The sequence below is a fragment of the Lipophrys pholis genome, assembly GCF_963383615.2.
Source record: "Lipophrys pholis genome assembly, chromosome: 13".
NCBI classification, from domain to species: Eukaryota; Metazoa; Chordata; class Actinopteri; order Blenniiformes; family Blenniidae; genus Lipophrys; species Lipophrys pholis.
Genome location: NC_137632.1, coordinates 24,319,386 through 24,420,913, shown reverse-complemented (window position 1 = coordinate 24,420,913; position 101,528 = coordinate 24,319,386). Strand labels below are relative to the sequence as shown.

Here is a 101,528-nt window from a genome sequence, read left to right as displayed (position 1 = left end):
TACCTTACAAGATAAAATTAGCTTAACGTCTTCAAAAATCTTATATTTTTGCACTAACAGCGTTTTTTATTAACTATAAAAGTACAATTTAACTGAACCTATGGTTCAGTGTATGATATTATCGAAACGCGGAACGATTGCCAGCACGTCAACACGGAGGGCTTTAGGAGCGGACCGTTTGTCCTGTTGTTATTTTCCTCCGGCTGCGCCAACATGAAATGACCGGTGTTATGAAATGAGGGGAAAAAAGGACAAAAAGAGGTCAAACGGTCAAACGCGGAGCTTGTAACTTATCGTAGTGTTTCTGAATGGAAACACTCTGAAACATGCACTCCCAGATACTGTGCAGCGGCACGGCTGCGGCCGTGGCTGCCCGGAGGATGAGGGCTCTTCTGGGTTCAGTTGTGGGGAGAAATGGCTGGAAGAGGAAAACACACGAGGTCAAACTCCTCAACACCTCCTCAGGTAATCTGTAATCCGCGTCAGTCCCACTGTAGCACCGGGATAGGAAGCTGGAGTTTAGATTTAAGCTGTAGTTTAAGAGTTTGTACCTGACTTCTAATGACTGCAGACTGACTGCTGTCACTTTACTGAGGCAGATGCTAAAATGTGGTTTCTTCATTACGAAATAAAGCAGAATAAGTAGTTTTAAACATGTGAATTCAAATAAAATAGCTTTACTAGTCTAAGTGAACCGTAACTAATTACACATAGTCTTGCACGTTTAACTAGGTTAAAGGTGAAAACTAAAAACATGTCATTTTTTCAGCTGATCTAGTGATTAAAGTCTAGTTTAGATATGGATATCAAATAAAATTGTGAAAAATCTAAAATTTCAAAGTGATTGAAAATGTAAACAATTTTTTGAGTGATTAGAGCCAAAAGGGTGTTGAACACAGGTATATACTGTAGCTTACTAAAGGTTTATATATCTTGTCAGATTTCATTACCATCATTCATGCATTACTGACAAATTATGAAAGACCGCTCTCGGTATCTTCACATCTGAGAAGCTCTGCCTCTCTAAATGCTCTTTGTATTCTCAGTCATGGTTCCTGAATTAAAATTGGAATTTACAAAATGCTCCTTTCTGTTCATATATTGGTAGAACTTCTTTTTTACAGCCTTTTGTGTTCCCTGTGTCAGCGTTTTGTTGCCGTCAATTTCAAAACGAGGTCATATTTTTAGTGAAAGGATGAAATCTTTTAATTTGTTATAGTGTCTAAACTTAGCACAAAAAACATTCACGTCTGCTGCTCTTCCCACAAATGCACGATCCTTCAAAATGTGGGAATAAACAGGCTTTGATAGAAACATTGTTATAACTAAGAAAATACCAAATACACATATTGACTTTTGTTTGTTTCTGCATTTTACATGTTGTTCCAGCTTTTTTTTGGAGTTTGATTTTGAAAGGAACTCGCTTCTCCTGTTTGTTCTCCTCGGTGTCTTGCAGGTGGCACAGTGACGATCGGAGATATCTCATACAGACTGAAAACACCTACGAATCCAGAACTCGTCCCTGTGAAACACAGTAAGCTGTTTTTTTGTTGGTTTTTTTTTTCTGTTTGTTGTCCAGCATATAAAACAAACAGGTACGTCTGCATGGAGTGATTGCTCTGTCCGGATTGCTCTAGTTTCAGACTACCTGCCACAGACTGTGGCTCAGCACCTACGATGGATCATGCAGAAGGACCTTCTGGGCCAGGACGTGTTTCTCATTGGGCCCCCCGGACCACTGAGACGCTCCATAGCCATGCAGTACCTGGTCAGTGCTCACAGTACGCACATCGAGAGTTTTAATTTTAGTCTTGCTGGATCTTAATGCTGCTTTACACAGTTGGCTACAGAAATGATAAATAGGGAATGTAAATATTGTGTTTCTCTATCTAATTGTGAGTGCGGGCGAATGAAAATCACTTGTGGGGTTCCTCAAGGTTCCATCCTTGGGGCTTTTTTTGTTCTCTATCTACATCAGATGTGTCGAACACATTTTAGTTCAGGGGCGACAAGCAGCCCAATTTCATCTTCGGTGGGCTGTACCAGTAAAATATTATGATAATAACCTTTAAAATGACTTTCTTTCTCTGTGATAGCTCTGATAATACATGATGTAAATGTTGATATTTCTTGCAAAACCTTAACAATTATTATTGAAAATTACTACAATTTCAACTTAAAAACAATTTTAATGAAACTTTCTGGTGCAAAATACATTAAAATGTCCCCCAAAAAAAAGAAAAAACCTTCTGTAGCTGTTGCATCATGGATGTTGTTACAATCGTATGCTGCGAGGCTCAAGAGGACAAGGTGGTGAACTTTAAAGTGGCGTGTTCTGCTTGTTCTTTATCCAGGAGTTGACAAAGAGAGAGGTGGAGTACGTTGCTCTGTCCAGGGACACAACAGAGACCGACCTGAAGCAGAGGAGGGAGATCCGATCGGGGACGGCCTTCTACATCGACCAGGTGAACAAGAATTCTGACACTTTGAGCCTGATCGCGGCAAAAGACAGGTGAGAGGAAATCTCTTGAAATTTCTTTCACACAAGACTGGGAACTGGAACTCGTGAATCAATGCCAAGAACCCACACTGTGAGGGTGGATAGGATACATTTTTAAAAAAAGTTTTACAAATTAAAAACAAAAACGTGCAGTAAATATCCACATTTCCATCATGCATTTGTTTTTTTGGCAAATACTTTAAAGTTACTTTATTTCCAGCCCATCCAAACCGTGCAGCATTTGGCCGCTGAACTAAAGGGAAAGTTCAAGTCAAATCCATGGACTGATGAGAGATTTTGAGCAGGAAAAGTGAAAGACACCATATTTCTTCTCCCCCACTTTAAACCAGTGGTGGCCAATGCTGGCCTGTGAGTGGCTGCAATCCGTCCCGCCAAAACCTATTAAGCAAATTGTAAAAATTTCAAAGAAAACGTTGATTTTTATTTATTTTTTAACACATTTCTTAAGAGTCGCGACGCTTCACAACACTGAGACGTCGCTGATGCTGCCATGATTTTAAACATGGCTTCATGTTGAGATTATTCATATGTTCATCATGTCTACTCCGCGCCACAACATAGAAAAACCTTTAAACTTTAAATTCAAAGCATATAATTAATGTGCTATTTTACCAGTTTGGCTCAGTGAAGATGAAACTGGACTGTATGTGACCCCCTCAACTAAGACCCCTGATTTTAATAAACTGCTCTGTCTTCAGAAAACAACATTTTTATTATCAGTCACAAAGACAGTTAGAGTTTCACATGGTGGTTTGTACGCTGCGCAGGACATTTCCGCATCCTTTCCGAAGCTCCGTTACAATGCTGTATTTACAGTAAAATTAGAACAATGAGGTTCTGTGAAGTGTGTGTGGGATGTGAGGAACTGATTGAAAACAAGATGAATGTCCCTTCTTCTCCTCCTCCTCCTCCTCACTCCCTCGCTCGACACGGCCACACAGAGTAACAGTAACACAGAAAGCCACATCAACACAGCGGCTCTGTTCTCCGCTGTGCCCTCTCTGATCACTCAAACCTTATGTAAACACACGCCCCCGGCCGCTTCAGTTATAATACATCAGACCGCAGCTCCTCGTTGTCCAAAGTTGAACCTTCTGTTGTGGATTCTTCTCCCAGCATGTGTGTCCTTCAGACTTCACTCATAAACTTCAGGAAGAGGAATATCCACGCCTAATTAGGTTGAGTTTCCTATAATTAGACGGCAGCTGGAGAGGCGTTCAGTTACTGTCACGTCAGTGCACGGATGGAAGGCAGGGTTATTTCATGAATGGGTTATTTCTCAGTGGATGCAACGGCAGCGTCCAGAAAGGCTGCAAGGTCATTGATTTAAGTGTTCACTGCTTTTCTACAGATATTAGCAGCATGTTCCCCATTTTAGAGACAATTTCTTAATATATTTTCTTAAAACATTTCAGTTTATTTGTCAAAACGTCGCTTTTAAGAGAATATAAATTTTGTTTCTAATCCTCCACTTTTGTCTTGTTTTTTAATCGGGATTCCTCCTCCGAACTTACAAGCAAGAGAGCATGCTGGGAAATGTACCGTCCCCACCCCGGTCCAGTTGAAACACTGCATTCTGGGTAACGCTGACTGTTTCCAGGTGTCGCACGCGTCAGTGAACCCACCGGGGGAAAGTCTTCATAAGTGTGTTTCCAAGCAAGCAATGGCCCCGATATTGACTTTTGCCACAACGGCTTGCTCGTCGTGAATCGAGACTTTATTGGATGGAGAGTGCGGCGACATGGCAGGAAATTAGAAGACTTGAGCCGGAGCGATCACAGACGTCGACTCAGCTTGTATGGTTTTCACACTTGTGGTGCGGTTCTCGTCCCACCTACGCTGGCTAACATTAGACTGGATCGTTTAAACAAACAAACAAAAATAAAACCTTGCAGTTTGTGTGGCACGTGTTTAGATTAGAGCAGGTTGTCTGTCAATCAGAAGGTTGCAGGTTCTGAATGGTTTTGCATGATGGTCGCTGCCTTCGTTGGTGTGTGTGAGTGGGTGAATGTGACAATAAAGTGCTTTGGTGTATAAATAAAATGCTTCTTTGCCACAAGCGGCGATGTGGATTTTAGGGATGCTTGTGGGGACAAACCTGCTGCAGAACGACCTCTATTGCACAAAACCACGAACGTCTGCTGCGAGCAGAAGATGTTTCTGACGCTTCGCTTGTCCTTACTTGGGTGAAACGAATCAAATTCAAAGTTCAACTTCGCTGCACCACAATTAAGCTTTTCTTGCACTTGTTTTCTGAACTTCTGAAATGAATGCATCAATTACGACGAGTTGTGAGGCTATAGAGCTGAATTTAAAACCTCCATCGCTGCAATCGAACTGCACCAGCGGGTGTTGACAAACGTACAGGGACCGACTTTTAGATCAGACTGGCCACGCTTGTCTCGATGCAGAACGCAACATTGGCACTTCCACTGATGCAGCTTTCCTACCAGGCTCCGTCTTAACCAGACCACACATCACCAGCGTCAACACGTCATCAGTCTTCAATCAGACTTCCGCTTCAACGCATCTTCTTCTTTGGGAGCCACCAAATGAGCAACACTGAGTTTGTTTGATTCCAAGCGGCTGTACCGAGTGTGCACACAGCCTCAGAGACCGACCCTAAATGATGGAAGAGTGTCTTACTGGTCCACCAGTCCTTCCCCCTCTGGTGAGAGAGAAATGCATCGAGCAAGACATGTTTGCTTTTCCCGCAGCAAGAGACACAATCCAACCCCTCCAACTCCCCGAGGCTCACCGGCCTCCCACCTCCTCAAAACGAAAACAGCTTTCTCTTGTTTCCATGGAAATGGCTCGTGCACAGTTACAGTACCATCAATGGCCTTACTAGGTGGCAAAGGATTAATTGTTTCTGGGTCCTCTGCCACGCCGCCCATCTGATGGGCGGGCGTTGTGTGTGTGTTTGTGTGTGTGTTTTGGCCCAAGTTGGAGCCTGTGGGTGCAATTATTAGGAACCTGTACACATCATAGCCTCCAACACTTGTTTCAGTATCGAAGATGTGTGGGCGCAAAATCGTAAGCGTTTCTGTTTGTGAACAGTTTGGTACCATAGGAGGTGCGTGTGTGTGTGTGTGTGTGTGTGTGTGTGTGTGTGTGTGTGTGTGTGTGTGTGTGTGTGTGTGTGTGTGTGTGTGTGTGTGTGTGTGTGGGTGTGGGTGTGGGTGTGGGTGTGTGTGTCTTTGTGTGTTTGCGTGTTTAACTAGAACATCCAAGTATTCCTCAGGGCTCTGTGCTGATTTGGAGTCCTACATTCAGGCGTAATATGTCAGTCCCGGCGCTCGTGCCCCCCCCCCCCCCCCCCCCCCCCCCCCCACCACCACTACCAACCCTTCCACTTCACTTTTAGTTCCTGCCCACCCGTCACCCTAAATCTAAGCGTCACTCCTCCACCAGCACCCCCACCCCTCGAGTTTCTATGAAATATGTGGTCACATGGATGCCATCTCATGCATGTTATATTTTTGACATTTCCACTGACCTCTCTCCCTCCAGCAGGCTCTTATGTAAGGCAGCTTACTTCAGCCCCACACTGTGAATAAGTCTCTGTTACACTACGAAAAAAACCTCCCACCTCCACTCGTGCTGAATTTCAAGTCAGCGGGATCCATTTAGAGGCACTATATAGGTTTACATGTTGCAACTGCGTGCTCAGATAATCAGATTCAAAAAGTAGTGGCCGTCGTTGCTTTAAATGGTTAATAGGCACTCGTCATGCAGTCTATTTTCTGCTGCCTCAACATGCTGTACATGACCAGTCACATTCACCCGGTCACACGCATACTCACACACTAATGATGGCGGCTGACATGCAAGTTGTTTGAATGCGAGAAACTCCATTGTCTTCATTGTCTTCCACAATGAAACGTTCACACGTAGACAAACGTCAACCTTGTTGGAAAACGGCCCGCTAAAAGCGACCGCAGATCAGTTGAGGCAGGTCATAGAAGCTTCGTGATACTAAACATCCAATCAAGGCAAAGACAATAGAGAATAATACAACACAAGAGGACCGAACTGAGAAGATCAATGTAACCTAAAACATTAAGAATAGTTGAAAATTCAGGCTCTGATTTGAATTATTAGACAATTATTTTTCCTGAGGGGCCTAATCAAGAAAACTAGAACTGCTGCATTGGACCGAGGTGTGAATTTAGCTTCCGTCCATCCAACCAACCAACCAACCAACGCGAGAACCCGCCAACCACTCAATTAACGAAACATCCATCCATCCATCCATCCATCCATCCAGCCATCCTAGTAATCATTTAACCTTACACCCTGTCAGACACAGACGTACAAAAGTTAGCAGTTTTACTGATGTAAATGAGTCATAACAATAATTTGCTAAAAGACCCCATCTGAGTTAATGTGATATGGATGATAGTATGGAAGTAAACCTAAAGGAAACTTTTGGTTTCTGCTCCCCGATTTAAACCTTAAAACATCAAATTTGCTGTACAGGATAGAACCTTTTATTAAAGGTAGTACCAAAGAACCAAATTCTTTAGTTGTATGGGAACAATTAGGATCGTCTCTATGGATCTGGTGTTTGCTGGTGGAACCGTTTTTCGAGTTGTTGAGTGACTTTTCCACATGTCTCCGCTTCGTCTTGAGTTGCACACTCCTGTTTTGACCATTAATCCTGCAAAAATGCACAGATAGTGAAAAGCTTTGGCTGAAGGAGTCTCTATCTGGTGGTATTTGTATTTTGACTTGCCTCCCAGTTTAGTGTCAGACAGAACACAAGGCCTGTCTGTGCTTCACTCCATCCCGCTCGCCATCCTGCGTCACTTACATTTCTAACAATTATCTGATTACAGCGTTGGTGCCGAAAATGGACCAGGAGTTAAATATAGAGCATCTGGTCCTCACTATAGTTTTATGGCTCTGCTTCCCACACAACCTGCCACATATTTACATGTTAACCTAATTACACGGCCGCTCGCTCTGCGGTCCACCCAGACAGCTAAAGTTTCCTGCCTCTTGACGTCACGTGCGCTTTTTGATTCCTGCAGAAATGTGCGCGCACACGCACACACACACACACACACACACACACACACACACACACACACACACACACACACACACACTAAACTGTATAAACCAACTTAGGAGGCTGTAGCCCACACTTGGCGGTAGAAAATAGACCTTTCGAAAAACAACCGTGAAACTTTGGGATGATTCTTCCAAACACAATAAGTCGAGGACATCCTCTCTGGAAAAGCTCTTCTTTTGTCGTTAAAGCAGAGCCAGAAAAAAAGCTGATAGACCGTTGAAAAGGCTTTTTATAAAAGCATTCATCTCTGTGAAAACTTCTTCCTGGGTCAGAAGTCATTCTGGACGATGAAGCCTCATATTGTGACACCAAGTTAAACTGTTCAGGATCAATAGTTTGGGCTATTCCCATCCAATAAAGCCCTTCTTTTTTTTTTTTCTTCTGAAATATTTATTAAGCTCACTGGTCAGTCAATGATTTATTTAGTTTGTAAAACAACACACACACACGCCAACACACACCGCTTCTATTACTGATGATGCCTATTTGGCCCAAATGTTTCCCTTAGTACCATTTTATTGAATATTTTCTGGACTTAGGTCACAGTTTTTCCCTCAAGAGAATTCTAGTCCTGCTACATACCTGAAACTGACTTTGTTGGATGGAGCATTGGTGATGCATGTTACCAGAGCTGAAAACGATGTTTTGTTCTCCCATCAAAGTTGCAACTTCTTTCAAATTCCATCCATCTTCATAACCTGCTTTAACAGTCTGTCGTGATTTTTAGAGGCTCGTCTGTCGCAGTCTGTTCATGAAGCTCTTCTAATGTGTAACTATCACTCCTCAGTCGGTGCGTTTTATTGCCCCCGTTTTAGTTTTTTTACTGAATATGTGATATCAATTCCAGAATGTAAAGGCGGAACCACTGCATTTCTTTGTGTTGTATCTGGTGCTATATAAACAAAATTGAATTGAATTGAACATTAAAAAAAAGAAAACTCTAATTTCAAGGCACTGTTACAGAGGAAAAAAAAACAATTTCCACATGAGCGAGCATAGAAACATCAAGAAACCCGCAGGAGCAGACACAGAGGTGGAGAAGCAAAAAGCAACAGATTGTCATAACAAAGTCATAAATTCACTCTCTGCAGACGCGGTGGGGGCAGGAGCGTCAGACCATGAACTTTCAGCTCCACTGTCAAAGATCCTGCAGGAAGTTACATTTTCGTTTGAGCACATCGTCATTGAGTCTGACTAAACCGACACATTTTGCCCCCAGTGCGCCGTGAGGGCGGCCACTCAGGGTCGAGTCCTGGTCCTGGAGGGGCTGGAGAAGGCCGAGAGAAACGTCCTTCCCGTGCTCAACAACCTGCTGGAGAACCGAGAGATGCAGCTTGAGGACGGACGCTTCCTCATGTCGGCGGAGCGATACGACAAACTGCTGCAGGTTCGTTGTGTAAACACCCAGAACACCCAAAACGCAGCGGAAGTTTTCTGTTTCCACTTAAAAATGTCGTAGTGTAAACAGGCCTTAGACTTGCATAGTTGCATAACATTTACATAAATGTTTATTTGGCCATCAGAAACAAAATTCAGATATCACATTATATGTGTAACAGTCACACAGAAAAATTATTCAATGTATTTCTGTATTATAGATATTTTGCTGAGTGTGTGGTGATGGCTTTAAGGGGGAACAAATGTGGTTTTCATATAGAATGACCTGAATTTATCTAGTAATGCTTGAAATACCACCAAGGCCTCAATTAACCACAAACAGAAATACAATTGTTTTTGAGAGTTGAATGGACAGCGGAAACTTTTTGGGATTAAAATCACGTCAGTAGCCTTGAACCATTTTAGTTAAGTGTCGGTTAAATGTTCATCCATTCATTTCATTCATATTAGGAGATAAATGATCTATCAGCCCATATGCACATTACTAGAAATGTACTTTTCATTTAATGGCTTCTTCAAGCCCACAAAGCGGATTTCATTCCTCTGCATTTGTTGTTAAACTCGACTTTTTTCCCTCAATAAGTACTTATTTTTTAATCAGGATTGTGGCTGTTTGCCTGTGAAGGTGTATCTAACTAAAACTTCACACTGAGTCTTCACACTCCTCCTACGGTGCTCCCATTTTATTCAGAGGAGAAAAAAAACCAACCATAAATACTGTGTGGCATGCGAAGTGTGTACGTGTTACATGTTCCTGCAACCTCCTGCATAACATTTACATTGAATATGTCAGAATGAAGGGATAAAACATGAACATGTGCAGCGTTGATTTTTTTTGCAGGAGCACACCAAAGAGGAGCTGGACAGCTGGAAGATCGTCCGCGTCAGCGAGGACTTTCGGGTCATCGCTCTCGGTCTTCCCGTTCCCAAGTACAAGGGCAACCCGCTGGACCCCCCGCTCCGCTCCCGCTTCCAGGCCAGAGACATCTACTACCTACCATTCAAGGTCAGGAATACCAAAAATGTAGCAATTATGTCTCTTCAGAAATTTCCCACCAGCAAAATGTCTCAATAAGGAGTGAACATGGGGAGAAACACAGGAGGATTTTTCTCCTCGGTGACCTTAAATCACTCACATAACAGACGGGATGTGACGGGATGGGCGTGTACTGCATTCACTGCAGAAGAAATACTTGTTTGTGTTCTGTTTTTTCTTTTTTCGGAATAACATGAGCTAACGCACATCTTTAAAAATGTACCATCTTTAAACCGTGTCAAGACAAAAGTTATTGGTTTACTCAATGAAACTGAACTAAAAAATGTTTTTTTTTTTATCAAAAATCATTTTATTAAATTGAGAAAAAAAGATGTTTGGCTTTCAAATTGTATCATTATTTCAAAGAAGCAGGAGGAATGACGTAAACAGCCAAAGAAAGATTTTTTCTTTTTTCATGAAAACTCCTGGTACTTCAGAAACACTGTTGTTGCAATAATAACTTAGTTAAACAGGATTTAAACACATTTTTCTTATTCCTTCCTCCTTTTCAGACACGTTGAAGTCGATATATGTGTTATATGTGTGAATGTATGTCTAGATTGGTGTGTAAAGTCATATTAGTATAACAGATTGTTTTTCTTTTTGTATGTAACTGTATTTTGTGCATGTTTTTACTGTGTCTGGAACAAATTAATAATTAATTAATAAGACAATTTTGAGGAAAAAGTGCCTCAACAATTTATAAAAACACACCCAGAACAAATGTAGTACATATTATGTACACATCTGCTGATTGGAGCATCTTGCGGGCCGGTTTTGGAGCACGGGCCTCATGTTTGACACCACGTTGTCTTTATATATAATATGTATTTGTGTCACTACACATGGTTGATGTGATTCTAAGAAAGATGTTTTTAATTTCAGGACCAATTGGAGTTGTTGTACACGGCTGGACCAAACATCCCCGCAGAACGGTGAGACGGGATGACCGAGTCCTCGATAGCACAAATCCTTCTTCAGATGGAGTGTTAGATGTCTTTTGTGTGTGTGTGTGTGTGTGTGTGTGTGTGTGTGTGTGTGTGTGTGTGTGTGTGTGTGTGTGTGTGTGTGTGTGTGTGTGTGTGTGTGTGTGTGTGTGTGTGTGTGTGTGTGTGTGTGTGTGTGTTTGTGGCAGAGTGTCCCAGCTGCTGTCCCTGGCCACCACGCTGTGCTCTCAGGAGTCGTCCTACCTGGGCCTTCCCGACTTCCCCGTGGACAACCTGCTGCCGGCGCTCCACGTCCTGGTGAGAACGTGAAGCCGGAGGAGGATTCATGACCAAGAGGAAAAGTTTTTTTTTTTTTTTTAACAGATCTCTGGTTTTGTTGCAGAACTCTTTCCCCATGTTGTCCTCGCAGCAGCTCGTGCAGAGACTTTACCCCTACAGCAGCATCCTGGGGAGGGAGGGCTGCAGCGCCGTGGAGGGCGTCCTGAGCGTGAGTCTGAACTATACGGAAACTCGTGCAAACCTCAGTTTTCCGTGCCGCCTCATCAAACCGTCATCGCGACCGCAGGATGAACGGCTCTCCGTCTCAGGTCTGTGATGGACTGGCTCTTGTTTCCCGCAGAGGTTTGAGCTGCTGGACGGTCGTAGTCAGTCGCCGCCGAGCGCCATTCAGAGGGTTTCCACCAGTAAAGACGGCGAGGGACACGCTGATGTCACGCTGCGCGTGGCGGACCGCGACGTCATCTTTCAGGTACCAGCAGACCGCTAGAAAATGAAAGAATGGATGGAGGGTTTATCCGTGGTCATAATTCATCCCCTAGAATATACAAACAAATGCTGTTTGTCATGACAACACAGAGGCAAACATTGTTCTAATTGTCCATCTACTGAGCATGTGCAGAACTGTTTACCATGGTACGAATGCACAGTTGAAGCATTTTCGAAAAGATGCGATTTTTCCTGTGTCTACGGAGACAAAGTTTTTCAAAAAGTTGGTTTTTCAGTGACTCCAAGGACCATTAAGTGTAAACTGACCCCCAAAACACAACATTTTCACTTGTAAACGGGTTCTGAAGGTGTTCGACAGTTTAAATCTCAAAATGGAAATAAATGTATATTGTATATTAGTTCTCACTTTACTCAAAGGAAAAGCCCTCTTAGATTATATTCTCCTTGTCTCAAGTTGAAAAACTCTTGAATACAAACAGGACGACTTTTAATTCTGAATCTGATGTATTATTTCACGTTTTTAAATATGAATGGATTTGTAGAATTAAAGTTTGTTTATTGAATCTATATTAGTGAATGTAATAAAGAATATCCTATAAAATGACACACACACACACACACACACACACACATTGTGAGCGGAATCTGGAGTATCAGGAAGAAACCCAGGGTCAGTGCTGACCACTACACCGCCGTCCAGCAGCCAGCCGGTCACTCCAGTTTTATTCTTAGCGCGCCTAGAAAAGTGAGCCGTTCCAAAACGATTGTTTGACTCTGCCATGACATTTTGTCTTATTTTCTTAGCGTCGCCCACAAAAATGCATCTGGTTTTAGCAGTTCGAGGTTTCATTTACGATCCACTACATCAGGGGTGTTGAACTCATTTTAATTCAGCTAAATTCCATCCTGAGTGGGCCACACCAGTAAGATAGTGACATAATAACCTTTAAATTTAAACTTTTGTCTTTGTTGTGGTGCAGGATATACGGGATGAAAATGTCTATATATTTATAAAAAAACAAATGATTACTACTGAAAATGACAATAAGCTCAACATAAAGCCAATTTTAATGACTTTCTGGTTCAAAATACAGTGAAATGTCGAATTAAACGTCTGTTTTTGGCCTTATGTAGGACACCCCCAATCTTCATCCACATTAAAATAAACTCCAAACAGTGTAAACATCACTGTCTTTTTACTTCCATACCCCCAAATCAATGTTCGGTTAATTTATTCAGTAAGGTCACTATACCTATCATTGCCACGATAGAAGTTTGGACTAATGTTATCTATTGAATTGGAGGCAGAAGAAGTCTTTTAGGCCATTAAATGCCACAGAAGTTTCACCACTTCAATTATTTGGTTTTTAATCACAACACTGCCCTCTATGGCTACTTGTAGTACTGCGACACTTTGTCCAAATCAGTCAACTAAAGTAATTAAACTTTTAGGAGACAGAAATCTTCATGTAAGGAACGCAGATGAAAGCTCTGTGCAAACACACGAAGCATGACTGAGTATTTGTGTTTTTTAGCTGTATAGATTAGATCTGTCGCTTCATTTAGTTGCTTGTGTAACATCCCAAAAAAAGGAAAATATGTTGCATTTGGTCATTTGTAAGTGGTGTTTTGTTTAAAATTTTTTACCAAAAAGCCCCCTGGAACAGGTCAGTATTTACCAGGATATTGTTATCTTTCTGCTCTATTATCTCCTGGAGCAGATAATCTGAGTGTTCCCACGAGGCCCCGCGAAACAACTCCGTGAAATCCTCAACCGGAAAACAGGATTCTGAGCAAAGGGAGCAATTGAATCCCAGTTTTTACAGAGATAGTCCGCCGTCACATGACGGACCGCACGCACGCACGCACGCACGCACGCACGCACGCACGCACGCACACACGCGCACACACACACACACACACACACACACACACACACACACACACACACACACACACACACACACACACACACACACACACACACACACACACACACACACACACACACACACAGTATCAGCAGCGCCAACATCTTATCTGTCACTGATACTCTGTGAAGGAAACGTCATTATTGCTCAACTCTTCTCGGAAGTTAGAGCGTCCGTGATGCAGATCCGCCCCAGACTGTTAGAAATCAGGAACAAATCTTATCATCGTGGTAAACCGAGGCTCAGCTGGTGGAGTGGTTTTCCCTACAATCCTGAGGTTGTTGGTTTGATCCCCCACCTGGTAATTCTTGTGGCACAAGAAAAAGGTTAATAGTGCTAAACTTTGTGCTTTAAAAACAAAAGAATTTTAAATCACATTACGGCATCTCTCCTTTTTTTTTTTTTTTTTCTTGATCTTGTATTTAAATGCATTAAAGGAGATCTGAGTTATGCTTCAATAGTATTCTTGTTAATTATATACAACGAAACATTGAAAGCTCTTTGGAGAAATACAATCAATTTGATAAAAAAAATACTTAAATAAATAGATTACAGGATACATTAAATCATGGGTGTTAAAACCTAAGTACCGTGGGCCAAAACTGGCTCACAGGAGGCTCCAATCAGACCAATCCGACCAAGTAAATTTTTTAAATTTCAAAGAAAAATAGCTTCTTTATTTTTTTTTAAGAAATATCTTCAGAGTAGTGACATAAAACAACCCTGAGACCCGAGCTGAGATACCAGTGATGCTGCCATGGTGTCACCTCGTCCTCCTTAAAATGTATTACAGTTGAATATGAAAGTAACGTTTGTGAGGATTTAAGTAAAAACTGTGCATTTCGACCTTTATAGAAAGTTCAACTCGTTTCCGTGTGTGTTAATGTGTTAAAACGTGCGGTTTCAGGTTCCAGCGGGCACCAAGCAGCCGCGGCCGCCCAACAGCAGCCCCGCCTTCGTCAACACGCCGAGCCACGCCCAGCTGATGGCCGACATGATGCAGTCGCACATGGTGAAGGACATCTGTCTGATCGGAGCCAAGGTAGCCGGCCTGTCACAACAGTCGTCCTCACAGTGGGATTATACTTTTCCTCAGAGTCCTAATCTGTGTCTGGAAATCTTGATTACATTGTTCTAAATTTTGACTTCAGCAAATAAGCCCATAAAAACAGTTTTTTGTTCTTTTTCTCTGTCTCTCTGACGCTAGACACAACTAATAATGTAATAGTATTATAATAATGCCCACTAACGTGGAAAAATGTGACCATGTTAGATGTAATAAAGTCAATTTCTTTTGATTCGGGATTTCAGAAACGGAGCTAAAGGGCCACAATATGGCCTGATGATGCCCACGTCTGGGCTGAAGAGTAGTGAGAAATACAAGACCGACAAACAAAAACCCTTAAAGAGCGAAATGATGATTATGTGTGTTATGCTCAGACTTTTTCTCCCATATTTGACGGAAATCTGATTTTTATTTCTCCAGATTGAATCTTAAATCCAAAATGCTCATTTAAAATAACTCGGCCTTTTGCACACTAGAGAGGGGATTAAGGAAAGGGTTGGAAAAAACTCTTTACAAAGAAAGATAACTACAACTCACTTAATTATTCAGTAAAAAAAAAAAGACAAATTTAGAGCTTCAAATAAACCCCAATTAAAACCGGTATTTTGTATTTTCAGGGCTGCGGCAAGTCCGTGATCGCCAAAGAGTTTGCAGAGATGTTGGGCTACAGCATGGAGCCTGTTATGCTCTACCAGGTGAGTTAAAGCGGCGCCTTGCATGACTCAGAAATGTCGTTTTGTGCAGTTATCATGTGTGAAAGCAGAACACAGCACGTGGTATAACACACACCCTCCGCAGCCCCCTCCCCCGTCTCACAGACCCCAAATAAATAATCACACGAGCGTGACTCAGACCATCTGTCCATCTTCTGACCTACATGGAAAACCATGAACAGGACGTCTTGTCACACGTTGCCTTTTTTTTCTTCTTTCCCCCCCCCCCCCCCGACGTTTCATTGTTCCCACTTTACATAAATGTGTTGCATGTTGTTGTTGTAAGATGCAACTAAACAAGTCTATTCGTCTTCAGTCAGTCTCGGGGATTATTCTCTACATAAACGTGTGAATTCTGGTAGAAATGGGTGAAACAGAATAAAATCCCCTCTTTTACTCAGAGTATAACAGCCTTTTAATGACTGGTTGCCCTTAAACTACAACAGTTTCTTTTTATTTGTACTTTCCTAAATAGATTTATTATTCTATTTCTTTTTTTTCTTTTTTTTAACTCACTCTCTTTAATTATCTTTAAATTATTGTATTATTTCTACTATTTTCATTTTCATTTTCATTATTATTGTTATTATTATTATTATTATTATTATTATTATTATTATTATTATTATTATTATTATTATTTTATTATTATTATTATTATTATTATTATGAGTTATTTTATAAATTTTACTGTTCTGGTTATTTGGACTATATTTTCCATTTCTTGTTTAAGTGGATAACTTGGTGTCTAATGTTTTGGGGTGGGGGGATTTGTTTCTGTGTGTTGTATTTTTTTTGTGCATAAAAAGAAGAAAATGTGTTAAAAAAAAAATAAATAAATAAGTGAAAGACGTCAGAAAAGCAGTCTCAAAATAAATGATTGTCACAATCAGCAGTTTACAGATGGTGAAATAAAAGAAATGGAAGTTTTAGCTTGAAAAAGATTCAAATAAATTAAGTAGGAAGCTCAAATTTATTTATTTTTGTTTAACTTTAATTTATCAGAATCAGATTCGGAATCTTTGTTGTCATTTAAATAAATAAAAAAATACAGCAAAATTGTGTGCAATGCCATTCAGTGTCAAGAAAAAAGACAGAAAATAATGGAAGAAATTGAGGAAAAAAACACAAAGATGAGAATAAGAAGCATGTAAAAACTAAGTGCTGAATAAAACAAGGATTCTGCTGTTTAAAAAATAAAAAAGGTAAAACAGGTCGTCCCATTGAGACACGCCGTCTCATTTACCAGAGACATAACGACACTAGCACACGTTTTTGTCTTTGGTAAAAGAATAACACCTACAGTGGGGCTCTGACTTTAACAACGTTTAGTGTCGATAAAAAAACCCCAAAAAACAGCAGTGTGCAAAACACGACACCCAAGAATTCACGAAAGAAATTCACGTTTTTGGGATCAACTTGATAATAAACATGTAGATTCTAACGTGTACGTATGAGCTAATGTTTAGATTTTTCCACGCAACTGTCGAGGAAAAAAAAGAAAAAAAAAGAAAGATTTAATTAACATGTCGTGTAAACAAATGTACGTCTACTTATTGATTCATCGTATCGTTACATCTTCAAACACTAAGATGTGATTCATCGCAATCAACTGATAAAGGAAAGTTTCACTGGGGATTGATTCAGTTCTCCACACAGTCCAAATCCATGTGAGTAGTTCCTCCTGCTCGGGTGTAAATGTATGAGCGTTGAACTTTGTGCAGGAAGCGGCCGCGCTCCAAGCCTTTATGTATTAATGCGTCGCGCCGCGCCTATTTATAGCCGGCGGAGGTCATGGGTGACTTCTGCTGTGGGAGTTTGCAGAATCTATCATCAGGCGATTCATCTGGTCAGCGCCGAAAAATCCCATTTTTGGAAAACAAAGCGACACGCGAGGTCAGAGCGGAACATAAATACCCCCGATTGTCGGCGTGCGAGTCCGTTCTTCGGTTTGCATGAAGAAGATGAGCAGAAGCTCACCTCTGACGGTGCAGTCACGTAAAGTGGGAATGTATTTATCCGAGCGTTATGCAAATACACTCCAATAAACACGGGAGAAGGAGAGGTTTCCACTTAATTCTACAGACACGTGGATTTTTCAGCCTTTTGATTGCAGTGCTGCTTGTATAGACGCACGACCGCTGTCATTTACTTCGATTTTGTCCAGCTAAAACTTCCACATCTGTAAATTTGGTTATTGAAGCAAAACGTCGAGAAGCAAATGTAATGCACCCGGAAGTTAAGCCGATTTAAATATACTCTTTAATACGGTCATCATAAAATTGTGAGAAACACCTAAATAAGTGACTTGAAGTCCCGCCAGCTGCAGATGGATTTTGTTGCATTAATCCCTTTAAACCAGGGGTTAATGCAAACACTGCAATTTCACCTTCGAGTGGGCCAGACGGGTAAAATAGTGCCACGATAGCCTTTAAACTTTAAATATATGTGATGAAAATGTCTATTTTTTTCACAAGAACAAAACAATTACTACTGAAAGTGACTTCCACCTCAACATAAAGCCAATTTTAGTGAAACCTTCTTGTGTAAAATACAGTGAAATGTCCCCCCCCCAAAAATGGTCCTATAACTGTTGCATTATGGGTGTTTTCACAAACTTCCCCTGACAGCGTGACTTTGAGGCGAATGCCAGTTTGCTGTCTTTCATGGCGGCATCACCGATCTCTCAGCTCGGGTCTCAGTGTCGCGTTGTGTCGCTTCTCCTAAGAAATTTGTTTAAAAGACACATTTAAAAGCTTTTACGTCACGTTAGACGAGTTCATAGTTTGGACATTTATGCATCTGACTAGTTTTTCCTTATTGTTGTGATTTATTTACACATCTATTAATTTTGCCTTGATTTCAATTTTTTTGGGGAAAACTTAAGAAAATAAATATTATATTAAATTTATTTGTTGAGTCGTTTGGCTGGATTAAAACCTCTTGCGGGCCGGTTGTGACCCACAGGCTTTATGCTCGAGACCCGTATTTTAGGGGAGCCACTTTCTGTTCGATGGGCGAGCCTTTCCTTTAGTGTCTAAACTGGCTGGTGGAGCCACTCGGCGATCACAGTCCGGAACAAATCGCGCCGCTCCACTCGCCTCCTCCCTCTTCTGCCCTCCATCTCTCTCCTCCGTGACGCGCTGGCGTGATAGTCGACGTGACAAGCCTTCCTCAACAGACCTCCCTGCCTCCTCAGACAGAGATGTGCCATTTACGGCCGTTTGTAACGCAGAGGTATCGGATTTAGCAGCTGGGTCAGATCATGAGGGGGACGTCGTTCGAGGGCAAACAAATTGAAAGCATGTGTATCACAGCGGGAGGCTTTGGAGGGTTGTTGCTGGAGAAGACACCTTGTTTCCAGTTACCAATCCTCCTAGAGTTTACACTCCTATCCTCTCGCTACTGATAGGATTATTTCATAATTGAAACTTCTTGACTGTTTATGGGATTTTGAAAATTCAAAAATTACAAGAAAGCTGAGAAATAGAGCTTTATCCCTCCATAAGAGTCATTATAGTGTCCAGTCAGACTCGAATCACAGAATAGTGTCATACTTTTGTAACGTTCAGATTGCAGAGCATCTTCCTTCAAGACATAACCGGTGCTGAGAGATATTCCACGCTATATGCTGCACCAGAGGCTGGTAACCCCCTATAAGAAAAGCCCGGAGCCTCTGTTGGACCCTCGCATTCTCTCTCAGCAACATTTCAAAGCAGAAACCTTAAAATCCATGTATTGCAATGTTTTCCAGCTCTGCTTCAGATTCGAGGAAGTGAGCTACTCCCCCTATAAAAGGAAGTGAAGAAGGTTCTCAAGCCCGACCACACCTTTTATGGTGCACACGAGTTGATTTTTACATTTAACGTTAAAGTTGAATGGATGTGCCATAAATAATTCCTTGTATTGTTTGTTTCCACTTTAATTCTTCTGTTTTGCTCGACTCTAACCTCAATCTGTCAACTCTTCCGATTAAACATAGGTATTTTTAGCCTCATACACATCATTTCGATGCTGAATATTATGATTATTCCCCCACCCCCCCCCCCCCCCCCCCCCCCCCCCCCCCCCCCCTCCTCCCCTCAGGACATGACGGCCCGGGACCTCCTCCAGCAGAGGTACACGCTCCCGAACGGCGACACGGCGTGGAGGCCGTCTCCGCTGGTCACCGCCGCCATCGAGGGCAAACTGCTGCTTCTCGACGGCGTGCACAGAGTCAACCTGGGAACGCTGGCTGTGCTGTCGAGGTACTTCAGCCGACCCACAAACCCGGCTCTCATTTCCCCGATGCAGTGGCCGTGGCAAATTTAGAAAGAGCAGTTGGTATTACACGTTAAAACGTGAATTTTCATCGCTGTAAGTGACAAATGTCAGACATACACACACTGCTGACTAGTGTTGGATTCACCCAATGGTGTCGTTCTTGGTTTTGAGTTGGTCTTGGTCCTGAATCAGTCTCATGTTATGTGCTCTTGACTACGACGGCACATCCAACCTGCGCTCTATGTGTTTTGTGTTCCAGGCTGCTGCATGACCGGGAGTTGGATCTGTACGACGGGACCAGGCTGCTGAGGTGGGACCGATACCAGACGTTAAAGGAGCAGCTGCAGTTTACTGACGAACAAATGCAGGAGAGGTACATAATTGCACTTTTTTTTTTTCTACAGACTGTTGTGCACACCTCGATCATCCCTGTCTAGACAGATAGTGAACATTTCTGCATGAGTTACAATGAGCTTTAGTCATCCATTTGAGGAAAATCACATCTCTGCATTTAACCCGTCCTTATTCAAAGATAATCTTAACTGTATATACTAGGAACAGCGTGCAATGCTCAGGGGAGCTAGTCGGGGTCAAGGGTCATGCTCATGCTCAAGGAGCCAGAGTAGTGACCTGCCTGCTGTGGGATTCAAACCTTTGAACCCCAGCTCTGCTTCAGGAATCCCTAGGTTACCACTGCCAGATTAAAAAGCATTCCAAATAAAGACATACAAAACAGAGAAAAACAACACCACATTATCCCATGTGGATGTAGAGAAGAGAGACATGTAGAGATTAACACCAGATCAGCTAATTCAACGTTAACATATAATGAATGTCCCCATTGATGCGCTAATGAAAGTGAGCATCGACACTGCAACAACTTACAAACATCCTCATGTTGTCTATCTATTCAATTTAGGATTATCTGTTTACATCCATATACATAGATTTTATTGGCTCTTTTGTTATCGGAAATGTTGGGAAATGAACTGCCATAGCTGACTTCTTCTGCTTTTCATACACATAACACAGATAGTCCAACGAACCTGCAATCCACCTAGTGGTGAGCAGACGACACTGCATAAATTACTTTGATAGTTCAATGGAGAAACATTTCGCACATACAGCAGATACTGAGTGGGTCTATATGATGAAGATGCATAGTTGTATTATGAAAATAGAGCAACAACTAGTGGCCTGACATGCAAAGTGGTGATTCCATATGCACAGCGATCATTTTCCAAATTTACTGATTGTAAATGTTTTTTTTGTCTGAGTTTTCTAGAAACGCTCCTAACCGAAAAGGCTGTTTACATGAGAGGATGCAGATCCTCCACTCTAAACTCTGATTGGTTAAAACGGTCGATTGAAGCCCAATCCTTTGCAGACGCACCCACTTTAATACAAAGACAATGGCTTTAGGATCTAAAACATTTACTTTTTTCATTTTACTTGAACATACACAGGATATAAACTATACTTTTAAAAATATATACTTTCAGAACTCAATATATGTGATGTTGTGTCACACATCTGATGGACAATGTTGTATGTATGAAAAGGAAAGTTGTAAACCATGCGGGTTGTTTAGGTGTGATCTTTGTCCCCCTTGACTTGTTCTTCGGCTCCTGTCAGAGAAGGAGTGAAACCAGGTGTTCACACTGAAAATAACGCAGAGCTCGGTCTGCAGCGGTCGAGTTCGCAGAAAGTATGATTTATTGAAGAAGTAATTATAGATTCAAGACTCGGGAAGATTATTTAACACCGAAACACTGAACTGTGCTTTATAAAACTCGGCGACAGCATTTCTTTTCTTCTTTTCCACTTTCAGCTGCTCGGCTTTGATACTGTGTGTGTGAATGACTTTTGTTGGTCGGTCTGGACTTTGATTGTTCCCTGTGTGTGTGTGTGTGTGTGTGTGTGTGTGTGTGTGTGTGTGTGTGTGTGTGTGTGTGTGTGTGTGTGTGTGTGTGTGTGTGTGTGTGTGTGTGTGTGTGTGTGTGTGTGTGTGTGTGTGTGTGTGTGTGTGTGTGTGTGTGTGTGTGTGTGTGTGTGTGTGTGTGTGTTACCTAAAAAAACAGCCTAGGTTGGCAGGAAGGATGTTTGTGGTGGGCTGTCTGGGCTGAAATAAACCCACTTCCTCTTTTTCTCCCCTCCTGTGGTTCAGACTGTGTGTGTGTGTGTGTGTGTGTGTGTGCGTGTTTGTGTGTGTTTGTGTGCATTCATGTGTGTTTCTCTTGATATCTCATTAGGTGTTTAGGATTGCTGGTGAACATAAATGCTCTGAGTTGGAAAAGATGGATCCAGTTAGTCGCTAGGCAACAGAGCATGTTTTTTTCTCAATAGACGCTTGGGGGTATACTATATGTGTCATCTGTATGGGTCAGCCATAACATTATAACCTTTTTTTTTTCTCTGAACTAACAAGGTGTTGTGATCTTTGCAACCACATGTTAACATCAGATATTTTAAGTCTTCGAAGTTATAATGTGGAGGTTGAATTAAGCTTCTGAAAAAGGCCAAAAGAGAATATTGTGAAATGGTGTACATCTGGGGTGTCAAACATAAGGCCCATGGGCCAAAACTGGCCCATCAAGAGGCTCCGGTCTGGCCAAACCACTCAACACATTGTAAACATTTCAGAGAAAACATTGATTAAATTAATTTCTTAAGGGTAGTGGACACAACACTGAGACCCGAGCTGAGATATCGGTGATGGTGATGCTGCCATGAAAGATGGCAAACTAGCATTAGTCTCAAAGCCACGCTGTCAGGGTGAGTTTGTAAAAACACCCATAATGCAACAGCTATAGAAGGCTTTTGGACATTTCACTGTATTTTGCACCAGAAGGTTTCATTGAAATTGGTTTTACGTTGAGATTGCAGTTATTTTCTGTGGTAATTGTTTGATTTTGATCACATATACTATGTGCAACAAGAAATAAAATCTTTAAAGTGAATTTTTAAAGGTTATATTGGGACTGTTTTACCAGTCCAGAGCCCTCGAGATGAAATTGGGCTGTATGTGAACTAAAATGTGCTCGGTTAATTCAATAAAATCCACCTGTACCCTGCAGGACTTCAACCTTTTACCATTCAAGCATTTCTCACAATTATATGCTCCATTTATGAAAGAGTAAAAATATTTTTGTCACTGTGAAACTTGCCTCAAAGCCATGCTGTCAGCGTGAGTTTTTGAAAACATTGACAATTCAACAGCTATAGAAGTCCTACTGTATTTTTCACCAGAACGTTTCATTAAAAGTCGCTTTATGTTGATATTGTTGTCATTTTAAGTAGCGCATTTCAAACCTGTGACACACAGTGAATGTCTCAAGCTGTCACTGTGATATTTTAAAGTGTAGTTGTATAATAGAGTGTGTGTACGAGGAGGAAACCATCCACTCTGAAACCGTCAGCACCAGCGATGGCGAGCCCACGTGCTCTCGCCCACTCCAGGGTAAATATAACTCGCGTGGGCGTCTCAGTTCTCTGATGGAAACGGACTTCGCTGTCCCCTCGAATCAGAGGATTCCGCCGCCATCTGTCAGGAGTCATGCTCCCGACCCTGACGCTGATGGGGTGGGACACTCACACACGCGTGACAAAACACCATGTGCACCTGCAGCCGCCGTCCGGTCACACGCGGCTCCGTTCATGTGTTTTTCAGGTCGATTCTCGGCATCCACCCGTCGTTCAGAGTGCTGGCCCTGGCTGAGCCCCCCGTGGTGGGCGCCGGTCCGAGCAGCAGAGGTCAGCAGTGGTTGGGACCGGAGCTTCTCACCATGTTCCTGTACCACACCGTCAGACCGCTGGCCCAGGCCGAGGAGATGGGCCTCATACTGGGACTGGTGAGTGTCTCGTCTAACATCTTCATGTACTTCACATCAGTTCATTCTTTGATGCTTTTTCTTTTTAATGTCACAATTTAGACTCCTGATGTTCCCAAGGAAGCCGCGGAGCAGCTACTGCAGCTCACACACACTCTGAGCAAGACAAACGACCCCACAGTAAGTGCCTGTGTGTGCGGTTTGTTTACGTGTGTGTGATTGGGGTCATTCATTTGTCTGTGTGTGTGTGTGTGTGTGCAGGCGCAGTCTCTGGCCTCATCGCTCTCCACCAGACAGCTGCTGAGGATCTGCCGTCGGCTCTCCAAGTACCCCGAGGAGAGCATCGCTCACGCGGTCAACAAGGCCTGTCTCTCCAGGTACGCACCGGGGACGCCTGTGATTAGTTGGCAAAACAATGAAAACGTCGGCCAACATAAGTGGGCACGTGATGCACAGTGTCTTCATCAGGTAAACGCTAAACCGTCCACGAGTTGGAGCTGCAGCACTTTCAGACAGCAGTACCGTACAGTTTATGGAGTTGTCTGACTGTCCATGCGACTTGTATATCAAAAATAGACAGTTAAATACCGTTTTATACCACTAGATGTCACTGTATGACAACAGGATGCCGCTACAGTACCACAGAAAAACCTTCATTACTACTGTATTTGACTGACGGAGCAGGAAGAATATTTCCCAAAAAAATCTGAATGGCAAAATTTAACATTTGAACAATTGAACAACATAGAAATTAAAAAATTGTATTTAAAAAATGACTTCAGGAAATGAAGTGAATGAATTAAAGCCTGAATACACAGTGCAGAGACGACATGCTACAATAAGCCTCTTGTTTAGCATAATTTCAAATACATAGCTGATGAAGGATGTGATTAAAAGCTTCAAAGGGCTCTTAATATACACAATATTTTCAGTGACAGTGTTAAAAATATAATGCACTGTAAAGTATAAATTTTAGTTTTTTCTTGCAGCTGACATACAAAATGCTAATTCTATGAATGTGCTTTTTTGTAGGTTCCTGCCCAGTCTGGCTCGGGCCTCTCTGGAGAAGACCCTCGCCAACTGCTCCATCCAGACCACCTCGGATCCTGAAGAACACACCCGGGATCGTCCCTGTGAGTTACAGTCTCACACGTCACCGCGCCATCGCCGTGAAAATAGCGAAAAATGCTGCTCCTGCGCATGCACACCGTAGTAATAGTTCTGCACATGCTCAATAGAGACATGTAGAAAACATGTTTCCTCCAGAGTGTCATGACTCCCCGTCTGTATTCTCCTGGGACTTGGTAGTGTTATAGTTCTCGTCTTTTCTTTCACCTCAGATTGCGTCTACACGTCATATTTAAGTGACGCATAGTGGTCGTCGAGCTCATCAGGCTTAAAAAAAAAACTTAATGATTTCTGCTTTTGGCAGAATCCGAGCTCGCGCTCTCTCCACTGAGTCATTCCGAGCAATTATTGTGATTTCAGGTAAAATGGGAGGTTTTTTTTCTGGAGCTGGGCCGCAGTAATAGATTGAGAAGGTGGTCGTTCTGCATGTGTCATTAGCCGTCCCATTGTGTGAGTCCGATGATCAAAGCTGGTCGCGCCAATCAAATTTGCGGGTAGCTTATGTAAAGCTTGGGGATGATATCGTCATGGTAACCGGTAATGCTGTTGATGGGGAGGATTCACACGCACACACACACACACGTACGCACGTGCACACACGCAGTTCTAGAAACAATTGCACACTTTAACTTTGTTTTCCCACTTGGTAACAACACTGAACCTTTTTCTTTGTCGCTTTCTCTTTCTCTTTCCATTTCTCTTTCTACTCTCACTTTCTTTATCCCTTTTTGTTTCCTGCCTTTCATGCTTTCATACTTTTCTTTCTTTCTTCCTTCCTTCCTTCCTTCCTTCCAGCAGCGTAGCTCAGTGACACAATGATTTTACTATTCAAACATGAAACCTTCTGGATTTCACAATAACAGCGGTTTTCTTCTACACTTGCCATCGCTTTTTAGAGTAAAAACAAGCCGAACCAAGAATGGAGACGTTGACTGAGAGACTGAATACAGGTTTCCTTCTCCATCAGGCTGTAAATGTCTAGAGTAACTCCCGTATTTCTCCAGGTGTGGTCAAAGACGGTGTGTTGACCATCGGAGAAGTGTCTGCGCCCGTTTACAAGCCCAGCGAGAAAATGAAGATTCCCGACGTGCTCTTCTACGATAATCCACAGGTAAAGAAACACGGGACCACCAGCCAGAAATTTCTCAAAAATCTGAGTATAGGCAATTTTGTGTGTGCTTTTAAAGAGAGAGGAAGTGTCTTTTATTTTCGGGTCTTGACCCAAACTTAACATCAATCCTGACCTGATTCAATCCAAGATTTTCTTCTTCCACTTTGCTTTATTTCATTATGGAGGATTGTTGTTTCTCCAATGCTTTTTATTTTTTTCACTTTTAAGTGAAAACGGAAAAAGTTTGTAGCATTTTGGGCGTACGTTTCCATGACATCGGTGCTCAGAGTCACTGAAAACTTTTTGAAAATGGCTCCTTGTGAATGAGAAAACACAAGTTTTCTGAAACGCTGCTCCTGGTCCTGCTCACCACGTCGGTAGTAACTAGTAGTTGCGCACATGCTCAGTAGATGGACAATCAAATAATGTTTCCTCCAGAGTGTCATGACTCCCAGTCCATATTCTCCTGGGACTCGGTAGTTTTATTTTGACAGTCACTGTAGTAACAATCCAACTTGATCATCGGTCCACTAGAATGTCTGTGTTCTCCCGTTGTTAATGTTTAGAGCCCATTGTTCTCTGAACGCACCATGTGTGGTTTCATTACAAAAAACAAGCAACAGCACCAACTACTGGCTAAACATACTTATGACCTCATTTTCCAAAGCTTTTCAGCGTCAACATGAAACTTTTCAACACAAAAACGAGGTGTTTTTTTGCTTGAAACGTTGTCGTGTCAACGAGGCTTTACTCCCTGAAAAGGTGCAACATACATGCAGACTGCTTGATTTCCTGGTGGCTGTGGTTGAAATAATGTCGACTGAGACCTGGAAATGGTCACACCTGCTGTGGTGTGGGTGTGAAAATGGGCCGAACTCCAAGTGCTCAGTGAATCTTTCCTGCACATTCCTCGCAGTCCTACTTCTGTCTTCCATGCTGAGCAGCTGAAAGTGAAACAAACGCAGGAAAGGCAACAAAAGGCGACTTTGCTCTCTCACGTCTGTGCCAGCCACCGAGGCCTCGTATCACTGACACCTCGTGGAAACACTGATGACGAGACACGACCCACATTCGCGTCTCTCATCCTCATTCTGCCCGTTTTTTTTTCTTTTTCTTTTTCTGGCTGTCTATGTTGAGCTCTGAAATAAAGAGGCTGAGATGGAAGGTGTCCTACTTTCTCAATGACCCGTTTTCTGATTTCTAAGGGAGAGGAAGAACGCGAGTAACAAACTTTACATTTCAAACCACAAATTCACTGCATCGTCCACCTGGATTCATGTCAACTCTGCAGGTTCGTGACCAATTTATCAAGTGAAAGTGTGCTTTTTAATCTCTCTGCAGCACATGATGGTGATGGAGGACATGCTGAAAGACTTCCTGTTAGGAGAGCACCTCCTTCTGGTGGGAAACCAGGTGAGCGACACCTCAGAGCTCCTATTAGGGAATTCTTTAACTTGAGCCAATCAGAATCACTGCAAAATTCATAAGAGGTAACAAAGTTTGAATAATGTCCACATGTGGAGTCTTTTTTTTTTTATGATGATGATTATTATTTGTAGTTTGCTTGATAATCTTTTCTTTAATTCATACATTTGAGAACAATTTCAGTACTTGGGCATGTGTGGGCGGAGCCAGTCCAGCTCACACAGACACAGCAGATTCTGAATGCAGCTCATATGATCCAATATTCAAATGGAGGAAAATCAAAGGCAATAAACTGTGAATACAACATTTTTGAACCAACAAGACCAATGTGAAATTGTAGAAAAGCTGTATAATATGACCCCTTTAAATTAGGCATTTACTTGACAGAGATGCGTCAGACCCTTATTTCACATTCAGTACAAATCAGAGGCTAAACAAAGAGCTTCGTGTGAGCTCTGAGTCCAGTCAAAAGACGTCTCATCACTCGTTCCCAAACGGTCTGGTCCCCGTGTGCAGGGTTAAAGGGAGGGGAACCAGAGGGCTGAGTTAAAGTGGACACGATGTACCAACACCCCAGAGCGTGTGCATGTGTGCACGTGAGGGATTTGTAAATGTGACCAGCTGAGACGTTGGGAGAGAAGCCACCGGGGAGTCTCCGAGTGCTTCCCCCGTCAAAACCAGTCGGCATCAAACTCAATCACTCTGCACAGCACTGTTCTCACATCAGCTTCAGTGTCATTTTATTTTGCTTCTCTTCTGCAGGGCGTGGGTAAGAATAAGATAGTGGACAGATTCCTGCACCTCCTCAACAGGCCCAGAGAGTATCTGCAGCTCCACAGGTGAGACGAGACTGCCACCGAGCCATTCCAAGTCATCTTTAAATGCATGACTAACCTGCAATTTATCCATTTAACTTTGACCTAAATGGCATTTGAGTTAACCCTAAAGTGTGACAAGGAACTAAAACGAGTCTCCAGTCTTAGTCAAAGAAGCTCAAGGGCTTCTGATACCTGAAGAAGACCAGTTTCCTTCTACATTTAGATCTGGAAAGGTCCATTTTCAGTTGTTTTGGGGGACAAATTTAATTAATAGCTGCAAATAACATTGTCAAATTTGAAGCTGAAATTTGCATGTAGGCAAATTATGATCCTTTGAGCAAATAAATAAATCACAGAATGAGGTTAAAAAGAAGAGAGCACTGTTACTTAAAGAACATGTAAGCGGCCAGCCTCGGCCTTCCCCTCTCACGGAGTCAGAAATGATTCTGGTCCTCGGTAAATGAGGCCATTTAGCAGCAGAACAAGGACTTCACATATCCACGTTACAGAGAGAAATTCTTTTTCCATGAAGCTCTTGTTAACGCTCGGCTTCTAAAAATACTTTCACGATCACACCTCGGGAAAATCAGGTCAGGCCCGCTCGTCCGCAGATCGATACGCTTCGTGCCGTGAAATCGGCCTTCCTGGTGATCGTTTCCCAGATCAATCGGAGGCCAAGAGAAGACGTGTCGGCGAATCCGATCGGAGACAAACAAACAGAAAACGACCTTTGATTCTTTGTTAGTGATTGGAAATCATACGTCATCTCTTCTTGTGCAGTCGCTCAAAGTCTTGTGAAAGTCGAAGCGTGTCCTGGTTTCAGCCGCGGCATCGGCGGCTAATATTAGAGCGTGACAGAGGCGGGAAGATCTGTGCATGTGGCTTCTGGGAGCCGGCCACCGAAAGCCTACAGAGATGTGGCTCAGAAAAGCAGGAGAGCAGCAGCCGGCCAGGAAGGAAAGTGGGACAGCTCCCGGTCGAACTGTGAGAAGAGACAAGTGTTCGAAGCTGCTCTGCGTTTGCTGGTCTTTCAGGGTTCTGAAGAGTCAGAATATAAACGTTTTTAGGGGCTACGGGGTATTTTAGGCGTGTTTACGTAACATTGTGAAAACGTATAGTTTTTGCATTTTTGTTAGAGAAAATTTCTGTGTAACGTTTTTAAATTGACATTCGTTTCCTCGGAAACAGCCGAAACAATGAAAACTATGTAGTTGGCAAACCAGGCCACTAGTGGGAGCTGTTTGTTGGCTTTGTAATGAAACCACACACGCATGCAGCAGAGAACAATGGGCTCTAAACATTAGCAATGGGAGAACACGGACATTCTTGTGGACAGACGACCAAGTGGGATTGTTATTACGGTGGCTGTCAAAATAAAACTACCAAGTCCCAGGAGAATATGGGCTGCGAGTCATGACACGCTGGAGGAAACATTGTTCTCATTGTCTCTACTGAGCATGAGCATAACTATTGTGAAGTAGCGTCGTTTCAGAAAAGTTGCATTTACCCTGTTTCCATGGAGACGGGGTTGGAGTGTTTTGGAGAAGCTCCACCTTGGCAGTTGTCGTGTAAACGAACACCCAAAACGCAATGACATTTTTTGGTTTTCACTAGAAAACGTTCTCGCTAAAACGGGGCCTCAGTGGTTAACACTCTTGATTCCAAGTCATCACCACACACACACACACACACACACAGCGCTCTAAGCACTCTGTGTTCTTGGCGCAGCCTTGAAATTCTACCCATTAGGATGACTGGTCACTTTAAGTTGACCTCTGAAATCCCTTTCAGAAACCTATAGAGCTTCAGGCAAGAAGTTGTGATTTTCTAGAGGGATGAGAGGAGATGAGTTCCATATTTACCTTCAAGAAAAAAGTTTTAAATATGCATAGAATTTCTTTTAAATGTCTGTGTCTTTCTTGGTTTCTCCTTCAATTTCATTCACTCGCACTGACCATTTGTCTTAAGTCTCTTTGTGCTTTGTCTAAACACAAACGTCACTGTATTTATCTCCATTTAACTCTGCTTTTCCTTTTGGCTTTTCTTCCTCTTTCAGGGACACCACAGTCCAGACTCTGACCCTGCAGCCTTCAGTGCGAGACGGCATCATCACGTACGAAGACTCTCCTCTGGTCAGTTTTTATCACAAACAACGCCTCTGTTTCTACTGTTGCGCCCATTCAGCGGAGAAAGCACAGAGGAGAGAAACAAAGTCACCAACATACAATGGGTACATACAGAGAGGAGGAACATTGTTTGATTATATACCACAGTGATTCTCAACAGGACCCACTGTCATGATCGCAATCCCGATTAAAATACGGATCTCACAGTATGTAAACATAAAGAAAACCCCACATTTCTCCATTAACTTCCCTTTTTAATAGACTCATATGTATTTTAATGCACAGATATTAATCCCATTGATCTGCACTCTTGACCATGACCTACCAGCTGAGCGTCACTGATTTACATTAACTGGCCTTTTTCTTGCATGTACATCAACCTTAAAAAGAAGGTTTTTCGCGCAACAGATTTTATTTTTTATTTTTTTCATGATGACTAATTTCCATCGGCATGAATTGGACACTGTCTCTGAACACAGCGTCCTCTCTTTGGAAAGTATTCACGGAGTCCACCTACACAGCTCTGAAATGAGGCCTAATTAGTAAAAAAAAAAAAATTTGAACAGGGTGGACAGTGAAAGTGAAGAAAGAAAGAGACTGAAAGACGGTCGTGTAATAAATCCGTATTATCAGAATGTGCTTCCTCAGTCCATTTTGTCTCACTTGAAGTTGTTTGTTATTGTAAAGTTTTAGATTACTTTTTTCTTTTTCTTTTTTTTTTACATGAAAAGATATTTGTATCCATACGCAAATAAGATTAGAAATCTTGTGGGTTTTCTTTTATAATTTATATTTATTCTTATTTAATTGTTTGCACTTGTCAATGTTACACTTCCATCAAATTCACTGATTTGATTTGATTTGATTGTATTTCAACTTTTACGTTGACATTGTTTATTGTCCAACTCATTTCAGTTGGTATGTCTCCAAAACAAAAAGTCAATAAAAAAAAAACACAGAGAAATAGAAGTAACACCAGTGTGTAAACCAGGGGTATCGATGATAAGGCCCGTGGGCAAAACCGGGCCTGCAAGAGGCTCCAATCTGGATAAGCCACCAAGAAAATTGTTAAACATAAAAAAATAAATTAAAAGAAGAAAATGTAATTTCTTTTTTTTTTTTGTTACAATTTTCCTCAAAGTACCAGATGTAACAACACTGAGACGGAGTGAGCATATATTTTATTTTATTTTATTTTATTTTATTTTATTTTATTTTATTTTATTTTATTTTATTTTATTTTATTTTATTTTATTTTATTTTATTTTATTTTATTTTATTAACTTTGTGAACAACTGTTCAAAGTGATGCGTCACAAGTGTTAAACTTTCTCTTTTTGTTGAGCGATGCCCAGCAGGCCTCTCGTTTTTTTTTTTTGGTTGATGATGTTGGCGTTTATTCAGGTGAAGGCGGTGAAGTTCGGCCACATACTGGTGATCGACGAGGCAGACAAAGCTCCCACAAACGTCACCTGCATCCTCAAAACGCTGGTGGAGAGCGGAGAGATGATTTTAGCCGACGGACGGAGGATCGTCTCGGGTAAACCAGCGGGCGTTACGTTTTCAAACCCTCCGGGACTTCGCGTTGACCTACACTCATTTCCTGCAGATGTTTGGATTATTGCGCAATCATCAATTTCTGAGGAGTGTATAGTCTTAACAGACACACTGAGACATTTAAACATGTTGCAGATGTAGCATGCAGACAGAAGTCCCCACGTTTAATGCGTGATGGTAAAACATCAGACCGCTAAAAAAAGGCTTAAGATAAAAGCCTTTATGGACGTTTACCAGCCCGTGTTGGACTGTAAACATGTACTTTCTCCCATGTCGCCCTGTTAAAGTGCCATTCCTGGAAGGCTCGTCCCTGCAGACGAATGTAAACAGCACTTTTAAGACCTCAGATACACAAACCGAGCGACTCCGTTCTGGGGATGAAAACGAAACCGCCTTGTGTAAAAGCAGTGCAGTTTATGTGCGTAGATCAGTGCCATTAATCACTAAGAGGGTGTTAACCGTATCCTCTGTCTTCTCCCGTAGATCCACGTGAAGCCAAAGGAAGAGCCAACACCATCGTCATGCACCCAGACTTCAGGATGCTGGTCCTGGCTAACCGGCCCGGATTTCCCTTCCTGGGCAATGACTTTTTCGGAGCTCTAGGTACAAAAAAGAAGCATGCACGACAAACCAAAAACATTAGGAACTATTTCCTTTCACACTATATTGCCAAAAGTATGTGCTCAGCTCTCCAAAGCTGATTATGATGTGGGCCCATTTTTTGGAATTTCCAGTGAAGGGAACACTGAAAGCTTTCAGTGTTCCCTCCACTGGAAACACTGAAAGCTTCAGCATACCAAGATGTTTTAGACTCTTTCATGCTTCCAGCTTTTTGAACAGTTTCGGGACGGTTCCTTCCTGCTCCAGCATGACTGCACACTAGTGAAAAAAGCAGGTCCTTAAAGTCCTGGATGATCCAGTTTAAATATCCTGCACAAAGTCCTGACTTCAACCCGAAAGAGCGGAGACTGTGAGCCCGGCCTTCTCCTCTCACGAAAGTGTCTGACCTCACAAAGAAACACACTCCTAAACCTCGTGGAAAGCCTCCCTAGAAGAGTTTAAGCTGGTATAGCTGCAAAGTTTTAACCGACATCAGATTAAATCCTCTGGTTTAAGATCGAGATGTCACTGAAGTTCATATGCGTATGAAGGCAGGCGAGCAAATACTTTTGGCAATATAGTGTATTTGGAGTCACAACTTTGAAAAACCTGATATTTTTTACATGGATTTCTGGGCCACCAGCTCAACACAACAGCTAAAGTAACAACAAAACAGCAAAAAGTCACAACACAACAGGTAAAGTCAGTCAGTCCAAGTCAAATTGAACAAAATATGTTTGTACTTCTTCCTTTTCTTCCTTATACTAACCTCAAGTTACCTTTTGGGAGTATACATGCATACATCCGTACATTTCATACCTGCTTGTAGAGAGGAGTTTATTACAGCCTCATATAAAATCAACAATAATGAAATATTAAAGCAAACAGAGCTCTGGTATCGGAATAATATCGGTATCGGCAGATATCCAAATCCAGGTATCGGGATTGGATCGGAAGTGAGAAAATGGAGATCGGTGTATCCCTGGTTCTGTTGTGGAATCTGCCGTTGCGTTGTGCTGTTGGCCCTTCCGGGCCACCGTAGATGTTGGTTTCCAGCGAGTCCTACAGCAGATCATGTCTCGAAACAGGGGACATCTTCAGCTGCCACGCTGTGGACAATCCGAAGCCTCAGGCGGAGCTGGCGATGCTCAAACAGTACGGCCCCGACGTTCCCGACTCCACGCTGCAGAAGCTGGTGGCCGCCTTCGGAGAGCTGCGGGCCATGGCCGACCAGGGCACCATCACTTACCCCTACTCCACCCGAGAGGTGGTCAACATCGTCAAACACCTGCAGGTGAGACGGCTCCTCGGCAGTACGACCGCCCGCTCGGTCTCAGACGCGTTTCTATCAATAAATCATAACATGTTGGTCCTTATTCCTGCACTGCTGGAGGCTTCAATAATGCAGGAGAGCGTCGTCTTCCTTTCTTTTTAGCTGTTTTGACTCACGGACCACTTGGCTGTTTTTCCCCTTTTAGCCATTTCTATCAGTTTATCTATTGTATCTTTTTTTTATTCTTTCTTGTTGTTTTCCAGCCATGTTATCGATTTTATATCGATTTTAAATATTTTAGTTGTTTGAACTGTTTTAGATATTTTTGCCGTTTTGATTGTTTTTGGAATTTTTGCCATTATTCGTAGTAATTCAGCCTTTTTAACAGTTTAACTTTTCACCTCTTTTTATCCAGGCAATCTGAATATTTTGGGAAAAATAATTTAATTTCAAAATAACATAAAACAATTTATTTACATGTACTTCTCTGTAATCTTCTGGAAGCCTTCACAGAGGGGCTAATGAGACTTTTACTATGACAAAATGATCCTGCAAAGAAAATTTGAGGGCATAAAACTCTGAATTACAAACAAATTCCAGCCTGTCATGATGAGTGGGTTTTTTTTAGTCCTTTGTTTTGACTTGCAGGGTTAATCTTGCCACGCATGCCACTCACAGGCAAAAATAAGCCCACCAGAGAACCCAATCTGGCCATTTATAGTCGTTAATATGAAAAAGAAGAAGGTAACTGCAATTTTTCAATGAATACATACCATGAGATTAAGTTTCTAGAACATAAGAAGTACGTTAAAAGCCGGAGTAAGTGTGCATATTCAGGAAAAAAAATTACTTTTAAGAAAAAAGGAGGTGAAGATGGAGACGGTTAGGGACCCTCGTAGGCATATACTCATTTCAGTACACACACACAGCAAACATATCACACACACTTACAAATCTCATTACAGACAGAAATATTGTTATACAAATGGAAATACACTCCCACACAGTGTTCCCTCTGAGACGAGCCTCTTTAGAGAAACCTCTGTATCGTCTGCACAGATGCAGAAGACGAACAGGCCTGGGAGCAGGATGAGAGAGAGCGATCTGCATTCGAGCGAGTGTGAATCGATATTCCGCTGCACTTAAGTTTGATTTCCCCCCCCCCCCCCCCCCGCTTGCCGCTCAGACCCGTCATCCGTCATCTCCGGACGGCGAATCTTCTGGTTCGGCTCCAAGCGGCTCTGCTCGGGCAAAAAGACGGCTCCGGTTGTGTGTGTTATCGCTCCAGATATTAAAAAAAAAAGATGACCAAACGACCAGTGCAAGTCCACTGCAAGGGGCCAATTCGCTTTTTGATTATTGTCGCTTCTGAGTGCAAGCAGGGAGAAACGGATCAATGCCGTATGTGTTGAGGTGCCGTCGTGTTATTGATCAGTTTGCAGGATTGTGCAAATGCGTCGCGGTGTGGAGGCGTGAAGGTGCAAGCTTAGTCCTAATAACACTCCGGGATCAGGACAACAAATCTTGACTTTGATGAACAGCAAAGAAAATGTCTCTGAAAACGCATCATTTCTTTCCCTTTTCCATTCAGAAAAGTTTCGCACTCACACGGCAACAGTTTGAAAATTATGTGAAGGTTTATTGGTCATTTCACTGCATTTTGCACCAGAAGGTTTCATTAAAATTGGCTTTACGTTGAGATTGTTGTCATTTTCCAAAGAAATTGTTAAATTTTTGTGAAACTGTAACAGTTTTCCTCACGTATTCTCTGCGCCACAACAAAGAAGAACTTTAAAAGTTCAAATGTAAAGGTGATTATGGTCCTATTCTACCCTTCCAACCAACTGAAGATGAATTTGGGCTGTTTGTGTACCAAGTTGTGTTTTGAAAGCCAAGTTTTTTTTCTTAAATCCGACTCATAGTAGTGATATTATCTATAAGCTTTAACTGCCCTAAAAAAACACAAGTGACTAATAGTCAATTCTATGTAATAAAAATGAAACTGACCAAAATTATATATTTGTCAAAAAAAATAAAAAACTGTTTCTGTAAATTTCAAAGTAAATGCCTTAAAAGAAATCTTGTACTGTCCTGTTATCTTATCCTAAACTGTCAAATATTTAGATTTTTGTCAGGAATAAGATGTTTAATAAACATGTTTGAAGGTACAAGAAGAAGCTGGACTTTCCTGTATATGGTGACTTGGTGCACAATAAAATAGGAAAACTATGTAAAGTTCAACATTAGATAGAAATAAACTGAAGTACATGAAAAACTTTCAATACAGAATTGTAAATATTTTTAATGAAAAAATTGTAAGAAAGTAAATACATGTTGTATTTCTTTTATTTTTCTGCTTGCTGTTTGAACCACATTCCACATCGTAGTAAATATTGTAATATCAATGTTAATCAGATTAACTCACTCTTTTCCCTCCTCCTGTCTTTACCTCCGTCCGTCTGCCGTCTTTTTCCAGAAATTCCCAAACGAGGGTCTGGCCAACGTGGTGCGGAACGTCTTCGACTTCGACTCGTACAACAAGGACATGCGGGAGGTCCTGATCGAAGCGCTGCACAAGCACGGGATCCCCATCGGGGCCAAGCCCACCTCGGTCAAACTGGCGAAGGAGTAAGGCTTCAGGAGACACACACTAAAGCCCCCCCGGGGTGCGGGTGGTGGTGGTGGGGGGGGGGAGGGCCATTTTCCTGACACTCAGAGGCAACATCAGACTGTCACACAGTCAAACTCTTAACTGGCGTCAGAGGAGGAAACAACATGAGGGCATCATTTCATAACACCACCTGCACAGATGAATGAGGTGGAAATACCAAGAGTTGAGGTTCCGTATTTTCTAGACTATAGGTCACTCCTGAGTAAATAAGTTCCATCTTACGGAAAAAAAAACAAAAAACCGTTTTGTGTCTAAGTTGCTTTTATTTTACCAACATTTATCTCACAAGAATACAGGAAAAGTGCTTTTATTTTTATTCAGTTGAACATTAATTTAGAGAATTACACATTTTTTGCGTCATGTCACATTTTAGAAGTTATTTTAGAAGAGTTTTCAGTGACCAATACACGCATTTCAAAAGTGTCGTAACTATATAGTTTAAATTCTAGTGTCAATACGGTAATAATGGGACCTCCATACAGTGACATCTAGTGGTCACTGATGGTATTTAAAGATATATTTCAATATATAGGTGTGTGACCAGAGAAAGAACTTAAAACGGTGTGACACATAGTCCAGGAAATACGGTAACTTTATGAGTGAAGGAGCTTTTAAACCTGTTGGTTCTGCTCATTTCGACTGATTAAAGAGCCAATTCCCCCGATGAGGGACTCCTCAGATTGTCCCTAATGCCGTCGTTCAGGGGTGCGTGCACCCAAAAGTAATCTGATTAAAAAAACAATCAGATTAGATAATCCTTAAAAATAAAAAATAAAAAAAATCCACCTGTACATTTTCAATTTTCGTCTTTATGATAATCAGACATATCCAAATCTTAAAAAAAACAAAACTTAATAGACTATCCTGATAAGATCAGATTTTTTTTTTTCACCTCGAATTGAACTTAAAAAGTTTCAAATCTAAGAACTTCTTCTAACCAACACAACATCTCACATCGACACAGCTTGTAGCAGTTAAAAATACTGAATGCTAAAATCTCAAATCAGGTTTTTAATCTGGCTAAATGATCCGTCTCCAGCAGCTCAGCAGCCGACAGCCATTTTTATTCCTATTTTTTTTAAAAGCAGAAAGATTTGCCTCATTGCGTCATCTCCTGCCCGCCGGGAGAGAACCCGTCAGACGTCACTCACTCATAGTTAAAGCGATTGTGACTCTTTTCTGTGAAATCTTTTTGAAAAGAAAAGCTTGAAACTGGTTTTAAACCTCGAGGCTTCCATGAAGTTCATCCACACTATTTATAGAGAACGTTTTTGAATCTAATAACTCAGTATGTACAGCTTTGTCATTTAATAAAGGAAAATATTTGTTTCTTCTGTCTCCTGTGCTTTTATTTTATCGTACGTTCAGAAATAATCTTTTTTGTGGATTTTTTAGACTTTGTGAACCAAACAGGGCAGAAACAAGTATTTTTCTTTAAGAGTGACATTAATAACGATAGTATTGATGATTGAAAACATTTATTTTCCTATTACTGACATCAAACAGGGATTTTAGAATTTCTCAATGTGTCTTGCGTACAAGTGACTGTAACCCCTAAGTAATCGATTACATTTTTAAGTACAGTATTGCAGAATCAGTTACTGCTGGAGCATCTTCCTCACTAACTGACAAAACACACTTCAAATTCCTCATATAATCAATATACTGTGTATCAATAAGCAAACATGTATTCCATCGTGTGCAAAATCTGACACAATTTGTAAAATTGCCCTCCAAAATAAATCACAGCAGCCAAGAAAAACATGCGACAGTTAAACTACATCTGGCCGTTCAGCAACTTTTATTGTAAGTAACAGAACAGCAGTCCTGAATGAGAATAGATAAAAGACTTAAAGATACGTCTCCGACATAGTGAGAAAGAGGAATTATTCACTATCGACTTTCATTTATAAGCGTTTAATCATGAAATGTGTTCTTTTTTTGTTTAGATTTCCCTTCAGTAAAATAATAACCTTTGATTTTGAACTTTAATGGTTTTCCTTTGTTGTGGTGAGTATACATGATAAACATGTCTATATTGTCTATTACTCCAGAAAATGACTCTAATCTCAACATAAAGCCAATTTCAATCCAAACTTCTGGTGCAAAATACATTGAGGTGTCCAAAAAACGTCTCCTGAAGCTGTTGCATGATGGGTATTTTTACAAAAAATCACCCTGACAGCATGACTTTAAGGCTAATGTTACTTCAATATCTTTCATGGCAGTATCACCGATATCTCGGGTCTCGGTGTCGTGTTTCGTCGCTACTCTTAAGAAATTTGTCTAAAATAAAAATGGGATTTCTTTGAGTATTTTTAGTTTTCTTGGTGGTGTGTGTTTTCCACATTCCAAAAGAGTTCAGGACATCTAAGACACGTTTCTATGCAGTTTATACCAACTTTAACAAATCAAATATTTAAATGCAATAGCTGAGAGCAAGAGTGAGTTTTCCAGGGAACTAGTTACTTTATTCATTCACCAGTTATATAACTGCGATACTCCTTAAAACACTGTTGTTGGTCTTTTCGTGTCCACGTCTCGGTGACGTTAAACACCGTCTCGAAACAGTTTACAGCCGACCGCTCGCTTCACCCACGTCTTGTGTACTTGAACGCAAATGTTTTTGTCTCTGGACGTCCCATTTTAGACATGGAGAGCCAAAAAAGGCTCCTCTTCTTTTCCATTCACAGAAATATTTACGGTTTGGAGGACCGGGAGTCCTCCTGGCCACATCTGGTCAGACACAACACGCTGGCTTCACGCTCTCCAGAGATCACGTTGTGTGTGTGTGTGTGAGTGTGTGTGTGTGTGTGTGTGTGTGTGTGTGTGTTAGACTTAGAAAAGAACAAAAGCTCCATCTGAAATCATTTTGCGGTGTTGAGTTTATTTTGATAGGTGGAGGCTTGCAAAGCCAGTAGGACCCATGATTTTCCTCTTTATTTATCTCTGCCAGCGCTCACTGCGTCACAACGAATCCACTAGAATTTACTTTACGGGACGTTTTTACCTTTGCAATCGAAAGCTGGGCTGAGAAGGTTGTGTTTTCCTCTGCGTGTATTTATTTAGTTACTTACTGGAAGTTCTGGACTATCGAGCACGCCTCGGTATAAGCCACACCCACCAAATCTAAAAAGAAAACAAAGTAAGGTCGGAGTTACGTGATGCACCTGAACGCATCACCCATGTTTTGGCGGCATGAAGTTCATTAACCCGTGAAAATCCATAAATTAGCCGCTTCATTGTTTAAGCCGCAGAGAGTCAAAGCGTGTGAAAAAAGTAGCGGCTTAAAGTCCGGAAATTACTTAATTTATTTATTTATGTATGCATTTTACCAACTTTTCCCAAAAACTACTCACTTGAATTGCATGTGCTCTACCGAGTGTAGCTCTAGTTTATTCATTTGATTCTCTATTGGTGCAAAATGTTCATCAAATAAAGGTATAATCTGACTTTGTTTCCCGTAAAATCTGTGTTACATGTCCGGCGACGCATTTCCATCCAATAGAAATCAGAGAGATCATCTGCGATCTGAAGAAGATTCGTCTTCATCTTCACTTAATCACTGTTTCAACTTCGATATTTTCCACCCCCAAATAGCTGAAACAACAAACGACTTATTTATTTACATTAACCCTCAAAGCAATTACCGTATTTCCAGGCCAAATCGTTGCACTTTTTAAAAGTCTCTTGCCAGCCTGGTGAGATTGAATGTAGACAGCGTGGAACAGTCTGGAGACTGAGCGAACTGCAGTACATTCTTTATATACTCTGTATTCCTGCATATATGATAAGACATTTAGTTGTGAAAGTACGAGTCTGATCGATCCCTAATTTTTTTCACAGATTGTGTGACTAATTAATCATTTAAGTGACAAACCTCCATTCAGAAATACTTTAACATCACCTGCGTACATGTTTCTATTTATAGAAATCATGTTGCCGGTTTCCACTCTGCAGGTTGCCGCTGCCCGAGCCGAAGATGACGGGGTATTGGACCGTGAACCAAGGTGGCAACGCTCGCCGGAAACTCCTCTGTCCCACCGAAACACGCCCCATCGACATCAAGGTACACAAACACACACACACACACACACACACACACACACACACACACACACACACACTAATTGAACATACTTCAATCTACGGTCTAAGGATATTTAAGGATATTTTCTTTCTTTGTCAGCATGTTGTTGTTGTTTTTTTTTTTATAATTTTTAAAAACTTGCCACCGTTCTTAGAGTTTAAGAGTTTTCCGGATGTTTCCAGGGTCCCGTGTTCCTCCGTGTGCAGAGTTCACCCTGCGACAGGCAGGAGAGCCGAGCTCTGAGCTTCAGCGAGGAAAAAGCCTCCTGGCAGATTCCCATGGACGAAGTCAACATCATCTGTGATGTCATTGCCAGAGATGGTAATACACACACACACACACACACACACACACACACACACACACACACACACACACACACACACACACACACACACACACACACACACACACACGCGCGCAATCATCTTTAAAAAGCAATTTACAGAAAGTTCAATCTTCTTCATCAGTTTTTGAAAAACTATTAGCTTTTCCTCTTTTAAACAAAAAGAAAAATAAACTGTCTTCAAGATGCATTTTCACATTTCAAGCAAAGCCATTTGTGTAACTTAATCCCAGAATACCTGCAAACACCAAATTATAGAGAAATAATCCCTGTATACAAACTAAAAAAAAAAAAAAGAAATAGAACAGAAAATAACATGTAACTAAATCTAACCCTGTCAGAGGGTCAATAAGCAGAAATGATCATCTGCGCCTTAACTAAACAATATGACCGTCTTAATCTGGCATAAATGACATTCATAGCAATTAGAAACCTGTTTGAAAGGATTCATCTTCCCCGTGTTGTTGCGTCGACAGACGCGCTGTACGTGGCCACGTGTAACCCGGTGGCGCTGTACGCCATGAAGGAGCGCGGCGACGCCATTCAGAGTCTGGAGCTCCACGACGTTTTCCCCCGAACCATCAGCGGCGTCTGGCAGCCGTTTGTCACCGTCGCTCCGCTCGGGAGTCCTCTGGACGGTCAGGTGGTGCTGCACGAGGAGCAGGTCGGTACACACACACACACACACACACACACACACACACACACACACACACACACGCTTGCTCGCTCACACATATACATTCACTCATGCACACACACTCGCAAACTTACGCACACACAGATATCTGCGTCGGTAACACGAGGTTGTAAACCCGTCGCTACTTTAAAACCTGCATGGATTCCATGACCTTCAGATTATCTTTCATCACAGCATCACAGGTGACAGTGGAGGAATGTTCTGCTGTTGATCCCTCGTGGTGTAGTGGTTTCCTCTCTCGCCTCATAGCGAGAAAGTCTTGGGTTTTAGATTAGTTAGGTACATTTTTTGTGTTGCGTTTGCATGTTCCTCCTGTGCGTGGCTCGTCTTTGGATATGCTGGCCTCTTCCCATAGTAAAAAATATACATAATACATTCATGACTCTGAATCGCCGGCTGGTGTGAAAGTGTTTGCTCAGTGATGGACTGCTGACATGTTCAAGGTGATGACAGCCAATCGCCACAAACTCCCAGTTTCCACCAGACACTCCTTTTTTCTTTTTCTCCTCTATAACACGACAATTACGCAACACTTCTATTTCCATTCCAGCAGAGGACTGACCACAGATTCCACACAGATTTTAAGAGTAGCCCCCCCCCCCCCCTTCCCCCCACCGCCGCTTCTGTCCGTGGCCGGCGGTCAGCGGTTGTTTCTTTCCTAACCCGACGAGACCCCCGCACCGCGACAGCGAGAACACAAGACGAGAACAATGCCGGTTCTCCTCCGAGCGGAACGGTCGTCCAGCTGGTGCATATTAGGAAAAAGAGGAGGAATTCTAAAAATACCTCGGTGATGGATCATGTTACGTCTGTCTGAAAATGAAGAGGTCCAGACAACTCACAGTTCAACCACGGGTCATTGGCTTTCCAGTGAAATCAGGGAAACACACACACGCTTACCGTACTATCTTTATGGGGTCTTTTTATTGACGTAAAACATTCTCCGAAGCCATTTTTTTTCCAAGCTGGGAAACCCTCGTTGGGTTGCTTCTATTTTGAACGCTCCTGTTTTCGTATGTCGTTATCAAGGCCTTAAATCGAGCACATTGGTCGGACTGGTAAAATAGTGCCCGAATAATCTGCAAGTTGAACGTTTGTTACTGATGTGTTTGGCCTCTTTGTTCCTGAAAAACCACCCGTCGTTTCCTGCTTGTGCACAAACTCAATGCAAAATTGGCAAAATTGCAACGATCGAAGAAAACACTGTCTGTTTAGCAGCTTTTCATGTAAATAACCGAAGTGGAGCCCCAAATGACAAACCACATACTTCTCCTTGTTAGAAATATTCAGCGTTGGCACACTTCTATAAGCTTTAAATCATGAAATTAAGGGCATTTGTTTGTCAGTTTTTTTTTGGTTTTACATTTTCTTTAAAGATTCTATGATTATTAAACATCACATAATGATCTTAAAGACCCACTACCACAGGGGTCGCTGTTCTCTTATTCAATTTTCAGGTTTGTCATGTGTTTTAAAATGACATTTGATTGAATGTGAACGTAATACTTTTGTTACACTAAAACAAAGGCAGAGATTTAGAATTTCAGTTATTCATATATTATGATTTTGTTTGCGCTTTATGTGGCCCCAGAAGGAAAAGGAGTTTGACACTCCTGCAATATAGAAAGAAATACAAGACACCCGCTCACATTTGTGGGATCTTCCCATTTAGATAAAAACAATCCCATCACACTAACCTTAACTGTGGTTGTAAAAAGGCACATCCTGAATCGAGGTACGGTGCGTCTTTGGCCATGTGAGGTAAGTCGAGACGCGTCACAAACACACGTACATGTAAAAAAAATAAAAATAAAGAAAGTACAACTTGAAATGCATGCATGTTTGTAAATGCGTTGGTAACCTCAACAGCCCGGCTGCGTGTGTGCGTCTGTTAGGAAGCAGGAAATAGGGGTTTGCCCTTTCCGAACAACCCAGGCAGCGCGCTCGGTACAGCATGCCAGGAATGGGAGGCCATAAGGAAAGCATTAGTGTGAAGCGAGGGTAGCCGGGGCCGGGGCCAGCTCCCCCGTGGCTCCTTCTCATAAAACTCAATTGAAAATGAAGCCTCGTGCGTCACAAACCAAAGAGTTTACCCAACACACACACACACACACACACACACACACACACACACACACACACACACACACACACACACACACACACACACACACACACACACACACACACACACACACACACACACACACACAGACAATACGCCTATCTTTGGATCAGATTAACTTGGAGAGCAATCGTGTCCTGCGGGACATCAGATCCTGGTTTGTCTGGGAGCAGAGCGCCCTCTGCTGACCCGTTCTGACTCGTGTCCCACTCAGATTAAAGCAGTATATAATGGGCATATATTTCCCAGCAGTAGTGGTATACACCAACGCACACGTGGGACTGTTTATCTCCGTTATGGCGGCGATCCGCTGCCGTGACGCCGGGTAGCTTTCGCTCTGCGGTGGCCAGATTGAAGTCTTATCTGTTACCATGGTCTCAGTAGCCCGATAGACCAACCGTTTGTTTGAATTATGTGATTTGCAGCAGAGAAAAGGCTGGAGAACAGTTTTATGGAGCCTCTCACTCATCCAGATTTATGCAGCGATGAATGTGCAATCGATGAAGGTGTGCATAACGTAATGGAGGGGGGAAAAGCAAGATACAGGAAATACTGTGCTTGCCATGAGTTTTTAATTTATTTTACATCAAAAGGTTTAATTAAAATAATTAGAATTGGCTTCATGTTGAGATTGTAGTCATTTTCTGTAAAATTACTATAATAGTTGTTTTTGTTGTTGTTGTTATGTGAAAACAGACATTTTCATCACGTATACTCTGCACAACAACAAAGACAAACGTTCAAAATAAAGGTTATTATGGCACGATTTTACCGGTCCAGGTCACTCAGGATGAAATCGGGCTGAATGTGGAAACTTAACTAAAATGTCTTTGACACATTTGTTGTATTCAATTCCAGTTGATTATATCCCAATTGTTTTGTAACATGTTTTTAATTTTCCACGAGAGCCACTCTTTGGTGGCTCTTTGTCACCAACTAGTGGCAGACAGCTGCATAACAATTGCACGGAAACGACTAATATTTATGGTGCAGGCCCTGTTTGGTTTGTTCAGCCAACCACTCATGTATAATCCTAATTCAAACACCTCATCGAATGCAGAATCATCCTCCGGAGAAGCTTCTGGATGAACATCCTGTTGTTGTTATTATGACACGGACGCATTCATCCGTGTTGTGTGTCTTTCCGCAGAGTAACACCGTCCTTCACCTGGACCTGGTGACCGGCGCCGTCAGGAGGCTGCTGGTCTCACCGGGCGACGATCAGCCCAACACCCGAGCATCCAACTGGTGGAGCAGTAAGGAGCAGCAGGTCTGATCTTCAAGTCTCGATGGAGCTTTTATTCTCACGTTTCTAAACTGATGGCTTGTTACGTCATTGTCCCGTGTGTTTCTTTTTTCTTTTTTGTCCACAGGGAGTTCATAAAATGTGCCGCGAGTTCGCCCATAAAAACTGGCTTCTGTTCTATAAGGAGGATGGGTAAGCAGGGACGCGATAAACAAGATGACTGTCTGACTCGCAGCCCGTTTATCAGTCTGATGCCTGCGTCTGTCTGCAGCAACCAGCTGGAGGTGCTGGACGTGTTGGAGGGCCGGGTTCACACCATCTCCCTCCCCATTAACCTCAAGTCGGTGTTTCTGGTGGCAGAGGATCGCTGGCTGCTGCTGGAGAGCAACACCAACAAGTGAGTGTTACGCCCCCTTCAGGCGAGGGCCGGAGACGCGACACGTTTGGGGCAAGTTACCCTGAAATATAACAATTTAATTTAAATCGGTGCCTGTTTTGTTTTGGGTTTTCTTCTTCGTCTTTTTTTGTTTCTTTTCTTGTTTTCATTATTTTCTTTTCTTGTCCTATTTTCTGTCTTTTTTTCTTTCTTTTGCTGTTTTTCCATTTTTCTTCTTTTCATTTTTTTTATAAATTTCTTTCTTTCTTTTCTTTTTAAATTTTTTTCTTTTCTTGTCAAATGTCCTTTTTTATTCTTCTTTGTCTCTTCCTTTTTTCTTTTTTCTTTTCTTTTCCCTTTTATCTCTTTTCTTTTTCTCTGTTTTTAAATTTTTTTCTTTCTTTTTTTTTTCCTTCTCTTGAAAACAATACCATTGTGTGTGTGTGTGTGTGTGTGTGTGTGTGTGTGTGTGTGTGTGTGTGTGTGTGTGTGTGTGTGTGTGTGTGTGTGTGTGTGTGTGTGTGTGTGTGTGTGTGTGTGTGTGTGTGTGTGTGTGTGTGTGTGTGTGTGTGTGTGTGTGTGTGTGTGTGTGTGTGTGTATAGGAAGTTCCTGCTGACGAAGCCCATGCACATGGCTGCTGAGGACTCTGGAGTGTGTCAGCTTCACAGCATCAGCGAGGACTCGGTCAGCTCAGGTAGAAAAACACACATCCAACAGGTTGAAGCTCCTCTGGTCTTAACATCAGTCACGCCGCTTTGCTTCTCTTCTATTTAATTACCTGATCATGACACAAGTGGTTCCAACAAGTTAAAATAAGTAGGACTATATGTATGGCGTTAAGTGTGTTTTATTATTATTATTATTATTATTATTATTATTATTATTATTATTATTATTATTATTATTATTATTATTATTATAATTTCAACTTTAGTGGGCAGGACCGGTATATTAGAGCCATAAAAAGATTTGAATTCAGAGTATGTTTGTTGTTAAGCGGCAGAGTATATCTGATGAAAATGTCTATATTTTCACAAAAAACAAACAAATATTACATAAAATGTCTACAATCTCAACACAAAGTCATTTTTGATTAAACCTTTAGTGCAAAATACAGTGAAATGTCCACAAAACCGTTGCATGATGGGTCTTTTTCTGATCTCACCCTGACAGTAGATAAGACGCAATATTTTTCTGCTATTCATTTTTAAATATTTCTTTAAAAAACCATCCTCAAGAGCGTGGGCCAAAATGAGTTTTTGCACTTACCCATAATCTGGAAATATTAAATAGTAGCCTAAAGAGCAGATGACACAGTTCTACTCTTGTAAAATAAATGTAAATTCTACCCTGTAGCTTTTTTTAGTGATATTTCTTTGCTCTGCCAGTTAAATAAAGTGGCACTTGAGGTCTTTCTGTGGTACTCTAGCAGCATTCTGTTGTCCTACAGTGACATCTAGTGGTCAGAGATTGTATGTCTGCAAAAACAATCAGAAAAATACAATCATTTTTCCCCAAAACCTTCATAAATTACAGAATAAATTTTTTGCATTCGTCCTAACATTGTGTCGTTCTCTTCATTCGCTCCATCTCAGCTGACGCCTCCGTACCCAGCATGCTCTCCTGCGAGCAGCTGCCCAACGAGAACCTGAGCGCCGCCTTGGACCAGAAGATTGTGTCCCCGAACCGCGTCCTGGCCGACACGTCCAGCTTCGCTCGGATCGTGGTGGGCTTCCCAGACCTCATGGTGAGATCAGACCGGGACGTCTTACATCCTTTCATAGCGTCTCTGATTGTTTCTACATCAAATTTTGCAACGTGTGACACATTTACATCACCGTTTGGTCTCGGAATTGATTTAATTTAATAAATCCTCCCAGCACGGTTACATTATTTTGTTTTTATTTTTCGGCATTTTGTTAAACAATAATAAATAATCTGCTCAGGATCCAAGCCACTTTACTATCGTGAGCATCTGCCTTTTATTCTCCGCCCACTTTACCTCCCATCAACCAATCACGTTACATCCCTCTGAGGCCCTGTTATGCAAAACAACGTTTCAAGTGAAAACGTTTTGTTGCTTCACAGTTACACGGCCACGTTCTGAAAATGATGTACTTAGCATGTTGGGCCACTAGTAGGTGCTGTTGTTTTTCTTTAGGTAACTACTCCCGCACCGTTGGGATCACGAACACAAGAAGCACATCAAAATGTGCGGGACGTTCAGGAATATATTGCCATGACTTTCTTTAAGGATTCGGCTCGCTGTTTCCGAATAAATCCCCCAAATTTTGAAAAAATGGGCCATACAAAGTGGATGGGAGAGGTACCTCATGGAGGAGCTGAAAGGAGAGGCAGACCAAAATTTCCTCTGGAATTTTCTAATTTCATTCATGTCCTTACTCAGCGGGAATCAGGGATTGTGATCAGCCTTTAAGGCATATTTGATGTCTTAAAATAGTTGATATTTTTTATATTACATTCAGTTATAATGTGTATTACCTTACATTTCAAAGTTTTTTTTCTTTTCTGTCAGTATTTATTGCAAAAAATGACAAATTATCATGATAAAAAAGGCATGACATGCGTGTTTGTGACTAATAAACAGGCATCGAGGAGGTGAGTCTGCAAACTGCTCATAATAGTTTAATCTGGATTACTCTCCCCAATCAGTCCCCAAACGAGGTGTACAGCTTCTCGAGGCCGCTGGACCTCGCGGAGATGAAGAGCAGCGAGGGCGGGGCTCACATGTTCTTCAGGGGGGATCTTCGGTCCAGCGCGGCCAAGCGGGAGAACTGCGTCAGTCTGCTCTCGGCCAATCAGGTGGTCCGAGCTCTCCCACCCAGCAAGGTGCCCCTGAAAGAGGTCTACCCCAAAGGTCAGAGGTCGCCCCGCTCACAGGTCACATGTGTCGTTTGGGTTCCAATCTGCACGTTTTTCCTCTCTCCACTCAGACGCGACGCCTCCGATGACGGCGGCGTACCTGGAGGTGACGGATCTGAACTCCAAAAAACTGAAATACATTCCTGTACCAAGGTAAACAGCGTGTGCATGATTTGTTTTTTTGTTTTTTTACATTTTCTCGCATCACTTTGAGGTCACAAGAGGAATCCGATTGAAAAATGATGATGATTCACTGTAAAAACTAAAAAAAACTAAGCTGAGACCAAACCATGAAGAAAATTGTAAAAAAAACATTTTGATAGAAAACATTGATTCTTTTCTAACACTGAGACCTGAGCGGAGATTTTGTTGATGCTGCTATCAAACTCGCCTCAAAGCCTTGCTGTCAGGGGAACTTTGTAAAAACATAAATAATTGAACAGCTAAAGGAGAAGATATTTTGGAGATTTCACAGTGTTTTGTACCAGAAAATCATTCAAATGGGCTTTATGTTGAAATTAGGAGTCATTTTCCGTACTCATTGTTTGGTGTTTGCAAAAATATAGACATTTTCATCACATATATTCTGACACAACAAACTTGAAAATTCAAAGGTTATTATGGTGCTAGTTTACTGGTCCCACCCACTCAAGATGAAATTAGGTTTATTTAGACACTCTTGGCCTAACATGATCTATTAGAAGAGTCAAGGTTTTAATGTTGGATTTTTGTCTTTTTTTTATAAAAATTTTTAAATGTATATTTCTAATTATTTTTCTAAAAAATGAAAATGAGAGAAAAAAATGTTCTTCCTTTAAAAATTTTCTTAAAGAAATACTAAAAGAAAAAAAAAATTCCTAATGATTTTTCCCCCCTCATTTTCATAATTATAATTTTTTCTTTAGCCTTTTTTTTTTTTTTTTTTTAGACCAAAAACATTATAGGAATGTTTTCTTGGAAATTCGGATAATGCATGTAAATGTGCCTTGGATTTGCACTATCGTATTCCATTGTAATTCATTTTCATGTTATTTTTGTCATCAGTTCCTGTTTTGTGTAAAAATGAAACAAATCTCAGCCTCTTTTGTCTCTATTTATTTATAAAATGCTGAAATTCAGATGAAACTTTAATGTTGAGGTGGTTAAAAGCTCCCGTTAATGTTTCTTATCTTTGGGTCGCCCTCTGCAGGTCCATGTCGGTGTCGCCATACACCAGCTGGCTGTCCCGGGTATCTGAGTCCGACGTGGTGATGGCCGCCCTGGGCTCCGGAGGCGTGGTGACAGTGGACATGGGCGGCTACGTCCGGCTGTGGGAGACGGGGCTGGACAGCCTGCAGCGGTCTCTGATGGAGTGGAGGAACATGATCGGGACGGAGGACGGACGGCCAGTGCAGGTAAAGATGTCTGGGGGGGATGAGTCAATATTATTATTAGATTTTACCAACAAGTTATTAAACTCTCACATTGTTAAGTAGTTGGAATATTATTTAAGTAACATTAAAAAAAATTTGAAATTGTAAAAATGGCATCATTCATCCATCCATCCATCCATCCATCCATCTATCTTTCTTTCTTCTAACACAACAAAAGAAGATGTCAGAAAAGGATAGAAACTGTTTTAAATGTGTAACAGAAGGTCAGAATTCAGCAGTTCTAATGTTTTTCGTCATTAGACTCACTGACTTCATTTATATGAAATATTCAGTTATTGACGTTTTCTTACTGCAGTTCCTCTCTGTATCACTGGAGGGCGATGCAGCTTTAGAAATAACCCCCTGAACCTGCTTTCGGCTGCATGTCCCCAGCTTCCCCTCTCTGTTTATCTCACTGTGACTGCTGGTCGGGTGTTTCCAGGCCGGGTTGACTCCAGTTGTAGGTGTGTGTGTGAATGAGCGGGCTTTGTGCTGATGATGTAACAGCGCTGACCTGTGGCGGGGGAGGGGTCAGAACATTTCGGACCCGAGCACTGAGGAGTCTTTGTCGAGGCGCCGACATGTACAGAATTCTTGGCATTCAGCAGTGTATCTGCTCATCTCTCAGAGAGAGAGAGAGAGAGAGAGAGAGAGACGATGGTATCGAGACGAGTGCTTGTAACATCAGCAATCAACCAGAACATTATGACTCCCTCTGAAGTTGCACTGGGTGGCCTGAAGGTTTGTGAGGTGGAGCCTTTAGATCTGCTTGTTGTGTTCCTAAAAACATTGCTAGACCTTGTCTGCTATGTGTCAGGCTTCTTTATCTCTGGGAATACACTTTACATTGAACACAGCATGGACATCAAGGGTGTCAAACACATTTCGGTTCAGCCCAATTCTTGAGTGGGCCGGACCAGTGAAATAGTGTCAGAATATCCTTTAAAGGAGACATATTATGCAGCTTTTTAACACTTTCACATGATCTCATTGATCCAAAAACATTGTATTCAAAGTTTCTTGCCCCAAACCAGCTCTTCCTTGATTTTCCTCCATTTGAATATTGGACCATAGGAGCTGCATTCAGAATCTGCTGTGTCAGTGTGAGCTGGACTGGCTCCGCCCACACAAGCCCATCTTGGGAAGAGGAGGAAGTACTTCCTCTCGTGGTGCCATGTGCCAGAGCAGAGCTGCCTAATTGTGAGAAAGTCAAAGAGAGGGCCGACCTTGATTGTGATTGGCTAAACCCCCCGATGACACTATATAGGGTTTGATCTCTGATTGGCTGGTTGGAACAACACATTTTTTAAAAACTGAAACAAGCCAGGGAGAGAGAGGACAGACTTTCTTCACTTCTGGGACATCATTCCAGGAATGGGGACGATTATTACTGTTGGAAAACCATTAGAAAGTGAATTTAACGTAATACGACCCCTTCAAATTTAATCTTTTAAAGTACTTCATTGAGTATATGTGATGAAAACATATAAATTAATAAAAAAGAAAACAATTAGCGATTTTAATGAAACCTTCTGGTGCAAAATACAGTAAAATGTCCCCCAAAAAAGCTGTTGCATGATGCGTGTTTCTAAAGCATTCCTCCATACACATTACAAACACATGATTTAGGCAATCGATTCGACTGTGACGTCCTTTTAGTTTCCTCACACGCTGCTGCACACCTGCGACCCTCCCGGCCCAGATTCCTCAGTGGTCGTGTCTTCTTTGATGCGGCACCTCGAGTCCACTGCAGGTCACGCTCCGACAGACTCTCCCTGTGCTCTCTGTTGGCTCGGTGCAAACAACAGTAGCTCGACTGTATTTAAACAACGCCGTCCTGAAGCGGCTCTCTGTGCACCCGCCGCTTCGACGAGTTGTTTACCCTCGTTGCCGCCGTACGAGCTCGCACATGCAGAAACGTGCCAAATACCTTGTTTTTATGACACGGTTTAAGATTGGAAGGTCAGATTCAGAGCAGAATGACATTAATGGTAGAGTATGGTTTATATTTTATTTAAAACCTTTTTAAAAAAACTGCAAAAAGTTGAAAGACCCGGGTTGAAGACAAGCTGGGTGACTCACTACTGCCGCCTAATGTACAGATGTATCATTACTTACATTTTACATACTACACTTTTAAACAAAACTGGCTGCACAAAGACTTTAAGGACCTGTGAGAGGACTAAAGTACCATTTACACGTTTTGAAATGTTTCGTTGGAGCCACTGGCAACGCTAATTTTTTAAAACGGCTAAACTCGGTCTCCATGGAAACGGTGGAAAACGCAACGTTTCTGAAACGCATCTACTGCACACGCGCATCACGGCTGTACTGAATAGTTCTCGTGGCCTGGCATGCTTATTAAGCCATTTTCAGCATTTCTGTGTAAATATAAATCTTTCTCAGAACGTTGTCATGTAAACACGAACATTTTCAGAACCAGAAATGCAAAAAAAAAACCCAATGTGTTTTCAAACAAACAAACCGTCGTCTAATTCTTGCTTGATGCTGCATTTGTATATTAATGTGTTCAGATAATAAACTACACTATCGGATGAGTTTAAGGTACAAATACGTCACATTTTATATTCAAAACTAATAATGTAGTCGTGTTTATTGTCACTGTTTGAACAGTTAAATTGAACTTTCTGTCCGGCTGTGCGTCAATTATTACGGTAATTTCAGCAGAGTTTCCAGTTGTTTAAATTCAGTATTAATTCCTTATTCCTTGTTCCTAAAACCAAATTACAGGAAAACAACGTGCAAACCTCCGGCCTGATCTGCCACATAGGACTCCAGTTGTGTGCACTCTCGTATTCCTGGAAAGCCGCACAATAGAGTGAAGTGTCCATCAGTGGGTTTGCATGCGGATGTGCGTGACCGGCCGCGGTAAATAGTTCCTAAGAGCGTTTCAGCCTCAGGCTGGGATTGTTCCACCACCAGCTCTGTTGAGTTCATCTGTATGGGAGACATCAGTCATCGTCCTCTATAGGCTTCACATCCAACCGCAGTCGGAGCAGTTCACTCACTCATCCTGACACTTAATTGTAGATTGTGGTTGTTTTTATTTCTGTGTCAGTGTCTCTTTTACCGCTGCGATTCGCCCCCTGCCACTCATTTGCCTCCCTGCCCCACCGAAGCTTATCAGCCCCTGACATGTGCACGTCCAAACATGTTTTCTGCTTCTGGGTTCAGATTTTGTGCAGCCCGTGCCAGCAGACTCGTACCGTGCACAAAGAGAAACAGCAGTGTACAGTCACTGTCCCGTTTACCAAGAGGTCGGATGTGTCCTTTCGGCTCTTATTCTTATTTTTCTTGCAAAGGAATTTTAAGGAGTAAAAAAAAAAATCAAAGTGCAGAAAGTTCCATGAGAAAAATGCATGGCACTATATCACGGGGTGCAATTTGTGATGAATGCAGAAGGAGGGATAATCCCTATAGAGGAAGGGATGCAGGTAAATTAGACAAAAAGAGAAATATAAAACTCCTAAAAATTATTCATTAACTTTTGTGGATTACAGTGACTTACTACAGCTTTTACTTTCAAGGAAAAAAACTCCCATCAATTTAACACCTATAAATCTCTTGACAATGATAACTTTTCTTGGTAAAAATGCTGAAGCTCTGGAATGCAACCAAAAAGTCCTACCGTATGTTCTATATCTCAGAGAAAATGTGTCACAAGGTAGAAAAGAACATGTGGAATATAAAACATATAAAATCGATTCATGTATAATCTGCATAAAAGTGGAAGTTCATGACTGATTCCTCATGGTATTCCATACAGGAAGCATATGTAATTTAAGAAGTATGGGGCCTAACTCAGAACCCTGTGGAACCCCATGATTTGCTTTGCGATGAGCTGCAGAGTAAATAACATCTAAAAAGTGGAATCTGTCTGGTAATTATCATTAAACTAGTTAATGCTGTCTCTGTGCTATGAGGAGCTCCAAAACCCGTCTGAGTGACTATAGATAAAACCAAACATTGATTGATTTTCCAACTTAAGATTGGAGAGTTACTTCAGATTTCCGGTGACAGCGCCTACATACAGACTATGTTATGTCTGTTTTAAACCCGATGACACTGAATCATTCAAGTATGTTTTAGACTCAGAAATGCTCAAACGCATTCATGCACAGGCTTGAATTTATGCTGACATACACTTGTATGCACCCGAGTTCACACAGGAACGTAATATGTACTCACACACACACATGGCATCACTCCTAAATCTTTTTCTGTCTTTCGGCGTCTGAATAGTGAATGAGAAATTTATGAGGCTATTAATGCACCAAGAAGAGGCGATGACTGCAGAAGGGAGACGGAGGAAGACACGTTGGGCGAGGAGGAGGAGGAGGAGGAGGGAGAGTTGAAGGCTTTCATTCCCACACTCAGAAAAATGAAATTTTCTCCACTGCGCCGCTTGTTCACGCTCCTTTTTTCTTCCTGTTTCATCTTTCTCTCTTTCCGTTTCTCGACCTCAGAAGTCACAGTGTCGTCGTTTGCTTACTGGCAACTGCTTCATAGCAACGGTGGCATCCTGGGTTGGTGTGGTATTTTCAGATTGTGTGTGATGCCACACTTCATCTCTGCTGTGTTACTTAAACCCAACAGAATGTGTTCACAGGAAGCCACAACGCCCAAATTATTTATATTTATAATTCCGCTGCGTATGAAGCTCGAGTGGAGCTGATCACAGCATGGAACGCTTCCCTTTTAAAATGTGGGTTTCTCTGCGGATTCTTGCAGATTCTGGAAAAACAATGGATTGTAGGATTCCCAGAGGTTCTTGAACTTCTGACAGACACTATGATTCTGACTAATTCTGGAATTCCCACAGGTTTTAGAATTTTCACAAGTACCTAGAATTACCAGAATTTACAGGATTCTCACACATCATCACAGATTCTGGAACTCAAACAAATGCTAGAATTCTTGCACTACAATTCTCCCAATTTTAGAATTCCAACTTTTCTGGCATTCTGAGAGATGCCTGAATTCTCATAGACTCTTTTGACAGATTTGAGATTTCTCACCGATTCAATAATTACCATAAATTGTGGGATGATTCCAGAAATCCCACTATTCTGGGATTTCAATAGATCCTTGAATTCCCACCGATTCTTGAGTTCCAATGCATAAGTTATCAAACAGGGTTAATATTGTATAGGCCGTGACAACAGGAGGCAAATCCTTGTATGGAAGTGATCGAGGAGGTGTATCCTGCTCACTTGTCTGATTTCGGCCTTTCTTTTTAACTTGACAGCAGAGTTCAAACCTTCCCGAGGTCATTCAATGGTGAAAGTTGTTTTGTTGTAAACATGTGTGAAAGAACTTTCACTATTGAATTGGCTTCTTTTGATAAATAAAGATAAACAAGGATGCTCAAACTGCGTTTGAATCTGCTTTGGAGAGTCTGTGAAGTTTTCTCATACATAGCAGAGTCAACATGCTCTCGATGGGATGCAGAAATGCGACATATGCAAACCGTCGCCATCCTTTGGCTCTACTGCTGAAATGACTCATGCTGCTTTCACCACCCGAGTGGGGAAACTGAACCGAGTGCGGCGGCTCCGAAAGCCTCCTCAGAGCCCAAACTGGGCCTGGGTCGTAAAGTCGTCAAAGTCACTCAACAATTTTCTTTCCCCAAACGTGGAGCATTAGTCACCCTTCTTACTGGTTTTGACGGCGTCTATTACCGGTACGGAGACACATTCACGAGTTTTGCCGTCACCAGAGAGACGGTTGTATCTATTACCAGCATGATGACAGGGGCAAATTACTGAAATGGGCAGAAGTGGAGGAAATGGTGTTCACTGAGCCGCCTGTTTGATGGACAGATTCAACAGAGACATATGGAAACAAAACAAATGAGAGAGAGGGGAAAGAAACACAGTCTACACATGTGGTTGCTGCTCATCGGCTCCTTCTGCAGCTGACATGCGGTGAGTTGATTACCATCAAGCGATCATAATCACACCCATAAACACCCAGAGTGATATGTCTACCCGGCACAGCTAAGCTCTTTGAAGTGGCAATCCCGTGCATCAGGTGCTCACCCTCATTTCCCGACATGGGACGCCGGCATGCGCGCGGCAAAGCTCGAATTCTGTCTGCTGTATGTGGAGTGTGACTCATGCAGGGACACGTATGCGTCGGCGTGTAATCGGAGAACAACAGTCACATGGCGGGAGGTGAGCTCCCGAAGGTGAAGACCCTTTGCCTTACCGCAGAGCTATGGCATCGGGGTCTCTCTGGTTACCAAGGTTAGTAACCGGTTCACTTTCTAAAACGTAAACAACCAAGCTTAAAGGGGTCATATCATCCAGTTTTTCAACACTTTCACGTGTGTCTTGTTGGTCCAGAAACATTGTATTCAAAGTTTCTTGCCCCAAATCCAGCTTCTCCTTGATTTTTCTCCATTTGAATATTGGATCATAGGAGCTACATTCAGAATCTGCTGTGTCTGTGTGAGCTGGACTGGCTCCACCCACACATGCCTATCTTGGGAAGAGGAAGAAGTACTTCCACTGGTGGTGCCATGTGCCAGAGCGAAGCTGCTTAATTGTGAGAGAGTCAAAGGGAGGGCCTTCCCTTGATTGTGATTGGCTGAACCACCTGTGACACTATATAGGGTTTGATTTCTGATTGGCTCATTGGAGCAACACACTTTTCGAGAACTGAAACAAGCCAGGGAGAGAGAGGACAAACTTTCTTCACTTCTGGGGCATCATTCCAGGTATGGGGACAAATATTACTGTTGGAAAACTATTAGAAAGTGAATTTTAGTGTTATTGCTACAGCGCCAGTTACAACAAATATCGCCTCAAAAAAAGTCAAATTAAACCAACAGACTATTCCTCTGCAGAGGAAAACCAAACCTCCTGTCTCCATCCATCTGGATCGGCCGGGATTAAGGGTTAGCGTGGAGCAGGATCGAGGGCTTACCATGGATCGCCTCTAACACTCGGGGAAAGTTCTGTGGGTTTGCAGCTGCATTGGCCGTCAGGATGTTATTTGCTCACGCTCGAAACCCTTCTGATTACTAAAACAGCCCCAACGGGCGACCTTCGAAGACAGATACCAGTAAAGGATTTGTTTTGTCACGTGGATCCATTTGGTCAAAAGCCAACACAGCTGGGAATTCGATAACATCGTGGTGTGATTGTATTTGTGTTTCTTTAGGGAAATTATGAACATTTCTATAATAGAAGAGGGTTTTTTTTTATCCCCAAACAACACTGAACCCAAAAAACACCCTGTGTATTTGACCCATACGTTACACATCCATACATTAGTACATCTTGTTAAATAATCAGTCCATCATCCAAGGAAGGAATGTGAGGATCCTCTGTACTAGAATAGCTTTTTGCTCTTCCAACCCTATTTCGAAATACGGAACTAGTCCACAGCTGTCAAATCCCAACATCTCCAGCAGTGCTACTGTTTGAGCTCGTTCCCACACCGAGGTATTATCTTGTTATCATAATCTGACATGGCGTATATCAGACTGACCCTTCTAATCTGAGCTAAATATAGGGAGCTGTGCTGACGCAGCAGCTGGGTGTAGGAGGGAGAGCAGATCCCGGGTGTGAGTGTCCGTTTGAGGTGTGGACCGTGGGTCAGTGGAGGGCAGGGCGGGGGCCTTCTCGGCTCAACTGCCGACTCTGCCAAAGATAAGCCTCTGTTTACCCGCTCAGACCCTAAAAGTGACAAATCCAGGAGATAATAAGCTGCGCACACTCGTACGCCAGAGTTTACAAGCAAACCTCGTCCCCCACAGATACCATTCAGATTCCTGCAGTATGTAAGAATGCAGCTGAGCCACAGGGGATGCACTTAGTCTCCCACTGAACTACCCCTTTCTCCGTCCTTCCTTCATGCGGGCCAGACTCTGGCCGGCTGCCCTGCCTCACTGCCAGAGCCAGAATGCTGATTTTGGCTCTCATGGTGCAGTTGAGATTGGCCCACAAGTGCAAAGCTTTAACATCCACTGCTTCGCTCCGCGTCGCCCTCCTGCAGAGAAAGACAGAGCAGTTTCTGTCCGTCCTGATCTCACGGACCCGCAACATATAAACTGCTTTAACTGGTGGGGAATTGTAATGGAGTGATCTTCAGCCATTTTAAAAGTTTAATCACTTTCTTTCTTTCTTTCTTTTTATTTTTTTCAATCATGTTATTTTCTTTTTCTCACATTTCATGAAGCTATTTCCATTGTGTGCTCACATAATTGAAAAGGAGCACAAAGAAGATAAAACTTATAAAGGCACCTACTATAAGTTCTATCCTCTTTGTGCTCCTTTTTAATTCTTAATTAGTTAATAAGTTTGATCCCCCATTGAGCCCTGACCATGTGACAGTGCCATTGGGCAAAGCAACGACCTCTGACACGGCAGCCATGATTTCTAAACAAACAAACACTATTATTGCAGGGACAGTGCTGCAAGACTGGTTCATATAATCGAGAAGCTTGTGGCATTAATAGATATTTTGTGTTGTACTATAACAATGAAAATAAATCATTGAACCAAACTCATGCCTTCTGTCCCCTTTTCCAAAATATGGCAATTGACCACCATATTGCCGAATTATGTCCAGGTTGTAATCTCCTCCCAAAAGTGTTGGTGGCTTCGTCCTGCAGCCTCATTTGAGTGAATTCAGACAGCTCAAGCGTCAATTTCCAAACGCTGTCTGTTGGACGTTAACCGACCTTAAACCCTCATTTAATTTGTTCAAAATCCAAAGAGTGAAAGTCTGCACTTCTTTCCATCAATGTTCAACATCTTCTCCTCCTAGATCACCATCCAGAGAGACAGCGGCCTGGACGTCTCCGCGCCAAAACACGGCAAGATCGACGCCAACAACGCTCCTCACGTCGGGGGAAACCAGTGGGCCGGAGGCACAGGTAACATCCGTCTCGTACCGACTCGACGCCACGCCTGAATTCTATCAGTCCATCGAAAGCCGGTTGAGTATCTGATGACATTTTACGCAGACGGTACTGTGACTGATGGCATGTGAGGAGGTGTACACATGAGAGGGGTGGCGCGCTCTCGTCTCTCAGCAGCTGCTTAGTCGCCCCGAAGCACGTCAGTGCCTTCAGGGATGCTTGTAAAAGCTGTGTTGGTACAAGGCAGCGGTCAGAACCTGTGTCCATGTTCCCCGTTGGTGGGGGGGGGGGGGGGGGGGTCAGAATGGTGGAACAGTCAATTTAGATAAATTCTCCCAATGGAAATATTAAACATTATTTCATTTTTGCAGAGAGCTGTTATGATAAACTGGTTTTTCCAACACACGATACAGTATAAATAATAGAATTCTTGGGAATTAAAAGGAATTAAAAGGAATTAAATGAATGACAGTAATTTTAACCCAGTTTGCTTAGTTGAAGTTTAGTAGAGTGACTGATTCACTCATTAAGTTCAGTTGAAGTTACATCAGTGGGAGGAAGATGCTCTATAACCTGCATATTAGTAGAGGACGATGCTGTATAAGCTGGATGATAATGGGAGGAAGATGCTTTATAATCTGTATGTTAGTAGACTTTGCGACGCCAAAATGCTCCAAACATTTAGCATTTTCACGTGAAAACGTTGTCGTGTCGATGAGTCTTCAGTGTCGGACACTTTGTGTTTTTCTGGAGGTTTCTGGACATTTTCTTTTATAACCAACAATAAAAGTGTCAGTCTGAAAATTTCAGCCTGAGTACAGAACAAACTACTCAAGTGAAACGTGTGCACGCCGGGTTTTAGTGCCTCAGTAACGCCGTGGCGTCCTCTCTCCTCAGGCGGAAGAGACACGGCGGGGCTGGGGGGTAAAGGGGGCCCCTACCGCCTGGACGCGGGGCACAAGGTCTACCAGATCTCCCAGGCTGAGAAAGACGCCGTCCCTGAAGAGGTCCGCAAAGCGGCCCGCGAAATGGGCGAGAAGGCCTTCAAAGAAAGGTACGACGCATGAAAGTTCAGTCGTAAAGCGGCTCGATTCCCAAGAAAATGGTCCGTGTCCGACCGGAGTTCGCTCCACAGGTGGGAAACTGTGTGTCAGAGTGTGCAGATGTCCTGGGGCCGCCTGTGCCAGAAGTGAAGTGTGTAATGTGGACCAGGTGTCTGGGACATCTGCAGGACTCGGCCCCAGGTACGGCGCTCCGTCCTGGGCCAACGGCGGCCCAGCTGGAGGCTCCCATAGTGGATACGATGTGTGAGTTCATACATTCGGTGAAGAGCGTGAGGTTAAGAGGGCGTCCCTTTCAGCAGCTCCAGCATGAAGGCCGTCTCTGTTCATCCTCACCGCTCTCTCTCTTCAATCCCCCCCACCCCCACCCCCGCACGACCCCGCTCACACACTGGCTGCTTTCACACCGAGAGGCCGACCGCTCCAACTCTCGCTTGTTTCTTTAAATCCCCGTCTTCTGCCTGTCCGTCACCGTCACAGGCTCTTGTAGCTACATGCCGATTCTTCTCTTTCCAAGTAAATGTCACCGCAGCAGCAGGTGAGCTCAGACAGAAAACAAAAAGCCCTCTCCGTCTTTTTCCATCTCATGTAGGCACACCGAACCGTCCTCTGTTGACTTAGCTTCAGGTTGAGCATCAATCAAATCCTATCCCTGAAATATGAAATATCCATGTAGGCCTGTGCACGTTCAGACGCACAGATAAAATATATGTCTGTGTCTTAAAGGGGACATATCATGCAAAATTCACTTTCTAATGGTTTTCCAACAGAAGTGAAGAAAGTCTGTCCTCTCTCTCCCTGACTTGTTTCAGTTTTTAAAAAGTGTGTTGCTCCAAGGAGCCAATCAGAAATCAAACCCTATATTGTGTCATCGGGGGTTTAGCCAATCACAATCAAGGTAGGCCCTCCCTTTGACTCCTCCCACAATTAAACAGCTCTGCTGTGGCACATGGCACCACGAGAGGATGTACTTCCTCCTCTTCCCAAGATGGGCATGTGTGGGCAGAGCCAGTCCAGCTCACACCGACACAGCAGATTCTGAATGTAGCTCCTATGATCCAATATTCAAAAGGAGGAAAATCATGAACAAGCTGGATTTGGGGCAATAAACTCTGAAAGCACAACTTCTCTGAAATTCTGCCATTGTGCATGCACGCCACGGCTGTCGTAAATAGTTCTTCTGCACATGCTCAGTTGCTGGCCAATCAGAATAATGTATCCTCCGTGGTGTCATGACTCCCGGTACCATATTCTACTGCGACTTGGTAATTTTATTTTGATAGTCACTGTAACAACAATCCAACTTGGTCGTTTGTCCACTAGAATATCCGTGTTCTCCCATCGTTGATGATTAGAGCTGATTGTTTCTCTGCTCCATGTGTTTGGTTTCATTACATAAACAAACAACAGCACCAACTGGTGGCCCAACATACTAACTACAACGAACGTCGTTGTTATGGAAACACAAAATCGATGCGTTTTCACTTGAAAGCGGGGTCCTTAATTTGACATATTCTGTTTTCATCAATATATCAAATAAATGTCATGGTTTCCATAAACGTCAAGCCAGTTCGTAGTTTTACACACTAATAAAGGAATAAAGGAAGTTTCCACCAACACAGTGCGACTTCAAAGACTTTCCTAATTTCATAGTAAAACCACAGCCGCAAAGCGACAGTAGACATAAAGCGCTTGTTGTTGAAAGTCACAGTTTCTTTAATTTGAATGCATGTGAAGTCACTTAAAAAACGACTCCAAACAAAGTGTCTTTCTGTGTGACTGCTGGACGGAGGGCTTTTCTTTGCGCGGTGCGGTGAGTCGCTGGGCGTGTCCGTCTCCACTCGCCGTGCCCCTTTAGTTTTTGTGGTTGTTGTGTGTGAAGTTTCAGTGCGTCTCCACCTCATTGAGCCCAAAGTGACTGTGGCTCTCGCTCGGCACCGTTTAAGTCCACGTCCAGGAATGTCGAGGAAATAGCTTCTTCGGCCACTGAGGCACACACACACACACACACACACACACACACACACACACACACACACACACACACACACACACACACACACACACACACACACACACACACACAGGAATGTGTGCAGGAAGCTGCACCACGATGTGAATGCAGACAAACCAACAAACAGCCTCCTGTACATGTGCAGGTCACAAACAACATTGGATTATATTCTGGGGAAAAAAATAAATAAAAAAACTCCATCTAATCATGTTTTCAACCCACACACCCCCCAAAAAGTTGAGAAGCTGTTTTAATGTAAATAAAAGGAGAATTCAATGATTTCAAAATCTCGTATAGGCCGATCTCATACCCAATCCAGACGTTTATTGAAAAATATGAGCCAATTTGGAAGTAAATGTTTGTCAAACATCTTAAAAAATGGCTAAAGATATATATTTTTAAAACAAACGGAGCAGCATTTTACAAACTATTTGGTTAATTGGCACCTCGACAGTGATATAACTGGTATTAACGAAGTATTTTGAAATGGCAAAGTGTCTCGGATAAAGTAAAGAAAAGCAGTTTCTCATTCGGTGACGAAGCTCCAGTTTGCAAGTGAAAATGCAACTTTTCGAAAATGCCTCAGAAGTTGGAACTTTTATGAAAAATGCTCTGAGCCAGCCTCTGTGGAAACTGGGAGTAAAGCAACTTTTTGAAAACACTACGACTCCGTCTTCAGGAAAACGCAACTTTTTGAAAACACTCCCAGTCCGTCTCAGTTGAAACTGGTTCTCCAGGTCTCCTGATGATGCTATTTTCATAAAGAGTGAAACTTACTATTTGAACTTCTTTACTTAAGTGAAAGTGAACAAAAACACATACTCCAGGTACTCAAGTAGAAAAGTAACAATAATGCAGTTTTAACTTCATTGATGACTCTTGTCTTTAAAGATGTGTTGAATACATAAACGTGCATCTGTTGGCATCATAAAGTGAGTATTTTTCCAAATGGAGAAAACCTCTGGACTTTATACTGAAAAATATAAAAATATCCATTATTTCAAAGAGGTTGAAGACTTTTCTTTTTGTTTGATGTTCAGATTCATGTTACAGATATCCAACTGGTAAAGGCTCTTTGGGAGTGTCTCTGTGTGTGTGTATGCATGATTTCCCCTGATTGCATGGCTGATGCCATTGAAATCTACACAATACACACACACACACACACACACACACACACACACACACACACACACACACACACACACACACACACAGATTAGTTACATGCAGCTCTCGTCCACTTCGTGGCTTCTATCTCTTGTTGAGTTCTGCTCTGCTTGTCACCAAAAGTTTGAAACACCTGGCAGAGATTGTACCAAACTCCCACTACACACACACACACACACACACACACACACACACACACACACATACATTCCGAGTCTTATCTGTGTAATAGATATCGGAGTCCCTGCATGGTGGGATTACACAGCCACACACTCATCTCTTTTGGGGGGGGGTTGGGGTCTCGGACCACCTGTCTCGTCCACAGGTGTGTTTTGAAGCGAACACACACACACACATCAGGTGACCCATATTCAACGGCACTGACCCGTTTCAACACATGAAAGAAGTTCTCTATCTTCACTCTTATCTGTCCAATGTTGCAGAGGCTTTTTGATCTTAATCCCCTGTTTTTTCAGAATAACATAGATTTTTTATTTTTATTTTTTTGTGCTTGAATACAAGCACCAATCCCTTCTCTTTTTTGTTTTGAATTCCAGGTTGAAGGAGATTGACATGAGCGAGTACGACGCCGCCACGTACGAGCAATTCTCCAGCGCGGTGAGGAGACAGGTTCAGTCGCTGCGCATCATCCTGGACAGTTTACAGGTCTGCATTGCTTCGTGCGTCTTATTCATACGTCACTGTGTTAAGGCTGGGATAAAAATCAACGCGTAACTGCCTCAGCATAGCAAATCCTAATATTAGCTGTAATGACGCAGTAACCGAAGGTGTAGACGATATTTTAGCTCAGTTATCTTGACCGTCTGTTGACTGGCCTCTGCGGGGTCAGTGAGTCAGTAGAAAACAATCGGCTGACCTCGCACAACCCCACACGTGACGCTCGGACCGGAGACAGGGGGCGCTGTCCCCACCGCTTCGCTCCCATTGGCTGAGGGTGACCGAGGCCAAAGCATCCAGGATGTCATATTGTCTCGGTTTCATTATTTTGTTTCCCACCTTCCTCCCTTTGTGTGAGCGTGTCCGTGCGCACGCGATGTGAGGAGGACGATGCAGCGAGCGGCGGTGATTACAGAGCAGCTCCTCCGAGCCTCGCTCTGTTAACCCCCCCGCCATCCAGGTGTGTGTGTGTGTGTGTGGTGGTGTTTGTGTTTTCCATCCAGGTGTTTGCCACCCGGCTCTGAACGCTGCGTATTGTTTGTGTTTAAACGTTTAGCCTGAGGCGTCTTTCTGACTGTGGAAGTCATGGAGATTATGCCAATCCCACTCTGTGAAGTCATGTTATTTTTACCATAGCTGAGGAGTGATTTAAGGAGTGTCTCTTTTATACACACACACACACACACACACACACACACACACACACACACACACACACACACACACACACACACACACACACACACACACACACACACACACACACACACACACTCACACAGACGCTCTCAATGAACTTTGTTGTATTGTTTCCATCAGCTTGTGTATACTTGAATCTGTCAACAACCATCAACATGCCAAATATGAAGTATTGTCTGGTACGGCTGATGGCCTAGTGACAGGTCACCACACACAGTTCTTGTCTTTGTTATTAGTCTACTCTTTTAATTATTATTTTTTTTCTTTTCTAATTTATTATAATCTTTATATTTATTTGTTTGTTTGTTTGTTATTACTCTCTATGCTCACTTATATTTTTAGTTTTCTTGTTGATTGTTTCTTTTGTCTTTGTTTTTATGTATGTTATTTATTTACTATTGTCATTATTTCTTATCAAATGAATTGTTCTGCTAATGTACATATTTATTTACACTTTTTTTTTTATATGTTCCTATTTGTTTAACTTTAATTCAACAAAGTTACAGAGAGCTTAGCATAAATATATCTACATATATACATATAAACTGAATTGGTGAAATGGTAGAGTGATCACACTTACTAATCACTCATAGAAGTTTTTGTACATCTTCACACTTTCTTTAAATAAAAATAAACTCAATCTCTTTTTATAAACTGTACCATGCCAATTCCAGCTCTGATAACTTCTCTGTCATGAAATTGAGTTCAAGAAGCTTGATAATTAACCACCAGGCGTCTAAGTGGTTTTACTTTTTGTTAATCTTTAAGTGGATTTGATGGTTACATAAGCTTTTTTTTTTTTTTTTTTTTTACTACTACAAAGCACTATCATGTGTCCCAGATTGAGCTTTAAGAACCAGAACTGTAGGAATATGTAGTTTTACCTTCAATCATTGTGTGCATCAGTAAACATTCTAACTTGTGTGAGGAGTATATATCAGGTCTGGTTGACTCTGCAGCACGTCCATTATCAGCTGAGAACTGTGTCGGTGTTTAACGGCAAAGTGAAGCCAGGAGAGCCGCGTCTCAGGTCGGACGCTCTTTGTTCTTGAGCGTGAGCTCACGTCATCTCTTATGTAAAAGAAATCCTCAAAGCTCCCGACACATTGTCACCACCTCGCCATGAGCGTGAGACACAAAGCGAGCGAGGAGGAGGAGCCGAGTGTGTGACTTCTTTTGTTCTGAGTCCCAACAGGTGACAGAACGAGGGGAGAGTCCACACAAGCTTCACCTCAACTGTTCACTGTGGAGAATAATAGAGATTATAGAGCATCTTCCTCTACGAACACCCAGATTATAGAGCATCTTCCTCCTTTAACATCAAGATTATAGAGCATATTCTTCCATTAACACACAGATTATAGAGCATCTGCCTCTACGAACACACAGCTTATAGAGCGTCTTCCTCCTTTAACATCAAGATTTTAGAGCATCTTCCTACATCTAACTGATATAATTTAAGATAGCATCCAGATTATAGAGCATCTTCCTCTAACATCCAGATTATAGAACATCTTCCTTCACTAACAAACAGATTACAGAGCATCTTGCATCACTAACATCCAGATTATAGAGCATCTTCCATCACTAACATCCAGGTTATAGAGCATTTTCTGTCACTAACATCCAGATTATAGAGACTCTTGCATAACTAACATCTAGATTATAGAGCATCTTCCTCCTCTTGTAAAGACAAAATGAGACAGAACAGTTTCGAATTCGTCCCGATTACAATATTTGTCTTATTGTGAGACGCTGCATGTTGAAAGTCAGAACAATCTTTGAACTTGATATTTCAGAGCTTTTCTAAAGGCGTTTTTATGAGTGTCATCTACTGTGTCTGCAGGCTAAAGGGAAGGAGCGTCAGTGGTTGAAGAACCAGGCACTGGGAGAGTTGGATGACGCCAAAATCATCGATGGTCTAACCGGAGAAAAATCCATCTATAAGCGCAGAGGAGAGCTGGACCCAGAGGTGTGTGTGTGTGTGCGCATGTGTGTGTGTTTTTCTGTCTGTACATATTTAAACTGCGCTTCAACCTTCCTTCAGCCACATCTCCAGAGACACACACACACTCCCTCACATAATTCTGACCTTTATCTGTCAGTCGGTGGATTCCTGTGGTGTGTGTGACATTATTATTACACCCTGTGTTTGTGCTCCGGCTCACACACGGTTCCTAGTTGTGAACACTCCCACACACACACACACACACACACACACACACACACACACACACACACACACACACACACACACACACACACATCGCAGAGATAGTTCCCACACTAATCATGCAGACACACACCAACCACAATGTGCATTCTATGTTTTTCTAACTCTTTTAGCTCCAAGTGTTGCATACTTTCGCTCACAATTGAATAATGACACCTGGTTGTGAAATCCTGGCCTCGGGCGGACCGTTATTTTCAGGACCGTTCACGGGAATCGGCGAAATGCAGTTTATAAATAAGCACGGTATTTGGATTTGACCCCCTCCTGCTACCGTTTTCTGTGTGATTGTCGTGTGTCTGGCGACGTGTTCTCAGCTGGGGAGTCCGCAGCAGAAGCCCAAGCGTCTGCGGCTGCTGGCCGACGTGTCGGGCAGCATGTACCGCTTCAACGGCGTGGACGGCCGGTTGGAGCGCTCCATGGAGGCCGTGTGCATGGTCATGGAGGCTCTGGAGAGCTACGAGCACAAGTTCAAGGTGAGAACGTGAACTGGTGAGCTCATCAGCTCCTGGCCCCTCCAACGGGACCCTGCGGTGGATATCCAGCTTCTATCGAGTTCGACATGTAAAGCTGTCACACAGTCCTCTGATTTGTCCACACATTTACTGGAGGGCACGGTTTGCGCCGCTCAAAAAGCTCCTGGGGAAAAAATTAGAAGTGGGTGGTAAGCAGAATGCAGGAAAAGCTGGAGGGGGGACGAGAAAGTGAGAGGGAGACACGAGTGTGTGTTAAAAAGTTGAAGAGAGACAGACATCCTGGCCCCTGAGTGACACTTAACCCGACCTATTATTGTGCGCACACACACACACGCACGCACGCACGCACGCACGCACGCACGCACGCACGCACGCACGCACGCACGCACGCACGCACACACACACACACACACACACACACACACACACACACACACACACACACACACACACACACACAACACTAATCTCCACAATGTCCTCATGAAGTCTTCAGTTTTTGTCCCTCGGGGTCAGTGTGCGGTCACGTCCCCACAAGGGCATACAGACAAACACATGTCAGCATGTCACGTCACATGTCAGTCTTTGACTTCTCTCTCTCTCTCTGCATAACTCTCCTTACATAATAAGACATCTGATAGCATCTCAGAGCCTTTCCTTGTGTACACTCACTCCCCGCTGTCCTAGTGTGTGTGTGTGTGTGTGTGTGTGTGTGTGTGTGTGTGTGTGTGTGTGTGTGTGTGTGTGTGTGTGTGTGTGTGTGTGTGTGTGTGTGTGTGTAATACAGGTCACGTTTCTTATAAAAATGACACATTAGTGGGACAAATTTGCCTTTGTATCCTAACCAAAAAAACCATCACCCTTTAATTCAAAACTGGAGCATGCATGCATTAGACTTGTTGTTGCTGTGTGTGTTTCGGATTCGAATTACTCTGCAAGTGACCGTAGAACAAAACCGCCCCAACAACACGGTTCCTACCCAGCAACTGCAATGTGAGTGGACAGGACTCCCCGGTCGCATACCTCCGCCTCACGCAGTCATCGCCGCCTTTATTAGAAGCAGCCTGTAACATGTGTAATACCTGCGTCCTGTCCTGGAATAGCTGACCCGGCCTTATGTAAGCCCGCCATGACGGACGGTGTGCGGGAGGCATGTGGACCGCCTGCGGGGCGAACATACAGTTGCAGTGACGGTGGCTTTGCTCAGTTACGACCTGAAATTACGCCTGAGTCTTTACACCTCATCTCAGGGGCTATTCTAACCCCCGGTGCTGTATGTTACAATGCCGGGCATGTAAATGTGCCGGTTGTGCAACAGTTAATGTATCTCCACGTGTGAGTTATTGGGTTGTTTGTCTTGATTGTGATCTTCAGGATACTTTTTTGTTTCCGTTGTGCTCGCTCCATTTTATTGCTTATTTAAATTACTTTGTTCAATTATTGATATATTAATTTGAATCTTCTCTTTTCGCAGTACGACATAGTGGGACACTCAGGCGACGGCTACGACATCGAGCTCGTCACCGTGAACAAAGTCCCGAAAAATAACAAGCAGAGACTCAAAGTCCTCAAGGTACAGTTCCTCATATATATATATATATTTATTATATTGCAATTATTTCAGCTGAAATAATTGAAGCCAGATATATTTTCATTTTATCTTTTAGAAGTGATTTTTAAATGAGTTTTTCAGTTATCAATAATCTGTAAAACAATAGTCTTAAGAGTAGTGAATAAGTTTCTATTCTTGCAAAACAATGCACATTTCAAAACTGCCGTACTTCATATAGTTATATAGCAGATGTAGTTAGCATGCCGGGCCACCAGTTGGTGCTGTTGTGAGGTTTTGTAATGAAAAGTTGCCTTTTCAGTGGCTCCGAGCACCGTTGTCGTGGAAACGCTCAAAACTCAAAGAAAGCTTTCAGTTTTCACCCGAAAACGTTTTTTTGTATAAACGAGGCCTTAAAGTTCTAATAAAGTCCAAAGGATAGTTTGCAGGATCGCACCCAGCTCACCTGGTCTTTGGTCCATTGCGACTCTAACAAACCGTCCCCTGGTGTCCCGGCAGACGATGCACACCCACGCTCAGTTCTGCATGAGCGGCGACTTCACCCTGGAGGGAACGGAGGCCAGCATCAAGGAGCTGGCTCGAGAGGAGGCCGACGAGCACTTCGTGGTGGTGCTGAGCGACGCCAACCTGGAGCGCTACGGCATCCGGCCGGAGCGATTCGCCCGGGCGCTGACCTCTGACCCGCAGGTCAACGCCTTCGCCATCTTCATCGGCTCCCTCGGCGATCAGGCTGAAAGGTGAGGATGTGGAAATGTGGATTTCTTGCCTAAAGGAAGGGGAACCGAAAACTGCAAGAGGAAAACTTTAAACGGGTCATATTGTGCAAAATTGACTTTCTAATAATTTTCCAATGGTAATAATCGTCTCTCATACCTAGATGACGCCCCAGAAGTGAAGAAAATCTGTCCTCTCTCTCCCTGGCTTGTTTCAGTTTTTAAAAAGTGTGTTGCTCCAACCAGCCAATCAGAAATCAACCCCTATATAGTGTCATCGGGGGTTTAGCCAATCCCTATCAAGGTAGGCCCTCCCTTTGACTCCTCCCACAATTAGGCAGCTCTGCTCTGGCACATGGCACCACCAGAGGAAGTACTTCCTCCTGATCCCAAGATGGGCATGTGTGGGCGGAGCCAGTCCAGCTCACACAGACACAGCAGATTCTGAATGCAGCTCCTATGATCCAATATTCAAATGGAGGAAAATCAAGGAAAAGCTGGATTTGGGGCAATAAACTTTGAATACAACTTTGTAGGACCAACACGGAGACCCATGTGAAAGTGCTGGCAAGCTGTATGATATAACCCCTTTAAAACAACTTACACATAAGAGCCACAACATTATAACCACCTGCCTGATATTGTGTAAATCTGAATTCTGCTGCCAAAACGGCTCTAATCTGTGAAAGTGTGGAAGTTGTAAGGTGGTTGTTTGATCTGCTTCAGTGAGCCAAGTTTCTTCATGTCCCAATATCAGTTTCTCCACTTTCTCTTCCTCGGAGCAAGAGCTTGGAGTTTATAGATAATCAGACTTTGTCAAACTCACTTTAATCCTTAAATCCGCCCATTTTCCTGCTTCTAAAATCAAATTTGAGGACAAAATAGTCACTTGCTGCTTTGATATTTCCACCCGTTACCAGATCCCATGATGAAGACGTAATGAATGTTATTTACTTTAAGTCGTCGTCATCTTATGGCTGATTGGTGTACATAATAAAGTAGCTGTCATGACAATCTTAGGTATTCTGTAGAAGGTACTCCTGAATGTAGTCAGTCATCCAAAACCAATAAAGAGCGAGTAAACTTCAGAGTTACGTGAAACAAAGGACGGGCATTTTCATGTTCCTGCTTCAAGCTCGACCCTCAGATTAAATCCTGAACCTGAAGAGGGCCTCCGCTCCGCTTCCTCCTTTCAGCCCTGCCCCTCATTGCCATTCCGGCCCAGCCTCTTACTGTAGCTGCTGGCTGCTGCACATCCTGCCGGTGGGCCTCAGCCCGGAGCTGGAGGACCCTGGGAATGACAATGAGACAAGAAAAAGGGGAAGGAGCTGAACGAGTGAAAGCAAAGACTCAAGAGGCCGAAAAGCAGCTGAAAAGATTAAAGCCTTTAACTGCCGAGCAGGTCGGGTCACCGATGCTGGAACACAGAGGGGCTTCTGTCTGAGTTTACATGTTTACGAAAAACGGAACTTTTTGAAAACGCTCCGACGCCATGTAGACGGAGGAAAATGCAACTGTCACTCTGCATGCGCATCACGGCCATAGTGACTAGTAGTTCCGCACGTGCTCAGTAGAGACAATCAGAACAACGTTTCCTCCGTGGTGTCATGACCCCCAGTCCAGATTCCCCTGGGACTTGGTACTTTAGACAGTCACTGTAATAACAATCCAGCTTGGTCGTCTGTCCACTAGAATCTCCGTGTTCTCCCGTTGTTGATGTTTAGAGGCCATCGCTCTTCGAGCGCCAATCAGCTTGTAGCCTGGGTTCCTGCCGTTTCCATAGAAACGCTGATCATTTTCAAAACGTTGAAACTTTCCTGTAAGAAAAATGCAAAACTGTTCACTCGAAATGTTGTCATAGAAACGTGGCCTCATTTATTTATTTATTTGCTTATCTATCTATTCATTCATTCATTCATTCATTCAACTTCTATTTGTTTCAGGCTGCAGAAAACTCTTCCCGCTGGACGATCCTTCGTAGCGATGGACACCAAGCAGATCCCTCAAATCCTGCAGCAGATCTTCACGTCCACGATGCTCTCCAGTGCCTAACACACACACACACACACACACACACACACACACACACACACACACACACCCTCCTCATTAACTCGTCACGATGTGTCTTTAGCCGTCGTCCTTCATCAGATCTCGTCACTTCAGGCCTGAGAGAGAGAAGAAGAGCCTCGCCTCTTTGTCGTGGTAGCGAAGCCTCCGGCGTGTGTGAGCGTGACGTCCGGGCGTTTTGTCGTGACCCTCGGGGTGGAGAGACGGTGTGGTCTGTGATCTTGTGGCGTCGCCGTGCGGCGGGGACACCGTGCACGCCCCCGGAGCCCGGCTCCGACCCCGTGTGGGGATCAAACGCAGAGCGCGACCTGTCGCCGTCTGTAATTGTGTTTGTGCCTGACACACACACACACACACACACACACACACACACACACACACACACACACATACACGTAAACGTAAACACACGGTCATGTGAAGAAGTAAGTATAGCCCACAGAAATTGCTGCCTATTTTCAACATATTTGGAAACGTTGCCTTTTATTAAACAGCTTTAGTCACTAAAACAAGACAATAATGGATGGATGGATGGATGGATGGATGGATGGATGGATGGATGGATGGATGGATGGATGGATGGATGGATGGATGGATGTGGGACAAGCCCCTGTAACTTCAAACTTTACAGACAAAGCAGGAAATAGAAAGATGTTTTGATGTGAAGTACTAAAATTCCTGCAGCTGATTCATCTATTAGTTTACCATCATATAAAGTCCATCCGTCCATCTTTTGTACCCCTTAATCCAGCTTAGCATATCGCTTGACATCGTCACAGAATCTTCTATATCCGCCGATATTGGGCTGAATTCAATGTAAACCTTCTAGTGGATAAACTGACCTCACTTTTCTTGTTAATTTTTACATCTTCAGCTGCAAACTTCACCGTCATTCATGTCCATGTTTCAGTGTCCATGTTTCAGTGTCCAAACATCGAGAACCTTCAACGGAGCCGAACTCTGTTTAGTCCAGGAGCCAAAAACAGTCCGTTTTAATCCCGAGTGGGCCAAACCAGCAAACAGATTACAGACACATTACAGAGCCTCGCCTTGACCGTCGGGGTCAAGGTGAGGCTCTGTCTTCAGTGGGACGTTCCCTATACAGGTCCTTTTTCACATGACCGTGTGTGTGTGTGTGTGTGTGCGCTCATTCGAGGGGTCAAAGGTCACGAACTTGACATGGCCGCTCTTTCTTTGGACTTCCTTTTCATTTATCTCGGAGCGACACAGGAAGTGACGCCGCCACACCGATACACCGAGCAGCTTCAACCTTTCCTTCCTGGCCTGGAAGAGTCTGAGATCCGCCATTTATTTTTTTTATTTTAGTAATTTTTTTTATTTACAAGACGTCCTGCTCCTCGTCCGGTTCCACAAATACCTCGCTGAGAGTTTATCTCTGTGTGCACCAAACACAATATCAGCTTCTCTCCTGGTTTTCATGATGTGATCAATACATCATCATGTGCAGCGTCCGCTCTGTATCGACCCCTCTCTAATCGAAGGACGTCCCTGTTTGTGTTGACCTACTTTATTCCCCCGCGAGTAAAAATCAAACGGGTCAGAAGTGACATTAAATGTGTATATTTAAAGTTTCATGGAGGCAGACATTCTCATGTGTGCATAGAAACACATTAAATTCCTCTTGACGGTCAGTGTATTTACTCTCATTGAATGTTATTAATTTATGTGGGACAGAAAATGTAAAAGTAATGTACAAAAATTTTAAATAAATCATTTTAACACCGCTCTTTGGGTTTTGGTACCGTTTCATCTCGTTTGTGGATTTTAGCAGCTGTTGGATTGTCACGATTATTAAAGTGAGGAACAAAAGAGTTCAGCCGTGTTGGTAATATAATAATAGATCAGCAGGCTGCAAACCTTTATGAGCCGTTTTCAATATTTCTAACAAAACATCTTAACTGCCTGAAATGAAGTCAGTATCAAGTGTTTTAGGTACAATTTAGTTATATTTTATTGTATTTTTAAATTTTGGAGATATTTTTAGATATTTTCCTGATTGTTTGTTTGGATTTTACCTCCTGAACTATTTCATTCATCTTGGCTGTTTGAAAGCTGCTGAGTTTCCTGCTCAGAGCAGTTTTAGCCTTTTTCATCCTTTTCTTTTTTTTTTGAATTTTCTTCCTTTTTTAATTTTTAAATTTTTTTTCAATTTTTTTTACCTTTCCTTTGTTTTCCTGCTTTTCTTTCTTTTCGTTTTCCTTTTTTTTTTTTTTTTCATTTTCAGTTTTTTTTCCCTCAATTTTCCTTTTTTTCATTCTTAATTTTTTTCTTCTTTTTTTCCTCTTTTTCCTTTTTCCATTTTTCTTTTGACTGTTTTACCTTCTTTATCTGTTTTTAACCTGGAGATTAGACTTTTTTAAATTTTGGGGGGGGAAAATCAGTGGTATTTAAATAAAATGAAAAAAAAAAAAAATGTTTATTGAGAAATAATTTCCTGAAAGCTTCATGGAGCCGCTGCCGAGGAGCTGAAGAGCCAGACGTGGCTCCGGAGCCGCAGGTTGAACGTCTCTGCTCTCGTTTCTTCCCTCAATTTGGACCTTTAACTAAAGAGCATCTGACCCCTTGAAACCTTTAACTCCTGGAATACGAGTTAGAGTGAGGCCAGTTTGAAGGCTTCACAAGGAGAGAGACACACACACACACACACACACACACACACACACACACACACACACACACACACACACCCATGTGGGGAATCACCTTGGAAGATGGTGATAATACGTGTTGAGTTGTTTTGGCTCCGCTCGGAGCAGCGAGGGTGGGCCGGCAGGCCGGCCGGCCGATTGTGGTTGAGCGAAGGGATCATTACCAGCACATGGAAAAAGTGACCATGAGGAAACGAGAGGGAGGAATTCAGAAGGAAAAGAAAAAACCCACCGAGGTTTCTGAGAATGAAGCGCCTTCTGGTCTTTTATAGAATAATAAACGCCACTCAAAACACGCAACTCCCGACAACTCCCGCTTTCTCCACAGGAGCTGCCGACAGCCGTGATCAGCAGTCGCACAGTGTCCCTTCATTCACCGACAAAAGCAATCGGAGGTCTGCTTATTTTAAAATCAAGCATTTCCTCTGTTTCCCTTTTTATTCCTTTCAGAGCAGAACAATGAGCCGTTCCCCGAAGTCACCCAACACTCCGACGTCGGAAGGGGGTTCAGCACGCGTAACTTCAGCGGCATGACGTCAGCGATTCAGCGGCCTGCGTTAAAATAAGTGACTTTTTCAGACGTTTTTCCAATGAAAAAGGAAAACTTGTTTTCGGGGTGGGATTACACGACAAAAGGGAAAATGCTAAATATTTCAAAGAGCTCTGACTCCGTCTCCATGGAAACGGGGGAGAAATTTCATGAGTTCCCCCCCCCCCCCCCCGGTGACTGATAAAGTATTTCTGATTCTGAACGCAACATTCAAAAACTCTCCAACTCGAGTCTCCGTGGAAACGGCGAAGACGCCGTTTGGATCCAGGGCGTCCGTGAAGTTTCTATCCCGGCTCCCACGGTGGAACGCTTCGTTCACGGTTACGATTCCCTCCTGCAGAAACTGCCAGAGCAAACATGGCGGACCCGTGGTGGTATGACTGGCGGTCTGTGTTCTGGTTTTATCCTCCATATCGGTAGTTCAATAGCTGAAACTCTCCCCTGATAGCATCCGATTCCTCATCAGGCCACGAGAATGTCAAGTTCTCTCCATTTTGTTTATAGCGTGTTGTTCTCTGCACGCACGTCTGTGTGGTTTCATAAAAAGAAAAACAAGCAACAGCGCCCTCCCGTGGCCCGGCATACTAACTACGTCGTTGTCAGTGTGTCCGCTGCTGCAGTGTAAATGCAGCAGGTTTTTTTTGTTTGTTTTTTTTAACAGATTAGTTGTCACATGAAACGTTGTCGTGTAAACGGGGCCCAAGAAACACAACGGGCCTTCTTCTGATCTGTGATTTGGTTAAAACGTCCCCGCGAAGACAAACTCGGGTGGAACAAACTCAAACTCGGCACCGTGAAAAACCTTTCAAAATAGAAGCAAAGGGCAAAGGTTTTTCCGTTTCCACGGAGACGGAGTGTTTTCTAAAAGTTGCGTCTAACAAAAGTAAGACGGTCGAGCCTCTGGCGGCAAATTACACAGCGTTTGTTCCACTTTCTCTCTCAGCTTCCTGTTTTATTGACTCGCTGAGTTTTTGCACACCGACTGTAAACTTCCTGCCTCCTGCACACAAACCCTCGACACACACACCTGTTCTGCCTTGGTCTAAAAAAACCCCCCCCCCACTGATTACAACAAGGAGATAAGGCGTCTAGACGAGCATTAGTCAGTGCTGGGTGTGTGTGTGTGCGTGTGCGTGTGCGTGTGCGTGTGCGTGTGCGTGTGCGCGTGTGTGTGTGTGTGTGTGTGTGCGTGTGCGTGTGCGTGTGCGTGTGCGTGTGCGTGTGTGTGTGTGTGTGTGTGTGTTTGTTTGTTTTGTGTTTGTCCCGCTCGCTCTGTGTGACTCAGTTTCACTTGATTGCGGAAAACTGTTTTTTAGAGTGTGTGCTGTGCGTTAGCGGCTGGATTGACTTCTGAGGATGAGCCGCGGGAGGGGGGTTGGGGGGGGGGGGATATAGGCTGCGCTGCGATCGATGGCGTGGCGCGCCGATATTCATCAGAACACCGGGAGCCGCGGCACGTGTTCCAGTTTAGCCTGGCGATTGACGCCCGTCACGTCAGGAATGTGCCCACGCAGCAGGAACGCTGCCTGGTCGTGAAAATTCTCAGGAACACATGCGTGTCATGTGTGCGTTTTTTTTTTCTTTTTTCTCGAGGTTCCCTGTTTGCGTATTGGCACAGGAAGCCTGAAATGAGTCCAGATGCTTGGAGAGTGGGAGGCCGCCTCAGGAAAAACATCACATCAAGTATTTAGGAAGAGCTGAAGAGCTTTTTGAGGGATTCGGTTTGTTTTTAAAATTTCTCCTGAGTCAAGAAAAAAAAAAACCCACATATAAGCAATGTTGACGCAAACTTTTATTTTGTTCTTTTCAACCCTTCGTCCATTTTATACTAATTTATCCACCTTAAATTTGCACAACGTGACAGCGACATTCTGAAAAAGTGAAAGTCATCTGCGAATAAAGACATATTTGTGTGTCTGAGACACACACACACACACACACACACACACACACACACACACACACACACACACACACACACACACACACACACACACACACACACACACACACACACACACACACACACAAATGTGCAGGAGTCTTATGAGGCGAGCCGCTGACACACAGAAATGCTGATCTGCTGCCAGGCGATGAAAAACAAAGAGAAGATTACAAGTCCGTGCGTCGCCACGTCATCCGTGTTTCACCTGGTAAACCTCCGACTGGATGTTAGAACCGGCGCTTCTGCTGATGACATGATTAAATGAGAAATAATCCACGCTGTAGCAGGACGCTGCTGTTGAGTCGTGCAGTCTGAGCTTTGGATGTTTGGACTTCCGCTGTATAAATGTCGCTGTGGGATTAAGTTAATATGAATTATGTTTTCACTTTATCACAGAAAAAACTAAATTCCTTCATCTTTGTTAAATAGTTTAGAAGTATTTCTGTTTAATGGATTGGTATTTAGGTGATTTAATTTGATAGAATATTCAACATTTATTTATCATTTCAAAAAAAAAAGTTTTTTGTATTTTACTTCGTTTTTTTATTTAATTTGATTTAAATCTCTTTGTGAGGCTAAAACGTGGACATTAACATTAACATTAACAGAATACTGAAAATCTGAAGATTAAACCTGATTAAACATAAATATATAAATACATATGCATGCACATACATAACACACACGCAACAGGTGTGCAGGTGTGCAGTTAAAATGTTGAACTGATTAACAGGTCCAAAGATGTGATTAGGTTGTTCAGTAACTCAGGTGAGTCCAGTCGGCCAGAGGGGAACATCTGGAGTGATGTAACAACTGGTCAGGGTGGAATATCCAGATCTGACAGCAGGAGTGTGTGCGTGCGTGCGTGCGTGCGTGCGCGTGCGTGCGTGTGTGTGTGTGTGTGTAACCTTAGTAATGTAAAGACCCACAATTACTGCTATGTTTTCCACTTCACATTGATGGAGTTCTAGAGCATCTTCCTCCTCTAACATCCAGATTATAGAGCATCTTTCCCCCTCTAACATCCAGATTATAGAGTATCTTCGTAATCTAACATCCAGATTATAGAGCATCTTCCTCCACTAACTGATCATCTGTATTTAGTACAAAGACCTCTCTCATTTTTAAAGTTGTCGCTGGATTATACTAGTTTCCAGTAACTTGTGCAATAGTGTGTGATGTGTTGCAGACACCCGAACTGTCCAGTGGATTACACATCCATTGAATCAGACAGGGGGAACCACTCCACTGTTCCATTACTCGTACCAGCAGTCCTGCGACGGGGATGTGGTTTCTGTGGTCAGATATGATAATGTTGTCGTCCTTGGCGACTGGTAAACAACGCGGTCTTGCTTCATGTTGTCAGCGACACAAACTCCTCGCTATGGAAACCTGCGATCTGCTGATTCAGATCAGATCAAGCTTCTGATGCAAGACAGACACAATCCCAGAAACACGCCAGAGTGTTTGAATCCTGCGGTTTTTAAGCGTTTGGGGTTTGTTTCTCCGTGTGTGTGTGTGTGTGTGTGTGTGTGTGTGTGTGTGTGTGTGTGTGTGTGTGTGTGTGTGTGTGTGTGTGTGTGTGTGGGTGTGTGTGTGTGTGTGTGTGTGTGTGTGTGTGTGCGTGCGTGCGTGCGTGCGTGCGTGCGTGCGCGTGCGTGCGTGCGTGCGTGCGTGTGCGGGCGGTTGCCTTCACACATGCTGATGTATGAGGCTGCAGGCAGACGTCCCCTCTTTCTTGAAGAGCGTGAGGGAAACAGCAGCTCCAGCTGATCGTCTCCTCGCTTCATAGTCGAGCTTTCAGGTTGATGTGACGTAACCTGCTGCACTTAGAAATCACTAATGACTGCTCTTGATGAGTTTCTTCAAAAGTAGTGGAGTTTGTCTTTTTAATAGTTACTACAAATACATAACTGGTCAGAAAGGAAAGTGACTTTTCAGTTACATAATAATCTGCAAATAGCCGAGCTGTCAACTGTCAGTGGGAGGAAGATGCTCTATAATCTAGATGTTAGTAGAGAAAGATGCTCTACAATCTGGATGTTAGAGGAAGCTGATCCTCTATAATCTCCATAGGAGAGTGGGGAGATGCTCTATAATCTGGATATTAAGGAGAAATATGATCTATAATCTAGATGTTAGTGGGAGGAAGATGATCTATAATCTGGATATGAGAGGAGGACGATGCTCTATAATCTGGATGTTAATGGGAGGAAGATGCTCTATAATCTGGATATTAGTGGGAGCAAGATGCTCTATAATCTGGATGTTAATGGGAGGCAGATGCTCTATAATCTGGGTGTTAGTGGGAGGAGGGTGCTCTATAATCTGGATGTTAGTGGGAGGAAGATGATCTATACTCTGGATGTTAGTGGGAGGAATATGCTCTATAATCTGGATGTTAGAGGAGGAAAATGCTCTATAATCAGGATGTTAGTGGGAGGAGGATGCTCTATAATCTGCGTATTAGAGGAGGACGGTGCTCTATAATCTGGATGTTAGTGGGATGAAGGTGCTCTATAATCTGGGTGTTAGTGGGAGGAGGGTGCTCTATAATCTGGATGTTAGTGGGAGGAAGATGATCTATACTCTGGATGTTAGTGGGAGGAATATGCTCTATAATTTGGATGTTAGAGGGGAAATATGCTCTATGATCTGGACGTTAGAGGAGGAAAATGCTCTATAATCTGGATGTTAGTGGGAGGAGGATGCTCTATAATCTGTTCTGATGGTTTTACGTATGACAAAGTGATAAACAAAGCCGTTTCAGACCCACGAGACGAAAAGGACGTTTTTATCCGAGTGAACTTTGCAGGCGAGCTTTATTTAGTCTCGGTAACAAAGCGTCCTCCCGCCTCCGCCGGCGTGCGTCCTGTTTCTTTGTGCGTCCATGATTGTGTTTATACTTCTTCACTCTTTGCACAAAACAAGGGTGGAGCTGGAGGTTGACCTCTGCTCTGCAGCGTCCTGCAGCGAGGCGGGACCGATGGCGAGCGAGCCAGCGAGGCCGGGGTCGGCCGCAGGTAGAAACCCACCCACACATTCCCCCAAGGAACTTTCTGTTTCCAGAGTGTCCGCCCCCCCCCCCCCCCCCCCCCCCCCCCCCGAAGGAAACGTCTCCTGCGATGATTCCTCCTCATTATATTATTTAACTTCCTAATGGAGCAGAGATTACAAACATTCCCTCGAATTCCAATCACCCCCGAGTGGCGGAGTGGGAGTCGTAATGGGCCTGATTAGTGCGTGCGTTGTTCAGCGCGGTCGCTCGGCGCGGTCGCTCTGCTGCGTCCGGGCCTTGATGTGTCTAATTAGCTCCACAGTCAGGAAATGCCTCTCTGAATGAGGAGTTTCCCTCTCTGCCAACTGACTCACTCAAAGCTTCTGGCTTCACGTGAAACTGCAGGATTGCTGCTTTCTGCAACACTTTTTTATTATGTAACTTTCTGCTCCTGAGTCAAGATTGTGTAATCTATAAGTGATGCAGCAGTAAAGGCTGAGCATATATTGAATAATAATCAAGTAGTGCGGTCCAGCGGCGTTATGTAATGAGAAGATGTGTGATTCCTGCAGAATGACAAATTTACTGTGTGAGAAAGCGGCGAATGTTTTTTTTTTTTTTTTAAAGGGCTCATATTATGCAAAATTCCCTTTCTGATGGTTTTTCAACACTCGTACCTGGAATGACGCCCCAGAAGTGAAGAAAGTCTGTCCTCTCTCTCCCTGGCTTGTTCCAGTTTTTAAAAAGTGTGTTGCTCCAACCAGCCAATCAGAAATCAAACCCTACATAGTGTCATCTGGGGGTTTAGCCAATCCCTTTTGACTCCTCCCACAACGAGGAGAGCTCTGCTCTGGCACATGGCACCACGAGAGGAAGTACTTCCTCCTCTTCCCAAGATGGGCGTGTGTGGGCGGAGCCAGTCCAGCTCACACAGACACAGCAGATTCGCGGACAACACAACTTTTTGAAAACGTCTCCCGAGGTGCAACTTTTCTGAAATTCTGCGACTGCCCATGTGTCACCGTAGTAACAATCCAAGTTGGTCGTCTGTCCACGAGAATGTCCGTGTTTCTGTCCACGAGAATGTCCGTGTTCTGCCATTGTTCACGTTTACAGCGTATTCTTCTCTGTGTGGTAAATCGACGCCGTTTTCAAAGCGAAAGGCGAAACTTTTCTGAAATGAAAACTCACAACTCACTTAAAAAAAAAACGTGGCCTGAGAGGCTTTGTTTATTTTTTCCTTTCAAATCAGTTTTCTTTTTATTTATTTTAAGTTTTTACTTGAGCTGCATTAGCTGCTTAAAACCATGTTTCAGCTTTTTACATCATCTGAACATATTCAGCATGTTCAATGTTTCAGTCCTCTTCTGTGGTTGATGAAACCATTTGAGCTGTTTAAGCAGTTTGAGCTTCTTCTTTTCTTCCAGCAGACCTTAATCAACTTTTATTTTGTGTGCGTGTGTGTGTCTCATTTGAAGTTACTATTTTGCACATGTAAGCATATAAATCACAGGGTGTCATCAGCAAATTGAGCCACATTTTGACCCAAGGAAACGCAATCTGCAGGCGTCCAATTTTATCTTCCTACTTGGTACGGCTTCTTCTTTTTTTTTTCTTTTTTTTTTTTTGGTGTCTTTTGATGCGGTGGAGCAGTTGTTCCTGACTCCTGATGGATGTTGGGTCGAGTTCGGGGAGGACGAAACGTGCAGGATCTTGTTCGGCTTGGCGAAAGTTCATTTGCAGCAGCACCTACTGTGTTCAGAAAGCCTTTCTAATTCTGAGTGTGATTGATGGATGACCAGCAGCACCTACACACACACACACACACACACACACACACACACACACACACACACACACACACACACACACACACACACACACACACACACACACACACACACACACACACACACACACACACGGCTTACACCAGATTTATTGACTTAAACACAAGTCTGCACACATCCTAAAAGCTCCGTCGCTGTTTAAATTTATCGTTTTAGAAAATGAGTTCATAAATCTGGAGCTGAAATGACAGAGCGGAGGACGAAAGCTCAACCCAAAGTTTTTAAAGGCTCCTCCATTATCAGACCCACAGGACACTGTTTGGCTTGTTCTCTTCAGCAGTGATTATGCTAAGCAATTGCCCTGCTGCCCCCCAATAAGGAGGGGGGGGGGGGGATTTAATGAAGATGAAACAAGCTGCTGCCGAGCAATAAACTGAGGGGACGTTGTCCTGAAGAAAGAAAGTGCCCTTCAAAGTTTTAATACATGAAGTTAATGTGAAGTTAAAAACTTTTTAAATTAGTTTTATATTCCGTGAAGTCGTCGTGGATTCAAGGTCTTTATATGGGAAGTTTGCATGTTCTCCCTGCTTTTTCATGACTGGATGTGTAGCAGGCGATAAATCCTTAAACTATGAGTAGACGATTTGGGTCAACGATTCGCTGACATGTCCAACATGACGAAACACCGATACAACAGAGAAGAAGTTTTAAAGGAAAACGCATCGCATTGGTGTTTTTTTAAAGCGCTTTATAACCCAGAGTTAAGAGTCCTTTTGAAAATGACGTGTGAAAAAAATAAGCAAAAGAGAGGGGCTAAAGAGCCACATGTTTCTCCAGGTAGACCCCAGAACACGAAACATGATACGGGCAAATATAAGAAGTCCCGTTTCAAGGTTCACCACATGTTGTGTTAAACGCATGTTGACGCCACGTCTGAACGCGCCCTGTGCTGTTTACACCGTGATGGACTGATGACCTTCATCCACAGTCACTAGCTCGACCCAATGTTGGATTAAAAAAAAACCGTACGGAAGATTTTAATAAACACGCGGAGGCCGAGAAGAAACGACGGCCTGTTCTGCTGACGATCGGTGTGTCTCAGCGTCGGCAGCCTCCCTCCTGGCTCAGTTCTCCGAAAATGCAGAAGATCACAACAGCTCTTTGAAAGATGTCGGGGTGTATAAAGAAGCCTGTGTGTGTGTGTGTGTGTGTGTGTGTGTGTGTGTGTGTGTGTGTGTGTGTGTGTGTGTGTGTGTGTGTGTGTGTGTGTGTGTGTGTGTGTGTGTGTGTGTGTGTGTGTGTGTCAGCGCTATGAGAGGCTCTGTGTGTTCCCGGGTTTGGGTGTTAAATCCCTGAAGGAGACGCTTGTTTCAAACGTCCCTCCGTCACCTGAGACCCAGAAGTCCAGATCCGATGGACGTGCTGCGATTCCTGCTCGTAGCAACACGTCGAATCTGCGACGAGGGAATCCCTCAAACATCTCCCACCCTGCAGCTCCCTCTCAGAACCCTCCTCCCTCTTCTCTCTCTCTCTCTCTCTCTCTCTCTCTCTCTCTCTCTCCCTCCGTTTGCACCGCCGGAACAAATGAGTGCGTCACAGAGACGTCTGCCGAGAGAAGAGGGGCTTCATTGTCGGGGAACATCGCGTCGCTGCTCAACTTCAGTGGGAACTTTCCTGCACGTCATTTAGATTTTTATCAAGAGCAGCTGGACGCGGGTTATTAGCCGACCTGAAGGTGGTGCAGTGATTCTCAGGCTCGCCCCTCGGGGAGTGAAATCGTCCTCGGGTCCCGTTCACACAACGTTTCCAGTGAAAACACACTGGTTTTTGTGTTTTCCATTTAGAAAAGTTTTGCTTTTACACGGTAACGTTTTGAAAACGATGTCCGTTCTCACCGAAGCGGCAAAAAGCATTGAAAACGATGTAGTTTTCACACCAGGCCACGAGTTGGCGCTGTCGTAGCCGTCGCCAATGAAAGTTGGGCCGAGAAGGTTCTGTTTGTGCCTCCGTGTATTTATTGGTTTGTATGTTTGTATGTATTTCACCAAATTTTCGCAAAAACTGTTATTACCCAAATTGCCTGAAATCTTGAGGGATGATTTGTCACCATCCAAGGACCAATACTTTAGATTTTGCGACATTAACAGCAAACGGTTTCCGATTAAATCCCAGAAAACTGCGGGAAAATGTCCCAATGACCGAGGTGAATGGAAGAGTGACAAATGGTCACTTTTTCTCGTTCACGATCAGAAACCTAAACTCTCTGGGCAAAGAGGTCTGAAGAATCACGTTTCTCATGTTCCACATCTGGAATATAATCAGTGATCAAATTTCTACCACTGGCCCACTGGTCTTTCCATCGTGGGACGAAGGCCCACACTTTCTTAAAAAGAGACAGGTGAGATGTTTTCGACCAAGGGTGTGAAACGCATTTCAGTTAAGCCCAATTTCACATCTTGCGGTGGCCGACCCGGGAGAGTTGGGCCACAATAACCTTTAACTTTTAACTTTGAAGCTTTTCTTTGTTGTTTTCCAGAGGATACGTGATGAAAATGTTGATATTTTTTGGCCAAAATCAAAGAAATGGGTCAGTATCTCTACATAAAGCCAATTTTGATGAAACCTTCTGGTGCAAAATACATTGACATGTCCTGAGAACTTCCTCTAGAGCCGTTGCATCATGGGTGTTTTTACAACGTCACCCTGACAGCATGGCTTTGAGGCCAGTTTGATAGCAGCGAGGTCGCTCTGGTTCATGGAATTGAAGAGAAATTGTCTAAAAATCAATGTTTTCTTTGAGTTTTTTTTACCATCTGCTTGGTGGTTTGGCCGGATTGGAGCCTCTTGCGGGCCAGTTTTGGCCCCTGGGTCTCATGTTTGACATCCCTGGTTTCGAAGGGTTTGTTCTGGACGTGGTAATCTTGTTTATGAGAAACTCTTCGGTTGAGATGCAGGAAGACAGATGGATGAATGGAGGGGAAAACGAGGGAGCGACAGATGGGAAGCAGATAGTCTGAGCTGACAAAGGGAAGAGGAGCTGCATGACAATAGAAGGACGTCTGGAATCGGGACGTGTCTCTTATTGTCCTCTATTGTTTTGCAAATGATAACCATCCTTCGTGGATTTTAACGCGTTACAGCAGCGATGTCCCCCATGCTTGCATGGAAATTGCTGACTCCAGTTGTTGCGTTTCCTCTCGGGGTTGCAACATTCATCACATGTGCAACGCCGGAGTGACTCACCGGGCTGGAAATCCGGGGTCACGGTGGCTTTATGTTAACGGGTCTGACTCAGTCTGTCTGCAGACGCCTCCGCCGGCCACGTAGACGTCCAGCGTGATTCATCCTCCTGCAGCCTCCAGGACCTTTTCTACATGTTCACCTTCACTCTCAAGGGGGTTTTTGGGGGCATAAATACACATTTTGATACAAATTCGTCACATCAAATCTGATTTACTCAGAAAGACACCGTGAAAGATTTAAGTGGGGATTTTTAAAGGGTTAGGGTTTTAATGTTGTTTCTCTGTTTGTGGCTTTGTTGTATTAAAACACACACACACACACACACACACACACACACACACACACACACACACGTCTTTATGTTGAGATTTTCGTCATTTTCTGTTGAGATTGTGAAAATATAGACATTTTCATCACGTTTACTCTTAAATGTGTTTGACACTCCACTCGTCGTGGCCCTGATTCCTCCTGAAGTAAAAGCCTTATCCAGTTGGACTCGTGAGCCGAGTCACCAGCAGCTGTTGCTCGGACCTTCTCCGCTTCTGCAGACGCCCTCCAAACTTCACGCATGAGAAACCGGCTGCAGGTTCGACTGACGTGTCTCACAAAGTCCAAATGACGGGGACATGAGTGTCATAACAGCTCCTGGTTGGTTTCGTCCTGATTTGAGGCGTCAACTCTGGTTTTCTCGTCCTCGTTTCTTGGGAACCAAAACGAGTGACGGGTTTTTACAGAAACGCACAACATCTGCCACTGAGCTGTAGAAACATCTTAGTCCGGTCTAATGCTCGAGGGTCTGAAGTTTGTCTTTTCAGGTTAATTTCAGTCATCAGATGTGATTCATCCAAAACTGCTGCACAAGTTTCTTTTTTTTCTGCACGTCTAATGGATTTTTTATTTTTTTTTGCAAACTCAAAGTTTTCTTTTTTTACACGTGTACTAGTTTCAAGGATGAAATATGGGATGTGGTCTGCATTTGCAAGTTTTTTTTCCTCTTAACCAGTCAGCCATAACATTATGACCAGTGAAATGAAATGGAGGAAATGAAAAAAACGGATTTGTTTTTTCTTCATTCTGGCACCTGTCTGTGGTTAGAATGAACTAACTGTATATATATATGTATATATATATATATATATTTATTATTTTTTTTTTTTCCTCAAAGTTGATCAAAAATGTGTATTATGTCCAAAAGCTATGCACATCAGATACACCGTGTTAGGCGCGTCTGTTCTTGATGCTTCTTGGCAATAAATCTTAGAGTGTTTTTATTTTTTTAAAACTTGTTAAACCATAATGTCTTATTTCAAATGACTCCAAGTCACTTATTTTATTAACTGCTGCTGCCTGTTGGAGCTGAATCTATTTTCCGTAATTGGCCAAATGATATATTTGCTGTTGGTTGGTTGGTTGGTTGGATTTTCACTTGGTTGAATGCCTCATTGGCTGGACAAATGGTTGGTTTGTTGGTTTCTATGGTTGGATGGTTGGTTTAGATTTGACTTGGTTGAATGGTTGGTTCAACATTTCCCATAGCATCATTTCAATAGAAGTAGACATATTTCTTCCAAACAGATACTGAGTGTAGTCTACGATGGGCCAGGAAGTTGTTTTGGTTTTGTTTGTTTTTTTGCTCACTGTTGAATTTGCTTCCTGTTTCTATCCAGCAATCAGTGAGAAAACATGCTGGCTTTGTGAAGAGATCCACGGTCGTCCCATCGCAACAAAGATATTCCATAATTGCTTTGTTTGGCCCAGCGATCATTACCCATCATCCTTCAGGTTGTTTTTAGGTTTTAAACAGAGATGTTATCACAAGTGAAACTGCTCTGGAAGCCGTAAACGCACATTTGCAGATGAGTCAGTGATGGAGATCCTGATGGAGGTGCAGTTAAGGACGCAGAGTGAGGTCAGAGGGCGGCAGTAATAATTAGTGCAACGCCCAGACTTGCCTGTTAGTCCTCATTAGAGAGAGTCTGGACTCTGTCATGGAGGCGAAAGCTTGGCGCTGTTCACAAGTCTTTATTGGACGTCACTACATCGACACAGTTTAAAGAAAAATACAATCACAAGCTTTTTATACGATTAAAAACACAGTTTCTTTCTGTGAGGAGCAAAAAAAAATCCACAATGTTTCTTACATTGGAAGAGTCTCTTCAAGACAAATGAGTCGAAGCCAACTTTTTTGTTCTTCTTTGAAAAACAAAACTTCAATCAACAGTAAAAGTAATTAGAATTCAAAACTCCTGAACATTTAATCTCTGGAAAAATTTTACTTTTTAAACCTTTTTCACACCAGAACTGCAGAAAAGGTTGTAGTTTGGTGAATCTGCAGCCGCATGTAACTTGAAATTTCAACTAAATTATATGGAAATTGGACAGTTTGATCTTATTTGAAAGTCCAAATCTGGAGAGGTCGAGAGGAGAGGCCTCGAGAGGCCTGGAGGAGGAGCTTAAAGGAGCCTGGAGAAGGGGCTTAAATTAGCCTAGAGGAGGAGCTTAAAGGAGCCTGGAGGAGGGGCTTAAATGAGCCTGGAGGAGGAGCTTAAAGGAGCCTGGAGGAGGAGCTTAAAGGAGCCTGGAGGAGGAGCTTAAAGGAGCCTGGAGAAGGGGTTTAAATGAGCCTGGAGGAGGAGCTTAAAGGAGCCTGGAGAAGGGGCTTAAATGAGCCTGGAGGAGGAGCTTAAAGGAGCCTGAAGGAGGAGCTTAAAGGAGCCTGGAGGTGGAGCTTAAAGGAGCCTGGAGGGGCCGGGAGGAGGGGCTTAAAGGAGCCTGGAGAAGGGGCTTAAAGGAGCCTGGAGGGGCCGGGAGGAGGGGCTTAAAGGAACCTGGAGGAGGAGCCTAAAGGAGCCTGGAGGAGGGGCTTAAAGGAGCCTGGAGGAGGGGCCTGGAGGGTCCTTCAGAGCTCCAGAGTCTGCTCCAGTCTCATCCGGTCCACCTTGTCCATCACCTTCCTTCATTTTTTCCTTTGAATTCCTTCCCTTTACTTGTCTTATCTTTTTCCAGCACCCCCACCCCCCACCCCACAACACCCGCCCCCCCGCCGCAGACTTTCCCACACTTCCAGTCCCGTGAGCACGCCGGTCCAGCTCCAGTGCCAAGTCCAGCATCGAACCATGCGGGCAGAAAGCGGTGCCAACATGGCCGGCTCCTGCCCCCGGGGGAAGGGGCGGGGGGATTAAGTGCTGTGTCAACATGCCCCCTCGTATCAGTGCCAGCCGATCCAGACTCTGGACCACGGAGGTGGGCTCGCTCAGGGTCTGGCCCCTTATGCCAACTGTGCAGAAGAAACACGGCGGAGTGGAGCGGTCCGCTGCCTGCCAGCTTCCTGCCGGACAGTTTCTAGACTGGATGTCGACATGACAGCAGGCATCCAATCAAATGAGGAGCTGCAGCGCCGATCGGCACAGATGGAACGATCAGAGCTTTTTATTTCAACATTAAAAAATACATAAAAAAATTAAAAGTGGTTTTAACGTTTTTCCACTATTCTAGCTCTTTCACCCATTGCAGAGACTTTTGGCTTTTTTAAGCCATTTTTACATTTTCTTTGGTCTTTTTTAGACCTTTTTCACCACTTTAGCATATCTGGCAGTTTTACGTTTTTAGTTATCTTAGCTGTTTTTCACTGTTTCACATCTTTTAAGCCATTTTCATTCATTTTTAGCCATTTTATTATTCTAGTTATTCTCGCAACTTCAGTTAGTTGAGGCTTAGAAAGAGACAGAGAGAGGAGGAAGTTTCCTTTCCAAAAGTCTTAGAACAAGAAAATTCTTACAATTGATGGGAATTTGTGCTATTTTTTAAAATTAGATCAAACATTTTTTACATAACTTTTCTGTGCAAGAGCAGTCAACATCAGCTGCAGAACAAGTTGCACTGAACTAATTTTATGCATAAAAATCAGATTACTGGTCATGAGAGGCACCGCTAAGCCGCTTGTTGTGAAATGTCTTTTATGGCTTAACGGAGGCTTTTCAAAGTCAGAGAAACAAAGCCGGAGGCGGCAGAAGTTTCACGGCCGTCACACGGCAGACGAAGTTTCTGTTGATGTGGTGAAAGTTGTGTAGTTTTGATGCATTACTGAGGTAAATTTTTTAGATTTTTGGCATTAATTATCGGCATAATAACCAACCAGCTGGGAGGAATAGAGGTGATATGGCCTCTACCTGTGAATTGCATTGCATTGTGGGAAATGTAGGTTGGGGACTCAAACCCGTTTTGTACCTGCACCTGCTGCTGGTGACGGTCTGCAGCAGCAGACAGTCTGCAGACAGAGGGGTGGTGGTGGTGGGTTGGGGGGGGGGTCTAACTTCGGACCACTTTAGCCCCGGCAGCTGCAGCCGGTCCAGAGACGGGGTCACACACCCCTGTCTCCCTCCACCCCTGCAAATAGACCTAAAGAAGTTGCATAAGTGTTCACCCCCCCCCCCCCCCCCCCCCCCCCCGCATGCCCCCACCCCCACTTTGTTGAGTGCTTGATTAATGAGCACAGAAGGTGAGAGACCCCCCCCCCGGGGGTCTATTTCAGTGTGTCTCTTACGCGTCGGCGTCCAGGAAGGAAGCAAACGTCCCTCCACTTCCTCTACAACATGCGTTTTCCTCCCCTGTTTCCATGGAAACAGAGTTGGGGCATTTTCAAAAAGCTCCACCTCGGGAACCTCGTTCAAAAAGCCGCTTCCAGCGGCTGAAAGTTCATTTATTCTTGTGCCTGCCCTATAATGGCAAGGCGCAAAGATTACTACCCTCGCCAGCCGTTTAATGTTATTACAGTATTTTTATTTTGTTCGTGCCATTTTTTGTTTTTCTTCGGGCAACTAGTCCTGCATCGTTGGGAGCACGGACATAAAAAGCACATCAAAACGTGTGAAACGTTCGAGACTTTTGTTAATGGTTCGTCAAAACCATTTCTGAATAAATCCCCCAAAAATTGCAAACAACAAAATGAGTCCCATACAAAGCAGATGGGAGAGGCACCTCATGGAGGAGCTCAAAGGGGGAGGCAAACACTCAAAATGTCCTCTGGAATTTTCTTGTTTGTTATTTATCAGGTTGGTAGGACTCCATCTGTGTTGGCTCTTTGGTTTTGCACTTTTCGTGGAACTTTTCTGTGCTTCATTTTTTTGTTGTGACGCTTTGTGACCTTCTGGAGATTTTGGAGGTTTAACTGATTGGAGCCGGTTTTTATCTTGTATTTGAGCAGGAAACCCCGAGACTCCTGCTGGGAGCTTTAAAGAAAAATCAATACCTGCAGTTTTTAGACAATATTTCTTCTCCTTTGTATTGCGTATACAGAAATACTACTTAATTACTTCAATGTGGGAAGAGTACTGGAAAATTGGGACTCAGCTAAATATACATAAATTGAGTACTTTAATGCTAATATCAGTATTATTGTTATTATAATTTGTGTAATAGAACTAAAATAGAACTGCTTTTAAAATGCTTAAAACACACAACAAATGAAAACCCAATACTTAAAAGTACATGAAACTAAAACTACTACTTCATTAGTGTTGTAACTGATTACTTCCACGTCAAAATCATTTATGTGTTTATGGACTTCGATGCAGATTAAAGATCTGCCGAGTTATCTTAATACTACAAGTACACGAAAATACTTGAGTATTCATAACTTGTAACAGGTTCAAAATAAAGAAAGGAGACACGCGTTTCTAAAAGAACAATATACTTTAATAGTATCTCTGGCAGGTGTCAGCTGTATTAAATACACACATATTGCTTTTCCAGTTTTTATTTCGGATTAAAATCACATTTAATCTCTTTAATTCCTGTCAACAAATCTTAATCTGTCCCGTCCACACCGAGGCAAATGCCTCATATTTACATATCATACAAAAATATATTTCACAGAAAATTTGTGATAAAAATTAACAATAAGAAGCTCTATAAAATTACAAATATCTTTCTATTATATAAAAAAAAAAGAAGCCATTTTCTTTAAATAATCTTCCAGCTGTGGGACGAGGGGGTGTGAAGCTGATCTATCCGGACCGATATTAAATAAAAACAAGGCTGGTATTGATACTGATACCGATACCGATACTTTTTCTGTTTCTTACACCTCATATTTTACCATTACACTGCAAAAACTCAAAATATTGCCAAGTTTATTTGACTTGTTTTTATACAAAATGTCTCATCCCACTTAATTCAAGATAAATTCACCAAATAAGTAATATTAGACGTCTTAAATATCCTGTTAAGTCAAATATTCTTGAAATTATCTGGTTTTGAGTTGTATTTTAGAAGCAACTTTACAACTTTAACATACATTTTTTCAAGCTGGTGTTATTTGTATGAAATAGATCATTTAGATTTTAGCATTTGTGGCTTAATCTCAGACGCCAAGCTTGAAAACGCTGATAAAATAAAGCTTAAAATAAGTTTTCTCTGCTTCTTTCTCTTGGACTTTTTTCCTTGTTTTCCAGTGTATGTTTGTCTTTTTGCACAACAATTATAGTTATTGGCCTTTTTTGCACCGCAGAAATGCAGATTAAACAGTATATAAGGGTTCGCATGAGAATCGATCCACGAAAGCGACGTGACATCAGAAGTATCGATATTTTGGTATCAATCAACCAGAAACTCATGGGAGGTCAGGAGAATAGAGTGGGTGGCATGTTAGATATTCTTGCATTAAGCACACGTCCTCTTCACACGTTTGACCAATCACACGACAGTCCTGGGACTGATGGGACACCACATGGGGGAGAGGTTCCGCTCAGCAGCTGGAGTTTCTCGGTTCTGTCGAGTTTAGAAGTGCTGCGGTGGAGAAGCTTGGCAGGTGTTGCTGTTTCCCAGCTGCATCCTGTTGGCTGGTTTAGGGGTTTGTTTGGGGAGGGGGTGGGGGGGGGGGGGGGGGGTAGGCGCATTGTCCAGATGTCTCCCTCCTTCCCTCCGTCCCTCAATCCGTGCGTCCGCCATGGCGACGCTCCAAGACGACTGAGCCTCCGTGTCACATGCCTGAGGAGAGACGGAGACAGAGACAGACATGGTGAGATCAGGACTCCTGGGGTTGCTGGTTCTATTCTCAGATTGGCACGGTGCTCGGCCTTTGCCCAATAAACACGCCACTCACTGGAGGGGGTGGGGGGGGGTAACAGGCTGGCTGACGGCCTGATTGAATGCAAAGCTTCACGGAGGGCCGAGGCGCCTGCGAGCTGGGGAAGACGCACATTCAGTGGCCGAAACGCAACACCTAGTCGGGGGGGGGGGGGGGTTGCGTGAAGGGGAACAAACGAAACGCGGAAGCGAGGGAAGTGTTTCAACTCCGACCGCCCTCCGTCTAATTCCAGTCCTGACATTTACAGTTGGAATTTGCGGCCCAGGTTTCACACCAGCGCGCATTCCTCATAACTCTGATGCAAGTTACAACACTGACAAGCAGAAGCCGTCCAAAACAAACCATCTGTGTTGGACTGCAGGAAGCCGCAGGGAGCATGGATCTCACCCCAGTGCAAGGTGCAGGACACGCTCTGACTGTCCAGTTTGTCCTCTCCTGTTCATCATTTTAAGTCTCGACAGAATAGTTTGGATTACATTGATACGTGTTCTGTCCATTTCATCATTAATGTGACATTAGGGGCAAAATACATCTTGGAAAATAAATCAGAGTTTGGAGTTAATTGTGTGGTTTTAGAAGTAACCGTAAACGTTTAGTTATTAATGTGAGTTTAGAGTCGGTCGTGTGAGTTTAGAGTTACTTTTACCCGAACGGTGCTTTCAACTGAAGAAGGAACCCGAGGGGGAGCAGCGGAACCCAATGTGTATGCCGGTGTTATTACTCTCTATAAATGGAGGAAAGATAAAGGGAGCGTGGGAGGGGACGTAATAGAAAACCCAGTATTTTGCAGTGCGTTGTGGTGTGTGCAAATTGCAAGGTGCTAGCTGGAGTAGTAGCAGCAGCTCCGGGTTGAGTGACGGCTGAAAACGGAGCCTTTCTCTCCAGCGTGCCCCCCCGACAACCCCCCCCCCCCCCCCCCCCCCCCCCCCCCCCCCCCAGCCCCCGCCGCAGAGACCTTGACATGCCTCAGCCACATGGTAATCCTGACACATCGTTGTTTCCTAGAAAACGTAAGGGGAGTGACTCCTGAGTCACTACGTGAGCGGTGATTAGCGCGGCCGACGCGGGGAAACACGCGCGTCGCCGATGCAGACTGGAGGGCGGCGCCAGCACACAGGATAATTTATCCGGGGTGGGGGTGGGGTGGGGGGGGGGGGTCGAGGGGGTGACAGACGGATGACTTACTCTCTAACGTCCTGTCGAGGTCGGCGATGAAGTCCTCAAGTTCTTTAGTGTCGCCCAGTTTGGCTGCAAAGGAGAAGGATTCAAAATAACATCAGTGAGGAGGAGTATGAGAGGAATCTTCATCACAGAGACACGGAGACACCGGGACACCGAGACACCGGGACACCGGGAAGCAACTGGAAAAGAGGAAACCTTCCCTTTTCGCTCTTTCTGCAAATCATGTTCACTGTTTGGGTTTTTGAGTTTTGCTGCTGTGCCGGTTTAGAAGCCCGATGACAACATTTGTTTGGTTTGATTTGCAGGGAGTGGCTTGTGTTTTCTCTTTCAAGATATTACGTGAACACTTCTAACTCGCAAACGGTTCGGCTACAGACGGCTTGAACTTACATTCTGACTGAGAGTTCGCAAGAGACTGCTGCAGTGTCCAGCACGGGAGAAGTTAGTAGCACGAGTCTGATTCTTCAGGGAAGACGTTGTTTTGTCATTAATTTTGAATCATTTCGGAAAAAAACTGTCGCTAAAGAGCCTTCAGGATAAGTGTTGAGTAAGTTAATCTACACTGTTAAGACACCATTTAACGTTTATCTTCCATATTGAGATTTAGCTGACGATGTAACCGTATCAGTCGACAAATTGTTAAATGTACGTATCATAGCAGCATCGACTTCTGAGACACATAAGAGTGAAAGTCCGTCACATGTGTGGTCGACAGCCTCACATCTGGGATCTTCTTTGTGCGACGCCAGCAGCTGCTCTGAGGTTTTCTTTATATCTGAGATTATTCTAGATTGCCGTCTTTTACACACATCTGGAGTCAAAAGGTTTTAGTCTATTTTAGTGTCTCTTAACTCCATTTCTGACTCGCCGTGTGTCACGCCGGTCGTCTGAAGATGTTCGCGCCTCAGAGAATCACCAAAAAGTAGATCAGAACCCAAAGTCTTCTTGATTTCACTCCAGCGAAAGGGACATTTTCGGTGTGAGTTTGAGGTTTCACTCACGTTTTGGCGAGAGGAGCGGAGGCGAGGCGGCGGTCGGGGAGAGCGCGGTGGGCGAGTTCAGCCGCTCGTCGCTGAAGCTGAAGCTGTTTCTGTTGAGCGACTCGGCACCTGTCAGAGGAGACGAAATGCAGATCGATTAGATTTGGCCGTCCCCTCGTTCTGTGGCGGTGGGACGGACGTTCTCCTGCGACGACACCGCTCTTCCTCTTTGTGCACTTCCAACACACACTCCTGCAGGTGTTTGCAAAGACGTGACAGAGGGTTTCCCTTCTGCTTCTCTGAATATAATAAACATCCAGGACAAATCTATTTAACTTGACTAACTGAAAACAACCTAAATATGCAGTGTAGGAGTTAGTGACAGACCTATAACATGTAAACTTTGACCGCTTGAGTGCAGATTAAAGGGAATTTCATTCATTAAAAGTGACCTTTTGCTCGTCGTTAATGTTTCTGAGCGTTGCAGAAGTATCAGGCTTCCTGTTTGTTAAATCTAAGAGGTCGTTTGTGAAGAAAGCAGAAGCAATAAGTAGTAGAATGATAGTAACAGCATCAGTATTCATTTTAGAGAAGATTTGTTCACCCGCTAATGTAATAAATGTAACCATTGTAAAGCCAAACATCACAACAATAGACATGTTTTTAACCGTTTATCATTCTACTGACTTTTTATTGTATGATATAAATCATGTTAGAATTTTATCCTATTTTGAGACATTTGTAAACTCTAAATTCACATTTTTCTTTCATTTTATGCTTTTGGACAAATAAAAACAAGAATGTCGGAGGGTAAGAAAGGTTGTAGGAATACAGGAAGTCCCGGTTCCAAGCAAAATTAACTTACGGGTGTGACGCAAACAGTCCGAGTGTGATTTAGAGTTAATAGTGCGAGTTTAGAATTAATGGTGTATAAATAATGATAATAATAATAATTTAAAAAAATAAAAAACATTTGATATATAATGCACTTTAGATTTTAACATTCTCAAAGTGCTACAGGATTTTTATTTTAGTTTTTTTTATGTGAGTAAATGTAAGAAAGGTAACGAAGTTGATGTTGCAGATCCAGCGTCTCTCTCTCTCTCTCTCTCTCTCTCTCTCTCTCTCTCTCTCTCTCTCTCTCTCTCTCTCTCTCTCTCTCTCTCTCTCTCTCTCTTCCCCTACTCCAGTGGAACTTAACAGTTTCTCAGATGTCGAGCACCTACTTAGTGCCCCCCCGTCTGACCCACACCTCTCCCACCACTCAGCGCCAAACACACAGCGTGAGACAGGAGATGCCACACACACACACACACACACACACACACACACACACGCACCCGCACACGCGCACGCACACACACACACACACACACAGGGAGGGGGGAGGCAGACGAGCGCACACACAGATATGTTATCACAACATTATTCCCAGCGTCCATATCCGATCGCTCATATTCATGCCTCTTACTGACATCCACTCACAATCACCTCCTGTGAACCTCTTCCTCTTGTCCACACACACACACACACACACACACACACACACACACACACACACACACACACACACACACACACACACACACACACACACAAACACCCCCGGGGGGGGGGGGGGGGGGGGGAGTTTTCTCTCATTCATCTTGGACAGCCCCTCCATCCATCAGGCAGTGGGACAATAAGTGTCTCCTGCTCCGGACAGGTCCCTGTTCAGCACAGTGCCATGGAGAGGACCGGGATCATTCAGGAATCTGATCCCTGGAGCAAATCAGCGAGCTCATCAGTGCCTCGGACGCAGGTTCAGACACCTTCCCTGATGTTTAATTACCTATGGCATCACATCAAGCTTGGGAAAGACTGTTTGCTTTGGAGAAATTCCCAATAAGCACGACGTGAGCAGCTGAAAATAGATGAAATTCTACTTGTATAGTGTTTGATTGAATTCCTACAACCTGGCAGGAACATTTACTCCAATATTCATTGAGATGAAATGATCAGTTTAACTTTCAAATTGTGAAAAATGCTTCTCAAAACAGTCTAAAAATGTGAGTGCGTCATCCTTTTCAACAGTGCACAGCTGATAAATCCTGACTTTATTATTGGGAAATGCGTCAAAACTGATCATTGAGGTATTGAAAACAGACCGCAGCTCCACATGTGACTGGACGACGGGTCTGCTCTGAACATCAACTCTCTGCTCTTAAATAGTTCCACAGCAAGTCTCTCCAAAAACTCCCAGCACCATAAAGCTATTTGGAAGTGGCTCACGTATCCCTGCACATGGGGACCTGAGGCATATTTGTCTCCGTGTGTCAGCATATGAGGTTTTCTCATTTGGGCTGCAGCCTGCCCGCCCGCCTGCCTTCCTGCCTGTCGGCCAGCTCAGCAGCTGGGGAAGCAGACTTCTCCTACACGTTGGCGCGGTGGCGTGATACTGTAATGCCTGGCAGGGAAGGTTTGGAGAGGAGGCCACAATGCTGGGGCAGGTGAGCCAGAAATATGCAGCAGAAACTGAATACGGTGCTAAAAAAAAAAAAAACAACTTTGAACGGCGATAATGGGTTTTTCTTCTCTTTCTCTTTGATTCTGTCCAGATCTGGAGAGCCAACAGTGTGACTTCATGGATCCACACCTGCGCTGCTTTCTGAACGGAACACTAAAGGAGAGAACAGGACTTCAGACTTGAGGTGAAGCAATAATGACATTGAGTTAAAGATGGGTCCGTTTTCAGCACAAGCAGAGCTTCTATCGTGCAATCAGTTTCTAAATGTCAATCATTTTGCCATGAAAAAGGAAGTAATGTGAGCCCAAAGACAAAAGATGACAATTACTTAAAATGATCGCAAACTGGCCTGGAAATTTCATGTTTTAATTGCAAAATTTAATTTAGGGAAGCATCCTTCTCTTCGGGACAGTTTCATTTAACACGTAGTGGTGAATCCAGTCCCAGCTGGCTGTGTGAAGGCAGGACACGCCCCGGACAACTTCACGAGTGCATCACAGGGTAAACAAGCTGACGTCCACAGGCCATTCCCAGTCCAGAATTAACCTCAAAAAACATGTTTTGGAGAAAACAACCTCACGCTCTGCACAGGAAAGCCCCCAAGCTGGGGACTCGAACCGGGGATTGTCTGGCTGGGAGGCAGAGAGTGCAAACCACTACACAGAGAAACTCATTCATCTTAACGGTGGCGAATAAAGGAGCAATTTGCACTTTTCTCACAAAGAGAACAGATTAGCTCTTCTAATAGAATCAAGACGAAGAAATAAGTCACTGGACTAATAAAAGGTTAAAATTCACTCATTAAGTCTCAACGTTAAGTTGGTGTACTGCCAGTATTTCAAATTACAGACTCTTCTTAGGATTTATTTATACAACACTCACTAAATTACCACATTCAGAGTGTCATCTAGACTATTTCAACACTTAAAAGTCAGTAAAAGCACCCACATGATCAATTGATTTGAAGAGCATATATTTCACCATTTCTCACTTAAAATGCCTCTAAAACAAATATATTTCTCACTGGAGTCCTGTTGAGTTCTGATTCATTCATAGAGCATTCAGTAGATTACCTAAGTCAAAGCCAATAAAAACACCTTCATTGTGTATTTCTTATTGATTAACATTGTAGTAGTACATGATGCATAAAACCGTAATCCTAATAAAGACAAGAACGTGCATTTATTTTTAAGTGCTATATAGTTAATTTATTACATTTATGGTGAAATTGCCTGGAAGGAAAATCTACTTTACTCCTATTTCAATATTTAAGATAATTGTTTAGTCATGTTTTATATGAGGGGTGTCAAATATAAGGCCGGTGGGCTGAAAACCGGTCCACAAGAGGCTCAAATCCGCCTGCGAATTGAATGGTGAAAACTTTAAAGAAAACAGATGTTTTTTGTTTTTTTTTAAGTAATTTCTTAGGAGTAGTGACATAACACAACACTGAGAGCTGAGCTGGGATATTGGCTGGGATGTTGCTGTTTGTCAGGGTGAGTTTGTCAAAACAAGTGGGAGAAGTTTTATGGACATTTCACTGTATCTTGAACCGGAAGGTCAAGTCAAGTCCGTTACCTTACACAGACAAACAGGTATACACATTATAATGTGCCGTGAAAGATGTTTGTTACTTGTTCCGCACCAAAATGACAATTTCAATAATAAGATTAGAAGAATACAAATTTTAAAGCGCAGGATAATGTTAATGTTAATAATAACAGTAATGGAAATTAAAGCACACAAATATACATTTCATTACAATTGGCTGAGATTGTAGTAATATTCAGTACTAATTTGTTTTGTTTTGTGGGGAAATTTTCATCACAAAATAGACTTTAACACACACACGCGCGCGCGCGCGCACTCACTGTCGGAGTCGCTGATGCCGCTGTCGCTGACGCTCGCGCTGCTCCGCCTCTTCACGGTCTTCAGGTGCTCGTCGTACCTGAAGTGTCTCTTCTCCACCGGGGACTTAAAGTCCTCGATCACCGCGTCGAACTCGCACAGCACGTCGTCCAGGTCGTCCTCGTGCACGAACCGGGCTGCAGGGTGGAAAACACTTTTATTGTATTTAAAAAAAAATATATAGATATATAATATATATTTTTAAGTATTTTCTGACTAAATACATTAGAAAGAAAACATCTAATTCTAAGTAAAATTACCTTTCATCTTTGGGGACTTCATGCTTGAGTTTATCCAGAAAGAGAGAAAAGTTCCAGCTGCTTGTTTCCAGTGAGCAGAAGGTTCCTGGAGTCAAACCCGCAGCGCCACTCAGCCGCCTTTTAACGCCCGGACCACGGGGGGCGGGGCTGTGTGTGTGTGTGTGTGTGTGTGTGTGTGTGTGTGTGTGTGTGTGTGTGTGTGTGTGTGTGTGTGTGTGTGTGTGTGTGTGTGTGTGTGTGTGTGTCCCGGCTGAAGTTACACTCCCTGACGTGTCCTTCATAAAAAAAAAAAAAAAAAAAGTGTTTGTAAACAACTTGTAATCCAGATGTATTTATAATGGTGACCCGGATTGTGTCACCGGGCAGATCTGGACGGGTCACACACTGATGATCACCCTCAGAGGCACACTGGGAACATCACATGTCTGAGCATTAGCAATTAAAAAAAAAAGAAAAGAAAATAGTCAATAAAATAGTTATTTAACAATCTATTCAGTTCAATTCCGACAACTTTATTTATAATCATCATCATCGTCAACAAAATCACACATTGTTGTTGTTGTTGTTGTTGTTGTGTGTGCCACATCTTTAAGATGAGATATGATAAGATAACATAAGATACCTCTTTATTTATCTCAGTGGAGAAATTCATTGTCAGCAGTACACAGACATACACACATGCAAAACAGAAAACAATTTACATATATATATATATATATATATATATATATATAAGCAAACAGAAGTATAAAAACAAGACACATATAAACAATAGAATATAAAGATGAATATTGAAAAAAAACAACACAGGTCTGACATAGAAATAATAAACAGTGCAAATGCAAATATGTACATTGTATATGACATTACAGGCAAGGAGCAGAGGTTACTTACTATTAGTGCCTGTTTAAGTTGAATCTTTTTATTATTGGTCTTCCGCCTGGTTTTGACCTGTAACTAGTAGGAATTGTACTTTTTCTTGTACATTTATTAATATCTGCTTGTATCTGCATTGCTACAGAACCCCTCATGTCCATCCAATAATGCAATGAAATTTACATTTTTATCCAAACACATCCTTCAGGTTTTGAGGTAGTATTGTGTCCACTGCTCATAAGAAATTTATTAAAAATCTATGTTTTCTTTGATATTTTAACAATTTTGTTTGTGGTTTTGGCCGGATTAGAGCCTCACGGGTCGGTTTTAACCCACTTGTGTTTGGTTCAGACTCTCGCGTCCCGTCACAACATGATAAAAACATGATAACATGCAGCCCAACTTGCACACAAACCTTAAATTTTTGGGCTTTGTACAAAATCCATATAAACATATAACTTCAGTGTGACTGAATGACCAACAAGAACTGAAGGTGACGGTGAAGTTTTCTCATAATTCACTAGATGAGTACTATCCATGAAGCTGACAGTTTTAGACAGATTAATCAGCATAAAATGAACCTGAATCATTCATTAGATAAAACTTCCACCTAATAATCTCTTTATTCTCAAGTCTATAGGCAAAACATCCAAAATATGACGCAATTTCTTCATATAGCAACACAAAATCAATAATTATTGGATTGTGTTAAGTAATAGAACCTTTTTCATTTGAAAAAAATACCAAATTACATAATGAAGAGAAATAAGAGAAAATGTTCAAAACGATGAGTGCAAAATGTTCAAGCTGGTGGTGATCAGTAAAGGTGAGAGTAGAGTGACATCTGGTGGTTGAAAACCACAACTGCATTCTATATCAATGCATTTCTGTCATTTCCTCTTCTAAAACTATGAAAATATGTTCCTGTTTCCAGTAACTTCAAGGGTTTATTACACGATTTGATGTATTTCAAAGGGAGAAACTTGTCTAAAACAGGTTTTTGGAATCGTGAACTTGGACATTTCAGATTGGTAAAACTAAAAAAAAACTCCTTGAATGTCACATTTTTCGCACGCTTTCCCCTCTTCCATTAACGGCCTGCCAACATGTAGCGCCTCCACCCTGACGCAATGCACCGACACCACTATAACTCTAAAAATACCAGCAGCAGCCGAGGACATACGCCGCCAGTCGTTCCAGGGATTCGGTTATTTTAGATATGCATCTAAACTTTTAAGCCCTGATAACGGAACCTCAGCAGACCTCGGGTACGACCGAGGTCGTATCGGTGGCATCGAATCTAAATGATGAGCACGAGAAGTGATTCGTGTTGTTTTGGTCTGATGAGTAGTTAAAGTAACTGTTCCTAATATCGCCGGTCCACAGATGAGCGGGATGTCCCTGTAACCACGCCGAGGCCTTCAAACCTCCACCTCTTACACCATCAGCAGGGCGGATAAACACAACATGCGTTGTGCAGCGGCGCGTGTGGCGGGTTAACGGAGGGGCTAAAAGCGACGCCTCGGAGACGCCAGGAGGCGGATATTCCCGGGCTCATGCCCGGCATGCCGAAGAGGTCACGCATCACTGAGCCGGATTTGAAAAAAAAAGAAATCGCTTTTTATTGAAAAATAAATTTCACGATGTCGCTTACTTACATATTTACATTCATTCAGGATTCGTTCATGTCACATACTGACCTCGCCATGCAACACACCAAACCAGTTCACCCACACTTTACAAACAAACCAAAAAAAAGTTTAACATATTATTTCTTTGTTTTAACAAATGCTTCTTGGTAATAAATCTTCGACCTTTGCAAAAGTCTGTTTTCTTAGTGGGAAAATACATTTGTGGGATGAGCAGCAGAGCTGAACATGTGGGTAAGACGTGTAAAAAAAACAATGTTAAGTCATTTCTGCTAATGCCAAACAGCTTGATTTAGACTTTCGTCTGGTTAAAATGTGGAGAAACACCAAGAGGTGCTGGTAATCGATTATTTTTGAGTCTGAAAAGAAAATATAATCTCATTTCTCTCTTTGTCTTAATTGGAATTAAACTCTTGCCTCACAATGGAAATATCCCCGGGTCGATTCGTTCTCCACCGTGTTAAGATCGTTTTCTCACACATCAACTTTGAGGATTTCCATGAAATTAAGAGCGCCTTTTGTTGTGTTTTAAGTGTGTTTCCACGACAACGGCGTTCGGAGCCACTGGAAATGCAACTTTTTGAAAACGGCTCCCAACGTGCACCGACTCGTGGCCTAATATGAAAACAACTACATTTTCAGTGTTTCTACTTTTTCCATGTAAACCACCATCATTGTCAAAACCCACAAATCACTACTGCTCATCCCACAAATGTTTGGTTTTTTTTCTTTTAAAGAAAAGAAATATTACAACATTTGAAAGGAAACTAGACAGGCTTTTTAACATTATATACTTTTTCTTTTTTTTAATTCCCATAACTAAAACCACAGGTCAAAACTCACACAAGGTTGTCGTTTTTTGTTTGAATACTACATTTTCTGATGTTTCTAAATCATCTTAGAATAATGTCAA

The 101,528-nt window shown here is 42.9% G+C and overlaps 3 protein-coding genes across 3 annotated transcripts; 2 read left to right on the top strand and 1 right to left on the bottom strand.

The window, feature by feature from the left end:
• The first annotated feature begins 238 nt into the window (after window positions 1-238).
• On the top strand, window positions 239-37,544 carry vwa8 (von Willebrand factor A domain containing 8). Its single transcript, XM_080478945.1, has 26 exons — window positions 239-465; window positions 1,457-1,534; window positions 1,638-1,768; window positions 2,355-2,465; window positions 8,821-8,988; window positions 9,841-10,005; window positions 10,921-10,970; window positions 11,171-11,279; window positions 11,365-11,469; window positions 11,602-11,730; window positions 14,547-14,681; window positions 15,323-15,400; window positions 19,505-19,665; window positions 19,941-20,054; window positions 23,352-23,532; window positions 23,614-23,691; window positions 23,773-23,888; window positions 24,544-24,644; window positions 25,644-25,750; window positions 27,092-27,163; window positions 27,938-28,014; window positions 30,050-30,125; window positions 31,523-31,658; window positions 32,159-32,278; window positions 33,364-33,569; window positions 36,025-37,544. Exons 1-26 carry the CDS (start codon window positions 327-329, stop codon window positions 36,178-36,180), a joined length of 3,099 nt encoding a protein of 1,032 aa, XP_080335071.1. The 5' UTR covers window positions 239-326; the 3' UTR covers window positions 36,181-37,544.
• An 8,189-nt stretch (window positions 37,545-45,733) lies between these two features.
• LOC308118715 (von Willebrand factor A domain-containing protein 8-like) lies at window positions 45,734-72,713 on the top strand (the record flags this gene model as incomplete). The annotated part of the gene is made up of 14 exons (XM_080478225.1): window positions 45,734-45,797; window positions 46,699-46,850; window positions 47,777-47,981; window positions 48,058-48,139; window positions 49,176-49,380; window positions 58,198-58,306; window positions 59,189-59,345; window positions 59,479-59,598; window positions 63,094-63,202; window positions 65,760-65,885; window positions 66,461-66,619; window positions 68,094-68,192; window positions 68,688-68,926; window positions 70,846-72,713. The coding sequence occupies 14 exons, from the start codon at window positions 45,734-45,736 to the stop codon at window positions 70,952-70,954; spliced, it is 1,935 nt and encodes a 644-aa protein (XP_080334351.1). The 3' UTR covers window positions 70,955-72,713.
• Window positions 72,714-89,842: 17,129 nt separating this feature from the next.
• rgcc (regulator of cell cycle) lies at window positions 89,843-98,177 on the bottom strand. The gene is made up of 5 exons (XM_080477983.1): window positions 98,091-98,177; window positions 97,794-97,967; window positions 93,438-93,545; window positions 92,440-92,502; window positions 89,843-91,154 (listed from the first exon to the last, which is right to left on the bottom strand). The coding sequence occupies exons 1-5, from the start codon at window positions 98,110-98,112 to the stop codon at window positions 91,147-91,149; spliced, it is 375 nt and encodes a 124-aa protein (XP_080334109.1). The 5' UTR covers window positions 98,113-98,177; the 3' UTR covers window positions 89,843-91,146.
• Window positions 98,178-101,528: the final 3,351 nt, after the last annotated feature.

Coding starts and splice junctions, on each gene's coding strand:
- vwa8 (XM_080478945.1), top strand. CDS start 327: ATGCACTCCCAGATACTGTGCAGCGGCACGGCTGCGGCCGTGGCTGCC. Junction 466..1,456: donor ACTCCTCAACACCTCCTCAG/GTAATCTGTAAT, acceptor GGTGTCTTGCAG/GTGGCACAGTGACGATCGGA. Junction 23,533..23,613: donor TGGGCCTCATACTGGGACTG/GTGAGTGTCTCG, acceptor GTCACAATTTAG/ACTCCTGATGTTCCCAAGGA.
- rgcc (XM_080477983.1), bottom strand. CDS start 98,112: ATGAAGTCCCCAAAGATGAAAG. Junction 97,968..98,090: donor GAAGTCCCCAAAGATGAAAG/GTAATTTTACTT, acceptor TCCACCCTGCAG/CCCGGTTCGTGCACGAGGAC. Junction 93,546..97,793: donor CGGCATCAGCGACTCCGACA/GTGAGTGCGCGC, acceptor CTCCTCTGACAG/GTGCCGAGTCGCTCAACAGA.